Genomic DNA, 144,179 nt, shown 5'->3' on the forward strand with positions numbered 1-144,179 from the left:
TGTCCCTGCAAAGGATATGATCTCATTCTTTTTTTTTTTTTCTGTGAGACGGAGTCTCGCTGTGTCGCCCAGGCTGGAGTGCAGTGGCCCGATCTCTGCTCACTGCAAGTTCCGCCTCGCAGGTTCACACCATTCTCCTGCCTCAACCTACTGAGTAGCTAGGACTACAGGCACCCACCACCATGCCCAGCTAATTTTTCATATTTTTAGTAGAGATGGGGTTTCACCATGTTCGCCAGGATGGTCTCGATCTCCTGACCTCGTGATCTGCCCGTCTCGGCCTCCCAAAGTGCTGGGATTACAGGCGTGAGCCACTGTGCCTGGCCGATCTCATTCTTTTTTTTTTTTATGGCTGCATAGTATTTCATGGTGCATATGTACCACATTTTTCTTTATCCAGTCTATTATTAATGGGTCTTTAGGTTGATTTCATGTCTTTGATATTGTAAATAGTGCTGTAATAAACGTATGTGTATAATATGGTTTGGCTCTGTGTCCCCACTAAAGTCTCATCTTGAATTGTAATCCCCACATGTTGGGGAGGGATCTTGTGGGAGGTGATTAGGTCATAGGGGTGGTCCCCTCATGCTGTCCTCATAATAGTGAGTGAGCTCTCATGAGAGCTGATGGTTTTATCAGGGACTTTTTCCCCTTTTCTCAGTACTTCTCTCTCCTGCCACCATGTGAAGGAGGATGTGTTTGCTTCCTCTTCCACCATGATTGTAAGTTTCCCTGCAGAACTGTGAGTCAATTCAACCTCTTTCATTTATAAATTATGCAGTCTTAGGAAGTTCTTTCTAGTAGTGTGGGAATGGACTAATACAGTAAACTGGTACCACAGAGAGTGGGGCACTGCTGTAAAGATACCCAAAAATGTTGAGGTGACTATGGAACTGGGTAACAGACAGAGACTGGAAGAGTTTGATGGGCTCAGAAGAAGACAGGTAAATGTGGGAAACTTTGGAACTTCCTAGAGACTTGTTGAATGGTGGTTTTGACCAAAATGCTGATAGTGATATGGACAATGAATTCCAGGCTGAGGAGTTCTCAGATGGAGATGAGGAACTTGTTGGGAACTGGAGTAAATGTCACTCTTGTTTTGCAAAGAGACTCGTGGCATTTTGCCCCTGCCCTAGAGATCTGTGGAACTTTGAACTTGTGAGAGAAGATTTAGGGTATCTGGCAGAATAAATTTCTCAGCAGCAAAGTGTTCAAGAGGAAGTAGAGCAAAAAAAGTTTGGAAAATCTGCAGCCTGGGGATGCAATAGAAAAGAAAACCCCATTGTATGGGTAAAAATTCAAGCCAACTGCAGAAGTTTGCATAAATTATGAGGAGGAACCAAATGTTAATCACCAAAACAACAGGAAAATGTATCCAGGGCATGTCAGAGACCTTGATGGCAGCTCCTTCTATCACAGTCCAGAGGCCTAGGAGGAAAAAATGCCTTCCTGGGTTGGACTCAGGGACCCCTGCTGTATGCAGCCTTGGGACATGGTGCCCTGTATCCCAGGTGCTTTAGCTTCAGCTGTGGCTACAAGGGGGCAAGGTGCATCTCAGGCTATTGCTTCAGAGGGTGCAAGCCACAAGCCTGGGTGGTTTGCACAAGGGGTTGGGCCTGAAGGTACAGAGAAATCAAGAATTGAGGTTTGGGAACTTCCACCTAAATTTCAGAGTATATATGGGATGTCCAGTCAGAATTTTGCTGCAGGGGAGGAGCCCTCATGGAGAACCTCTGCTAGGGCAGTGTGGTAGGGAAATGTGGGGTCACAGGTCCCACACAGAGTCCCCACTGGGGTACTGCCTAGTGGAGCTGTGAGAAGAGTACCCCCATCCTCCAGACCCCAGAACAGTAGGTCCACCAACAGCTTGCATCATGAGCATGGAAAAACCACAGACAATGCCAGCTCATGAAAGCAGCCAGGAAGGGGGCTGTACCCTGCAAAGCCTTAGGACCAGAGCTGTGCAAGGCTGTGGGAACCCACCTCTTCCATCAGCATGATCTGGATGTAAGACATAGAGTCAAAGTAGATCGTTTTGGAACTTTAAGGTTTAATGACCGCTCTATTGGATTTTGGACTTGCATGGGACCTGTAGCCTCTTTGTTTTGGCCAACTTCTCCCATTTGGAATGGATGTATTTACCCAATGCCTGTACCCTCATTGTATCTAGGAAGTAACTAACTTGCTTTTGATTTTATAGGCTTATAGGCAGAAGGGAATTGCCTTGTCTCAATGAGACTGTGGACTTAGACTTTTGGGTTAATGCTGAAATCAGTTAAAACTTTGGGGAACTGTTGGCATAATTGTGTCTGTTCTCATGTTGCTATAAAGAACTGCCTGTGACTGGGTAATTTATAAAGGAAAAAAGTTTAATCGACTCCTAGTCCCACAGGGGCTCAGGAAACTTACAATCATGGCAGAAGGGGAAGCAAACATGTTCTTCTTCACATGGCAGCGAGAGAGAAGTGCCGAACAAAGGGGGAAAAGCCCTTGATAAAACCGTGAGATCTTGTGAGAACTCACTCACTATCATAAGAAGAGCATGAGGGAACCATCCCATAATCTAATCACTTCCCATGAGTTCCCTCCCCAACACGTGGGGATTACAATTTGGATTACAATTCAAGATGGGATTTCAGTGAGGACACAGAGCCAGACCATATCATTCTGCCTCTGGCCCCTCCCAAATCTCACCTTTCTCACATTTAAAAACACAATTATGCCAACAGTTCCCCAGCATAATAAAGTAGACAATAAATGTAATGTGCTTGATTCATGCTGAAACCATCGCCTGCCGGCACTCCCTCCACCCACCCCCTACAGTTTGTGGAAAAATTGTCTTCCACAAAACCAGTCCCTAGTGCCAAAAAGGTTGGGAGACTGCTGATCTATGGGACTATTGGGTTGGTTTCAGTGTGGGGTGCTGGTGACTGGCACCAGAGTGGGAGCAGTCAACACGCCAGGGTATTATCAGTGGTTGTCTCTGAGTGTTAATATTATGGTCTATTTTTATGCTTCTTTATATATTTTTAGTCTTTGCACATTTTCTACAAAGAATAAATTACTTGTGTAATCACAGGAAACAAATACTACCTCTTACCCTCTCCCCTACCCAAGTCAGGCATAATTGAAAAATGAATGCTTAGAGAAAGGAGGTCACCCAAGATCAGACTTCAGAATTCAAATTTAATAAGATCTACTTGTGATTCATGATAGAGTTTGTCAAACATTTTCACCAAATTTTAGCAACAAGTTCGAGTGCTGCAAGAGATAATGAAAAGTGAAAAGATGGTGAGGGAGACAAAACAAAACAAAATTGGCAAAGAAAAAGATGACATTTTAAATAGCAACATGAACACTCTGCCTTAGGACTAACCTACTGTGCGATAAAATGATTTTTAATTGAAAAGTTCTTTTTGAGAAACTTTTTTAAAAATCTTAATATAAAAATATGGAACATATAAGAATTTAACTAATGCCTTGCGTTTAAGGTGCATTATAACTGTATAAGCAATTTTTACACGAAAATTTGGGAGAACAAGAGAGAACATCCTGTAATAATGTGACTAAACTTGTTACTGAGCCATATTACAAATTCTGGAATATAAAGACAAGGTAGAGTATGTTCCAAGGCAGGCAGTCGTCACGCACTGCTTGGCTTGTAGGTCCTATTAGGGATTTTGATGTTTCTCCTAAAAACCAGTGGAAAACCACTGAAGTATTTTAAGGAAGAAGTAGCTTAAATAGGCCCGAGTTTCAAAAGATTCACATTTGTTTTTTTAAACAGGGGTCATATCAGAAATATATGTTTGATGAAATTAACTAGAGAATAAGAAGTATATACTCAAAAATGCAAATACTACAATATATAGGACAGCGTAAGTACATTTTCATTTGAAAATGAATTGTATGAGTCCCAGAAGTTACAAGATTACACTGGAAAGAAAGAGTGATCATAAAGTAAAAATATTTACGATTGAACTGACCACTTATGGAACTAACCCATGCTGCACTCTCTCTTCCCCACAGAGTGACCCTAGTTTCTGTCTCTATTGTCTCTGTCCCACCTCTGTCCATCTTATGCTGTCTGTCTCTCATTGACTGTTGGTGGTTGACAATACCATGCAAACACAGAGGGAAATTACATCTCTTACAAAATATGAAGGATTTCATACAGACAATAAAGGTGATGTTGGAAACTGCTTCACCAATCTTGGTCATTAACCGTGAGGATCTGTGAGAGTTTAACCAGCACAGTCATCACTGTGGCTGACTCAGCAATTTTTTTCCACTACCAGTGATTAACCTAAGCGGATGATGGTAGTCCTGTTCCTTTTACCACTTATTTATTTAAGAATGAGTTAAGTTAAGCAGACATTAAAAGCAGGCTATAACAGAGGGTCTCTTTTTGAGATTTTCAAGATTGGAAAATTCTGCTTTGATGCTAAGAGGCAGAATAAAACCCAGAAAGATTCATTCAATCTGACTTATTAATATTTGGGAGAGGTCAGTTTATTCTGCTCAGTTCAATTAAAATCAAATAACTTTAGTGGATAGGAATTATTCAAATGTTTGTAATACTAGGATCTATTACTCTAGGCAAGCCATACCTAAGTAATCTATACAGTTAGGGGCAGGCTAATTTGGGGCAGCAGGAAATAGTCAACTAAAATAGAGCAGAGATGGAGGAAAATACCACTGGGAGGGCCACTCACATGTTTCAGGGCAGACATGAAAAGGTAGGCAAGTGTTTCTCTTTCTTTTGGCAAGCATTTTATAGGAAAAATTCTACAAAGCTAGGAGACTACCTGGTAAAGCTAAGCCCATTTAGAAGGGGAGGGAAGGAAGAAAATAATGCAAAAAGTCAGAGCTCAGTACAAGGAATCATTTCATTGCATGTGATTGATGACTGAAGTTTCGCCCCTGCTTTTTGATTCCTGTTTGCTGATTTCCCATTTTATTTACCCATAATCCACTCATTACCCTGATAAACCATGGAAGCAGTGGTCCGCAAATCTGTGTTAGTTACTCTGTTCTCTCTGCAGTCTCTCAGAGGTACCTGCTAACACAGCTTTAAAGATCCCCTGTAAATCAAAATTAGCCAGGCTTGGTGGCACATGCCCGTAGTCCCAGTTACTCAGGAGGCTGAGGCAGGAGAATTGCTTGAACCCGAGAGTTGGAGGTTGCAGTAAGCCGATATCGCACCACTGCACTGCAGCCTGGGTGACAGAGCAAGACTCCATCTCAAAAAAAAAAAAAAAAAAATCCCCTATAAGTTAATAACTTCCACTTTCTATCTCTTGCCTTCAACGTCCATATTCCTTCTCCCTACAGATAATCTACCTTGAAAGAATTTGCCACCAACTCATTGAATAGGTCAGTTTAATAAAATCATTGACTCCTAATAATCTTTGCCACTCCTGTGTTCCTGGGCACTAGGCTGGTGCCTCTTAACTCTGGCTGCATGGTAGAAATGTGTGAGGTGTATGAGGAGTTTTTTTTAAAGGACCAATATCATGTCAACTTGGAGAGACTAGAATTTAATTGGTCTGGGTTGGTTATTTGGTTATTATTTTTTATTTTTTTAATTTTTTTTTGACAGAGTCTCGCTCTGTCGCCCAGGCTGGAGTGCAGTGGTGCGATCTCGGCTCACTGCAAGCTCCACCTTTTGGGTTCACACCATTCCCCTGACTCAGCCTCCAGAGTAGCTGGGACTACAGGCGCCTGCCACCATGCCCAGCTAGTTTCTTTTATTTATTTATTTATTTATTTATTTTTTGCATTTTTAGTAGAGATGGGGTTTCACTGTGTTAGCCAGGATAGTCTCAATCTCCTGACCTCACGATCCACCTGCCTCAGCCTCCCAAAGTGCTGGGATTACAGGCATGAGCCACTCTGCCTGGACTGTTTTGTGATTTTATTGTACAGCTAGGGTTAAGACAACCTAACTAAGCCCTGGGTTTTAGCTGCTCTTCTACACGGCTTTGTTCACTGTTCTCTGTGCATTTCTTCAGTCCTCTCTCCTTTGCTTCCACTCCACACCCACAAAGCAAGATGGTGATCCTCTTACTCTCAACATTTGTGTAGAATCTTTTACAGAGTTAGGCTGTTTTTCTCCTATAGCTCTAACTAGTTGATACACAACAGGAAGTTGTCTTCAAGCATACTTTCTATCGAGGCATTATTCTATCTGGAATTCTGTATTGAATTCTGAATGTCTACTTTAAATAAATACAATTAAGATAACAGAACTCAAGGTTACGAACTCATTGACCTTTCCAGGTCCTTTCCCATTTCTCTTTAGAAATTGGTCTGTTTTCTGTAGATTTCAAGTAGACTGACACTCTCCATCTTCTTTTTTTTTTTGAGACAGAGTCTCATTCTGGCTTTCAGGCTGGAGCACACTGGCACAATCTTGGCTTACTGCAACCTCTGCCTCCCGGGTTCAAGCGATTCTCCCACCTCAGCATCTCCAGCAGCTGGGATTTATAGGCATCTGCCACCACACTGGTCTAATTTTTTTTTTTTTTGTATTTTTTTTTTTTTTAGTAGAGATGGGGTTTCACCATGTTGGCCAGGCTGGCCTCGAACTTCTAATGTCAAGTGAACCACCCACCTAGGCCTCCCAAAGGACTGGGATTACAGATGTGAGCCACTGTGCCTAGCTTCTCCACATTCTTTATATCATTTGTTCCTCCTGTCTTCAATCATCATCCTTTCTGTTTTCCTTTCCTTATTGTTAATTTTTTATATTTTAGTTGCATTCTCCTTAACTAACATAATTTGTTTCTAGTCACTCCTTAGATAACTCTACTTAATTCAGAGAGTTATTCTGTACTCACATGTCTTTCTTTTTTACTTTTTTAATTGTTTATTTGTTGTTTTTGACATCTTAATGGCATTTTTGAGCTTCTCAAAAGTGAGTGCTGTTTTAACTACCTCTTATAACCAGTAAGTGTTCTGTATACATAAAGCACTCAATAAATGGCTAATTAATATCCAGTTTTCTGTTGGTACAATACTTAAATCTTTTCTGCCTGAGCCAAGTCCAAGATATAACTCTCTTGTCTACCATAGTGACTGGCCTGCATAGCCATCTGTCTAAACCCTGAGACTGAAATTCTTTAATGTGGAGATCTCTATCTGCAGACAGGAGTATGACTTGATGATGATCAAAAAATACTACCCTCACTGAACACACAAGCCTTTGGTTGGCAGCCAAAGGCAATTATGTATAAAATCTGAAGCTATTTGTAATTCTGAGTTTCATGTCTTTAATGCTTTCTCCAAGAGCCACCCTATTTTCAAGGAATTAGCATCAGGATAGCCATTGGCTGCCATAGATGTTTAGTGATTCATAGATCTTTTGCATTGTTTGAAAATATGCATTTTCTGGCAGGGTGTGGTGGCTCAAGCCTGTAAACCCAGCACTTTGGGAGGCCAAAGTGGGCAGATTATCTGAGGTCAGGACCAACTTGGCCAACATGGTGAAACCCTGTCTCTACTAAAAATACAAAAATTAGCTGGGCATGGTGGCACGCATGTCATCCCAGCTACTTGGGAGGCTGAGGCAGGAGAATTGCTTGAGACAGAGGTTGCAGTGAGCTGAGATTGTGCCACTGCACTCCAGACTGGCCGAGAGAGTGAGACTCTGTTTCAATAAAAAATAAAAATAAAGAAAGAAATTATGCATTTTCCCTGCACACCTAAACTGGAATTGACTGATCTACGCTAACCATATGTAATGGGCACATGGTTCTTTGTATGAGTCTGGCCTATACACAGTGCAGCATGGTATTATGTACTAACTTTTTTTTTTTTTTTTACTTGTTTTAAGTCTATATGTAACTTCTTGAGGATAGAGAAGATTCTATCTTCTAGAGATAGCATGGTACAGGGAGAGACTTACCGCAACCTCTGCCTCCCGGGTTCAAGCGATTCTCCCGCTTTAGCCTCTCCAGTAGCTGTGATTATAGGCACTGTACATAAGGATTTATGTACGCAAGACTGGTACAGCTGGTGATGGCTCAATTTTTGTGGCTTAGCTGATTGACTGGACCAATGAGAGCTGAAATTATCAAGGTACAGGAGGTGATGCTGAGTGGTCCTCAAGCTTTAATATGCTTAGAATCACCTGGAAAACTTTTGATTCAGAACTTTTGATTCAGTAGACCTGGGATTGGTGGGAGGATTTGCATTTCTTTTCTTTTCTCTCTTTTTTTTTTTTTTTTTTTTTTTTTGAGACAGAGTCTTGCTCTGTCGCCAGGCTGGAGTGCAGTGGCATGATCCTCAGCTGCCTCCCGGGTTGAAGTGATTCCCCTGACTCAGCCTCCCAAGTAGCTGGGACTCCAGGTATGCTCCACCACACCTGGCTAATTTTTTGTATTTTAGTAGAAACGGGGTTTCACCATGTTGGCCAGGATGGATTGATCTCCTGACCTCGTGATCTGCCCGCTTCGGCCTCCCAAAGTGCTGGGATTACAGGCATGAGCCACCGTGCCCGGACAGATTTGCATTCTAACAAGTTCTTAGGTTCTTCTGCTGCTTAGGTTCTTAGGTTCTTAAGTTCTGCTGCTGCTGCTCCAGGGATCACACTTTAAGAATCACTGCCCGGCCGAGACGGGCGGATCACGAGGTCAGGAGATCGAGATCATCCTGGCTAACACAGTGAAACCCCGTCTCTACTAAAAAAATAAAAAAACTAGCCGGGCGAGGTGGTGGGCGCCTGTAGTCCCAGCTACTCGGGAGGCTGAGGCAGGAGAATGGCGTAAACCCGGGAGGCGGAGCTTGCAGTGAGCTGAGATCCGGCCACAGCACTCCAGCCTGGGCGACAGCGAGACTCCGTATCAAAAAAAAAAAAAAAAAAAAAGAAAAAAAAAAAAGAAAAAAAAAAAAAAAGAATAACTGCCCACAACTGTACCAGGAATTTGGCTTGTCTTTTGGGAGATTGGCAGACAGAGCAGGATCTTGTGGAGTTGCAAGGGTCTGACAGCCTGACCATAATTTATGTCTAGAGAGTGGTGGTCCAACCTTCCTTTCATATGTCCATGGGAGTGAACAAGCTGCTTTGTCTGTTTCAATTAGCACTTTTATTAGTTCGTCTCTGAGTCATGTTTAACATACTTGATTACAATGTTAGGACAGAAACATTATGCTCAAAGCTCTAGGGATACTTTCAAATATGTGACCATTGAAAAGTACCAACCCAGTCAACAGGGTTAGGATTGCTCATCTCCTTAGTACTTGGACTGTTACCTGTGGGTCTTGAACATTTTTGTAGGATATAAAGGCAGAGCAGAGGAGGATGTTATAGAAAGACTAAAGACTTCTGGAGTCAGCAGCCGTGCGGTCATGTTATTTAAACACTCTAAGACTCATTTTTCTCTTCTTAAAAGCAGTATATTGGCCAGGCGCGGTGGCTCATGCCTGTAATCCCAGCACTTTGGGAGGCCAAGGCAGGTGGATCATGAGGTCAGGAGTTCGAGAGCAGTCTGGCCAACCTGGTGAAATCCCATCTCTACTAAAAATACAAAAAGTAGTCGGGTGTGGTGGCATGCACCTGTAATCCCAGCATACCCAGGAGGCTGAGGCAGGAGTATTGCTTGAACCTGGGAGGTGGAGGTTGCAGTGAGCCGAGATCGTGCCACTGCACTCCAGCCTGGGCAACAGAGCAAGACTCCATCTCAAAAAAAACCAAAAAGCAGTATGTTAATACTTCATGAAGAAGGTATAAGAATTAAAAGTGTATAAGATCCCTCCTTTTGTATGGAACACCCAATACTTCCTAATAAACGGTGACTAAGTTCCTGTATTTATAACTTTGTCATGGGGTCCCTGTCTGCTCTGCAGAGACAGCTGGATGAGTTATGCATCTGAGAAGGCAGGGGTTGCTGCAAACTGTGGATTTTGGCAGACCCACTTAAAAGCAGATATAGGGAGGCTAGTGATTTGAACAATTGGTATATAAGTACTAGATGAGAGTCTCCATGATACAGAAAGTATGGCTCATGTAAGTGTTTTTTGCTTTTTACTGTTGACAGGGTAAGCCTTGGACAGGAATTGGGAATCTTCCAGATTTGTCTTAATGCTCCTGACCTCTCCATTCTATGGCTCCTTTCTCCCAGTGTCTATCTCCCTATCAAATCTTACTCTCTGAAAGCTCTTTGCTCTCCTAACCTCAGCATGGTGAGATTGACTGTTACCATAAGCTCTTACTATGTGTGTCATATCCTTCAGGTGTACTGAGGTGGAAATAGACCAGGTGGAGAACCACTGTTTTTGCATTTTCAATGTTAATCCTTATTGCTAACTGGGAATTGAAAGGCTGTTTCTTCTACCGAGGGAACCTCAGATACCTGCAAGCAGGTAAGAAAGACTAAAGTGCCTTAGATAGCTGCCACGTGTAGATAAGATTGACCCTGTGTTCAAACTGAAGCTATGTTCCGTCATTCTAATATGGACACATAGCATCAGAAAAATCAAAATACATACATGCTACACACAACTTCCATTTGAAGCCAGTTTTTCTCATAGGAAAATACTACAGGGGCAATCTCCAACCAGCCTCTTTCACTAAAACATAGCATTTTGTTAGAATAAAAATGCTCTTAGAGCCTCTGTTAAAGGAAATAACTCTTTTGTTTTCATGATTTGAACCTCAGAAACTGAGAACACCTCGGGAAAGAAAAAGGACCCCTTCAGCTCTGCTGTGATTCTGCAGTGTGGCTCCAGCATGTCTAGGGGTTTCAAATCTGATGCTAAGACCGTCAGTCCCGCGATAAGGAGGAAGCTTAAAACAGCAGAACAAAGGAGAGCTTATACAGTCCATAGAATATGAAGTGATGACAAGCACAGCAAAACGAAGTTGAGAGTGAAAAGGAAATTGCACAAGAGGGCAGGATAAAGAGATCCTAAATATCCCTAGTTTCGGTTTCTAGGAGGGGAAAAAATTCAAAGAATATTCCTACCTTTCAAAGGTATTTGTTCAAATGCAATGGCCTCCACTTAGTCTACCAGAGTTCTTTATCTCAGTTATCTAACTCTTTGGATTGCTCAAGTGAGCTGAAAATCTCAGAGGCTTTCCTCATGAGGTTCTCAAAAGATCCTGTTGCAGGCTTTAGAGGAAGATCATAGTTTTTAGTTTCGTTACCACTAGAATGGGTGACCAGGTGCTACGCCATTTCTTTTAGCTTTACAATAAAAAGGAGCTTCTTATACACTCTTTTCTCAGCAGCACTATGGCAAGAGATCCCCAGAAGGAGAGACAGAGGGAGCTGAACTGTATTTAGTAAATCTGAACCACCTGGGATGTTTCTTTTAGATAACACACCCTCTCTTCAGAAAAAAAAAAAAAAAAAAAAAAGTTCCACACTATATGCCGATAACATCCTCTATTCTCTGCTTAGTTTGATCATTATGGGTACTTTGGGAAAGCATCTTATAGTTTGTAAGTGACAGAGCTACCAAGACCTATCTGTATCAGGTACCAAGCTAGATAGAAACTGTATATAATTCACTCATTACATTCTTGTAGAAACAGAATGTGATAACTATTTTGGGGCCTGTTTTGAAGTGACAGAATTGAGGCAGAAAGAAGTTAATTTGTTTAGCCCATACTCACAAATCCTGTAAGCAGCAGGATTCAGACTATGGTATGTAAGATTATAAACGCCTGCATTTCTCTGGTGGCCGTGAGATGTAGGCAACGTAATCAGCCAAGGAACAGAAAATTAGACACATGTTGAAATTTGGTAATGAATCATTCTCCTGTCTCCCTCTAAATTCTAAACCAGATAGACAGTGGGATAAGATAAATGAATATCAGCTTTTTTTTTTTTTTTTTTTGTACTGGAAATAGCAGATTGAAAAACATGGCTTGGAAGAGAGGCTATAATTAGGTTTCCTAATTGCTTCCCCATGAGTTGAACCAATGTGCTCACCCAGCTGCAGATAGCACAGTAAAGAATACTGCAGGTTTTCCCCCTGCCCCAGTTTGCTTGCCCTGAGAAGGAGTGAAATTGGGACATGTTGGAATCTGTTGGAAGGGGCGGTTACACTCCCATTTCCTCCATTCTTGTCAGTGTTCAGTTCCTTCTTCCATTCTTGCCAATCTGATAATTTACTCTTTTGCTCTTAGGAAGTAAAGAATGGGTAGAAAGGACAAAACACCTTTCCCATTTTTTTCTTCTTTGGAATGAAATGGAATTTTTTTCCCTTCCAAGGAAATATGAAGAGGTAGAGTTTAAATGTCTCCCTAAAAGTAATGAAACTGTCTTTTTAGAAGTTTTTGTTTTGAATTCACAGAAAAGATTTGAAATGGTTTCTGGTTGAGCTGAATTGATTTTAACGCCTATAAACTTTGTGATCAGAGACAGTCCTTTAGCTTCCAAATTGCAAAATTAATGTTGGCTCCTCTGCTTAAAGTCAGATAACTCTACCCTTTGGGTAAGCAAGTGAAACACCCAGTCATTTTGGTGGAGAAAAGCAGTGAAGCCAATTGTTTAACCGGATTGGCCAAAAAATAAATGAGAGTGATAGATTTCAGATGCAAGCCATATGCTTCTGTTCCAAGGGGGAAAAAAGAAACCAGTCAGAACATTTGGTGGAGAAGGAGGGCCTGAATGCTAATTTAGGTGAACAAAGGAACAGCAAAGGAGAAAGACATAGAAAGATGATATAACAGCTGCAGACAAATACGTAAGTTAAAGATGACGTTGATGCTGGTGAAGAATGTTGACTAATTTGGCCAAGTTTTTGATGCTGAGACAACATCAGAAGCAACTTTCATCTTGTTCAGGAATAAGCTCATGTGTTCAAGTTGCAAAGAACTTTGTGTGAGCCAGCAGCTCCATCTTTGCGTTTAACACAAAGTTGCTTAATTGAGGGACAAGATGGTCAAGCTCTAGTTTGATGCTTTTTGAGGCACATTGTGGCCAACATTTAGATTTCATAATGTGTTTTTCCTGTTGGAGCTGTGGTTTCCACTAGAAGAAGGTCAAGAGTGTGACTTTGGTATATTGTGAATAGTTTGGTGATACATCCCAGATTTGTCTAGTGAATTTTAGCATTTTGTTGATTAATATTTACTGAGAGTTCTTCACCTGGTCCTAGTTATTCTGAACCTTCTTTGACATGGTTATACTCTCTTTCATCTTGAAAACACATACATCAGTCAACCACATAAACAACTGGCCCTTTACTGGAATCAGATAAGAATTTTCATCCCAGGTCTGGCACTCACCTTTCTGTGAGCCTGGGGAAGTCACTTTATTCATTCTTTCAATAAATATTTATTAGGTACCTACATCTTTTCAGCACTGGAGATGATTTCTGCCTTCATGGACTCTAAGCTGAGTGGGGAAGGCAGACCATTAAGCAGGTCATTAAAACCAAGTGCCATAAGTGCTATTTTAGGGGACCTACAGAAAGGAGCCTATGGCAGTGCAGAGGAGATACATCTGTCTTAAAGGGTCAGAGAGAACTTTCCATGGTTTAAGCTGAGTCTGAAGAGGTTAAATAAATATTCGAGGAACAAGTGTTTTGCAAGAAAGGAACTGCATTTTAGACAGGGAGACAACAGAGCTGCAAGCAAGGGAACTTGAATTCAGAGAATTTCAGTTTGCTGAAAATACGATGTGTGAGGAAGGCCGGAGGGAGCCTGGAGAGGTTGGGGGGCAGAGATAAGAGAAATGTGGTGGGAAATAAGCCAGAAGAAGTAGGTAAGATCTTTGGTTTCTTTAAACACAAAATAGTAATAATAATGTCCACTACAGATACAAATTCTGACAATCAAAGGAGAAAACGTTCACAGAACAGTTTTGTAATCTACAAAGCACTGGACAAAGGCAAGATATTCTGACTGGGGTGTTGGCTTTAAACTGTGGTTCACTTTTCCAGGAGCAGGAGCAGTTCTGCACAGAGTTATGCTCTGATGATCTTTTGACCAAAGTTGCAATGTGACAGGAATTTTTCGTGAAAACATAAATTGCAATAATATGGTGTATTTGTGTATTTGTTTTCTATTTCCTTATACATTTTTTAAAAGATGTCTTTATTACTTAATATTGGCAGTGCCTGGTATATATGGCCAAACAACATGAGAAACAGTTCCTAGAACCCTGAAATCGTATCATAGAGGCAATGATCACACATAGAGGTGTTTTAAGTACTCCCTAGACAATCGCTGTCTGCTCTGTTGCCATCAATTCTAGGCCCTCTCAGTTGATAGCTGAATCAAGCTTAAGTTTTTTTTTCTGTCTCAATTCATCCCTTCTTTCTGGTTTTGTTCTCAAGAATGAATTTTAGCAATGCATTGTGAGTAATTTTCTTCAGAAGAGCCAGCCAGTATTTCTCCTCTGTTGGTTAAACCCAAAGCCTAGGTTTTTGCACCCAGCTTGTGGCTCAGGTCACTGTGTAAATCTAGGATTCGTTATTTTCATATTTTTTTTCCTCTGATAAGATAGACTCAGGACAGATAAGTGTTACGCCTATCTCAATGTTTTGCTCTGACTTCAAATGGATTTGCCATTTTCTAAGGAAAGGTATGTGTAGCTGGCGGATAGCTATAGTATGTGTACACAGTTATAGTATGTGTGAACACTTATAACACTATAGCTTCTCATACTTTCAGTACCTGGTTTCCAAGCTGCCAAGTCTCTTGAACAGAGAAAGTGAGTGAAGTTTGAAGCCAGATGAAAGATGCGAAGAGATTATTCGCTTTTCAACTCTGTTATTTACAATTCCTATATTTCTCTTAAGGATCCAGAAAGGGAAGTGTCTGACTAAAAGAACATTTTGCTTAGAACTGATACTTTGGCATTTGGTAATACTCACTTTTCTTGCGTTTTATTTTTTTAGATGGAGTCTCGCTCTGTTGCCCAGAATGGAGTGCAGTGGCGTGATCTTGGCTCACTGCAACCTCTGCCTCCTCGATTCAAGTGATTCTCCTGAGTCAGCCTCTGGAGTAGCTGGGACTTCAGACATGGGACACCATGCCCGGCTAATTTTTGTATTTTCAGTAGAGACAGGTTTCTCCACGTTGGTCAGGCTAGTCTCAAACTCCTGACTTCAGGTGATCCACTTGCCTTGGCCTCCCAAAGTGCTGGGATTACAGGAGTGAGCCACTGTGTCTGGTCAGTAAGACTTATCTCAACACATTTTTTGTTGCTGTTATTTTTGGCACAGACTTTTTTTTGTTTATTATTTTTATTTTTTTTATCTTTGGAATCACAAATGTCTCTTTAACTTTGAAGTGTTTTCCTTTATATCTGGAAGATGGGGGCTCAGTGAGGTATCTGTGTTGGTGGAGATGTCTACATTGGAAGGCAAGTTGGGAAGAGTAATGCAGAACATGGAGAAGGCTACTTTGGGAAGTTGTGGGGGTTCAAATGATATATTTTCCGCTGTTGAGAAGTCTGGTTAGCTTTGGCGTTTGAGAACATCACTCTGGGAATGTGCGTGTGTCTTGTGTGGGAGCAAGAAGGAAGCCACACCAGTGGGATTAAAAAGAGGCTTTGAATTGTACCCCCACCACTCCACCAGAATTATTAGAAACTCTGTTCCCAGATATCCACTCAACCCTCGTTGGCAGGATCCCTGGGAGGCTCAGTTGTCCTTCTTGGAAGCCAGTAAAATTCTTTGTTGGTGGTTGTGGAGGCCAGCGTCTGATCAGCTGCTCGGTAGCGATAGCTGTTGCTTCTGTTGCCCTGGCTGCTGGACTTGGAGGCTTCCTGATTGCTAGTGACCCGGCCTGCCTGGTTGCGCCCCGTCCCTGCTGGGGCTGGTTTATGTGGCTCTGATGGTTATACATGCCGATGTCACTCCTCTCCTATGTGTTCCTCAAGTGCTCTTCACAGTGGAGCCAGGAGAACCTTACTGTTCCTTCTTTAATTCCCAGAATGGCCTCACGCTGTTTCTTGCAGCGCCCCCTAGTGTTGGCACACTTTCATTCACTTGTCTTTTCCATCTGTCTCTTGGCTCAAGTTCCTACAGATCAGGAATCACATAGGACTATCCCATTTAGCAAATAAAAATAGAGAATGTCCAGTTAAATTTGAGTTTCAGATAAATAATGAAGAATTTTTTAGCATAAATATGTCTCAAATGTTGCATGGGACATACTTATACTAAAACATTCTTCATTGGTTATCTAAAATTCAAATTGAATTGGGTGTCCTGTATTTTATCAATAAATACTAGATCCAAATTGGTGATCTTCTCATTTTCAAGCCCCTCGTTACACTCAGAATATAGCTAGTGTAACAGATCACATATGGAAAAGAAAGAAATTGGCTCCTTTACTTAAGCAAATTTTAGTATACAAGTACTTTGAGCAATGCAGCTGTGGACCAGGGCTAAGTTAATATGCCTTTTAAGAAGCATGGTTTCCTTAAAGTTTAATATCCAAAAGCTAGCTCCACAGTATTATAGTTTGAATTTCCAAAAGCATGGACGTTGAGTTTGGCTTGCGAATAAAGCCTTAGGAATCGAATAACTTTTTATTTACATCAAATGAGTGACAGAATCTAATGATTCAGACACCTGAATTGTGAAAAGTCAAAATATTTGCATATTGATTGGGTCATACAAGATCATTTTATGGGAAATGCAATGTGAGCAATTATTTCCCATTTTTTTAATGTAAAAATGTAATTCATTTTAGGCGGAAGGGACACTGTGGCTACATGGTGGCAACAGTTTAGTGAACAGATCCACAAATGTCTGTCAATAAAAACGAACAACTTCGCAAATGTCCATCAATGGGACAGTTTCGCATATGCAGATAGATAGATAGATACATAGATAGATAGACAGAATGAATAACATTCAGCCATCAAAAGAAAGGGGATTCTGATACATGCCATGACATGGATAAACCTTGAAGACATTATATGTGAAATAAGCCAAATACAAAAGGACAAATATCACATGATTTCACTTATATATGTAAGATAAGGTATATTCTAGATAGGTACCTAGAATAGTTAAAGGTACCTAGAATAGTTAAATTCGTAAAGACAGAAAGTAACATGGTGGTTGCCAGCGGCTAGGGGGATAGGAGAAATGAAAAGTTGTTTATTGATGTGAGTTTTTTTTTTTTAATTGTTTTATTTATTTATTTATTTTTTAAGACAGAGTCTCGTTCTGTTGCCAGGCTGGAGTGCAATGGTGCGATTTTGGCTCACTGCAAACTCCGCCTCCTGGGGAGGAGCAATTGCTCCAGGAGCAGTTCTCCTGCCTCAGCCTCCTGAGTAGCTGGGACTACAGGTGCCACTATGCCTGGCTATTTTATCTTTTTAATTTTTTTAATTTTTAGTAGAGATGGGGTTTCACCATGTTGGCCAGGATGGTCTCGATCCCCTGATCTCATGATCCACCCTCCTCGGCCTCCCAAAGTGCTGGGATTACAGGTGTGAGCCACCTCACTCAGCCGAGTTTTTATTTTTTGCACAACATAATGTATATATTTAACACCACCAAATTGTACACTTAAAGAAGGTTATGATGGTAACCTGTATGTGTATTTTACCACAATTGAAAAATGAAAAAAAAAAAAGCAAACAAAAGAAAACCCAACTTCTTGATTTTTTTCTTCTCTAAAGCTGTCTAAAAGTATTATTAACTCATCCACTAAAAATTATTTGGCTGGATAAATACATTAGATTACTCAATTAGTTAGAAAATTAATAGGACATTTTGAAAACAGGAACTATTCTATCTCTTCTTATTGGACATTTACCTCATCCTTCCCTTGGTTGTTGGATTTATCTCGTCTCGGCTTCAATAACTACAAACATGTTGCTTTAATAATTTGATTACGGATAGAGAAAAAGGGTTTATTTTCTTACTTGCCCATCATTTTGACAAATTAGAGTAGTAAGGGAGATGTGTGGATAGTGTGGATAAGGATTTCTGACAGCACTGGGGAAAACAAATGTGACTAGCTATCTTAGTAGGAGCTGCACAAAATGCAATTTGCTTTTGTGTTCCTTTTGTATTTCCTTATTTTACTTACATGTGTTGTTCTTGCTATACAAAGTCAGAAGAATATTTAACTTCTAAATGGGGTACAGAAATAAATGAGAAAAGTCAGACTCCAAATATAACCATTTAGAACAATGATAAAATGATATTTAAATTAATGAATAAGTCATTTATTGTAATTGTTATAGATCAATATGCTACTCCCTTAAACAATGTCTTTAACATGATGTTAATGACTCCCTTTTAGTAAGTTGTTCTCCAGATAATTCTCACCTGATATTTTTCTCCAAGAGACAATTTTAGTACCCAGGAAGAAGCCTACATTTTGACACTTTTGCAGCCATAAGACTGGGCAGTTTTTTGGCTAATGCCATAATTTTAAGAAGTGGTTTTGCTTTTGTAAAAGTAACCTGGATTCTTCAAACAGCTGACAACTTTTGGTTTCTTGTGTAAAGTATTTAGGGAAGAAATGTGAAATGTTCAGTATAAAATATCTCAGTTCATATGATGAGGTGCTACTGGTTTAAGTAAAGTGGAGAATAAAATAGAGTCAGTGATTTACTCCGTTTACTCATTCATCCCATTCATTTATTCACTGGGCAGATATGAACCAAGGATTTACTATATCAGGTAGTATTTTGAATTTGATTTTGGTAGATGAGCAGTCAGGGATGCCTTTTGAATGGAGATACTGTGAAGCTTTTGCCTCCCTGGTAGTTTTCTTTTTGGTATGAATTATCTAGATAATTGGGTAAAACTTCATATTAGCTTTGCCTGTATATTGAAGCAGATAGTCTGAGTCCTAACACTGAAATGATACTCCAGAACATTGAGAAGGAAGAAAGCAATGTTATCAATGCTTAAATGCCACAACATCCTGCCCACAAGAGGCTCTTGGCCATAGCTTACATTTTTCTGTCTCATTGCACACTCATGGGGATATTCTCAAGCCCTCTCCATGTGCGCTCTGCCTGAGTGCCAAACTCGCTGCTGGTCACTGATGTGATCCCACAGCCAGCAGCCTGGTTATCCTCCCCTTCATTTGAGCAGAAGAAGCTCTTCACCTTTTAGAACCCATTATTCACTCCCAGCTTTCCTACTTAAAAATTCCTTTATTATCCTTCCCATATTTTCTCTAAACAAACTTTCTCAGAATGCTGTTAAAATTCCGAAAGCGATGACAAAAACTATTGGTACAGGAAGGAGACAGAGCAAGGATATGTCCAGTGGGAGAAAAGTCAAACCATTGCATGGCCAATAAACAAAGGTGAGCGCTGGGAAGCCAACTGACCTGCTATGTGGTATGAATGAAAGAAACAAACCACTGTATTCCAGAAACAGGAAATAATGTCCGTTAAGAAAAACTGTTTCCCATTCTGTTCCATCAGTAATAAAATGTCATCACGTGAGTTGTGATCAGTCTGTAAGTCTATCCACATGATACTTCAGTTTTTTTGTTATCTCTTTTTCTTTTTGTCGGCCTGGTCTTTGCCTGGGAGGACTTTATGGTTCCACTGGGAGAGAAAGGGAGAAAAAGATCTTCTTGGTACTATTAAGCTTTTAAAGGACATTTACTTTTTTTCTTTTCCTACAGACCACAACCAATTGCTGTTCCTTCCCGTTGAAAGAAACCCAGGCTGTACCTGCTCTTTCATCTCCTGTGTGGAAAACATCTATCGGCTGGAAGCGCTAAGACTTCATTTTCAAGGATTTTAGTTGTAAGCTGTTCAAGGTATAAGCTAAAATTTCAGGCAGAAGTAATTTTAGTAGTTAAGTCTGATTTTTACTTCCACCCTCTGTCCTCCAAGGCTATATGGGAAGCTTTCTGTGAGTGGATAAGCTCTTTAGCTAAGATGTAAACTTATGTTCCCTGGTATCTGATAAAGGTTCCTGGAGACTGACACTTAAAAAAAAAAAAAGAAAGAAAAAATGAAGAAAAAAAGAAAGTAAGTAAGAGAGGAAAAGAAGGAAAGGAGAAACTGAATCCAAAGGCTTACAAAGGGATTAGAAAACTGCACCCCAGATGGAAAATTTTATGGGCTCTGGAGAAAATGTATAAGTAGAATATCAGTATCATAAAATAACAGGAAATAGTGTAATCTACCTGATGGAGAAAATTGTCACTTTAAAAAACTATCCTAATTTCCTTCAAAATTGTTCTTGTTTTTGAGCCAATAAACTGCAACTAAGCTCACCATGGGTCTTTCTTCTGCCAAACTCCTACTTGCCAACAGAACCTCTGTGTGTTTACAATTGAAACTTTTCCATTCTATTTTTTTCTAATTAAAATAAAGCCACCCAGAGGCAGACAGAAATCATACAATACGGAAAGAAAATTGCTAATGATCTGGGTAAATTATGACCCAGAAGTTTAGAGGAAAATTAGAGTGCATATTAGAGCAAAGAACTCAAAACAAATTTGGGGTCAACCCAAAGAAATGTATAAGGGGGAAATCCTATGTTTTCCTTTAATAAGTAATAATAATAACACAGTTAGTTTTAACTATGTGCGTGGTAGAAGATAAATCAGCAGATGAATGCCTAAGGTACTTACTCTGGGGAAATGTGATAGTCGTGTAATTTTTGCTTTGTTTTTTTTTTTTCTCCCCCTTCAACTGCTACGATAGATTATATGACTTAGTAAACTATTGCTGAGCATATGAGGAAAAATTTGTTTGGTTGCTTAGACCAAGTATTATTAGGATTAATTTCCTGTTATCTATGCAGATTATTCTGACTGTGATAATTATGGCATTCCCAAAGGTAATGGTTTGAATTGATTTCATAATCCATGGTCTAAACACACACACGCATACAAACACATACACACACACACATGCACCCGATTCAACAACATGAAGGTTGGCCAGGCCTTGTGCTAAGTGCAGTGGAGAATAGGAAAAAGATGAAATAGAATTCAAAAATATAAATACAAATGCAAAAAGTAATTCAAGGTAGAAAGTGATAAATGTCGGCCGGGTGTGGTAGCTCACGCCTGTAATTCCAGCACTTTGGGAGGCCAAGGTGGGCAGATCATGAGATCAGGAGATCGAGACCATCCTGGCTAACACAGTGAAAACCCATCTCTACTAAAAATACAAAAAAGTAGCCGGGCGTGGTGGCAGACACCTGTAGTCCCAGCTACTCAGGAGGCTCAGGCAGGAGAAAGGTGTGAACCCAGGAGGTGGAGCTTGCAGTGAGCCAAGATCACACCGCTGCACTCCAGCCTGGGTGACAGAGCGAGACTCTCTCTCAAAAAAAAAAAAAAAAAAAAGAAAAAAGAAAAAAAAAAGGAAATGACAAATGTCACAGATATGGGCAGATAAAATATTATGAGAGTTTGAAGGATGGAGGGATGATTTAGACGCGATGAGGTCCAATAGAGTCTTCTTAAAGAAATAGTATTTACAATGCACCATTAAGATTTGACAGGATTGAGACATGATCTTGAATAGTTTTGCATAAATTTTCAATAGAACACTGCACATTTATTGACACATTTGCTCATTTAATAAATGTTTATGCTACTGCAGGTATTCTAGGTTCTGGGGGAGGAGCATAGAACCAAAGAGTCAAATATTCTCCATCAAGTTGATATTTTGTTAGGGTGGAGTGGTGGTATTTGAACATTTTATTTTCTTCAAACATTTGTTGACTTTAAACTACTGGTATTTGCTGCAAATGGAGCAAGGTTGTTTTTCCAACTAATCAGTTTGAACTTCTTAGAAGATTTTAGAGTAGGTGTCAGGGAAAATGCTGAGATAAAGTTCAAATATGCACAAATAAAACTTCAAGCAAAAATTATAGAAGTACTTAAATTTCCTAAATAAACAATAAGAAAAAAGCACATGGATTGTGTACAGTCTGTCAATAAATTGAGGAGAAATGAAGATGATAGTGGTCAAGAACCCTTTAGCTTCCACCAGAGGTAAAGAACAAGAATTAAAGCAATAGGAATGAAATGACTTGCATCACTTGTAGTACTTGATGCAAGGCAGAAGAAATATGAAGTGTATGGGGTTAGATTAGGAAGTAGAAGGTTAGATTTAGAAGAAAAATTATCCTAGTGGCCACTTGAGAATGTGCGAATTAGTCTCTTGATGCATTGCAAGTAACTTTCAAGTTTTTTGTCTTACACAACCCTTGAATCCACACAGGAAGATCAACTATGGAAGAAAAGATAAATAGCAACAGTATCTTATATAATCTGCAGAGCTAGGACAGGTCCATAAATACACCAAGAATAGACTAATCCCCCTTACCAGAAAATGGCTAAACATTTGCTCATTTGAGGTTGTGTAACCACTAACAAATGGTTTGTCGGTATTTAAGTTATTTTTGCTTTAATATATAAATATGCAGACAAGATTTCAAAGAATAATTAGTTTTCTTTCTTTTCTTTAACAATTTCTTTAAAATCAAAGTTGAAGAAGGATCACTGGATATTCTCAACTCCAGCTGTTATATTCTGGATCTTTTAGTAAACAGAGCCTGAGGCAATGATTTTTTGTTGCTTACATCAACAAGTTACTTTGGAGGTGCAAGCATAGGACAATAGGAGTGAGGGAGAATGGCACACTGAGAAAAAGGAAAGATGAGAATCAATGTGATGTGATGGATAACTTTAGCGACCACTGCTTCACAACAAGTTGCAAACATATACAGCAGGTCACTCAAAATGTATGTACACTCATCTCATGGAGAAGACATTTCTGGTAGGTTTGCAAGGAGAATACCTCAGAGCAGTTCATGGAGAGGGTAATGGAGAGAGAAATTGTGAGCTGTGTTCCCTCCAGTCTCTTGTTTCCCATTGGTCAAGGTTCAATCTCTGGGGAGTTAATTTTCCTGAAGTTTTAGCTGCAGCCTCTGCCTCCTTGCAGCCTCTCAGGAAGCCAGAGCCCATGCTCCACAATGTGGCATTCCAACCAAGTTTGGAAAGGGAGGAACAGCTTGGCATGCATGGGATACTGACAAAGAATGAATGAAGGAAACAGTGGAGCAACTGCAAAGACACACAAGGTTTGCACCCAATACACCAAACAAGGGATAGTAACGCAAACCCAACTCTATGAATTTGCTCCTTCTTTTTGCATCTCTTGGCACTTAGACTACATTTCACTTTAGTCTTAATTAGACCATTCCAGTGAAACACTATGTCTATTTTTTCCACTATATGAATTGTTTATGCATGTAGATAGACAGATATTTGTTTTTCTAATTAGATCTTCATGAGCTCTGCAGTGGCAAGAATGAAGTAGAATTTCTCTCTCTGTCTCCAGCACGCACCAGAGGTCTTGACATATAACATTCCTTCATGAAATATCAGAATGAACAGAAGGGTAGATGGAAAAAAAACAAAGAGCAGAGTTAGTTTGAATGACTGAAAAATATTCATTATTTCACTTATCTTCCTTTTCATCAAATGCATAAAAACCTCCACCAAGTCAGTATTTACTTGGCAATAAACCAGAGTTTCCATGGGGGGTGGGCAGGAAGTATAGAGGAAAAAGCAACATGCATTTGGAAAATTATCCAGGTAACTATGAGATACCCTTCTTTTCTCCACACAAATCACAACAAATGTAACCCACCAAACCACCCCCAAAAGATTTGGATTCATATCCTAGTAAAGAGAATAGAATATCCAAAGGCATCAAACCGAAGAAGTATAGCATTTTGGGAAAACAGATAAACTTCATTTTAAGAAAGTATATTATTTTGAGTTGCCTGGATTTTCGACAGTTTCTCTTCCTGAACTCTTAGTTACATTCCTCGAATGGACTGTCAGAACAAGACAGAAAAAGTCTGGGTGGCATCTAATTTTCTCTATCTCCTGAAATTTCTTTAGAGTGGGTGTGTGCACTTCCATTATTAGCCAAATGAAGAAGCTAGAGACAGTCTCCTTTCTGCCACATAATTTTAGAAAGAAAACATTCCTAAAAGGAACTATTAGCTCCCTAAATTGGAAATGGGAGTGGGAACACCAAAAATGACTTCCCCAAAATACATGCTGCACTGATGCGGAGGTCAGGCTTACTCTTACATCACAGTCAAGCTGTGGGCTTTCCTCCCTGACCTGGTCAGTGTTTTCAGCTTTCTTGGGGTTATACATAGCCCAGAAACATGTTGCTACAAAACAGAACGGAAAACACCAGGCCCTGTTTAACTCGATTTCTCTGGATCAGGGTGGGTCACTGTTATCCTGAAATAGCATGTGAACACCACAGTTTTCTCAAACTCCTTCTACCATATTAAATTACTAAAATAAATAGCAGCTATATTTTATCTGCAGTATCAGCAAGATCATATAACACAACGTAGGCTGGTATCACTTAACAAGCTGAGTTAAAAAAAAAAACAAAACCCATGGCATAGTATTGGAAAGAGGTGCTAATGCATACCACTGCATGTCTAGCTCCTTACTGTATTATGATGAGTTAAAGCTTTAGATCTGACTAATTGACTCTGAATCCCTGGGCTCTGCAATGTGATGCCCTCGCTCATAAAACCAAACGTGAAGACTGATTTCTGCAGCTTAATGCAGCAAAGTGGGCTGCCCTATGGAATGATTATACTTTTCTGGGTTGGCATGAGAGGTGTTCAGTACAGTCCTTTCTTTAGAACTTGGAAAACAGTGAAAGAAATATAGGTGTTACTTTACTAAGTGAACCAAGAGTGGAAAGGAGAGGGAACATAGCTAAAGGAAAGATGCAAATGTTTCATAATTTTGATCGAATCAACTGTATTTTTCAAATAAAGCCAACCCTCCATAACTAGACATTTTGAACTCTGTTGCAGACACATCTAGTACAGTGAAAATCTATAGATTCATTTAATTTCAGTGTATTCCTTTTAAGAGCACATGTTACTTAAACTACATGTCAGTGAAATGCTCCCAAATTCTAGCAGGCCTGCTAACTAGGCAATTCTTTCATTTCTGTTAGTCTGTTATTAAACTGTTTATGCTCTATAAAATGATTTACTTTAAAGTATAATAACCATAGTAATCTTGTTTATAATATAATATAAACATACTTTAAGTTGACTAGATTTGAAAATGTAGTGAGTTTCAGTTTTTTGTGCTCAGACAAGAGTGAAAAAAACAAAACAAAACAAAAAAACCCCAAAACACAAACTTTCATAATCTTTTGATTAGGTGACATAAAAATGGTACTTTTAAAGGTATTTTTATTCTCATTTACATAGGAATTGACAGCAAATGAGTGAATAATAATGCATTTTTAAGAGAATTACTGTGAGTTCATGTTCATAGAAGCAAAGAATCATGGAGTTTCCAGTGACATTTGAAGTCATCCATCTAACCCAACTCAGAAAGCCCTTCTACAATTTCCACACAGTAGACCATTTATACTCTTGATCTCTTCCAGTGGTGGGGATCTCACTACATGAGGCAACCCATTCCATGATGAGCTAAAATCTGCCAACCAATAACTTTCCATCTGCTTGCCCTACTTTTTCCTCTTGGAAAAATATAAACTGAACATGATTTCTTTTCTATATGATAACTGTTCAAACATTTAAAAACAGTTATCACATTCCTTTTGCTTTTTTTTTCTGTTAATTTTCCTTTTCATGTACCCTTCAGTTAAGCCAAGTTTCCCCATTTTACAGTTATATGATTGTTTTTGGAAAACAAATGTAGAACTTCATATTTACATTTGTTAAATTTCATTTTGTCAGGAGAAATACAAATAGCTGATAAAATTTTCGAAATAATTCCATCTTAGCAGCAATAAAAAGAGTAAGTTAAAACAATGAGATATCACTTAGAACGTATACATGAGTAAAGACTAACAAAAGATGAAACCAAGAATTTTAGCAAAGGAGCAGGAAAACAAGGACCCTCACATACCACTGTGGGAGAGTAATATATATATGGCTTTTTTGGAAAGCAAGTTAGCAACATATATATACATGTCAACAACCATATTTCACAAACTATCTTAAGGAATTAATGGTTATGGGCAAACATTCAGTTATAAGAATGTTCATGGCAACAATGTCAAAAATAACAAAATTGAAACCAATCATGCAATGGTTAAATAAATTACAGAATGCCTACTGTGGTATTGAAAAGTGACATTATAGAAGAATATTTAATAACGTGGCATTAGTCAGAAAAAAATTAAGCTTTACAATTGCATGTGATACTTATTCTCTAAAAAATAAAAGTGCATATTTGTCTTTCTCAATATATATTTATATAAGGGTAGACAGAGAGATAAATATGAACAAAAAAATCTTGGAAGGATTTACACAAAAGTGGAGCCAGTGGTCATTTAAATGAAGCCTCTTTTTGCTTTTATGGAATCATTTTACGTCATCGTTGCAGACAATGGTGAATCATCTGGCACACACTCTATTAGCTCCTCCCATACCTTTTGGCTTTGTATCATCTTTAAATTCAACAAACACATTCCCTTTGCTTCTATCCAAATCATTCTGTGAAAGGTACAACAGGACAGGGCCTAGGACTGAGTGTGCTGAGTGTGTTTCATTCTATGCCAACAGGAGTGCACTGTTTCCTGCAATGGGCCAAGGCGTGCCAGTTTGACTGTGGGTTGACAAAAAGATGAAATTTCATTAATTTAATGATAATTCTTTTATCAAATAGTAATGAAACACCCAGTAAAATTCAGGCCTTTGCTAGATATTGGGTTTCCTAATTACCTATAAATCGATATCTCGTCTTGCTTTAAGGACATTTAAACCTGGGCCAGGGACTCTTCATCCATTCATTCATCTGTTATGAATCAGCTGATCTGGCCAGTGCTGATTTTTCTTTTTTTTTTTGAGACAGAGTCTCGCTCTGTCACCCAGGCTGGAGTGCAGTGGCGTGATCCTGGCTCACTGCAAGTTCCGCCTCCTGGGTTCACGCCATTCTCCTGCCTCAGCCTCCTGAGTAGCTGGGACTACAGGTGCCCGCCACCTCACCTGGCTAATTTTTTGTAGAGACAGGGTTTCACTGTAGCCAGGATGGTCTCTATCTCCTGACCTCGTGATCCACCCGCCTGGGCCTTCCAAAGTGCTGGGATTACAGGTGTGAGCCACCGCACCCAGCCCTGGCTCCTGCTTTTATGGAGCATACAGTCTTGTGTGTGTGTTAAGATTGAGAAAGGGGAGTTGCATAACAAATTTTATTTAGTTCTTAAAATGTACCAAGCATCATCAGAAGTGATTTACATGTATTATTTTATTTAATCTCCTTTCCAGCTTTATGAGGTAGTGTAGTGATATTGTCATTCCCACTTTAGAAATGTGGCTGGTCTTGCTGGCAGTGGGAATTTAGACACTTCCTTCAGAAGTCCTGGCTAGAGAGTGGTCCAGTAGATACAATGTGCAGCTAAGTGACCCAAGAGCACCCTGCACCTACACTCTACACCATTCAATGTGAAGGTAAAACTGTGGAAGTTCAGGAGAGGTGCCTGGTGGTGTGGGATGGGCACAGCCAACAGGTCAGGGTTTTCCTGTGGAGGCTGAGTTCTGAAGGCCAAATAGGAGTAATCTGATGCAATGGGGGAACTGAGAAGCACATTTCACTCAGAGGGAAGAGGACAGACACCTGTGGTGGGAAGAAGATGAGTATAAGGGACTGGGAGAAAGCCAGGACAAGTGGAGTGGACAAGTAGGTAGGTGCCAGAACTGGGGTATCTTTGTAGACCATATTAAAGGATTTACCTAAACTTCAAGAGTAATTAGACTTTCCAAAGTCTAAGCCAAGGATGTTTGAATCACTAAAACAAGAAGTCATTCTGGCTATAATGTGAAGAATGTACTGCAGAGACAAAGTTGATGTTCAGAGATTAATTAGGAGGCTATTGAAGTAGTTTAGGCAAGAGCCCAGGATGGTGGCAGTGGAAGGAAAGGACAATGAATAGAACCGAGGAATATCCCTAGACAGGCAAGGAAGCCCTACCTGATCCTTTCACTTCACAGGTCTCATTCTGGTCTATTTCTTCCTGTTGCCCCTCTCAACAGAATTCACTCACAGAGAGCCGCCCTCCCCCACTGCTTCTGACCACTCTCTGGTCCCCAGTATGTATGTGGCCCTAGCCTCCAGAGTTTCTGCTACAGTCTGAACGTCTTCGTCCTCCAAAATCACATGTCAAAAACCTAATCACAATATAATATTATTAGGAAGTGGGGCCTTTGGGATATAATTAGATCACAGGGGTGGAGCCCTCATGAATGGGATTAGTGCCTTTATAAAAAGAGGCCCCCAGAAAACTGTTTTGTCCCTTTCATCATGTGAAGACATAATGAGATACCTTGTAAGAACCAGAAAGCAGGTCTCGCCGGACACTGAATCTGCTGGCACCTTGATCTTAGACCTTTCAGGTTCCAGAACTGTGAGAATTGCATTTCTGTTGTTATAAGCCACTTATGGAATTGTATTATAGCAGCTTGAACGGACTTAGTAGGCAACAAGCAGCAGCTATGTACAGAGGTTGTGAAGAGAGCTTACAGAACTTGGACATGTAGCCTGAGTGCCCATGTGTGTGTTCACAAGGTCCCTCACAGTAGGTCTCTTGGAGCTGGGATGGGACAATAAGGGGTAGCCTGTTGTCTGCCATCTATGACATGTGGTCCAGCAATCCCCAGTCACTAATTAAGGGCACAGAACTCCAAGGAGATGGAGAATTTTTTATTTGAACCCTGCTCTCCTCATCATTATGAAGGTAAGGTGGAAACATAGAACTATCTTACCTAACAGCATGTTCACTTTATTTATACTTTTAAATTATTTCCACATATGTTATGTGTTCCCTTGCTCTGGACCCTGAAAATGTTAGGGGAAAAACTATTTTAGAATTATGTAGGGGGCAAAGCCAACAGGATCTGGTGATGGAGTATGGGTTTTGAGGGAAAGGGAGATCTATATGATTGTAGCTTTCTCTGTCAAGGGGATAGAAGGTGGTCACATATTCTGGGATAGAAAACACTGGGTGAAAGCTAGAATTTGGGGTAGGATCAAGAGTTCATTTCTGATATATTGATTTTTGGTGCCTTTGAGAAATTTAAGTGATGTCAAGCAGAATTTATCCATCTGGATCTCCGTGTGGTTAAATCCCCTAGCGCTAGAAGGCACAGAGGGCTGTACCACCTTTCTGCCTGGTAAGCATGAAAAAAAGAGGCTATGGTAGGTGTTAGGAGAAAGATGAAACCGCACCGACGGCCAGATCCATTTATGCCCTGTGGAGTGACACAGCACTAAATGAGAATAAGACTAATCCAAGGCGGGGGTAAAGGCAGCTGGGTGTGAGCAGTGGGTCTCCTGGGGCTTCATTCTATGACTGCTAGGACCTTTATGCTGTTGCTTGGGTATCAGAACTATTCTTTTGCAAGTTTGAGTGTTAGCTTCTCCTTGAAGTAGCATTCCATCCATAAACCCTTATTGAGCCTCATTATTATAGTTATTGAAATGTACCAGAAAACCATATAAGGGAGATAGAAATTGTTTTGCCTTTTGCCCCTTTATTTTTGAAACAGGGTCTCACTCTGTCACTCAGGCTGTAGTAAAGTGGCGTGATCACAGCTCGCAGCCAACTCAACCTCCTGGGCTCAAGCGAGTCTCCCACCCTCAACCCCTTAAGTAGCTGGAACTACAGGTGCATGCCACCAAGCCCAGCTAATTTTTGTATTTTTTGTAGAGATGGAATATCACCATGTTTCCCAGGCTCGTCTCAAACTCCTGGGCTCAAGTGAACCTCTTGCCTCAGCCTCCTAAAGTGCTAGGATTACAGGTGTGAGCCGTCACATGTGGCCTTGCTCTTTTTAAAAAATGTTTATTTTCTTGAGGCCGGGTGCAGTGGCTCATGCCTGTAATCCCAGTACTTTGGGAGGCCGAGGCGGGCGGATCATGATGTCAGGAGATCGAGACCATCCTGGCTAACATGGTGAACCCCCTTTCTACTAAAAATACAAAAAATTAGCCAGGCATGGTGGCAGGTGCCTGTAGTCCCAGCTACTCGGGAGGCTGAGGCAGGAGAATGGCATGAACCCGGGAGGCGGAGCTTGCAGTGAGCCAAGATCGTGCCACTACATTGCAGCCTGGGCGACAGAGCGAGACTCCATCTCAAAAAAAAAAAAAAAGTTTATTTTCTCAATATGTACATTAAAAATATTAAGATGGAAGTATCTGCATCATTCCTATGTGATTAAACAGGCTGAATCTCAGTAGATTGCTTCTTCAAAGTTGAATGGCTGCCTAGTAGAAGAGTCAGGAGAAGAACAGAGTCTCATTACTTTTAGACCAAATATATGGCTCCTGGCCTTGGATTAAGACACAGAAGACATGATGCCTTGGTCTTCAGTGGGGCTAAAGAGCATGGAACTAAGAGGCTGAACTCCTTCCTGCTAAATTAACTTCTTGTACAGCTGTAGCCAGAATATTTGCTATAATGACTCAAGGTCAATGGGAGGACACCTTCCCAGAGCCTGAATCACCTGTAGAATGAGCGGCCACACCTGGGAAAGAATCTTTTTTTTCTTTTTTCCCCATCAGAGATCAATACAAGAACTATTCATTTTAAAAATAAAAAGTAGTCTCTTCCACATCTAAATACATTTCTACATGTGTATATTGAATATTTATGTCTCCCATGTGGTGATTTAAGCACAAATGATTCTGAAACATATGGAGTGCATTTTCTTTAAAGTCAACAAAGATTGTTAATATTCAGGAAGAACCAATGGCAAAAGTGAGTGTGAGCTCCTCTAAATCCCTAAGAGTTTGAGGAAGTTACCAACTGTAAGCTATAGAAGGAACTCCACCTTTCCTGTGATACAGTAATTTGAGAGTTAACAAAAGTTTGACCTCTGTTTAGGAGTGACGTGGGGTTTATTTCCAAGTCATTCACCGTCTTGGTGCATGGCTAGCAATGATTTAACTGTTTAGGAAAGTGTCTGTGATCTACACAAATATATTCCACCAAAAACAAACTAAATTTATCTCAAACTTAATTTTTTATTAGGATCTCGGGTGACTATGGCTACTTAATAGTCACCTGACATACAGGAAGATTGAGTGGATCAAATATCTAAGTTTTACAAACTTTACAAAAATATTTGACCATGTTAATCACTTTGTTAGAGACTCTCACAGACATTGCAAGGGCCTTGTGCAAGTGAGAGATCTTGAAGTTTAAGCCTTACAAACTTCATCATAAATCATCTTTGTAGTAAGTAAGGCATAGGGGACAATGAAAAGCATAGAACTCTCTCCTACGCAACAGGAGCTTGACACTTGGATGCTTCTCCTATCTGTCTTTTGTTACTCTTGGAATTCAGGCTGAATCTATTTGCATGGCTTAAAAGATGAGAATAAAGACCTCTGCTCTGGTGAAGGATTTTGCATTTGTTTCGAACCCATTGGGCAACAATTTGCTCTCCAATTATAGATTAGCATGGAGGTAAATGGCCAACAGGTAGGCATTGGTGAGAGTAAAGTCCTTTAAATGCATTGTTTTTCAACACCAGGCCTAAGTATTTTTCTATATATGAAAAGAATATCGAATGAGTGTTTTAAACCAGCATTTCAGAGCATGTTCATTACATTACTCAAGAATGAGTAAACAGAAAAATATGAGACATTGAAAATATGTTGCAACGAGAGAGAAGAGCAAAGCATTAGTTACTCAGAAGTCTGCTTCCTCCTAAATAGGTTTATTTAATGAAGTATAAGAAGTATTTAGAAAACATCTTGTTCTCAATGAGGACATGTATTTTGAAACAGGCTGAGATAAGAATTTTTTCAAAACAAAAACTCTAATGAAAGTAAAATATGTCTTAAAATAGGGAAAAAATAGACTCAATATTACAGAAAATTTAAAGAATGAATTAAACAATAAACTTAGAAACAATCTCAGAATTCAGAATAAATTAGCATAAAGATAAAAATATGAGAGAACTGTTAGCACATATGAAGGACAATTCATGGAGATCCAACTCCTGAATAATAAGTATTTTCATTCACAAACAAAGAAACAAAAAACACAAAGAAACCTTCCCAGAGATAAAAGATTATGTGATACTAATAGGTTTACCTTCTTGGTCTGCATTAGCAAACAGAGATTCACATAATAAAATGTGTGTGTAAATACATATTCAGAAGCTTCAAGTATAAAGGAAGATTCTAACTGCCCTAAAGAGGAAACAACGCTTACCATTAAAAAATCTACAGTGGTCTTAGGTGACTGATATGATCTGAATGTTTGTGTTCCTCCAAAATTTACATATTGAAATCAAATCCCTAAAGTGTTGATATTAAAAGATGGGGCCTTTGGGAGGTGGGGCCCTTGGGAGGTTCTGCCCTCATGAATGAGATTAGTGCCCTTATAAAAGAGACCTGAAGGAACTTGTTTACTCCTTCGCAATGTAAGCACACAGAAGGCACCCCCTATGAGGAACAGGTCCTCTGCAGACATCGAATCTGCTGGCATCTTGCTTTTGATGTAGACTGCCCAGGGTACAGAACTGTGAGCAACACATTTCTGTTGTTTATAAATTACCTAGCTGGAGTATTTTGTTATAATAGCCTGAACAGACTGAGACAGAAGTGAGGTGCTGCTGTAACAAATACCTAAAAATGTGGAAGTGGCTTTGGAACTGGGTAATGGCAAGGGTTTGAAATAGTTTGGAGGTACATGCTAGAAACAACCTACATTTCTGTGAATGGAGGATTAAGGACGATTCTGGTGGAGGCTCAGAATAGGAGAGATGTAGAGACTTCAGTCCTCTTAGAAATTACCCAAGTGGTCATAAACAATATGGACCCTAAAGGCCATTTTGATGAGGTCTCAAACAGAAATAAAGACCTTGTTACTGAAAACTGAAGGAAAGGTGATCCTTGGTATAAGATGGCAATGAACTTGGCAAATTTTGTCCAAGTCTTAGTGCTTTACGGAAGATAAAACTTCCAAGTGATGAAATACAATATTTGGCAGAAGAAATATCTAAGCAAAGTGTTGAGGGTATAGCATGGCTTCGCTTGACAGTAAAATGTGGGAAGAGAGAAATGAATTAAAGATGGAATTTATAATTAACAGGGAAGCAGAACTTAAAGCTTTGGAAAATTCTCAGCCTGTAAAAAATGATAAAATGTGTACAGGAGAGAACACTAGAGGTATGATCAAGCAGACATTTGATAAGAGGATTACTACAGATATAAGGAAGCCAGATGTTATTCATCAGGACAATCAGAGTATAATCCCAAAGGCATTTCAGAGATTGTCAGAACTGCCCTGCTCATTACAAGTCTACAACGCCAAGGCCTTTGGAAAAGAACAATTTCAAAAGAGGGTCCCAGGGTATCTATGGACATTTGCGGTTCACTGTCTTACACTGCCCCAAGGCTCTGCTCCCTGCATTTCTCCTCAGTCACCTCAGGTTCAACCGTAGTGGTACAGGTGCAGCCTTGGCTGCTCCTCCAAGTGGAAATCTTGGTGGTGTCCATGCAGTCTCATCTCCACCAGTCACAGAGTGCACTGGTCGTGGGCGTGTGACTGTGGGCTTTGCTTAGCAAAGTCACGGAGGTGGGGCCACCTGGAGCCACCAATATTTCAAAGAATGACCCAGAAGCTTGATGACCCAGGCAGAGAACTGCCACAGGAGTGTGGCCACCACAGACAGCCTTCACCAGGACAATGCCTAGTGGAGCCATGGGGGTAGGGCCACAGCAGAGAGCCCTTACTACAACAATGCCTAGTGGAACTGGGGATGCAGGGCTCCTCCATAACCCCATTCTTATAAAGCCACAACCATGCAATTCTAGCCTCAGAGAGCTGCAGGCACTGAACTCCAATCTGTGAGAGCTGCAGTGTGGGCTTTGCCTAGTAAAGCAATGGAGGTGGGACCACCTGGAGCCTTGAAGGCCCAACTCCTACCCAAATGTGTCCAGAAGGCAGGGCATGGAGTCAGAGATGATGTTTCTCAAGACTTCAATATTTAATGTTGTTTGCCCTGTTGAGGTTTGAACTTGCTTAGGACCAGCTACCCCTTTCTTCCTCCCTATTTGTCCCTTTAGGGAATGTCTATCCTATGCCAGTCATTGTATTTTGGAAGCACATAACTTGTTTAATTTCACATGTTCACAGCCGGAAAGCAATTCACTTCAGAATGCATTGTACCTTGAGTCTCACACATATCATATTTAGATGATAGTCAGATAAGACTCTGGACTTTAGACTTCCAAGGTGATGCTGGAACGAATTAAGACATTTAAGGCTATTGGGATGGAATTAATGTATTTTTTATGTGAGAAGGACATACATTTTGGAGGGCCGGGGTGGGATGCTATGGTTTGAATGCTTGCGTTTCTTCAAAATTTGCATGTTCAAATCTACTCTACAATGTATTGTTATTAAGAGGTGGAGGCTTTGAGAGGTGACTAGGTCATCAGCCCTCGTGAATGAAATTAATGCTCTTATAAAGAGGCCGGTGGGATCTTATTTACCCTTTTACCTTCCTGCCCTGTTGTTCTCCAACAATGAGGAATGACTGCTCACCAGACACCAAATCTGCTGGTGCCTTAATGTTGAACTTTACAGCTCGCAGAACTGTAAGCAACAAATTTATATTATTTATAAATTACCCAATCTAATATATTTTGTTGTAGCAGTCCAAGCAAACTAAGAGAGTGACTTCTGGAATCTTTTTGAAACAACCAATTATGGGGCAATAGCTACAGAGCCTTTTCAAAAAGTGAGCTGATCTAAAAATTCTAGAAAGGGCTAAGTTGACATTCTGATATCTATGAAGTTTTTTTTTTCTTTTCTTTTCTTTTTTTTTTTTTTTTGAGATGGAGTCTTGCTCTGTCGCCCAGGCTAGAGTGTAGAGTGCAGTAGCACAATCTCGGCTCACTGCAAGCTCTGCCTCCTAGGCTCATGCCATTCTCCTGCCTCAGCCTCTCAAGTAGCTGGAACTACAGGCGCCCACCACCACACCCGGCTAATTTTTTGTATTTTTAATAGAGACGGGGTTTCACCGTGTTGGCCAGGATGGTCTTGATCTTCTGAACTAGTGATCTACCCACATCGACCTCCCAAAGTGCTGGAATTACAGGCATGAGCCACAGCACCTGGCCTATCTATGAAGTTTTATACAATTTATCAGTTGCCAACCACAAAAACTCCTCAAAAATATAGTCCAGAGAATGAAGGAATGCATTAAAATAAACAACAAGAAAACATGGTTAACTACCTCTTCTGTACTTTATAGCACAAAATTCTGAGATTTCAATATTTAAGCAGCTTTATAATAAATATAAATATTTACATATTCGTGTAAATAAACATATCTATTTTCTTACTGTTTTCCTGCATATTTTGGAATGATATCTTGAGATTACTGCTTTATATCAAAGCCTCACTTGAGTAGGGAATATTGAGTATAAACCATTTACAAAGCAACATTCCCTTACTTGAGTTTTACTGATTGGTGTGTGTGGGGTGTGTGTGTGTGTGTGTGTGTGTGTGTGCATGCATATGTGGATATGTCTATGTATATTAAAGATATAGGTATGAATTTGTCAATAGAACTAGATTTTCTATAAAGTAGACAAAAGCACACTTTTATTTCTTTACAAATTTAATTTTATTTTTAAAATGAGAACCACTCAAGTGGGGCGCGGTGGCTCATACCTGTAATCCCAACACTTGGGGAGACCGAGGCTGGCAGATCACGTGGTCAGGAGATCGAGACCATCCTGGCTAACACGGTGAAATCCCATCTCTACTAAAAACACAAAAAAATAGCCGGGCCTGGTGGCGGACGCCTGTAGTCCTAGCTACTCGGGAGGCTGAGGCAGGAGAATGGCATGAACCCAGGAGGCGGAGCTTGCAGTGAACCGAGATCTCGCCACTGCATTCCAGCCTGGGCGACAGAGCGAGACTCCGTCTCAAAAAAAAAGAAAAAGAAAAGAAAAGAAAAGAAAAGAAAAGAAAAGAAAAAAGAAAGAAAACCACTCAGACTGTGTCATCTCTTCCTTACTCTCTCAGAGTAAGAGAAGAATGCTCATTAGTGGCTATGGTGGTTTCAGTGAGGTAGCACCAAGAGCCGGCCTCACACTCAGGAGAGAATGCTACACCCTCTTTTCATGGTTTCTGGTGCTCTACAGGTTCAGAAAAACTCTAGAAGTTTATCTGAAATAATCCCTGAAAGTATAGTCTTAGCATAGTTTTATTGATTCCACAAAGACAGATAACTTATGGATCTGGTTGATAATTAAGTTGTAACTAAAATGTAGGTAGATCCTAGGTATATCAGGATGGTTGTTTTAAGATTAATTTAAATATATATCATTTAAATGCTGTTTTAATGTGATTAAAAATAAACTAGCTACTAGGCCGGACACAGTGGCTCACACCTGTAATTCCAGCACTTTGAGAGGCTGAGGCGGGCGGATCACAAGGTCAGGAGTTTGAGACCAGCCTGACCAACATGGTGAAACACCATCTCTACTAAAAATACAAGAATTAACTGGATTTGGTGTTGGGCACCTGTAATCCCAGCTACTCAGGAGGCTGAGGCAGGAAAATTGCTTGAACCCGGGAGACAGAGGTTGCAGTGAGCTGAGATAGTGCCACTGCACTCCAGCCTATATAACAGAGCAAGACTCCATCTTGAAAAAATAAATAAATAAAATAAAATAAAATAGCTACTATGTGTACCAATGAAAAATTACATTTTTACTGGTATTTCTTTATTATTATAAATCACACCATTTCACATTTAAGTTTTTAAAAATAAGAAACAATGTTACCAAATTTGTATGCCCCAATTTGTTATCAGAGTAGAAATATTTTAGAAGAAACTAAACTGGGAATTAACATAAGTGTTGGCTTTAAGATGTTATTTTAAAAATCAAAAATAAATCCATGCCTCTCTTTAAAACACTAACAACTTAATAATAGATTATTGTTTGAACATAATTTAAAAGCTGACTGATTTAACTGTTATGAAAATCACGTTTAGCAAATGTAATGAAATGAGTTGTATGTCAGTTGAACATGAATTTCTAATTGAGTGTTAATTTTAACTACTTAAGCTTCATTTTGCTAAACTACAAACTTGGATTATTTATTTCTATTAACCTATCTCTCCTGTCACTATAAGCTACAAAAAGTGATATTACCAATTTTAAAAGTAAAATTTCTGGCAAATGTTATCGTTGAAAGAAGCAAACTACCTATCTTCATCTTAACTACCTAAGCTTCATCTTGCTACCTAAGTTTTATCTAACTAAACACAAACTTGGATCAATTTGTTTCTATTAGCCTGTCTCTTATGTGACTATAAGAGAACAAAAAGAGTGATATTACCAATTTTAAAAGTAAAGTGTCTGGTAAATATTGTAGTTCAGAGAAGCAAAATAATAAAATGAATTAGAGTCAGGGTAGGCTCCATGGTAGAAGTTAAACCTTTTAGAGTTTAGTAAAAAATAAATCTTATTAACAAAACAGCCTGTCCTTTCAGTTTCTCCTTTTCCAAAAAGGAGGGTAATTAATGAGGAAGGTACCCACTTCTAGGTAGAAACCTGGGTGTTTAAGGAGATGATTCCAACGACTCTCCCGGAACTTCCGGTGGACTCTAGCACTCTTCCAGCTTTATTGGTGCCCATCAGTCATTCAAAATCTGCCCAGGCCTCTAAAACTGTCCTTATTAAGATTAGACCTGAGTGAATCCACAAACATAAAAATAAGACTAATGTGAACCTTTGCCGAAAATGCAAATCCAACCTAAATTGCCGCCCTGTTTTTTAGGTTAAAAAATTCTGGCGGGTTATTTTTTTTTCCAAATTAATTTTGGATCATAAGAGTCTATTAGCTGGTTTTTGCTGGCACCACACTGCTGAAAGGATGACAAGAAATAGGGCGCCGTGGAAATTGTACATGTCTGCCCTAAGAATTCCAGTCCCATTTTATAACCCAGAAAGTCTTAGATCATTTGGATCTGGTTTAGATAAACTGACTAGAATGAAACCAAATCAGTGCATCTTCTAAGCTTCTCCCAGCCATCCTTCATTAAGAGAAGAGTCATTTTTGCCTTTTATGAAAAGGAAGAGCCAAAAGATCAATATTCACTGGCTTTCCTTCCATCCAAAACTTTTCCCACAGCTCTGCTGCCAACTTATGAGCAGAAGTTTCAATTTTTGGATCTCTGTTTTTCAAATACAGGGGAGTTATATGGGGGCATTCCCCCAGCCTTGTCAGGCCTTGTGCTTCCCCTTGGTTCAAAGCGTCTCTGTAGAACTGTGTACTTGGACATTTGTGACAGCTCTGGCACCAGCATGTCCACAACTGAAGATGTGCCCTGCCATGTCTTTGCTGCTGAGGGTACACAGAAAACCCCTGAAAACGATGCTACAAGTATTGTAAGCACTTTTTGGTCTTCTTCAAACTGTAACCACAGGGGCACCTTGGAACCACCTTAGGAGATTGTAGAAATAAGATGTGCATATTCTTACTTTTAGGCATTCAAAACTATCTCTATCAAACATTGTCTATCAAACTTGATAGAGGGAAACATGTTGTAGAGGAGAAAGCACAGTCTTTGGCCCTTGATAGACACACATTGCCTGACTTCCTGGGAAATCTCATCTTCAAGGAGGATGATTTTTTTGGCTCCCTATTAACTTCTAATGAGTGAGATCCAAGACAGGGCAGCCTTATATTAAATGCCAGCCCACAGCAAATAAAGACTCCTAGAACACTATCAATAGAAGTTCTCTTTGAGATCATGTAGTCCAGTATCCTCATTTTTACGTAGAGAGAAATGTGGCTCCGAGAGATTGGGTGACTTTCCCAGCGTCTCACAGCCAGTTTGAGTCTGAGGTATAATGAGAACGTAGGTTCTTTCATATTTGGCAGCTTCAAATCTGTCCTTGGAAGCCAATGGTTTCCTTCAGTTCTCATAAATTGAAACAGTTCTGAATAGCAATCAAGTTGTTACTTTTTGATCCTTATGTTGTTATATTGCAAATTTTAGTCTAAATCCTTACCAATTTTATAAAACTGGCTTAAAACTTCTAGATAATTGTGAATGTCTGAATACACAATTTGGCTGAACCCAAAGACAGTTATTGATTGAAACTCTGTAACATATACTGTCACAAAGCCCCATTAACTTGTGAGTTCCATGAGGGCTATTTAATTATAGATATTTTGCTCAGGGCCTAGAACAGAACTTATACATAGTAGATACTCAACAAATATTTTTGCAGTAAATTTTTCCCATTATCTATCTAATTTTTCCAATTTAGCAGTTCAAGTGATATTGTCCTCCTAGCAATAACTAATATTCAAAAACTTTTTATGTTCAATTCATGAGTCTCACACCCACTTCAATTGAATGTTTTCAATTTTGTGTTGTATGCCTTCATATTTATTCCGTTGACTTGAACTAACAATCAGTTACTTGGTATCAGTTATATGTATTTGTCTTAGTCTGTTTTCTGTTGCTACAATAGAATCCTATAGACTGGGTAATTTATAAGGAAAAGAAGTTTATTTAGCTCATGGTTCTAGAAGATGGAAAGTCCAAGAGCATTGTGCTGGCATTTGGTGAAGGCCTTTTGCTGTGTCATAGCAAGGCAGAGGGCATATTATGGTGAGAAGGCAAAAGCAAGAGAGCCAAAGAGCGCTTGCTTTTATAACAAAGCCACTTCTGTAATAATAAACCCTCCAGTGTTAGTGATATTAGTCCATTCATCAAGGGAGAAAGATTCTCTCCAGCACATTAACTTTTGGGAGACACCATCAAATGATAACCGAATATTGTTCTGTTTGTCAAATTGTTGATTTTTTTTTTTTGAGACATATTACTCTGTTGCCCAGGCTGGAGTGCAGTGGCATGATCTCAGCTCACTGCAGCCTCTGCCTCCTGGGTTCAAGCAATTCTCCCACCTCAGCCTCTCAAGGATCTGGGACGACAGGCATGTGCCATGACACCCGGCTAATTCTTCTTCTATTTTTTAAAATAGAGATGGGGTTTTGCTGTGTTGGCCAGGTTGGTCTCCTCCTGACCTCAAGTGATCCACCCGCCTCTGCCTCCCAAAGTGCTGGGATTAGAGGCGTGAGCCGCTGTGCCTGGCCTAAATTATTGAATTATATTACACACACAGAAAGATGCTTTAAAATGTGCAGCTCACTGAGTTTTCTCAACATCAACATTGTCTGGTTTTTAATAAAAAACATAAAAATAATAGTAAATCATGCTTCTGTCATTGATAATTTTGCAGTTTCTTTAAAAGAAAATATGTACGTAAAAATTATTCTGCAAAAAACATGTGTGAAATAAGTAGACTGTATGGCATTTGTTGGAAGAGTACAGCAGAGAGAGAACATTGAGCTGGAATAGTCTGGGAAGGTTTTATGGAAGAGACAGGATTTAGACTAGAACTTAGAGGACAGATATGAACTGGGAGAGAACAAAGAGAAGTAAAGAATATTTGGGTTAGAGGAACTGATTGATCAAATGTCATCATGTTCAACATGAGGCCAGTAGGTGAACAGCAAGTGGAGCTATATGGAATAAGAGGATTGAAGTTTTATATTATGGAAATTCTGTTTGGAAAAGAAGGGCCTTATATTTTATACATATACTATCTATACTTTATGCTAGATAAGTAAATTTTGTTTAAACTACAATAGAAATGAGAGAAGAAAAGGCTGATTGAGAAGTATAGGTTGTTTTGTAGTCTATGGTAATGGTACACCCTGGAGATGTCCAGTGTTCAACCTGTACAAATCTGCATGCGAGTCCTGGTGGAGCCTGACCTCACATGGCAGCAGCAGGAATGAAAAGAAAGTGAAGATGTGCAAGAGACTACAAATATTTGAAGTGTTGTTGAACATAGCTTATTGGGTAGTAAGAAATTAAAGGCAGACCATGGTTTAATATGTAGTTTCCCTAATAACATTTTAGGCTGCGCTCTTGATGTTTTAATTCTAAAAAATAACTTGTGAAATTTCACTATGAAGTTGGCCCAGAACGTGATATATTTTTGGTCAAAGGCTTTTTTGATGAGCCTTAAGAAATAACAACTCCATACTTCTTTCATTTGTAAGCCTGACCCCATGTGGGGGTATTGGCTAGGCAAATAAATAACAAGAATAAGAACACCTTTATTCCTCTCACATTCCCTTGACTTTGTCCTTTGTACCATGGCAAACTGGAAGGGGACATTGAAGCATTAATATGGAGTGTGAGCCTCTCACAGTGGCCCCTGAGGAACAATTTTCAATATGTTACACTGCTATGCTAAGAAAGTTTGCAAACCAGGTCATTTGACTCAATCCCCTCTAATAAGCATCAGCAGTGTCAAGTTGCTCAAAGAATCTTCACTAAATCTAAATAAATATAAGAATTTTACAAACTTTCCACAAAGATTTATGGGGTACCTCTTGTGTGGCTACCACTCTGGAGTGTCTTCCTGGCATATAGGTTGGTGTTCAATAAATATTTATTGGATGAAGAATTAATGAATTAGTAAAAACTTGTGTTTTAGGAGGCTAATGTGCTGGATTTGAGAGGAAGAAGGCCAGAGGCAACAAGAACAGTTGAACTTTTGTTGTAATCCAGACCTTAGATTGTGAAAGTTTAAATGAGAATACAAGGAAAAGGCAGGGAAGTGGTGGCTTATGGGAAATGTCAGTGAGACATTGTAGCTCATTGGCTACAGGGAAACTATTAAGATGAAGTAGAAGAAAAGAGTCAAAGACAGTTGGGTTTTCAGATCTGAGTACAAAGAGTATTCAAGTAGTGGAAAGTAAGCAGGAATGGTATTATTTTTAGGCATGTTTGGATGGGGTCATGGGAGAAGCCTTTGCATGGAGACATCCTGAAACCACAACTCTCCAACTGGTGTCTGGGTCAAAGCCAGAGCTAAAAGTACCTCAATTCATCAATCATTGGAAGTACACATGTCAGCCATTAAGATTGCCACGTCACAATGCAAAATCAATTACTTTAGGTTAAAAAAAGCCTTTTTGTCTATTTTATCATATCTCAATAATCAAATTTCTTTTGCAAAACTAATGAGTTTTATTTAAACCAAACATGCTTGCAATGTGACTGCTAAAACAACAATATGCAATTTTGAATTGCATTAATGTGGTATCCAAAGAAAGGAGCAATATTGCATAGCATTTCTTCTCAAACCTTTTGTCATTATCACTCCCTAAGGAGCCTTTTTAGATTGCTTGAGACTGATGGTGTTTGGAGTTAAGACAAAGGGATAACTTCACAGGGAGAAGAGTGCAAAGAGCAGAAGCCTAATGACCACAACAGGAGGAGTGCAGGGAGGGCTGGAAACAGAGATGGTGCAGTTAAAGGATGGAGAATGTAAGACTTGTGAGTCACTAAGTCAAGGGGGAAGAGAGTTTTCAATAGGCAGGTAATGAAAGAATTGTCAAGTACCAAAGAAAGGTTAAAAAAAAAAAAAAAGAAAAAAAGAAAGAAAAACAAGAAAAGTCCATTAGATTAATCATTTTCAAACTGGATTTATAAAATTTGTATCTGCGGTCATGAATAGGTGACATATTAATAACTAGTCAGATCAGTTTTAGAAATTAAATGGAAATAGTTGCCTGCCCCCAGTTAGTTGGAGCTATGTATATACTGTAAAATAAAGCTGCTTAGTCTGTTGTTTTTAATATGCTGTATGGAGTATGGACCCTGGGTAGCCGTATCACAACAAGGATTGTGATATAGTTTCTTTTCTAGCAGTGAAGGCTCTTCATTGTTCGCATCAAGGGAAACATAGTCCATCTAAGGTCGAGGCATATTTTCAGCAGGAACTGGCAGTTGTTCAGTCATTGGGTGGCTAACAAAGAATTTTCAGTGTAAGGACGAAGGGGGGTAGTCAGTCAGCTCCACCGTTCAGGTAGCCAATGTGCTCAGCGATGTGGTTGAACAGGAATGGGGACACGTCACTAACCGCATAGGGAAGATTTTCAGGCCACTGCCGTGTGGGATTTTGTTTATTGGTCAGTTTTGCAAACAACTTCCCTCAGACCAAATATTGAAGTAGTTTAAGCTTGGAGAAAATTAGGGAGGTGGTTCTGCATATGCATTGAGTCCTAGACTTGATGAGTTCTGAGAGATCATGTATCCTGGCCCTCGGCCTATGATCTATTCTGTTTCACTCTATTATTGACAGATAATCAACCGGTTTCTCCTTGACAGCTTCCAGCAAAGGGGCGTTCACTACACTGCAAGGAAGTTTTTCCTGAAATTAGTAATCAGTATCTTAGAGCTGTTGCAATTTCCTGGGATAGTGCATAATATCTACTAGCCAGTGTTCTTGGCACTTTAGAGATATTCACCCATATAATCTTCACTTTAACTCCATGGATAAAATGTCCACATAACAAAGTAAGTTCTATTAATGCCCACATTTTTTTAGATGAGGAAATTAAGGCATGAGTTCGTTATATAACCTTCGTAAGGCCAAAGGATTTGAACCGTGGTGGTCTTACTCTAGTATCAGCTCATAACTAGTGTAGAGAAGGAACAACGGTTTTTCTTCTACCCATTTCAGGCTCATTTGCTGGGTCCTATAAGTTAGACTACTGAAAGACAGATTAGGCCAGGCATGGTGGCTCATACCTGTAATCCCAGCACTTTGGGAGGCTGAGGCGGGCGGATCACCTGAGGTCGGGAGTTTGAGACCAGCCTGACCAACGTGGAGAAACTTCATCTCTATTAAAAATACAAACTTAGCCGGGCGTGGTGACACATGCCTGTAATCCCAGTTACTTGGGAGGCTGAGGTAGGAGAATCGCTTGAACCTGGGAGGTGGAGGTTGCAGTGAGCCGAGATCACGCCCTGGGCGAGATTGCACTCCAGCCTGGGCAACAAGAGCGAAACTCTATCTCAAAAACAACAACAAGAAGTCCAAAAACAAAAAAAAAGATTAACAAGAAAAAATATAAACATAAGTTTATTAGTATGTGCATTGTGCATATACATGGGAGCACCCAGTGATGAGTAACTCAAAGCGGGAGGTAGAACTTGGGTTTATGTAGCACCTTAACAAAACACAATACATGTTTTTTGAGGGAAGTGACAAGACAAAGGAAAAGGACTTTGAGTTTCCCGAGGTGATAAATGGTGAGAAGACAAATATATGGGGGAAACTAGTAGTAAGTAAGGGCTAAGGTTAGCAAAGTTGGTGATGTAAATTTTTCTGGTGCCCACCTTTGGACTGAGAAGGGTCTAGCACTGTCTCTGATGATTAACTTCTTCCTTTGTGGTAGAGAGGGGAAGGAGGATACCTTGACAAATTTATGTCTTGCTATTTAGGCAAATAATGGAAGGGCAAGAGCTTTTCTTGTATCTGCTTCTTAATAATCCTTATGCCAAAGTAGCAAGTTTTGGGGTAGCATATTGTGCTATCTTTCACTTGTTCACTCTAATGTTTAATACCTCTTGCTGCTTATTCAAATATTTGAAGACAGTTATTAGGGTTTCCCTAAGCATTCTTTTCTCAGGCTAACTGTCCCTAATTAATGCAATCATTTTTTTTTTTCATGCCATGGTTGTGATCTTCTAGGAAAGCATAATTTAGTTTGTGATTGTCTCTCTTAAAACCAGTGCTCAGAACTGAACCCAGACTCTACTAAGTTCTGAAGAATGTATAGAATTGTGTGGAATCATGTAATTGTTAGGTTCTAAAATTAGCCTGGAAGGTGAGAATTGAGAATAACCAAAATTACTTCTGAAAAAGCCCTAACTGACTCATAATAGAGAGTACATAAGATATTGTATATAATTCTGTCCAGAAATTCTTCTGCTCATTAAAATTTGAGAACCATTATGTTGACTAAAGAATGCAAAACAAGGAAAGTTGATATGCAGATGCCTGCAAATTTAAAACATTCTGTCTTTAAGGTAATAATCAAATCACCAGTGATGATGAAGAAAATACTCAATTGGTTCTATTTGCCTGAAATATTACTTCATTGTGATTAAATATTAAGCTCTATAATATAATATATATTAATTATTTTTGTTGCATGAGAATTAAACAAGAAGGGGGATAAATATAGGTTCTAAAATCAATTTGTAAGTTTGATATAATTGGAGGCCTTGCCATTCAGCATGTATTCTTAAGAGGGGAGCTATCATTCCCAAGGGGGTAAAAATTGGTTCTTGGTGGGCAAAAAAACATACTTCTTAAATATAAATCCCAGACATACACACAAAACATTTCATGGGACAAGTGACAATTATAAAGACGTGTATTAAAAAGCTCCTTAGAGAGTGATAATGACAAAAGAATTGAGAAACACTGCTATATGACATTGCTCCTTGATCTGGACACCATATTAATGCAGGTCAAAACTGCATTTGTTGTTTTGGCTGTCATACTGCACATATTTTGGGTTTACATAAAGTTCATAAGTTTTATTAAAGAAATTTGATTATTGGGTTGTGATGAAACAGACAAAAATGTTTTCAAACTAAAGTAATTGATTCTGCATTGTGACACGTCAATAAATCTCAATGGCTGGCATTTGCAGTTCCATGATTGATACGTGAAGGACAGTTTCAGCTAGGCAAAGGGGGGAATTTTGTTCAGCAGATGTGGGACTTTCAGCTTATAAGCTGTGCTCTGTGTGAATGCTTACAAAGGCAGATTAATAAATTCACTTGACTTTGGTTTTTGACTTATAAGCCCATGTATTTCATCCCTGATGCTGTACTGAGAAAAAAGTAAATCCTGTGGCCATGACTAGTTCCAGCAAAAGGTCTCTCAAATATTTCTCAACTCTATCATCACCATCACCGAAAAATAAGCTCAAAATCTGACACCCTATTGAGACGGAAGAAGTGGTTTCAGTATGTTTGTTTGCAAAGGATGGAACATTTGGCTTTTACATATGTATTTGTGATTTTTTTGTGGTTATATGGTTATTACCTTCCCCCTCCCCTTACCACTTAACAAATGGCATCAAATTCCTTTTCAGGAAGGAAACTGTCTAGGTAAGGCAAAATACCATTTATATAGTAAAATACCATTTAGTTGTAAAATAATATGTCCCAGGAAGAGTTTAGAAGGAGAGGGCGGAACACCTTAAAAGCTTAATTGCTCTGCATAAGAAAATATGAAGGATTTACCCTGTTTAACACTTCTGGAGAAGGAGAGGAAGAGAGACAAACATGGGAGGATTGAGATGGGCTGTATGGCTATAACTTAAAGAAGTGGTAGCTGGATAAAATGGCCATGTCATTATTTTGAAAGAACCTCAATGTCTATCTTCCAAGGCTCAGTGGTAAATTATAATCCCTTCTCAATTATCTATCATTTTAGTGTAATATTTTAAAATGAAAAACACTTCAAATAATTATAACAGACACTCATGTGTGCACTAAGAACAGATGTTAATATTTTATACTTTTGCTTCAGATCTTTTTATTTTATTTATTTATTTATTTATTTATTTATTTATTTATTTTGAGATGGAGTCTCGCTCTATTGCCCAGGCTGGAGTCCAGTGGCGTGATCTTGGTTCACTGAAAGCTCCGGCTCACTGCCAGCTCTGCCTCCCAGCTTCACGCCATTCTCCTGCCTCAGCCTCCCGAATAGCTGGGACTACAGGCGTCCACCACCATGCCCAGCTAATTTTTTTTTTGTATTTTTAGTAGAGATGGGGTTTCACTGTGTTGGACAGGATGGTCTCGATCTCCTGACCTCATGATCCACCCGCCTCGGCCTCCCAAAGTGCTGGGATTACAGGCGTAAGCCACCGTGCCTGGCTCTCCTTTTATTTTTTAAAAAGCCCTACATCATGCCTATAACCCCAGTATTTTGGGAGTCTGAGGCAGGTGGATCACGAGGTCAGGAGTTTGAGACCAGCCTGACTAACATGGTGAAACCCTGTCTCTACTAAAAAAAAAAAAAAAAAAAAAAAAAAAAAATTAGCTGGATGTGGTAGCACGTGCCTGTAATCCCAGCTATTTGGGAGGCTGAGGCAGGAGAATCACTTGAACCTGGGAGGCGGAGGTTGCAGTAGACCGAGATTGCACCGTTGCACTCCAGTTTGGGTGACAGAGCGAGACTCTGTCTCAAAAAAAAAAAAAAAAAAAAAAAAAAAGCCCTACAAATAGAGCTAAAACTCCATCTTCCTCTTCCCCTTGTTTCTCTTCCAGAGGTAACCAATTTCCTAAAATAGTGAATATCAATTGCGAACTTTTAAAAAAAGTATGTATTCATTATATCTTCATATATTCATTACTAGTATTCACTATTATTCATTAAATTTCAATTTTTTTACATAAGTGTTATCAAATTGCATTTTTGATCTCAAAACTAACCTGTTTTATGTGACTTGCTTTTTTCACTCAACATTATGTGTTTGTTTTAGCCATGTTGAAAAACATAATCCTGATTCATTCCTTTACAGAACTGTAATATTCATTACGTAAAAATTTAATGTCATTCATCAATTCCCCTGTGGAAGGAAGTTGAACTGTTTCTTTTTTTTGTCTCCAAACCTCCCTCAGTAGAAGTAAAGAGGGAGGACCGCCCCCACCTTAGACACCCACATTTCTTTGTCCCATAATACTCACACTCTCCACCATTATTCACCTGGAAGAAGTCATTACATTCCTTTATGGCTGTTTATGTCAGTCACTGTGGTAAGTCCCAGACTCCCATACTCTTTAACTTGCATGAGGTCCTCTCTGTTACATATTCCCAGCCTCTGCACTCCTTCCACTTTGCCCTTTGGAACCCACTGCCCTTTTTTGAGTTTTCAAGGATTCATACTCCATATTTCCTCCAGATGTTCAGTTCTTGGTTCTAAATTAAACCCAGGCTCTCTCTTGACTTCACTGCCTCCTCTGTGTCCTTTCACATAGTGGCTGTTTTCTTCACTCATCTGGAAGTGGGATGGTCAACCTCCTTGCTTCTCATTGCAGTTTCCAAACCATTCACCATCCCTCTTCCCTTTGAGTGTCCTGTCATCAACTCTACCCACAAACCCTCCTTGTAACAGTCATCCCCAACCTAGGTTACCCCTCATTTCATAAAGACATTTAGTTTCTAGGCTAATGCTTCTCAAACTTCAGTGAACACGTGAGTGTCTAGGGGGATCTTGCTGAACTGTAGATTCTGACTCAGTAGTTCTGCATTAGAGCCTCAGATTCTGCTTATCTGATAAGAACCCAGTAATGTGGAAGCTGTTGGGCCACTCTTCGAGTAGTAAAGTTCTAGCTTGCTGTCACTTTCCCAACAGAACTACTACCTTTTTGGGGGAGGATTTCAATCCCTATAGAGACAATCCTTCCAGCACCCTGAACTTCAGATCATTAGCCTTCTCTCCTCCAGTAAACTTGTTTCTCTCTCAGACATTCCCTCCCCTACACCTTGTTATTACCCAAAGTGGCAACCCTTTCATGATCTTAATTTTCAGCATCTAATTCTCTATCACCTCTTATCTTTCCTGCTCATTGCTTCTATTGCCCAAACAAAACAATTCTTGAACTTCACTGATCCACTCAAACCCATAGTTTCTCTACCTCCCTCATTCCATTCATGTTCACTCTTAACTTTACCTAGTTTAGAGTCCATGGCAGTTGATTATTACCACTCTCTTGTATATGTGGCCAACTTCCTTGCCCCTTCTTTCTTCGTCGTACTCACTTGACAAAAATCTCAAACCTGGCTAATTACAATGCTCTGCCTACTGCACATCTGCACCCATGTTCCTAAATAAAGACAAGGAAAAGATTGCAGTCCTATTGGACTATTAGTCTCATGTTAAATTTATGAGCACCAACCTCAAGTGGAAGTGGAATGCCATCTGTCAATCATACTATCCCTATCCCATTTTCTCTCTTGCACTCTTCCAGATAACAATTTTGTGTGTTCTCCTTCCTTAACTCTCCGATACCTCCTCCTCATTCCTCACTCTCAGCTGAAGACTTCACTTATTATTTTATGGAGAAAGCAAGAATTATAAGAAGAAAACTTCACAAGCTCCCCCCCTAACATACACTCAGGTATTCTTCCTTAGAACTCTACCTCTCTTACCTACTCAAGACCATCCCTCTAGAAATTCTCTCCTTCTGTTCCTGCATTATATCTTCCTCTATAATACATTGCATCTTCCTTTCAGCATAAAGCATACTTTTTAAAAATTACTATAGTTTAAGTTTTGGGATACACGTGCAGAATGTGCAGGTTTGTTGCATAGGTATACACATGCCATGGTGGTTTGCCGCACCCATCAATCTGTCATCTACATTAGGTATTTCTCTTAATGTTATCCTTCCCTTAATCCCCCACCCCCAACAGGCCCCAGTGTGTGATGTTCCCCTCCCCTCTCTGTGTCCATGTGTTTTCATTGCTCACCTCCCACTTATAAATGAAAATATGTGGTGTTTGGTTTTCTGTTCCTGTGTTAGTTTGCTGAGAATGATGGTTTCCAGCTTCATCCATGTCCCTGCAAAGGACATGAACTCATCATTTTTTATGGCTGCATAGTATTCCGTGGCATATATATGTGCTACATTTTCTTTATGCAGTCTATCATTGATGGGCATTTGGGTTGGTTCCAAGTCTTTGCTATTGTGAACAGGGCCACAATAAACATACATGTGCATGTGTCTTTATAGTAGAATGATTTATAATCCTTAAGGTATATTCCCAGTAATGGAATTGTTGGGTCAAATGGTATTTCTGGTTCTAGATCCTTGAGGAATCACCACACTGTCTTCCAGAAAGGTTGGACTAATTTACACTCCCACCAACAGTGTAAAAGTGTTCCTGTTTCTCCACATCCTCTTCCATATCTGTTGTTTCCTGACTTTTTAATGATCGCCATGAGACTGGCATGAGATTGTATCTCATTGTGGTTTAATGACTGGCATGAGATTGTATCTCATTGTGGTTTTTATTTGCATTTCTCTAGTGACCAGTGATGATGAGGTTTTTTTCATGTTTGTTGGCTGCATAAATGTCTTCTTTTGAAAAGTGTCTGTTCATATCCTTTGCCCACTTTTTGATGGGGTTGTTTGCATTTTCTTGTAAATTTATTTAAGTTCCTTGTAGCTTTTTGTCAGACAGATATACTTTCAGGGATCATTTCTACAGTTTGTTATCCTTCTGGCTTTTTCTTTTTTTTTAGACAAATTCTCACTGTCACCCAGGTTGGAGTGCAGTGGTACCATCTCGGCTCACTGCAACCTCTGCCTCCCAGGTTCAAGTAATTCTCCTGCCTCAGCCTCCCGAGTGCTGGGACTACAGGTGTGTGCCACCACACCAGCTAACTTTTGTACTTTTAATAGAGACAGGGTTTCACCATGTTGGTCAGACTGGTCTCAAACTCCTGACTGCAAGTGATCCACCCACCTCGGCCTCCTAAAGTGCTGGGATTACAGGCATGAGCCATCGTGCCCAGCCCCAAGCATAATTTTTTTTCCACTTAAAAAAAAGAGCCTCTTCCCCATTAGTCCTAGTTCTCTGCTCATTTCAAAGTAAGCTCCTCAAAATAGTTATCTACACCAAGGTCTTTGATTTCTCCCTCTCTACCGTTTTTTTAGGTCTACTACAGTTAGGCTTTTGCCCATACTACACCTCTGAATTGGGATTTTTTTCTATCATAATCAACATTAGATGTCTTATTAGCTTAAAACAAAAAAGCTTTTAAAAATAGCTTAGTCACACAGAATGCATAAATTATTAACTAAATGTGAACAGTTAAAATAAACACAATAACTAGCTGCATGCATACCCTGAAAATATGGGTTTACATTTGACTACCAGTTACTTACCATACAGGAAGCTGAAAATAGTTCTGCAGTCAGAACTGGCTAGATCAGTGTCTTACTGGGTGCCTACTTAATTGATTGATAGATTCATCTATTCATTTATCCACACTTTGAGTTCTGAATTTACTAATTCACCCTACATTCTGCATTGTTTTCCTTGCCTTCCCCTCGCAGCCCCCACCTTTCGCCATACTCTTATCAGTTAGTGGATGTCATATAGGCTTTCAGATTCCTTTAGGGAGCCGCAACACTATGAGGATCTTTATATGAAACTTTGTTGACCTCACTGCAAATCCTGATACACTACGTATTTTACGTTTTTACCTTATTTTTCTTATGTGATTATTATATCCTCTTATATAAGAATCATCCAGACTGTTGCTCGTTCTTCCAACTGCTTTAACTTAAAACAGGGAGATTTAAAAGAGTACTTCCTCTTCAAGTGAATGAACTAGTGTCTATACTTATTTTACTTTTAGTCTAAGCATTTACCAACATTATAATTTTCTGCTCCTTCCATGGTTTTATATTCTGCACACTTTATTTTTTTGCTACATTTTTCTGTCTTTGCTTCTAGTTTAATTTATGTACTATAATCTCCTGGCGGACCACATACTGTCCCCTAATACAGCTTAGAGACCTTCACTAAAAACTGCATTCTGTTATGAGTGGTACTTGTTGAATGTACACCTTAACTAGCTTCAGAATGGAAACAAATGCTTATTTTTCATCAGGGATTCCACTGATTTGAAAGAAAAGTTTTCTGGGATACAACAATCAAGAAGATTCTCTCTCCATGAAAAAGTAGTCATGTGTCACTATAGCTTTCTGGGCCAGTTCCATTTGATGTGAAAGAACTGATGCTTGGAGTTGTAAATACACAAAGTCTTAAAATTCTCTATGGAACAATTGTTTGTGTGCAGCAAACAAATATGTGTTTGCCAGAAAATCATCATCATCAAACCTGTGTTTATGGAGAGGCTTGGGTATCTAAAGATTTTTGAGAAGTTTACATACTATATCTGATTTTTTTAAAAGGCAACACTTACTTCCATTATGACTTATGAGATAAGTATATTACTGAAAACAGGTTTTTTTTTAAAAAAAAAAACAAAACAAAACTATGCTTCTGTGATGTCACACACATTTTGCTCTGTGGCTTATGCAAGTTTCTCAAGAGGTCTGTGATTAGGAGGACTCTGACCAGGTCGACTATGCATGTGCTTCTACAACAATCAGATTTTCCTTCTTTGCTTGCTATAGAGTCTCTTTAAGTCCTCATATGTCCAGTACTTGGCAACCGTAAGGCTACAAAGAGTCAGTAGATAAACATATTTTGGGGTGTCAGTTCCATAAAATGTAGTTTAAGGTTTTGTCAGCACTGCTATGCCGCCTAGGGACTGAAACCCATTCTGTTTAATTCTCTTTTGTGTGATCATTTGCTATCTCCACAGAAGCATTTATGGACAGCAGTCTCGGTGCAGTAAAGATGTTACTATGTGCAGGGCTCTGTGGCAGAGGGCACTAGCAGACAGGAGGACAGACTCCAGAGGCTGACCAACGGCCGTAGGGCAAGACAGGATCGGAGTGAGGGGCCAGCAGGACACTCGGGTGCACCTGCCTCTGGGTTCACTCTGAGTGCTCAGAGGCCTCGGTCATGTGTTGGCTCACAGCCAATTGGCATCATTTCATATTGCTTCCTCCAGGCCTGGGCTGATGAGAACAACGGAGCTGTATTTTGGATACCTTCTTCATGAATAATCAGGTCAACATTCTGGCGTAGTATACACCTGTGAAATCTCTTGTAAAAACAATAAAATACATATTTATATGTTAAATGTATTCTTATTATTCTATATGCTACTGATGAACTAATTGTCCCTAAAATTGTTTGTCTTTTATAATTTTCTTTAGAATACATACACACATACATTTGTGTACGTATACTTATAGACATATATGTGTGTGTGTACGTGTGTGTGTGTTTTACTGTTGTTTATCCCGAAGGTCTCCCGGAAAGGCCTGTGTTTATGATTACGGGAAGCAGAATGAACCGGTTCAGCAAATTCTTTAGTGTGATCTACAGAGATGCAAAATAACAAAGAATTGACTTCCTGGGGAGAAACTGACTTTCACTGCTTGAGGCTTTCTATAAACTGAAGAGAAAGGACCAAAGCCTTGTCTGTTAACCATGAATATTAGCTCTAGGGCCATTTAAATCTAAGCAGTTCAGGTCATTCCCCTTACCCTCCCCTACAAAATTCCTAAATATCCTCATATGAATGAGGCAGATTTCAATCCTGTTTCCTGTTATGCAGAAAATTCAAATGGAAAATATTCCATTTCAGATGTTTGTCCATCATGCAATCAAATATTTTGTTATTTACGATGTACAAAACAATGTACTATACTAAGTGCTACTGTGTTTTGTCTTTTCCCTTAGATCAAAACCAGTAATGAATAATAGAAATAATATATGTATTAAAAATAAGAGCAAATAATCAGTAAGTGAAAATTATTGTGATACCAGGAAAGTACATGTAATTGGTAAGAACAATAGAGAAGAAGTAAATAATATAAGAAGATAAGGTAATGTATTAAATAAAAGCACCTATAACCAACCAGGTTTAAATTTGGGGTCTGTCATTAACCTGCTGTGTGGCATTCGGCAAGTCACTAAATCTCTCTGCGCCTCAAATGGCATATCTGTAAAATGAGCATCAAAATCAGACTTACCCTGTGGGATTGCTCTGAAGATGAAATGAATAAGTTTATGTGTGAAAAATATCTTGATAAATATCAGGAATATAACAGCATTCAGTAAATAGTAGGTGCTAATACTGCTGCTACCATTTCCACTGTCATCATTACATTAAATGATGAAATATTCCAGGAAGCAGTGAATCGCAAATGAAATTTGTTAGGAGAAATATAGAATGGTTAAAAGAATTATATGATGAAACTAAGAATACAGTTTCTACCCGATAGAAGGTCCACAAGCCTTAGTCATCAGAATGCTGCATTTTTTTTCCCCATCAGTTCCTTCTTCCTCTTGTCTATTGTTCCTAAATCTCTCTAGAGACTAAGCATATCTTGCTATTCTGAGAATCTCTTGGTCCCCTCTGTTTGAGGGATCCAGCCAGCAAAGTAGTTGCTATTGGACCAAAAGAGAAGACTCATTCAAATTTAGGACTCTATGGCAAAGCAGGCTTATTCCTCTTTTGGGAGAGAATTTAACCTGTGACTCTAGAAAAGGAATGTATTTTATAGAAACTCTTAGTCATTATGTTTTAGATTCAATAAATTGGTTATATTTAAAATCCCTTTCTCTTGGTCAGTAAAACTAAACTTTTTTCCTACAATGGAATGTTCAGATTAAATATGCATATATTTAACTTGATCATACTGGTTGTTTTCTTGCATTATTTTTATGGAAATAGTATGAAGACTGAACAAATAACCTGTGGAGATAAGATGAAATTTAAAATTTAATCCTGGCAAACTCAATAATTGCCTCCCTAAATTTAAATGAAATAGCAAGAATATCTTAACCAATATCCTGACAATGTATACTATACATGCAGAATTTCCTGGTACCTTTGGTGAGTTTAGTATTTCAGTGAGAAAGTTTTACATTTCAAAGTGTCCCAGTTTTTTGGCCAGTACTCAAATATCTGCCACAGTGGAAAGAAAGGGAACTGAGTCAAGGATAAAGAGGTTTGGAAAAGTGAATGTGGATGTATGGGGTTCCAGTTGCGTTTTGCCATTCACTTGGCAAATTTGTGTGACCAAATGCAGAGGCTCTACCCTTCCAGATTTTTAGTTTACTCACTGTATGTTATTGTCCATTTGGACAACACAAACCATCGCTTTTAGCTATAGAGTTCTGATATTCGTAGTGCTTCTTCAGATATTTTGTTTCTATTATTAAAAACATATTTGTAGTAGAGACCGATAAGAATGTATTACTGAGGTGATATTTGGGGCCATTATAACCAAAATGTATTGAATGCTTGTTGCTTTAAGATATTAAATTAAGCATCTTATAAATACTGTGTAGGTTAAGGTAATCTTTATAACAATACTGTGAGATTATTATCATTATACTCAGGTTGCAGGCAAAGAAACTGAGGCAAATAGAAGTTAAACGTAATGACAAAAGCAAACACATATCTACTAATATCCATTACTTCTTTCTTCCTAAATAGAATCTCTGATTTTTAGCTGAACACGTAGGATAAAGACTACCCTTCCCAGGCCGGGCGCAGTGGCTCACACCTGTAATTCCAGCACTTTGGGAGGCTGAGGCGGGGGAATCACTAGGTCAGGAGATCGAGACCATCCTGGCTAACACGGTGAAACCCCGTCTCTACTGAAAATACAAAAAATTAGCTGGGCGTGGTGGTGGGCGCCTGTAGTCCCAGCTACTCGGGAGACTGAGGCGTGAACCTGAGAGGCGGAGCTTGCAATGAGCTGAGATGGCGCCATTGCGCTACAGCCTGGGCGACAGAGCCAGACTCCGTCTCAAGAAGCAAACAAACAGGGCCAGGCGCTGTGGCTCACGCCTGTAATCCCAGCACTTTGAGAGGCCAAGGTGGGCGGATCACGATGTCAGGAGATCCAGATCATCCTGGCTAACACCGTGAAACCCCGTCTCTACTCAAAATACAAATAATTAGCCTGGCATGTTGGCGGGCGCCTGTAGTCCCAGCTACTCAGGAGGCTGAAGCAGAAGAATGGTGTGAACCCGGGAGTAGGAGTTTGCAGTGAGCGGAGATCGCGCCACTGCACTCCAGCCTGGGCTACAGAGTGAGACTCCGTCTCAAAAAAAAAAAAAAAAAAAAAAAAAAAAAAATAATAATAATAATTAATTAATTAATTAATTTAAATAAATAAATAAATAAAACGACCCTTCCCAGCCTTCCCTGCGATTAAGTGTTGCCATATAGCTATCCTATGGTCAATAGTTGTTGTTGTGTGGCAGCTTAAGAAAAATCCTTAAAAGACAGTCAAAGTCTGCCTGTGTTCCCTTTCTGCTGCTTCTTTTTTGTTTTTTCTTTCTCCTATCTGAAATGCAGATACCATGCTTGAGGCCCTGGATGCCATCTTGAACCTTGAGGAGGGGGACCTCACCCTCTGGGTGGCAAAACTGTCCCTAAGGCCACTATGAGACTGAGCCTTTATGCCACTCTCTTAATAACTAAGTCCAGGCTTTTGCATGAAAGATAAATGAAGTTATCTAGCTTATGATACAGATATTTTGGGTCAGAATCAAACTCAATGTTAACTAATATGAGTATATTGGCTAAAAAAATACAGCTAGTGAGCAGCAGAGCTGAGATTCAAATCCCAGTTTGCCTAATCAGAAAGGGCACAAATGCATTGCTATAGTGTTATACTAACATTATGAGTAAAAGGCTCTTCACTCTACAATATTAGACATTTAAAATATGTATACTTGATCCTGGAATAGTTGATATTTTGTTTCCAGTTAGTCTGCCCTTCTAATTAAATTTGACTCTGGCTGACATTAAATTGGGCTCTATATCCCAAGTGCGTACATACAGTTTTTGGCAAGAGAAAGGGTCTCCAGAAGGACAGTTCAGCTTTAAATTTTTGTTGCAGTTGCTTGGACAACATGGATAATGCACACCAAAGCTCTTGAAAAATTAGATTTCCATGAAAATAATTGCCAGCTGCCTTCTTCATTTGCATTAAGGAAAATGTGCCTGAAGGACTTGCTCTGTGAGAAGCTGGAGTCTGTATCTGCACGTGGAAACTGTATTGCCGGGGACCACATTAAATAACCCACATAATTCAAATAATAAAATCATGTAACATTTCTTTGGCTATTTTAAATAAATGGATTTGAGAGCTCAAATATATGCAAGATACCTCAATTCTGCACTCAACTTTATAAATAAAACGATAATGAGCTATAGTTTGTCTTTAAAGATAATGGCAGCAGGAAGGGCAGAAAATAATCATTGTTTGTAGATAATTTGATTTCACAGCTCATATCCCAAGAGAACTAATGAAAAGCTATTAAATTTATAAGAATTCATAAGGCAAACTCAGTTACAAATATTAGTAGTTTTCTGTATAATTGACATAATCATCTATTACAGTGGAAAAATCTTATTCATATTAGCAATCAAAAATCAAAACAGGCTGTGCACCGTGGCTTGTGTCTGTAATCCCAGCACTTTGGGAGACCAAGGCAGGCAGATCACTTGAGGTCTGGAGTTCAAGACTAGCCTGGACAACGTGGTGAAATACCATCTTTACTCAAAACACAAAAACTAGCCGGGTGTGGTGGCATGCACCTGTAATCCCAGCTACTCAGGAGGTTGAGGCAGGAGAATTGCTTGAACCCAGGAGGCTGAGATTGTGCCACAGCACTCCAGCCTGGGTGACAAAGCAAAACTCCGTTGCACCCCGCTCAACAAAAAGAAAGTCACGAAATAAACACTTAAGAGTAACTTTGCCAATAAATATACCAGACTTCATTTTTTTTTAATTCTCTGAGTGCTTTAAACAATGGTTTAAATTAATAAAAAGACATATTACATTCTTCTGTGAGAGGACTGGATATTGCAAAGTGTTGGCTTTTCCAAATTAACTTATTGATTATGTCATTTTAATCAAAATTATATTGGAATTTTATGAGTGAGGAAAAGAATTCTAAAGTTCACCTGGAAAAATAAATTAATAAAAACTAAAATAATTTTAAACATTCATAATGATATGACAACTTTAGATTTTAAAACATTATAAAAGTAAAATAACTAAAACAGTGTGATATATATAGAAAAGTATAGACAGACCAACAGACCTCAATATATGTAACAACTCAATAAATGAGGGAGGTAATTTAAAAATTGAGGAAGTAATAGATTACTAAACACATTGTGTTAGGATATTTACTATTTGGAGAAAAGTTACTCTAAATAGCAAACATGTATTATATTTCAAGATAAAGTTTGTATGTACTAAACATGAAGGACCAAATGAGGAAAACACACAAATAAGTGTATACATGTCAAATTACTGGATAGAGATGAGTTTCTAAGCATAAAAGCAATAAAACAAATTTAAAAAGATGAGTAGATCTCTTTTATAAAAATGTATAGCTTTTCTATGTCAAACACAAAAGGTAAATGGGAGTTTGAGTTCTGGGATGGTAGCATGAGGAATTCTGTGGACAGATTCTTCAAACAAACAGGCATAACTGGTGAAAACTATATATCAAAAAGCCCAATCACTTAAAGTCTCTGGCAATTATCATAAGGACATACGGCAAGTGAAGAAACATTTACTCAAGAAAATTTAGGAAACTCAGTAAGAACAGTGAGAGCTTACGGCATTTGAGCTATGCAGTGCCCACCCTGCCCCATCAAGTTGATGGAAGCTTTACTCTGGGCTGATGTGCCCCAAAAGACAATGGCTCCCTCTCCCTTCTGCTCCCAGTGAAGTGGCATCATATTTTACCAGGAAGGGGAGTCTGCCAGTATTTCTCATTCCCTCCAACTCTGAGTTGAACAGGCTAAATTCCTGGTGAGTGTGTTAAGTTAGTAGCTACCTTCCTCCAATCAACCCCACTAATAGGATGGAGACCCTACTCCAGGTGTGGCAAACAAAGAATACTGGGACCCCAAATTCCCTGACCCCAGGTCACTTATGGGGCAAAGAAAACGCAAGCCATCAAGACCAGAGGGTATCATCCCACTGAGGGCTCAGAAATTTTGTCCAAAGGGAGAGACAGTCTACAGAGGCCTCTGAAGCTGTGCTTAAAGGAGCTGATTTTATTTAAAACAGAATGTCTGGAAGTTCAAGCCTATGGGCACTCTTGAAAATAATAGCTCCTCTTAATTAAGAGCAAGAAGCAAAACCATAGATCGGTTAGTTCACCAGAGAGAAGTAGGGAAGGAGTTAGCTAAGAGCCCTGATGGATCCAGAAGAAATCTCAAATACTGGCCTCAAAAAAAAAAAAAAAAAAAAAAAAAGATGGAACAGCCTGTGAAGCATTTTGTGCCTCCAAAGTACCGTAGAAGATAACAATCAGTTGGCAATTAATGAAAATTAATGAAGCCTAACAGCTAAGTATAATGCTAAATGAGACACAACTTAATAGAAGATCAGGGAAAGAGACAGTCCTGGAGTCTTGTTTCCTTGGTGGTCTCAAAATACTCTAACCATAAATTTAGTCTAGAATATTCTTGATTGGTAATCTCTCTAGATTCTTGAAAAAAGACCATGCAAATTCTCTCTGGAAATATGCACCTTTTTCTTAGGCCTCAATACATTCCCAAACACAATTTTTCAAAAAGACCGTATATTTCACAGTCAAGAATGACTAAGCACACCTAGTTCTCAGATCTGAGTTTGAAATCCTAATTTTTTCAGCAAAATGAAATAGCATTCAATAGAGAAAGGATTAATCTCAGGTCTGGAGAAAAGAAAGTAAACAAGTCCTTTTTTGTGTGAGAAAATTAGAAAATGGTTTATATGAAAAGGACACTGAAACCAGCTCAGAGCTGTTTCACTAGTTACATCAGGGAAAATATGAGCATCAGAATGATGGCTGACAGTAATGAATTACAGTGCATTGAATAAGACAATTGAGAGTCCATAATGATAGTGAAAATATAAATAAATGATAAATATAAATAAGTAAACAAAGGAAGGGAGAAACTTTATATTTTTGTTCATTTGTTTATATTCTATTCACCGTCAGATTAAAACTAATAGAAACAGAATAAATGACAGAATTTGAGAGCCATCATTTTGCCACCATCATAAAAACAATTGATTTGGGTGAAACTCAATGGAAACTAAAACTATTGAAAGTTTGTTGGACAGTCATATACTGAGTCTCAGAGCATCTTCCCATAGATTATTTATTAATCAAAAAGTTATAAAAGGTACCTTTGGAAAATGGAGAAGTGTGGCAAACACCATCTTAACTGAATGATTAAAGTTAACCTCACTAAAAATGGGACCAACTAAACTCATGTGCCTCTTACTAAAGGACACAGATCACTTATGTCATAGTCCTGCAGAAAATGCATAACCTGAAACCAATCAAGGGGAAACAATCACACAAGGGCAAATAGAAGGACATTTAGTAACACAATTAGACTGTACTCTCCTGTGAATTCTGCCTCCTTCTACATCCCTCCCATCCAATAAATCATCTCATCCTGCTGACTTCACCTCCTAAATATTACTAGAATCCATTCACTTCTCTCCATCCTCTCAGTTACATCATGTCACCTAATTGCTAAAACAGTTGCTGGCTGTGTTCCCCTTGAATCCACGCTTCACAGGTTAGCCTGAGTGATCTGTCTACAGTATAAATCTGATCATGCCACTTTCCTGCTTAAAAGGTTTCTCTGCCTTTCAGTGGCTCTTAGAATGAATGCAGCCTCTTAAATCTGTTTAACAAAGCCCATTCTGATCTGGCTCCCGCTTCACGCTCTAGCTGTATGCTTTGACAGCCTCCACTGCCAATACCATGTTCTCAAAATGTGCTACTTCTTTCAGTTACCAGACTGAGGTATGTTCTGTTCTGCACCAGCTTTTTACCTATGCCTGGAATATTTTCTGTTTCTATACTTTTACTCAACTACTCTCTTTTTTGATATAAAATCATATTATACTTCAGATTTTAGCTTAGAAAGGTTTTATTCCTAAAACTTTTTCTTGTCCCTCCACCTGGACCTCACCCAAGCCTAAGGTAGGTGCTCTGTGTGAATCTGACATACCCAGCTCAGTGCTTCTCATACTGCATTGTAATTCCTTGTTTACAGTCTAGTTTATCTAGTTGTCTGTAAGTCTCACAAGGAGGGAGGCCAAATTTGTCTTTTTCACTATTTTGTCATCCAGTGTTTGCCTCAGTGCTGGGGACAAGGCAGAAATTCAATCAACTGTTTTGATAGAATGAATGGACAATATAGTTGCAGTGGGAGGAGAAAAAGAGGCATTTTAACAGAATAGTAAATATTTCAAGTAGAGCAAATCATAATATTTAAAGGCTGAGGAGTAAGAACATTTCTTAACTTTCTGTTTAAAAAGGATTGTGTACCAGGCGTGGTGGCTCACACCTGTAATCCCAGCACTTTGGGAGGCCAAAGTGGGTGGATCACGAGGTCAGGAGTTCTAGACCAGCCTGGCCAATATGGCAAAACCCCATCTCTACTAAAAATATAAAAATTAGCTGGGCATGGTGGCATGCGCCTGTAGTCCCAGCTACTCAGGAGGCTGCGGCAGAAGAATCTCAGGAACCCAGGAAGTAGAGGTTGCAGTGAGCTAAGATCACGTCACTGTACTCCAGCCCAGTTAACAGAGTGAGACTTCCTCTCAAACAAACAAACAAACAAACAAAAGGATTGTTTATGCCCACCTTTTAGTTGCTAAATATCATTCTCCAATAAGAGGAACCGGGGCTTCTTGGAGAAGTGGTTGATTCTGGGAATGGAACAGGAAAATAGATGAACTTGGAATATATCGCAGAACCTGAATGCAAGGATGTGCTCTAAAGAGAATGGGGTCATTTGAAAGGACACAGTGATCAAGCAAAAGAAATTCAAATTCAAATGGCAAGAGCTAGACTAATGTAAGCAGTAAAATAAATAAATAGTATTGAATTGTAGTCCAAAGAATAGGAAAAGATATCCATACCAAAAAATCCATACTGATGTGAATTAACTGAATAAACAAATACATGGGGAGAAGATACAGCTCTTCCTTACAGAAGAATTCCGATTAGTAAACACAGAAGAAATGAGGGAAATAGACACCACAGGGTAAACATCATGGTAATAATTGTTGCAGGCAAGAACCATTAATAGATCCTTAAATTAATGGGTGAATGTTTAGGGAGGAACAGAATATTTGTATAACCTCAAACTATCTTCCCCAATATATTTGTTAATTACAAAGGGGAAAAAATAGTGACTTTATAGTCTGAAGACTTAGCAGATACTACATCAACCAAATGACCAAACTTAACATGACCAGTAATAAGACAAATGGACATGGTATACTCCAAAATGATTCACTGGGAAGCACAACATATAACCTGTGTGGTATTTTTGTTAAAAGGCATAATTTCAATTTAATTATGAGAAAATATCACACAAACTGAAATTGAGGGGCATTTTAAAAAACAACTGAGCAATATATTTCAAAGAGTATAAATGTCCTAAAGATAAAGAAAGACTAAGGAAGAGTCACAGATGGGAGGAAACTAAGAAGACATGACAACTAAATGAAATTCTGGACCTTGTGTTGGATCCTGTCAAAGAAAAAATGACATGAGTGGAAAAACTGATGAAATCTCAATAAAGTCTCTTGGTAGGTTAATAGTAGAGGGAAAAAGTGTTGTTTTAGCAACCAGATTATTGTGGAAGAAAGCAACTATTTGCAAACACATTAAAGTATATTGAAGGTGTAACACATATGAAATGACACATAATACTCAAGATGTCAAAACATTGATTTTTTTTTTCTAAATTAAAATAAATCCTTCAAGGGTACCTGCCATTTGCCAAAGTTCTAGGAAGTCTAACAATAGCCTTTAAAACATTTCTACTTTCCTCTCTCTCTTTTGAATTGTAGCAGAACACGTGGTTTATATAGTCCAGGTCATCCATTTTTTATAGACTTACTATTGGTTCTTCTGCCACAAAATACTGTGGTGTGCTGGTTCCCTAAATTTGGTCAGGCCTGGTGGGCTTAGAGTAGTACTTGCCTTTGAGGCTTGGTTAGGAGGTGCTTGTTGTAGCTCTTGGGGTATAGAAATGGCTTATTTTCAGGCCCACAGGACCCTTGGAACCATTGTCATCTGAGGTTCTGCTAGGACTGGGTCCCTGGGTGCAAGTAAAGTTTTAAGTTCTACAATAAGAAAATGCCCCACACTTCTCTCCACTTTCTGATATGTCTTCACCTCCTAGGAAAGACCCCTGTAGGGCAGGACCACTTGCCTTAGCACAGCGTCCAACCCCTCTTTGCCAGATCATGTATGTGTTTGTGTGTGTGTGTGTGTGAGAGAGACTGTGTGTGTGTGTGTGTGTGTGCATGTCCATGTGCTGGTTGGTGATGGCAAAGGGGATGTTTACAGGATGGGCTCTGTCCCCATGAAACTAAAGTCAGTCAAGGGCACCCTGGGGGATAAAATCCTAGAGCTCAGGCACACCAAGCTTTCCTTCTCATGAGAAAAATTAATTTAAAATTGAAATTGAATTTTAAATTATGAAGTATAGTCTAACATGCACAAAGAAGAGAGAATAATACAACAAACATCCATTTTTAGATGTTAATATTTGCTTTAGTAGAAAATTTCCTAGTCATTCTTTTGCTAATGAGCAACAAACAGCAACAAAACATGAAGTAATTAAATGACTATACATCACTTTGCCATAGTAGTTCCTCTCCAAACACATGATTTCACTTTATTCTCATGTACTTTTAAAAAATAACACATTCACAAAAGAACTGGATTAAGCAAGACTTTGAAGTCATTATACTTGAAAGAACTTGAAAGTCATAAATAATATTTCTTTTAAAAATAATATTAACTCAGATTTTTCAAGTTTACCTTCCCACTAATTAGTGAGGTTTTTTTTAAAAAAATTTTTTTTTCAAAATTCAGGACTGCACTTTCTGTTTATGATTCACTTCCTGTGCCTTAAATGCTCTGAAGATGTTATCTGAATTTATAATATTTTAATTAGGAAAGTCAGTGCAACAATTTATTCATGGACTGGTATCACTTTGCTCACATCTCCTGCACTTTTAGAAATAGGATGTTCCTTCTGAGGAGCAGTTTAAAAGGAAAACACCCTAAGCAGCCCATGACTAAGACTGAGCACATTTCAAACTTTTTTCCTGAATGAAGAAGTCAAGTAGTTTACTCACCAAAATATTATCAACTCCATCCAACACCTTGTTCTGATATTTTGAAGTTGATTGATCATTGATTTGACCAAGATGCCTGGCTTCACTTCACTAAAATGATTAATGTGTGTGGGTCTGGGCGAAGCCACAGCACTGCCGTTCTGGTCTCTCGGATGAAGCAAGGGAAGTGTTGGTCAGAGGCCCTCAATACACCCCAGAGAATTCTCCCAGAGACACAACAACAAGAAAGACAATCTTTCTTTGAGATTGGTGAAAATAAGAAGAGTGATTGCCTGAACCCACAGATCTTGGCTGAGGATTTCCTGGAGGAAAAACCTTAATTTTACCTCAAATCTGTTCCCTTCCATGTCCTGAACAAGGGTGATTGTAAAGGTTACCGCATAGTTGACCAGTGTCCCTGAATTGTGTCACTCTTTAATTGTGGAAGAAGGGCAGGAGATTGCTTGTACTCCTTTTATATTGTTTCCACATCTTCTTCTTCACTTATGCAGCCTGCACAATACTCATATGATGGTTGATTTTAAGTGCCAACTGGGCCAGGCTGTGGTGCCCAGTTGTTTGATCAAACACTAGTCCAGATGTTGTGGTGAAGGTATTTTGTAAATGTGATTAACATTTACAATCAGTTGACCTTAAGTAGAAGAGATTACCCTCTATAATGTGGGTTGGCCTCATCCAGTCAGATGAAGGCCTTAAGAACAAAAATTGAGGTTTCCTGAAACTATGCCTGACTTTCCACCTGCCTGCCCGCCCTACAAATTTCAAAAATAACTGCCCCTCAAATTGTGTGAACCAATTCCCTAAAATAAATCTCTGTATCTCCCTCTCTCTCTCTCTCTTTCCCTCTTTCTCTATATAGAGGGAGATAGAAATGTATAGCTATATATCTGTATCAATTGATTTATCTGTCTGTCTATCTACCTATCCTATTTGTTTTGTTTATCCAGAGAATACTGGCAAAGACAACTTATTACAGGTTCATTCTTTCTCTCTCTTCCTCTCTCTCTTTCCTTCTTTCTTTCTTTCTTTCTTTCTTTCTTTCTTTCTTTCTTTCTTTCTTTCTTTCTTTCTTTCTGTCTCTCCTTTCGTTTTTCTCTTTCTTTCTTTCTTTCTCTCCTTTCTCTTGCAGAGAAAAACCTTTGTTTTTGCCTTTTGCTTCCAAAAAAATATTCCATTCTACCCTAAAAATAAACAATTTCTTTATTTATTGTATGGTGTATTATATTTCTTTATCTTTTGTATGATGTTTAGATTTAGCTACACACATGAAAATTGTTGGACTGCAACTGAAAAGTCATTCATATTTTGATAGATTTTGCACCCCCTCAACCACCATTTCCCTATTTCACAGCATTAGCCTAAAAAACAAAGTATATCTGATTCATCCTCAAAGGAGGATTTTCCTAAGCTGATAAAATTCCTGATAAAGGGAGTAAAAAGGACACAAACAACGCTGTATGTCACAATGTAGGAGACAGTAAGACCTAGGAACATCTCCTAGGTATGAGAATAGTCAAAGGATTATAATATTTGAGTAGTAAGAACAGAGGGAGCTGAGGCCCTTACTTTTGATGTTACCTTCAACAATATGTAAGACACTGTATATGTATGCAAAGCATGCAAGATAGCAGTGCTTTCCTTTATTGATTTTTACTTTCCTGAGATTTTTAAAATAGTCATCATTTTTCTGGCCTGACACTTCATATATTAACTTTGATCTCAGGGTAACTCTTTAAAGCCAAGACATGAATTCTCAAAAAGAAGGAATTATGTAGAAAAGTGTCCAGTACTCTGCTGTGTTAGCAAGACATAGGTGTCAATAATATGCCTGATAGTCAATTTTTCTAGTTGTTCTTCTGATGCTAGTTACACTACAATGGAAATTAGCCTCACAAATGTGTAACCTCCTTGCTGGCACTATTTGAATAGCCTGCTCCTTTTTTAGCAGCATTTTCCCCCAAACAGCCTAATTTTGGAGAGTACATTTGAATGTGGAAAGAGATATTTTAATCTGGAAGGATTTATTATAAACTCATATTGTTACAGCAAATGGCCCACATTCAAGGAGGAAGCACTCTCTTACCATTTTTTTCCTTCCTTGATCTTCTGTTTGAAACAGAATGGAGTATGTATTGAATGTACTAACTTGGTAAACATACACTTTTATGGTGTCTCTGTGAGCCGGCTTTGAACACGGTTCAGAGAGGTTTACAATGAAGAAGCCAATCAGTGTCGGTTTGCCCAGTGTCAACTGAAATACCAGGTCTATCCATGACTAAACAATCTGTTACAGGGATTTTCTTCTGAGAGGTTTGCTGGATTGGACTGGTTGTTTGGTGTCACATAGACCGAGTTTAATTTCCTAAAATTCATGGCTTCAGTGACAACCAAGTATATTTGCTGATGATGAATCTGAGCATTATTTTTTTTCTCTGTCTAACAAAACATACCACAGACAACCTCATTCCCAACAGCCTAACAATAAGTAAGTTAGCATGTGATGCCTATGACTTCAACTTTAAAAATTTATGGTGCCTCTATTTATTCTTGTCAATTTTAAGAGTTAATGCAACTTCTTGAAAAATCGTTTAAGGGCAATGCGGTAAAACATGGGCATGTCTCACAGAAGAAATGTGAGATTTGCTCATATACAAAATCAAAACGGATCATAAAACAGCCACTGAAACCTTTTGCCAATTGTCTGTAAAAGGAGGCCCCTAATGACCTACAGCAGGAATATAGATGCAAAGTTGTACTTTGCCTCATGCCCTGGGGAGGTTTTTGGCTTTAAGATTTTGTCTCCTTGCTGCCAAATGCTGAAGCCAAGTGCATTGCTAAAGCTTTAGACACATTTTCATCAATAAAATTTCTTATAAAACAGATCCTGAAAATGCTGAACCTATCTGCCAAATAGCCAATTAATTATTTTACATCTTTGTTGAACAATGGGTAAAGGTTTTACCATCACAAATCAGTGTTCTGAAAACCACAAGGCCTAGCTTTCAATTAGCAGGAGGTATCACAATTAGGAATGAAAAGAAGTAATGCTGCATGTTGGAAATTCTCCCAATAAAGAAATAAAGCTCCCAAGGAACAATGACCCAACTAATTTGAGAGAGTTAGGTTTTTAGAAAAACAGATCCTTGTCAAAGGGTAAAGCTCAAACACTGCTCAGATTCCTAGATGCCTCAGTCTTCTCATCCACCCTCCCAGTGGCCCTTTCTTTCCATAAATTGTAGCTATTGAATTTGGACTATGCTTCCCCACTATGCGTTAGTCCCAGTTCAGACATTGTGAGTTCACTCTATCATTGACAGGCACGATCCTGCACTGGGTCCATGGGGAATGGTGCCTCCAGTTCTCTGATTCTCTGCATTTTCCAGAGAAGAGGAAAACCTTAGTACTCACACAGTTGGTCTGGTTTCTCAAGTTCAGGAATAGAAGGAGAGGCCCTGTAGGAGAGTATGTTTCAGGTCCCAATCTCCTGACTTGGATCTTAAGGCAGGCCAGTTTGAAACAGTGATGTCAAACTGAATGGGCCAGGTAATCAAGTGTCATATTTGTTTACTTAAGGGACAACCTGCAGGAAGACATAAGAAGTTGACAACTGGGAATGGAACAAGGAATTGTCTTTCAGGCTACAGTCCAGGGAACAGGGAGACTAGAATCTTCATTCTTGAGTGAAATTCCTGAATCTTCTGGAACCCTGGGTGTTTAAGTAGCAAGAGGTGTGTGTGGGGGAATGTGTGTGGAGGATACAGAAGTCTCTAGAAACAATTTCAAATGATAAAATGGGATAAAGCTTCTTTTGAGAAGCTTGACTTGTCTTCTTGAGTCTCAGTATACCCAACATTCTGTGGGATATTAAGATATGTCTGTGGTTGTTGTTAAATAAAAATTAAAGGAGGCTGTTGCTTTGGACTAGACTCCTGCACTAAGCCTCAACAGGCCAGACTAAAAATCAAAATGGAGCCACCCATGCTAAAGTTCCAAGTCACCAAACTGAAACTAAGTTGTTGTCTAACATTCCAAGAAATCAGAAGAAAAAGATAACAGCCAATTTCCCAAACAGGTCAATTTCAGTCTTCAATTGTCATGTGAAGTTCCCTGTGTTTTCCTCTTTAACTTGAAGTGACCTGATGTTAACCAGTCAGTTATTTTTCTATTGTTCTGTCTCTCTGTCCCCATTTTATAAGGAAAGTAACTTTGAAATGACCAATCCATTTTTGTTTTGTTTTGTTTTGTTTTGTTTCTGCTTTCCTCAGTCCTTTTTCTGTCTATAAAGCCAACCTCCTCTGCTCCACTCATCGGGACACTTACCCTATTTTATGGAATGAAGTGTTGCCTGATTCTAGAATCACAGTAAAATCAATTGAGATCATTTAAACTAAATTGTGCTTTAATTTTGTCTTTTGACAGGGTCTTTACTTTCAAATCTCTAACAATTTCAGGTCATTGAACTTGCTCCTGGAGAAAACACCCACTCTCAACTGGCTTTGCTTGAACAAAAATCCCCCAGAGTTGTGCATTTTGACCTTGGAGTCGTAGGGGTGGCTCCTGTTGGAATTCCTGGAAGCCACGGATTTACATCAGAGGAAAGAAAATTTGGCTTGCCTTTTTTCTCTTTACCCTGTCCAGGATGAAATCCCACACTTCCAGAAACTTGTTAGTGAAAACTGTTGGCAGGTCTTAGTACACGTGTTCAATACTTGTACCTTCTCCTGTCCCGTGTGAATGAATGTTCAGCTCTGGTCTTGTGCACGTTTTCTATCTCTGTGTTGCTAGCCAAGTCAAAATCATCCACACTACTTCTTCACGATGGGCCATGAGAAAGAATACTGAGAGGAATTTGGTATAGTTTTCTTTCTGGTACCAGCTCAGCATCTGTGACATCCACATTTTAAGATGCTGCAATCTATACGAGAAATACGCATGTACAAATAAGATGAATTAGGTAGAATATAATTTTATTTAAGAAAGGAGGTTTTATTAGTGGAATAACCACTGGCTCCCTTAATAATATACTCTTTAATGTTTCATTGCTGTGATTCAGATTTCTCTAAATCTGATTCCCACAGAAGTTTTCAGAAGCCTACCAATGATAGATTAATTGCTAGTAACATTCTTTATGGGGCCATCCATAAAGTCCTTTACATTCCTGAAAAATGTGCTTGAAATTCAAATGTCTGAAAAGCAAACAAAATCCAACAAAAGAATGACTTATATATTATAAGGGAAATGTGTTCCCAGAGAAATACAAATATTATGAAATCTCTGATTTGTTCAAGCATTACTTCCATAGGCTCAGGCCATCACTGTCTTAGTCAATTTGGGCTGCTATAACCAATATACCACAGACTAGGTGGCTTACAAAACAAATATTTATTTCTCACAGTTCTGGAGACTGGAGAGTTTAAGATGAAGATACTGGCTGATTCAGTGTCTGGTGAGGGCTCACTTCCCGGTTTACAGATAGCAATCTTCCTTATGTCCTCACCCAACAGAGAGCAGAAAAAGAGACAGAGAGACAGAGAGAGAGAGAGAGAGAGAGAGAGAGAGAGAGAGAGAGAGAGAATCTTTCATGTGTATCTGCTTTTAAGGGCACTAATCCCATTTATGAGGGATGCACACACATGATCTAATCACCTCTCAAAGCCCCTACCACCTAAAGTCCCTTACACTGGGGCCTAGGCTTTAATAATCAAATTTGGGAGGGACACAAACATTCAGCCTGTAGCAACAGGAGCTGTGTGATTTATACAGGATCACATAGAAAGGTGGTACAACACACTGCCAATCACTTCCATTTTGTGTTTTTAATCTTTAAATATGTCCGTCTCAGTCATACTGAGAACCTAGGCTAAAAAGATCATTATCTGGTAGATGGGGGCTTGTGCACACAGGTGCCAATCTCCCCTGGGGTCTTGGAAGTCAAACCAAGCACCCACCAGTCCCCACCTTCATTGCAGAAGGCAGGGCTGAAAGCCGAGCAGTGTTTTCCTTTCACACCCCCTGCTTGGATATGTTGGGTGATTTTCCTCATCACCATCACCTAAGTGAAGCCCTCTTAGGCACAAGTGACTACTCGGGGAGGGTTTCTAACTGCTGCCTATCAGAAGGTGGTGTTTTGAGCCAGGAAGCTGGATGACAGAAGAGATTGAGTCTTGAGGGGGTGCACAAGAGATGGATAGTTCCATTTATGTGATAAATAAGGTTCCCACCTCTGCCTCCTCATTTTGCTAAGTTTCCTGTTTCCCCTGCAACAAATAAATACATTATCTTAGTATTCTGCAAGAAGAAGACAAAAAATAATATACTGTGAATTATAAAATATCTTTGCCTCCTGAAAGATCACAAACATCTTAACTTGCAGTATGATGAAAGACCAGGTTGAGGCAATTATCCCTAACAGTCAGAAAGAAGGGTAGACTTTCAGGCCAGATTTTATCATTTGCTAAATTTGGCACCTCTGGGCAAGTCTTCCGATCTTTGTGCCTCTCAGCGTCCTCATCTTTACTGTGGGGAGGGTCACTCCAACCTCAATGGATTGCTGAGAGATGATGTATGGGAAACCACCTTGTGTAATTCTTGGAACATCACACTACCTGAAAAAAAATTTCCATCTGAAAAATCTGTATTACTCAATGGTGTTATAGAATAGATTCTTTTGTTCTGTTCAATAGGCTGCATTAACGATCAGATATTCAGCCCTTCTCTGTATCTTTGAGCATGTGTGTGATGGTGAGGGCATGGGGAAAAGGGGACAAAATCCAACATCACTTCTTGATATACTTTTTTTTCCTTTTAGGATGTTTAGTTTATTTCCTGTAAGCATTCATATCCTTATTTTTTATCTCATCTTGTGATCTAGCATTGGATTAGAAGAGCTCTGAGAGGTAGAAACCCTCTGTTTTATGGGAGTCTTCTCCCAGCTCAGCCTCAGAAGATACACACCCCCTGAGAGACACTCACAGCTGGCATAGCTCTGGAAGCAGATGTTTCTGAGAGAAATGCCTAGGTGGTTGTTCTCAACATAGAGCTATAGGCGCCCCAAGGCCTGAACAAGGAATAAAATGGATTCAGAAGTTTCCAATGAGGGACAAAGATGATGACTGGATATTAATCAGAGGGTGTTTTCCCTAGAGAGGACACAGGGGAAGCAAGAGCTGGTGCTCCAGCAGAGGGCTGTGTGTGGACCACTCAAGCTGAAAGGCAAATGAGAGCTGCAGGCAGGTATTGGGAACAAGGGTTCCAGTGGGAACTGAGCAAGGGTCCCTGCAGCATCAGAAATAATAGAGTTTTGACTGTAATTAGCAAACAAGATGTGCGCTGTATGAAGTGTGGACACCTCAAGGATGCGGAAGCCAGTAGAAGGATCAGAAGACCCTTCCTCATCTGTTGTAATACACTTCCTGAAGAGAGCACAGTTTATTATAGAATCATGTAATCCCTTTGGTACCGAACTGGTCTCCTGAAATAAGGAGTTGGTGGGGGTAGAAAGCTGTGTGGTTTGTACAGGATCACATAGAAAAGTGGTAGGACACAAGGTCAATCACTTCTATTTTGGTGTCTTTGATCTTTAAATCTGAGTGGCTCAGTCATACTGAGAAAATTAAAGCAATTAAGAATTCATTTTGAGCCTCAATAATAATTGTTTATAAACAGTATCTGATATAGTTTGGATGTTTGTCCCCTCCAAATCTCATGCTGAAATATAATCCCCAGTGTTGGAAGTGGGGCCTAGAGGGAGGTTTTTGGTTCATGGAGGCAGATCCCTCATGAATGGTGTGGTGACTTCTCCTTGGTAATGAGCAAGCTCTCACTCATGTGAGAGCTGGTTGTTTACAGGAGCCTGGCACCTCCTCTTCTCTTTTGCTTTCTTTCTCGCCAGGTGACACACCAGCTCCCTCTTTGCCTTCCACCATGAGTGTCAGTTTCCTGAGGCCTTCATCAGAAGCAGTGCTTTTGCCATGCTTGTATAGCCTGCAACACTGTGAGCCAAATAAACCTCTTTTCTTTATAAATTACCCAGTCTTGGGTATTATTTTATTTTATTTTTTTTTGCAACACAAAATAAACTAACACAGTATATCACTGTGATTAATCTGTATCTATCTATGTGTATATTTTTGAGACATGATTTCACTCTGTCACCCAGGCTGGAGTACAGTGGCATGATCATAGTATATCATTGTGATAAATCTATATCTATCCATGTATATCTTTTTGAGACATGGTTTCATTCTGTCACCCTGGTTGGAGTACAGTGGCATAATCATAGCTCACTGCAGCCTTGAACTCTCAGGCTCAAATGATTCTCATATCTTAACCTCCTGAGAAGCTGGGACTACAGGCAGATGCCACTAAGCCTGGCTAATTTTTGTATTTTTTTGTAGAGACTGTGTTTTGCCATGTTGCCCAGGGTGGCCTTGAACTCATGAACACAAGCAATCTGGCCAGCTTGGCCTCACAAAATGCTGGGATTATTGGCGTGAGCCATTGCACCTGGCTGATAAATCTATATTTTTAACACAGAGGCACTTCATAAAGTATCTCCACATGAGGACATTTACAAAAAGAAAATCGTAAACTTATATAATGAAAGGTGTTCTACTGCTATTTTCTAGGACTGAATAATCTGCAGAAAACTTTCCTTTTCTGGCAATTAATGGTAAGCTCCACAAGGTAGGGAGTTTTGTGTATTTGGTTCACTAAATTTATCCCATGCCTCAATTAGTGCTTGGAATTTAAGTGCTAGGTATTTGCTGAATTGTTAATAAGGTCATAGTAATCAGTAGGCTAGGGGAGAGTGGGGAAAAATTAAGCAAGCAATCTACATGATTTGAAAGTCCAGCTTAAATTAGAAAAAAAATAATCGTTTTTAATTTTTAATCAACTATTCAGACATAATTTATGTAGAATAAAATTCAGCCTTTTAAATTAATACAGGCTGAGCATCCCTAATCCCCAAATCCCAAATCCAAAATGTTCCAAAATAGAAATGTTCTGAGTGCTGATGTGATGCCACAAGTAGAAAATCTCACACCTGACATTTTGGATTTTGGATTAGGGATGCTCAACCTGTGTACAAGAAGTGTTCTGGAGATGCTGCTATGCTGCTTAGTTACTCCAAACGTATTATTTTTCACTGTATTAATGGTATGTCATGTTTTTTACTGTTAAATACTTCTGTGAAGAAGTATAAGAAAATGATTGCTTCTCAGTAACATATAAATTCAGTCAGGAATAATGGTGATGAGAAACGACCACAGATCGTCCTCATGGGGTGGCTGAGATGGCAACATCTTTGCTTTCTGATGGTTCAATGTACACAAACTTTATGTCATGTACAGAATTATTTAAATATTGTAAACATTACTTTCAGGATATGTGTATAAAAAACAAACTAATCTTGTATTTTGACTTGGGTCCCATCCCCAAGATGTCTCATTAGGTATATATAAATATTCTAAAATCTGAAAAGAATCAAAAACTGGAAATGCTTCTCATCCCAAGCATTTCAGATAGGGGAGGGTTAGCCTGTAATTTGATATGTCTTGACACTTATTCACTAGTGTAACTACCAATCCAATCGAGATGTAAAGCATTTGTATTTCCTCAAGGATTCTTATTGTCTCTTCTCAGTTAACACTGGCAATCCCTGTCCCCAGACAACCACTGACCCTATTTAGGCTCTAATGTTAGATTAGATTTTCCCTCCATTCTAGAATTTCATATAAACATAATCATATTGTGTGTACTTTTTTATATCTGACTTCTTTTTCACGGCATAATGTTTTGCAGCTTCATCCATGTTGCAGTGTGTATTAATAATTCATTTATTTTTACTGTTGCCTATTATTCAATTGTATGAATAAACCATCATATATGGTATCCTCTAGCTTTTTTGACATTTAATTTGTTTCCAGTTTTTTTACTATTATAAATAAATATGTAATGTATACTCATATACATAAGTACATATTCATGTGGACATACGTCTTATTTCTGTTGGGTAAATATCTTGAAGTAGAATTTATGTGTCATACACAGATGTGTGTTTAACTTTATAAGAAACTGCCACACTGTTTTCAAAGTGTTTGTACCATTTTACATGCTGCCCCCACCAGCAATGTAGGAGAGTTTCAGGTTCTTCACATTTTTGCCCAGAGTTGGTAGTGTCAGTCTTTTTAGTTTTAGCCCTCATAGTGGGTGTGTCATGGTATTTCATTGTAGTGTTTTGTTTTTGTTTTTGAGAAGGAGTCTCGTCCTGTCACCCAGGTTGGAGTACAGTGGCATGATCTCGGCTCACTGCAAGCACCGCCTCCTGGGTTCACACCATTCTCCTGCCTCAGCCTCTCGAGTAGCTGGGACCACAGGCACGTGCCACCATGCCTGGATAATTTATTTTTTATTTTTTTTTAGTAGAGACGGGGTTTCACTTTGTCAGCCATGATGGTCTCAATCTCCTGACCTCGTGATCCACCCGCCTTGGCCTCCCAAAGTGCTGGGATTACAGGCGTGAGCCACCACACCTGGCCATCTCATGGTAGTTTTAATGAATTATTTCCTTTTAAGTTTGGTGATTTTCTTGTGTGCCCTAAGAAGTCTCTGATTATCCCAAGATTGCAAAGATCTTCTATGTTTTCTTCTCATTTTACGAGTTTAACTTATATGTGAAGACTCTGACTCAACTCGTTTTGACTTAGTTTTTAGCATGGTGTAGAGTATATTTGCATATGAATATCTAGTTGTTTCAGCATCTCCCCCCATTGAATTACCTGAGCATCTTTTTTGAAAATCAATTGACTATAAATGTGTAGTAATACTTCTGGACTTTCCATGCTGTGCCTTTGGTATATATATTTATTCCTTTGTCAATATCTCAGTGTCTTGCATACTATAAGCTTGCATTAAATTCTGAAATCAGGTAGTGTGAATTCTTCAAATTTCTTTTTCAATATTGCTTTGGCTATTTTTGGCTATCTGCATATAAGTTTTACTATTGGCTTGTCAATTTCTACAAAACAAGTATGAAAATTTTGATGGAATTTCTTTAAATCTATAAATAAATTTGGGAAGAATTGATTATTTTCCAATATTCAGTGTTCCAGTCTATGAGCATGGCATATTTCTCCATTTATGTAGGTCTTGAATTTCTATTAGCAATGTTCTGTAGTTTTCAGTAAAGGTGTCTTTCATATTTTTTATTAAAGTTATGCTTAAGTAGTATTATAAATAATACTGCTTTTTAATTTTATTTTCCAGCTTCTCACTGTTAGTATGTCTGCTCACACACACGCACATGCACACACTGTACACACACATATATTCACACACAAGTTTCTTTACACCTACAACACTTCTGATAGCAAATGTGTAGAGTTTTCACACCAAGCAATTCTCTAGTTCTCTGTGGACATCAACTCAGAGTCCTATAAATTAATTTTGACACAATATAGATAGACTGCCCCCATCCCCTGCACTCGGGAAGGTACTTTATTTATTATCAGTGGTTTATTATAAAAGATACAATTCGTTAACAGCCAGATGCACAGGTCAAGGTATGGGGAGAGGGGTATGGCATTTCCGTGTCCTTTCTCATGCACCCCCTTCTGGAACCTTCATGTGCAAATCCATCCAGAAGCTCTCCAAACTCCATTGTTAAGGGATTTTATGGAGGCTCTACTAGGTAGATACGATTGAGTAAATCATTGGCTATTGGAGATTAAGTTAATCTTCAGTCCCTTTCCTCTCCCAGGAGGTCAGGGGTGGGGCTAAAATGTCCCAACTCCCTAATTACATCTTTGGTTCATACAGGAACCAGTCCCCATCTTCTAAAAATTACCTTGTTAGCATAACTCGAATATGGTTGAAAAGGGCTTATTATGGATAACAAAAGATGCTCCTCACCTCCATAGCTCTGTGCCAGGAATCAGGCATGAAGACCAAATATGTATGTCTTGTTATAATACAATATCACACACACAGATGTATGTATGTTCATACATATATTTATAAAAATTTCATCTAAGCTGTCAAATTTGTTGACATAAAATTCATGATATTCTCTTATTCTTTTGCTATTGATAGGATTTTCTTCATTCTTAATATTAGTGGTTTGTGTTCTCTTTTCTATCTTGATCTGTTTAGCAAATAATTTATAATTTAAAAAATCTTTTCTTTTATTTGAGAATGTCTTTTTCTTTTAAATTTACCCTCATTATAAAGGATCTTTTCATTTAATATAGAATTTTGGCTTAACAGGTTTGTTTTCTCTCAGCACTTTAAAAATGTTTCATCGTTTTCTGGCCTTAATTGTTTTGATGCATAGATAAAATGTATAATTAACCTACCAATAATTTCTGTTTGAATGCATTTTTAAAATTGATATAATCTTCTTGTTTTATTATTATTGGTAGAGTTATATTAAAGTCTAAAACTATGATTGTAGCTTCTTATTTCAGTGCTAGTGTATTATTAGTTTAACTAGGTTACTAGGTCCATACGAATTTAGAATCATTCGATTTTTCAGGTTTACTGACACTGTTATTGTCATGATATATCGCCTTTTATTTCTAATAATGTTTTATGTCTTGAAGTCTGCTTTGATTTTGCACAGCTATACTTTCTTTTGCTTAGTGCTTTCAAATGTTCTCTGTCTTTATAGTTAAGGTATGTCTCTTGTAAGCAACAAATAGCTGGATTGTATTTCTTTGATAATTCAGTCTGACGTTTTTAGTCTTCAGGTATACTTAGTACGTACTTTGATTTGATTACTGATATACTTGAATTTACATTAATATTCATATTTATCTGTTTGCTGTTTGTCCTATCTGTTTACTGTGATCTTTTCTCTTTTTTCTTGCATTCTTTTTTTGATCAATCGTATATTTTTATATTCAATATTTATTCCCACTATCTTTCTAGCTACATATTATTTTACTATTGTTTTAGTGGTTGCTGTAGGGATTACAGCGCATCCTTGACTTACAGTTTTACCAGTTCCAGAAAATCAAAAGCTTTTGAAACACTTTCATGTCATTGGTTTTGTCTTATCTTTTGTATTATAATTTTTATACATTTGATTATACGTATATGTCAAGTTTCACAATATATCATCATTGTGTATTGATACTGATTTAGAGGTATTCACTGGTTTAACCTTCCTTTGATCCTTTATTTCTTCCTGTATTTCTATGTATCCATCAGGGATTACTTTCTTCTACACTAAGATGTCCCTTTCATTTTTCTTAGAGGGTGGATCTCCTGGTAACTAACTCCATTATTGTGTTTCTGAAAATGCATTTGTTTTACCTTTACTTTTGAAGAATAATTTCACAAGGTAAAGAATTTAATTATATTGTCCTCCGACTTCCATTATTTATGTGTTTCTGTTGAGTAGTCATCTGTCAGTCTTTTTGTTCCTTTCTTGGTTATACCCAACCACCCCTGACTCCACTGCTTTTTAAAATAGGTTTTACTCTAATTCATTATAAGTAGCCTTATTATATTGTATATACATATGACTTTATTTGTGTTTATCTTGCATGGTTCTCATAGTACTTCCTAATTCTGTGGCTTTATATGTTTCCTTGGTTTAGGAAATTATATGAAGATTACCCCCTTTAATGTGTTTTTTCTTAGATGTTCTTTGTCCTCTCTATTTCTGGGATTCAAATTTTTAGACTTCTTTACTGTGCCCCATGTGTTTCTTATGCTTCTTTTTTCATATTTTCTCTCTTTTTTGGTTTTCTGCTTCTACCTGGATATTTTCTTTTCTACTGATCTAACTTCTAGTTAGTTCTCATCTCTGCCACTAAGTCAAATCAGGTTTTAAACCCATATATTGAATTCTAAGTTTTAATTATTGCATTTTTTGATCCTAGAGTTTGCATTTGATTCATATATAAAATATACATATAGATAGATAGATTTGAGTTCTGAGATGAAATTATAAGTCTTATCTATGTTTGATAACTCCAAAAATGTGGTCACATGGGTATGTTTTCATTTTTATTTTTTCTTTATGCTGTTTCTATATGCCTGTTAACTTTTGATCAAGTGCTGGGTGAATTAAATGCAGTAGATCACCTTATTCCAATCAGAGAGTAAGCTGACTTGTAGCTGACTCAGTTGTAACTTTTGTAAAGTTCTGTTTATTTGTGATTTGTCCCTGCTCCTAGGGGATGGTTTTTCTAGGAGTCACAACTGCTCTTTCTTGGTAAACCCAAAAAGTATAATTTTTGCCTTATTTTCATTATATGATTCTAGAAAACACTGTTTTAATCATCTTTTTCTGTTTAGCTACTTAGCTTCTAGCCCATAATAACATAAGGATTCAGCAAATGTCTTGAGGGGAAAAAAACCACAGAGTGTCATTCCCCATGTCTCCCTTCTCATTAGGTTTTGGCCTCTCAATGCCTACTTTCCTTGGTAGTCCCAAACTCCAATATTTGTCTCCCTGGTCCTGTAATATTGCTCAAGACTCCTGTCTTCTCTGTGTGTTAGCAGCACCCCTTTGCCTGAATTCTTAGCCTCTTGTTCTATACTAAGAATCAGCAAATGCTCCTTAGGGGATGTACCTTGAAGAATATCAACTCATCTATCTGAGATTCCTTTGACTTCAGGATCTTAACTCCCCAAATTTTTATTGCCTTTGCAGCTCACCAATGACTTTAAGTTAAATAAAATTGTTTTCTGTTTTATCTGGCCTTGCTAGTTCTTCTGGGCTGAAATGTCCAGAAGAACTAGCTGGGTTGCAACTATTCTACCATAACTGAGGGTCAAAGTCATGCTTGAGACTCCTTGAAAATGTGTGTGTGTGTGTTTACAAATTTGAAATATAGTATTTTTTCTTTCCTCTTCCTACTCAAAACAAGTTTCTCTCATACATTAATTTGCACAACATGCAATAAGTTCAAAAATTGGCAATTTTGTTCAGGTGGATGAAGGTCCAGCAAATATTTTATCTTTTCAGGTGGACCCCACATGCACACACCGTGCTTCTGACAGTTAGTGAGTGCCGGTTATGGACATTGCACCTTTATTTCTAACATTAACTTCTTATCTTCTCTGCTCTGTCCTCAGTCTTAAGCCTACTTCTCCTTTATTCCTTATCTCTACCCTATTGTCAGCCAAATTCTTGCTCTTTGGACTCCAATTTACTTACTGCAGTTTAGTCCAAGGTTTTTGCAAATGATATTGAATTAGAGTCCCCTTATGAACTAGGCTTTTCAAATGTTAATAAGCTTGTTAACAAATGCAGGTTTCTAGGATTTGGCCACAGATCCTGAGTCACAGTTGGTCTGAGATGAACCCTAACAATTTGTATTTTTAGTCAGCACCCTAGCACCCTTGAAACACTTCGAGGAGTATTCAGGCTCCCACTCCAAGGCCTCACACTCTGGTATTGGCTGACTTCATCAGTTCTCAGGTCTGGTCTGCCCAGGGCCCCGAGAAGGGACATTACTCACTGTGAGTTTTACTAATGTGGTTTTGTGCTATTTGAAGTGATCCCTGCCCTCTGGGGAAAAATAATCAGAGGATTATATAGAATTATCTCCCCCAAAGGCTATGAGGACATAGTCCATTATCCACCTTAGGTGGCAATATGGTGGATTATGTAGCATTTCATCTTTGCTACTCTCTGACTCAGAATATTTAGAATGTAAAGTTAAACCCAGAAACACCTGCCATTGATTGTCTGAACTATTCTTGGGCAATCTGGAAAACCCTTTCTCATCTGATACACATAGTCTCCCCAACATTTTAAGCTATTATTTGGAACATTTCTATTCTTTATTTTATACTTAAGACTGTGAGCCAAGCCAAGAAGACATTTTTGTATTCCCCTGTCTCTTCCCTACCAGTGTTGGAGGAACGTCAACATGAAAGAAGAAGGGATATTATTTAGGGTGGCCTGAGGGGTAATAAGTAGGATTAATGGGATGAAATTGAGCAAAGGAAAATTTAAAGTGAACATAGGAACATTTTCCGAAGATTGAAATCAATGATCCTGTGGAATTAAGATCCCAGGGGAGGTTGTGGGAGCCCTATTACTTGAATCAGTTCAAACTAGACCGGACTAAATATTTGAATATAATCCTACCTTGGCAGAGAGTAAACCTGCAATAGCTGGAAGATGGAAAAAATGACCTAATAGGTCTTTTCCATCCCTGACTTCTATGAGTCATCCAATGTATGCTGTTATGCGTCACACAGCCGGCCAGACCCAGGTCATTCACTATACATTTCAGCCACAAAATCCTCAGATTCTGACTGAGCCCCAGCTAAACGGCTACCTCAGCAGAGACTGAGGGCCCCTTTGGGATTTCTGGTTAGTTTATAATCAATTAAATATCAGAAATGAATGCAGAAATAAGTCATAGAAGCAGAGGGTGGTGAGTAATTGAGTTCTTGTCCCTACCCTCTGGGAGGGTCACCCTCAAGTCTTTGCAGACAGTCAGAAATCTTTCCACTGCAGTTGTTGTCTGTAACTCCGCCTCTCAGGCTGGGCTGGCCTGCGGATTGTGCTGGGGCAGCCACTGCCCTCTTAACTGCTGATGGCAGGCGGACCCACCTCCTGCTGCGACTCAGGGCCTGCTGTGGCCTTTTCTGAAGCCATCACTGCCCTGCAGCGGCAGCATTAGTGTAAGGTCGTTTCCTCTCACGCCCCTGCCAGAGGAACCAACCCTTAGGAGCACTGCTTCAGGTCTGTCAGCCCACATGAGTCCCAGAGCATTTTCTTAAAACATTATTATTATTATTAGCTGCATCCTTTCTTCAAATACAACTTGAGGAGAATATCTAAAGCTGATAAAAGCAACATTCCTTTGGTTTAAACAGGGAAGGGTAGGCGACCGAGGACTCCCAAGAACTTCCTTCCTGGCCACCACCCTGCTTCATGCCTCTTCTCCTTCACTGAGGAACAGACAGAAGCCACCATGAGGCACAGATTTGAAAACACTCCTCTAGGCCCTTGCATGTATTTTCTTGCATTTTATGCTCAATAAAACCCACAAAGTCTGAATGAAACAATTGCTGCAGCTCTAGGCTTTACAAAGCCTCCTGACAAGGCATCTGCTGTAGACATTGGTTATATATTCTCTCTTTTCCCTCCTCTGTTTGCTTATGCGCCCATGTAACTGGTGGCTGGGAAGTGATTGGAGAAGATTGCAGAAAAGGAGGATTGGCTACTGGTGCTAACAACTTGTGTTTCACGCTAATTACATTAGACCTTAACCACTGCTTTTCCTTCTTTTGCATTTTCTCCTTTCTCTGGTGTTGTTTTGTGTAATTTCAAGTTGGCCCTAAATGTGCATTACCACCTGATTTTCCTAGACAGGCATGGCAAAATGGAGGCATGCATACTGAGCTTTAGCACTGTAGCTTTAGGAAGTGCAGACAGCATCTATTGCTCCCCCTACAGCAATGGTCCCCAGGATTTTTGACACCGGGGACCGGTTTCATGGAAGACAATTTTTTAATGGATGAGGGTGCTGGGTTGGAATGGTTTCGGGTGAAACTGTTCCACCTCAGATCAATGACATTAGTTAGATTCTCATAAGAATTGCACAACCTAGCTCCTTTGCATGTGCTGTTCACAATATGAGAATTGAATGCCACTGCTGATCTGACAGGAGGTGGAGCTCAGGCAATAATGCTTGCTTGTCTGCTACTCACTTTCTGCTGTGTGGCCCATTTCCTAACATAACACGGACTGGTACCGGTACGTGGCCAAGGGGCTGGGGACCCCTGCCCTAGGGGATGTATTAAACTCATCTCCTGCACTGCAAGTGGCTCCATGTTTTAGTTTTCCAACTCATGATTTTCAAAGCATCCTTAGCTAAAATACGAAATTCTTCCAACTAATTGGGAGATAAATAAATGGATTTGAAGTCGTCTACTTGATGCGAAACCTATTTGATATCAGACTCTTAACCCCTGCATTGTTCGTGCTATCAGTTAACTATATGACCTGCAAAACAGAGGGAATTTGAATTCTGTATTTCTGAGGTACACCTACTCTGTGTGGGGATTCCTTGGTGCGGCCAGCTAAAGAACGTCACTGGATTCATGTTTATGTCTTTCTTCCTCTGACACTCCTTCTTTGGTGCTTTCAATTTCAAACAGTTTGAGATTCAGAGAGAGGAGTTAGAGGGTCAAGTCGTGTGTCCTTTCTAGATCCCTGGGTAACTTTCTTTTTCCTATTGTTTCTCTCAGTAACCAGACATAATCTCCCCCAATATCCAGAGATAAGTACTGCCCTTAACTAAAACCTAAGGCTCTTTACTTATTTTGTTCCTTCCTTAATTTCCCACCTTCATGAAAAGAAAGCTTCAAGTTAGGAACAAATTAGGAAACTGGTCAGCAAATCTGAAAGTCCCTGAATCTCAGCTGGGTGATGGGACATGGACATCTTAGACCTAGAGCTAGAAAGGCGACCAATGAGCTTTCAGTTCCCACTGCCTTTCCTGAATGAGAAAAAAGAAACCTAAGGAGAGGTTATGTAGCTCATATCCTTAAATTAGAGAACTAAGAGTAAATTAAGTTCACAATTTTTTTTTCTCCATGTTACTCAGAGAAAGCAGAGACATAGGGTTAGGGCCTGAGCTTGAGGAACATGTGGCAACTTTTAGAGAAAAGGTTTGTGTAGAAATGTCCTCAGAGGGCAATCTTTTACGAGCCAGTCCTCAGAGGGTTTTGTGTGAACACATCAGAGACATATGGATTACAAACATTTAAGATCCATATGGGTTAGAGAACAGAGACAGGGGAAAAATTTTGGCAAACACATTTGCTTTTTTAATATATGTGTGTGCCTGTGCCTATATATGTATATATATATTATCAAATTTAAAACACTTGAAAAGCAATCCCAGGCATTTCAGCCTAAACCACAGAGTGGCTCATCCATCCCCACTAATAAGTTCCAATCCTTCTGTTGTGTGGTCTTTCCATTCCATGGGTTAGGACCCCATAAGTCTGTTATACTTCAACCTGAATCCTGCCTGTTTTATACATTTTTAAAGATAGATATAAAGAGACCAACTCTCACACTCCCATACAGGAACCCAACTCCCAGGAGTCAACATTTAGCAGAATAGCTTCTTTGTGTTTTAAAATGTTTTAAGTCCACTTATAAATAAATTGGGCAATACCAGTGCTTTTGTAATGCACATTGTGAAAAATGAACAGTCAGCTTAAAATAGATTTTCTTTTACTGCCAAGTGCATTATGTAAAAAATGTACTCCATCTGGCAGGACAGACCATGTGGTCGTGTGGATGGAGCTTAGATAAGGGAGCAGTCCTTTGTGTTAAAAGAATACCGCTGGAGACCCTGATCTCTATCAGTACGCAAGCCACGATCGATGGAGCAGTTCATGATCAAACAAGCCATCTCCTCTTCCTGAGGCACACAGGCAAACTTCTCTTCCTGTGAACAAAGGCAGCCAATGCTCACCAGCCTGGAATTAGTTACTCTTCTGCCTCACTTTCTCTATCACTTGTCAATGCACCAGCTCCCAGAACAGAAATCTAGGGTGGGTCAATGTAAACCTGCCGGCCCACCTTCATCATTTCACAATAGTGACATGGACGCCTCCTGGAGCTTTTGACTGATACTTCTTCATTTTGGCAACACTGAACTTACAACAAGCTCCTTGCAATTTTTAACTTTTGCTCTTGTAACTTTACTCATATGCTCTCCAACCTGACATATCTTCCACTCTTTTCCCATGAATTCATATCTATCACTTTCTTCAAGGTTCAAAACAATGTCCAGGTTCTTAAAGATTGGATCCTTAACTCCATTCAAATGTAACAATCCTCCTCTTTGAATATAAGTACTCTCATGTTCTCAAGCTTTTCTCTCCTCTGGGGTTCCTCTTCCTTTTCTTCATGGTTAACAAGCATCTAATTAGGCCCGTGGAAGGAGCTGGCAAATTATACCAAATATAACATGGCTGCCAATCTGAGTTTTCAGCCTAGCAATTGGACACTCCATGAAATATCCTAGTTTCTTCAATAGGAACACTTTCTAAGAATACATAGGCATCTGTCTTGAGTGCTAGTCTCACCAGAACTCTACTAATTACCTGTCTCCTTCTTGCTAAACCGTTAACTGATAATCGATAATCCTCAGAGTATTTGTATGTTAGCAGAGAATTTTCAGGTAAGCCAGCATTACCCTGAGCCTTTAAATTGAACCACTTCAAACATCCATCATATAACCAGCTCCCAGTTAGGCCCTATTTATGGTTGAAATTCCTGGAATGGGTTCCCCCATTCCTGCTCAACGCTGCCCATCCTGTTCTGTGCTTGTGCCCTCCCAGGAGGATGATAGGGAGGTTACGAGCTCAGACGCATAAGTCCAACAGAACTGACTTTGGCACCTACTAGTTCTGTGACTTAAATCTATCTGAGCTTCAGTTTTCTTACCTATAGAACAGGGATAATATTATCACTCTGTATTAATTATATTCTTAAGGAGATTACTTGAAATAATGCATGTAAAATATTTAGTCCAGTACCTGATAAAGAACCCTTGAATTTTAGTTGTTATTATTATTGTTGATGTGAATCCTATTTTCAGTCTTGATTTACCCACAAAATGTGAGAAATATAGATTTTCCTTTTAACCTTTGACTCTAGGCTCTTTTCCCGAGGTTTTGACAGTTTTTATACGTGATTTTACATCTTCCTCTGTCCTAATCTAGGTGACTTTCCTGTCTGGTTTTTCCTCAGCTTCTGGGCTCCCTCCTGTCATATTATTCTATGTCTACTCAGGAGAGGAATGCTCCAGGAGTCAAGGAAGAACCTCTATGGCTGCATAGCAAGAATCCTCATGTGTAATACCCATCCTACCTAAAGAATCATCAGTTGGACGACTCTGCCACTTCTACACCTTCCATGGCAGATGCGTTTGGAACAGTGCTACACATGCAGTAGTCAATAGTAAAGGTTCATGGAGTGAGGGGAAGGTGTGCTAAACAAAAACTAACAGGGATAAAAGCATTCCCATGGACTTTTTGGTTAAAATGATTACTTGGAGTTTGTTCTATATCTGAAATTTTCTTGAGCTGGCTACTGTCTTAGCAGAGTGGAATTCAGTTTTCAACTAAAAGTCACAGACAGAACTGACAAGACTTTCTGACTGATGACTTCCCATAGATGCCAGGGTCAACCTGGAAGGAATGCTGGGCAGGTGGACAAACACTAGGTAAGAGCTTCCACAGCTCAATACCCCAAGTAGGTCAGAGGGGATAAACTCCTGGTGCCCACAGAAAACTCATAACCAGGTAGGAAACTGAGGTGGAGAGACCATGTCAGACATCAGCACAAGTTCAAGATGGTAGACAATGGAGGGCAAGATGGTCAGCACCAAAGGTAAGCTGAGAAGTGAAAGTGACCAGGGAGTGGGATATAAACAGATACATTGAAGCCTTGTGCTTATTAGGGGCTGATCATGAGACAAGATTGGTTTGGCTGTTGGAAAGTTCAGGGCTGGTCACAACTTTGGATTCGTAGTCTACTTAAAATCTTTATTCAGGGGTTTCAAACTCAGTTTTGCTATAGAGGGCTCTTTCTACTTTTGCTGCTTTCCATCTCAACATATTAGGTATATATGGATTAAAGAAAACCAATTCGGCATTTAAGTTATACATCAGGCTGGGTATGGCAGCTTATACCTTTAATCCCAGCACTTTGGGAGGCTAAGGAGGGCAGATTACTTGAGGCTGGGAGTTTGAGACTCGCCATGATCAACATGGCGAAACCCTGACTCTACTAAAAAAATACAAAAATTAGCTGGGCATCCCAGCTACTTGGGAGGCTGAGGCACAAGCATTGCTTGAACCCAGAAGGCAGAGGTGCAGTGAGCCAAGATTGTTCCACTGCACTCCAGCCACGGTGATAGAGCCAGACTCTGTCTAAAAAAAATACATTATATACATCAAGTATACAGAGGTTTTTTGTTTTTGTGTTTGTTTTTAAATAGGAGAAGGAGGCCTTGCTTAGCTGTGTATTTTTATCACCAAATGAGGGGCTTCAACAAACCTTTTAGTTATGTTTGACACCACATAAACTGCTGGGGTAGACAGAATGATGGCCTCCCCCAAAGATGTCCCTGTTCTAATCCCTGGAACCTGTATGTTACTTGTATGAAAAAGGGACTTTGTAGATATGGTTAAGGTAAGGCTCCTGCAATGGAAAGATTAGCCTGGATTATCCAGGAGAGCCCTGTGTAATCATGAGGGTCCTCATAAATTAAAGGGGCAGTCAGGAGAGTGCATGAAGGAGAGCTCTGAAGATGCTACACTGCTGGCTTTGATGAGGGAAGGGGAACACAAGCCAAGGGATTCAAGAGGTGACCAGGCACTAGAAAAGGTATGGATACAGGTTTTTCTATAGAGCCCGCAGAAAGGACTCTACCTTGTCAACACTTTGATTTTAGCCCAGTGGGAAGTCATTTTGGACCTCTCACCTCTAGATCTGTAAGAAAATGAATTTGTGTTGTTTAAAGTCACTACATTTGTGGTAATTTGTTAAGCAGAATACAATTGTGCTGTCACTACTACCTTAAGGACTAATTTTGTTTCAGGTATGGTATTCAGGGTGAATTTTTTTTCTCTTAGTCATTTCTTAGGAAATGCTGTCACCTGTTGAATAATTGAAACTTTATACTTCATGATTCTAAACACTTTTTCTGTAGAGCATACTAATGAGATATTAGGCATGCCTTTTGTTTTTACTCATTATTCTCTTTTAAAATAATAATTTTTTAAAACTCTTTTTCAAAATCTCTGTTTAAATCAGTTTTGTCTTTTTTTCTGGTTATCTCCTTAGGCATATTTAGAATGCTTACGTAAATTAATTTTGAATCTTTACCTTGGAGGCAAAAGCCTGTATGTTTCTGAAAAAGTTTACAAAAACTAAATTCTATGATTCCAAAGGAAAAGTGTTTCTTATGCTACTCAAATATCAGGTATTGTTGTTTTCATTTCTGAGGCCATTTTTTTCTTTTTATCCTGGTCTTAGCAAACAAACAAAGAAACATACTCTGCAGAAGAAAATGGTAATTTGTTTTCTTCATTCGTCTTCTCACAATCCCTACATATCTCTATCTTCAGGAACCTGTAACTCTTGAGAAAGAAACTCTCTCATCCTTTTTAAATCTCTTTCTTTCTGCCTGATTTTTCAGTGTCACATATGTCTCATTCTTCTGGAATCTAGTTCCCTCAGTTAATCCTTTTATCTTCTTCCCACATCTGAAAATGCAAACTAACAAACACACAACACCAACTTATTTCATTGGACCCTGTTTTTTCTCTCTGTTCTTCCTTCTCTTTTCTCTCTTCTGTGTTAATCCATCTACATGGCTATACAGAAATACCTGAGACTGCATAATTTATATCAAAAAGAGGTTTATTTTGGCTTATGGTTCTGCAGGCTGTACAGGAAGCAGAGTGACAGCATCTGCTTCTGGTGAGGGCCTCACAGAGCTTGCAATCGTAATGGACGGCAAAGGCGGAGCCGGCATATCACATGGTGAGAGGGAGCAAGAGAGAGAGGCTCCTTTTAAATAATCAGCTTTCTCAGAAACTAAGAGAGAGAGAACTCACTTATCACCAAGGGGATGAGGCTAAACCATTCATGAGGAATCTGCCCCCATAATCCAACATCTCCCACCGGGCTCCACCTTCAACACTGGGGATCACATTTAACATGAGATTTGGAGGGGATAAAACATCCAAATCATATGACTTTAATATTAAGTTTTTAAAAATTCTTCACGTTTCATTCACATTTCAACTCTCACAACCTGAATCTCATACAAACCTCTCCACTGAAGTTGTTTTTGTAAAAGTCACGGATGACCTGTTGATTGCTAACTCCCATGAGTATCTTAAGGTTTAAGTATTCCATGTCAGAACATATAATAAACACTAAAAGGCATATGACAAGGTATAAAAAATGTTGCAAAACATACTACAAGGAATTGACATATTTAATCTGTAAAAGCCCTTTACAGAAATACTCATATTAAAAGGGTAATTTACATAATATCATAATTTAAGAAAAAATTATAATTCGTTAATAAATATGAGGCTGGGTGTGGTGGCTCATGCCTGTAATCCCAGCACTTTGGGAGGCCGAGGTGGGCAGATCACTTGAGGTCAGGAGTTTGAAACCAGCCAGCCTGGCCAACATGGTGAAACTCCATCTCTACTAAAAATATTAAAAAATTAGCTAGCTGTGGACGTGGGTGCCTGTAATCCCAGCTACTTGGGAGGCTGAGGCAGGAAGAATCGCTTGAATCCAGGAGGCAGAGGTTGCAGTGAGCCGAGATCGTGCCACTGCACTCTAGTCTGGGTGACAGAGCAAGACTCTGCCTCAAAATAAATAAATAAATAAATAAATAAATAAATAAATAAATAAGCATTCATTTTGTTAGTCAAATACCTGTTAAGATATTTGAAAAGCAGACATGACTTCCGATGCTAGTAAAACTGGGAAAATAGGTACTCTTAAAATTATGTTTTTGAGGATATTCATCATGAGCTTACTACTAAGGGCAAAATTTTAGAAACAAATAAAATTTCCAAAAATAGACAATTGGTTAAATTACAATATATTTTACATATCAGAAGACGGTGTAGGTAGTTTAATAGCATTGAAAAATAGTTAAGATACAGGAAGGAATGTAAAGATGCGGTAGGAGAGAAGCAAAAATACAAAATGTTTTAAATGTTTTTTTCTTTGCCTTTCTGTATTTTCTGAGTTTCTGCAACAGGTATTGATTTCATTACTTGAAATTAAACACATGACATTACAAACAAATCTTTCGTTATAATTAATAACAAGCTCTAATAACAAAGGAGACATCAATATATCATATCTAGGGGCTGAGATTTTGCTAGGTCTATGGAAAAGCCGTGAGTTGGAGGTGGTGTTGCTGGAAAACTGCTAGCAGGCAGCTATTCTGTAAGGTTAGATAAGATGGACTCTTGCATTATAACCATCTGAGAAACCCATGGTTACAGTGGTCACCTCTTAGGGAACCTGAGGAGGCTGACAAAACATGTACCGGACTAGAACACTTCATCAGATCATGGAAAAGAAAGCAGATTTTGGGTTAAATGAGTAATGGAGAACTGAATATGCCTTATCCTCCAGGGAGAAGAGTGGGGAGAGGTTGGAGGAGGTGTGATTTTTAAATAAGTCTTGGACAAGTCTGAACTTGTTTCTATAGGCCCAGCCCACAGGCAAGCAGGTAGGAGGTTGTTATGCCCCTTCAGGAATCAGGCCTGACTGAGGCCCTCTCCAGGATAGTGGAAAGGAAGGGCCACCACTAAGAAAGGATTGCCAGTACTTAGGGACTGTTTGAAGGCAGAGGTCAAGAAAGAAGTTAAAGTAAAAAATGATTACAATTTCTGAGCCAGGAGGGGCCAAGAAAATTGTGGAAGCTCTGTCAGAAATGCAGTTATGAGTGGAAGCTGGTTTTAGGTAGAAGATGGAAGACAGTGTGTTTCGTTTTTAATGTAACATTTGAACAAATGGTTGACAGTTTAGTGTAATGCCCAGCAGGCAGGCGAAAAACAGGAGAGAGGTTAGGGTTGGGCACAGAATATGTAATTATAAACTTTGTGGAGAACTTTAAATACAAATTGAAACTGTGTAATTGTCTGTGAACAAAGTCACCTCATGTCACTAATGGCTGATAAAGGGATAGATCCCTTATTGTACCTAAATTCCATTTTACAAGTGCCATCAGATTTCTAGGCAGCGCAATTCAGAGTTTCTTCTTCTTGGGTGGTAAAAACCACTGACTTTGGATTCAGATATTTATAACCTGACCTATGATGGGTTATCGTATCCTGGAGATTAGCTTCATATAAGGAAGGCTTTTTACTGCCTAAGAAAGCAAAATCCACTAAATCTCATCACTGAGTTGTATTGTTGTTATGAAACTAATTCATTCTGGTGTAGGAGAAATTCCTGTCATCAAAATCTTCAACAAGACATGTGTTTCGTTTGCTCCTAACTCCTAATTCCCCAGATCAGACTAAGGAAGAAATAAAGGTGAAACCAAATGGATAATCCAAAAGTTGCAGTGTTAGAAAGAATTGTGCAATTTAACAAAGTGACAGACCATTTGTGTTTGTGTACAACTACACCTCAAAGAAAGCTTCCTGCTGTATTCTCTTTGTTTTAAGTGTCAAGAGATTTGGCTTCTAGTCTTGGTATCCCTCCCCCAACAAATTCTGTGATGTTAGATATGTTATTTATTTTCCTCGGAGCTGCTTCTTTGCCATTTAAAGATTAAAATATCCTATGATCCTAGCTCACAGGACCAGTATAAAATAAGACAATAGATGTGAGAATACAATGGAACCCATTCTCAGTTTACCCAAATCTAATTCTGGGTGCCTGTTCTATTTGCAAAAAAATGTTCTTAAGAATATGCAAAAAAAAAAAAAAAAAGTAAAAAGGTGTCAATGAAAAACATAAATAGTTGGTGACCCATTTGGTCAGGTGATAGTCCAATGTAATAATTTTCTTATGAAAGTTAACAATTATTTTTAAACCAGGTTTAAAAATTTAAAAATTTAAACCTGGTTTAAAAATAATTGTTAACCTCAAATTTATGTCTTCACAGATATGATGTCATCCCTATTCGGATGCCTGTGAGCTTGCACACTCAAGTACGGGTATACACATACACAGAGTAAGTAACTATGCAGATGGTGTTTCCTGGTATTGACTGCCACTTGCTGTCACTAATTAGTTATGAAATGTGAAGGTAATTGAATTATCATAGCTAATATTACTTAAGTCAGTAAACTGAAGCTAAAGAAGCAATTAGCAATGGTTGACATTTTCTTCAGGGAGTTTGCAATTCAGTTAGTTATATCACAGCTTTCCAACAAGCACCTTCTAACTCTTTATTTTACCTCTATTTTGAACTGCCCAGAGCCCTTTAATTTTATAATATTCCAGAATCAATATGTAGAAAGCATCATCTTTACCACCTCCCACGATTTGAACTGTGTCCCCTGCAAATTCATTTGTTGAAGTTGTAATCCCCAGTACTTCAGAATGTGACTGTATTTGCAGCTAGGATCTTTACAGAGATAATCAAGCTAAAATGAGGTCATTAGTGCAGGCCCTAATACAATAGAATTGATTTATAATTTCCCTTATAAGGAAATTTGGACATACACATGTGTGTGTGCATGCACATAGAGAATGCCATGTGAAGATAAAGTCAGAGACCAGGGTGATGCGTCTACAAACTAAGGGGTGTCAAAGATTGACAGCAACCCATCAGAACTAGGAAAGAGACATGAAACAGATTCTTCCTCACAGCCCTCAGAGAGAACCAACCCTGATGAGTCCTAGATTTCAGATATCTAGTCTCCAGAACTGTAAACCAATACATTTCTATTATTTAAGTCACATGGTTTGTGGTAGTTTGTTATGGAATCCCTAGAAAACTAAACCAGCAACAAATCCTCTTCCCTTACTTATAAATTTGCTGAGTAAACTAAGACTTTGAAGACCATGTAAATTTGTATTGAGAAAAGTTAATATTATATGGGTAGTCAAAGTCATTTGTGTAGAGAAAATCCATTACCAAAGAGGCATCTTATTTACAGACTGGCAGCTAAATCAAAATTATTTGGAACATTTTGGTTACAACAGACTTTTTCAACAGAATTCCAGCAAAGTAGTGTGAGTATGGGCTATGAGCCAGGCTATAGAAATAGCTTCATGATAGAGAACAGGGGCTTATATAATGGAATTAAATTACAGCAGCTCCATATTTATTTGGCTTTTCAATGTGATAACACAGAGAAAACATCCAGTTTCATGTCTGGAACAGAGTAGATGTTCAGTAAATAAATCTTGAAGTTTAGATAAAGTCACCCAATTTGATTTTAAAGGCATAAATGTTTATAAAAAGCTGTTATATGAAATCTTCTCAGATCAATATTGATTATTAATATTGCTGCTAGACTGGGCGCAGTGACTCACACCTATAATCCCAGCACTTTGGGAGGCCAAGGTGCGCAGATCACCTGAAGTCAGCAGTTCAAGATCAGCTGGGGCCAACATGGCAAAACCCTGTCTCTACTAAAAATACAAAAATTAGCCCAGCGTTGTGGCACACACGTGTAATCCCAGCTACTTGGGCGACTGAGGCAGGAGAATTGCTTGAAACTGGGAGATGGAGGTTGCAGTGAGCCGAGATCACGCCATTGCGCTCCAGCCTGGTTGACAAGAGTGAAACTCTGTATCAAAAAAAAAAAAAAGGTGTATATATATAGAGAGAGAGAGAGAAAGAGAGAGAGAGAGAGAGAGAAAGAGGAGAGCTGCTAAATGTCTTCCATCAGAACACTGAACTAAACTTGTGTATATTATTATCCAGCTCCTTGAATACAGTGTAAAAGCCTGTGAAATTGGACTCTGGAGTTTCCAACATGCACATTAACATGGACTGCTAAGGATGGGCTAAGCCAGGATGTTAGACCTTACTTTCTTTGTGTTTCTGTTACACATTCTGCATTATTTCTATCATAATTCCCAACATAGCCCACTGTAACTGTTGTGTGTGCATGTTTTCCTACCAGACTGTAAGTCCCTCAAGGCAATTTGCCGCACTCTTTGTAAATCCAATGCTTAGCATGGTGTCTGTCACACAGAGTAACTCAATACACATGGTAAACATGTTTATATGTTGAGAAAATAAAGTAACTCTCTCAAACCTTCTGTAGGATGAAAATTATATCTCATAAAATTTTAGCTGATTTGTTTTTCTGCTACAGGATCATTTCAAAATTAAGTTACATTAACATTGAAAACTGTAAAACTGCTAGGGCCTTTCCCTATTGTATCTTATTTAATTTTAAAAGCAATCCCAAAGGATAGGGAGGACATTCTTATTATTTCCATTTTAAAAATGACAGACTTATCCAGAGGAGAAAAGTGACTAGCATGTGGTGATACAGATATTTATAGGCCTAATCAAGCCCTAGTGTTGAGTTCCAATTAAGTTCCTCTGTTGTGCCATATATGTAATTTATTGTATGGCAATTGATCAGGTAATTTTTCTAGAACAGTCAATAAGACCTCTAAAATTCGGGATCTACTGAAGCCCATCATAGTAGTTTTTGGTTGCCTAATCAAAGAAAGAAACCTTCCAAGATAGATTAGAAAAAGAATATTTATGAAGTAAAGACATCTCATATAAGGCAATACTTCTAGGGACAATATACAATGTAATTGAAATAAGTTGTATATTAAAATAAGTTGTACACTGAATATCCTTGTTAATTGGATTTTTTTTTTTTTTTTGAAGCAGAGCAGCAATGGTAGAAATATGACACATATCAGTTGGGAAAACTGGATATACACAAACAGAAGAATGAAATTGGACCCTTATCTCATACCAAATGCAAAAATCATATCAAACTGGACTAAAGACTTAAACATAAGACCTGAAACTGTAAAACTAATAGAAGAAAACGTACAGTATAGCTCCATGACATTAATCTAGGCAATGATTTTTTTTGGACATGATCCCGAAAGTACAGACAACAAAAGCAGAAATATATAAAATAGAATTGTATTAAACTAAAAAGCTCCATATAGCAAAGGAAACAATCAAAAGTGTGAAGAGACACCTTATGGAATGGGAGAAAGCATGTGAAAACCATGCGTCTGATACAGGGTTAATATCCAAAACACATAAGGAACTCAAACAAATGCGCAAATGACATAAGTAGACATTTCTCAAAGAAGACATACAAATGGCCAATCTGTCACAATGAATATCATAAAAAATATCATATATATATATACACACACAATGGAATACTATTCAGCCTTAAAAAGCAAAAAATTGTATCATCTGTGGCAACATGGATGAACCTGGAGGATACTATGTCATGTGAAATAAGCCAGGCACAGAAAGACAAATACTGCATGATATGGTTTGGGTACTTCTCCCTTCCAAATCTCAGGTCAAAATTTGATCCCCAGTGTTGGAACTAGGGCCTATTGGGGGGAGGTGTTTGGGTCATGGGACAGATTCCTCATTAATGAATTGGTCCCATCCTAGTGGAGTTCTTGCTTTATTAGTTCACTTGAGTACTGATTGTTAAAAAGAACCTAGCACCTCCCTCCCCTCTCTTGGTCCTTCTCTCACCATGTGACATGCTGGTGCCCCTTCTTCTGACACCATGATTGGAAGCTTCCTGAAGCCTCACCAGAAGCAGATGCTGGTGCCATGCTTCTTGTACAATGTCCAGAACCGTGAGTCAAGTAAACCTCTTTTCTTTTTTTTAATTTTTTTTTTTTTTTGAGATGAGGTCTCATTTCGTCACTCAGTCTGGAGTACAGTGGGACGATCTCAGCTAACTGCAACTTCTGTCTCCTGGGGTCAAGTAATCCTCCCCACCTCAGTCTTGAAGTGGCTGAGGCCACAGGCACACAGCAGCATGCCTGGCTAAGTTTTTGTATTTTTGGTAGAGATATGGTTTCATCATGTTGCCCGGCTGGTATCGAACTGTTGAGCTCAAGTGATCCACCCACCTCAGCCTCCCAAAGTGCTAGGATTACAGGTGTAAGCCACAATACCTGGCTTTTCTTTATAAATAATGCAGCCTCAGTTATTTCTTTACAACAAAATGTGGATTCTAAAAAAGTTTCTTTATAACCTATATGTGGATTCTAAAAAAGTTGAACTCATAAAAATAGAGTAGAATGGTGGTTACCAGGGGCTAAGCAGGGGAGAAGGTTGGGAAGATGTTGGTCAAAGGATACAAAATTTCATTTAGACAGGAGAAATAAGTTCAAGAGATCTGTTGTACAACAAGGTGACAATGACAATGTATTGTATATTTAAAAATTGCTAAGAGGGTAGATTTTAAGTGTCCCCACCACACAAAAAATTCGTATGTAAGGTAATGCAAAGCTTTAATTAGTCATTCCACAATGTATACATATTTCAAAATATCGTGGTGTATACCACAAATATATGCAATTTTCCTTGTCAATCAAAAAAATAGGACACATATCAGTCAGCTCACCTTACATGCTCTACCAGTATATTCTCCTCAAAGTTTGTAGGTTAATCTTTAAAGATCTGCTTACAAAGCTAAGCCAGCACAGATATCCGCTGCTCTCAAAGCTGTTAATGAGGATACCTTTTGACCCTGGGGTGCCTGGCACTTGAACTTTCACAGCAACTGTTGCCAGAGGTCAATTGCTTCCTAATGTATAAGTGGAAGGAAAATGTGTTTCAGCATGTTTGAATAAGGTCAGCACTTAAAAACAACTGTACATACACATGTGGGTGCATACATTTAAAAAATATGTATATGTCTGAAACATGTGAACAAGGTCAGCCTATAAATATGCATAGATATATTTCATGTGTGCAGTTATACATTAAGGAGATATGGCAAGAGTGATGGCACCATTTCATGGCACTGATGCTATGGTGGATGTGAGACTTCCCCTAGGACTATCTAAAACATGAGGTTGCTCATATGGTATGTTTTCTAGATCCTAAAAACACTTCCAGTCATCAACACATCCCTGAGTGTCTTATTGTAATAAAATCATTATTTCAACAGAGTCTTACATAGGTGTATAAATTTAACAAACACAGCCAATTTTTATGGAATGCTTGTATGTGTTTTAGAATCATTCACTCATTTAATCTTAAAAATCACACTTTGAAGTTAACACCGTCAGAACCCTCATTTTGCCAATTAAAATAAAAGACAAGCTTTATCCCAGCAAAGCTGCCTATAGGAGCTGGTATGCTTAAGCACAGCACAGCCTGCTGCCCTGACAGAGGGCTTTCTGGAAGGAGAACTTTCTATGCCATTAACATACATGGCCCCAAAGTGGATTAGGTTGTTAGTTATCAAAAAGGGTTCTGACCAAATGACAAGAGGAGAATATTTCAGTAGATAAAGAAAAACTTAAAATATTTAGTGGAATAATGTACTTACCCTCAAAGGGAACTCAGTGAATAGGAGGATGTATGAGTTCAATTTGTCTAAAATACTTATTGATCACTTATGATGGGCTAGATGCCATACTATTAGCTATGGGTGGATAAATCAGTTATACTCCCTGTTTTCTAGAAATTCACAATATAATAAGGGCAATTGAATAAACACAGGATACAGGATGTTCTCAGCAAGGCAAAAATATAAAATAAATAGAGTATATGTCAAGTGAAAGTATCTCTGACCAGGAGTTCCTGGGAAAAGGTGACATTTGGGCTGGGTATAAGATAAAAAGGAAGGGTTCATTAGGTAGAGAAGTTGGAAAAGGGCATTGTAGGAGTGGGAAACACTAAGTTCATGGAAGGGCAAAGATTGTGAAAGGAGCTGGCCCTATGAGAGAGGCTGAATGTGGTGGATGATAGGAAGCATGGATTGGAATGGAAGGAAACAAAGGAGGAGAGAGTGCATTGAATCAACTTGTGAGGGTTCTTGTAATTCATGCTAACAATTTGGACTTTGTCATGCAGGCCAGTACTTCTCAACTGGGCGTGATTTTTACTCTCCTCTCTGCTAGGAGATATTTGGCAATGTCTAGACACATTCTGAATTGCTGCAAAGGAGGAGGTACTACTGGCATCTAGTGGGTAAAGGTCAGAGTGCTATTAAACATCCTTTAATGTACATGACAAGACCCCACAACAAAGAATTATCTAGTCAAAAATTATCTAGCTCAAAATTATCTGGTCCAAAGTGACATTGTTGATACTTGATACAGGTAATATACAAGCGGTTTAAAATTAGTAGACTGACATTGACATCTTTATTTTTGGAAATATACCTCTTTGGTGGACTGTAGTAGGAAGAGGCTTAAATCAGGCACACTTTTGGTGAGGGGTGACCACTTATTGAAGGCTCATTGTGTGTGAGGCAAAACCCTGAGAACATTAGAATCATTAAACTTACTGCACAAAATAACCTCATGAGAAGATATAGATAGGTGGTTTAAGCATCTCAATCAAGGATACCCAGCAAGAAAGCAGCCAAGTTAGGATTTAAACTCCAATTTTAATGCCTGTGTCCCTTGCCCCTGTAGCATAACTATTCAGGTAAGAGATGAAGGCTGAATTCTGAGAATAAGAATGGTAATAAAAAAGAGAAGCCAACTCTGAGAGACATTTCAAGTGGACAATCAACAGGATTGAGAAACATATTTGATGTAGGAGATAAATAGACTAGGCTGAGGGCCCTAGGTTGACACTGAGGTTTCTACATAGATAAGATTTATGATAAAATATTTTATGATGAAGCCTTCACTACTATCGAGGTCAAACAAAATTATCCCCTCAAAGTGCACAAGAAATTTTTGAGGAGGTGATGAGAAGTGATAATGGGGCGGTGAAAGTGCTGATAATGGAGGAGGTAATGAGGTCATTTCTGGACATACTGATGTTATGGTGCGTATGCAGCATGAAGATGGGTACCTGCACGATACTTTAGGGTAGGTTGTGGAGCAAGAGATGAGTGTTTGGGATCGATTAGTCTACAAGTAGTCGTTGAAACCATTGTGAAACCCATGCAAATGTCCAGGGAAAGTAGGTAGAACAAGAAGAGAAAAGAATGAGGGAAAAATCTTGGGGAATTCTTAAGGCACAGTCTAGGCAGTAGGGAGAGGTCATGGAAAATCCTTTTATTTCACATGTTTATCTAGGAATCTATATCTGTATCTATATCATCTATATCTCTTTATATCTTTCAATGACATATAAACCTCTATATCTATCTATCTATCTATCATCTATCTGTCTATTAATATCTGTCATCTGCCTATCCATCCATTCATCCATCTTTCAATGGTAGGTTCATGGAAGAGGGAAAGGACAGTGCAATAGGAACTCACACATTCCTCTGAAACTGGTCTTAATTTCTGTAGCATTAAGAGTGGGCTATCCTGGCGAAGTATGTACTGGTATAATAAATCTTACTTCTGTCCATTGCCCTACAGTAAGGTGCAGCTAACTGGGGAGGCCAGCTTGTAGTACATTCACCCAGGGAAATGAATGTGTTCAAGTGATACAAAGTTGGTAGAGGGGATTCTCATGTCTCTGCACATGGAAAGAGATTTCCTGCTGTAGAGAACTAAGTTGCTATCTAACAATTCATTCACTGAAAGTGAATAAACTGTTTTCATTATTAAGCGATTAATGGTAAAAAGTTCAAACAAAATTATTCCCTTGAAGAGCTCAAGAAATTCTTGAGACACAAATCATAGATCATTATTTATGATCCCCTGCAGAGAGTAAAAGTAGGTTTTGACTTAAAAGGAGAGAGAATTAAAATCAAGGAATTGGAAATTTTTCAGCTGGAAAATTGTTCTGAATCACTGGGGTCAAGGGTTAGTTTGTGCCTCAATGTTTTATACAATTTCATACGCACCTAAATAGGTATTTATGTCTAAACACACACAAATATGTATTAGTGCACAAAAGTATTTACACCAGTCTCTGTCATTGCATATATTGCATGCCAAGTCAAGCACATGTCTAACGGAAGCCTAAATAGTTGATTCCAAAATGAAACGTTCAACAAAATAATTGGTTTTTTTTCTAGAGGAGGGGGGCTGATGGGGCAGGTAGTCTTTGATGTCAAACAATCAGCTGATTTGTTTTTAATGTATTTTTAGTGGCACATAGAGAAGTCAAACCAATATGTTGAAAATGGAAAATTCAACCAAGTACTTTTAGCCTATGTCGAGAGAGGCCCATTTTGTGAAAAGACCCACTAAACTAAGTTGTATATTTAAGCACAGTTCTTCCCACGAAAGGCTCGGTAGCATCACCAAAGCAACAATGTGATCAGGCCTGATAATGGTTATCGGGCAACCAAAAAAAACAAAATTCCACTTATATTTTCATGACATTCGTATCTTTTATGTATCCATGGCTGAGTAGGCCAATGAAAGCAAGACACCTCCTGAGACCAAACTCAAAAGTATTCTAGTGTATGAGAGGAGTGACCCTCAGAAGCTGATCATTAGAAAGTGAATTCTTCTTCAGTAAAGACCATCTTAGCTAAAATTAAGTCAAAATGAGCATGCATTCATGTTATATTCAAGGAAATATTACTAGAATCATTTCTATTACAACTCTTATGTCCTAGCTTCAAACATAAATCTATTTCAAAATAATGTTATTTAATATTTCCTATACAATAAGAAGAGCATACGCAGTATCACAAAAGTTACTATTAAAATATAGGCAGCAGTCTATGTATTGATGGTATGTATTATTATATAGGGGAGGAAGGGATTTCTCTTTGACAGGAAATAACATCTGGAAAGACATCAATTTACCAAAGGGGAAAAAAAGATTAATTTGCATGATAATAGCAGGATTTCTTAGGCTGAAAAATCTGCATTCAGGGAACTTCATGGTACTCGGGTTTTGTCCTGAAACAGTGGATGTCCATGTGTTTTATTGTACACCAGGTAGCTTTCCAGTTGAAAGAAATGAAAATATCAGTCCTAAAAGTAAATTTAAACATTCACCTTTCAGAAGATAGAAACTGTTTTTTGTTTGTTTGTTTGTTTGTTTTTTGTGGAGATAGATCTCTTGTTTATTTATTTTTTTTGGTTGTGTAAAGCAAATAAGCAAATAAACACAAATCAGTGTTTCATCCAGGATCACTATGTATTTTTTTTTTTTTAATTCTAGAATCTGTCTTCTTTCTCTTCCTCTCCTTATCCTCCTTTTTCCTCTTTCTCTCTCCTACTCCCTTCTCCTTCTCTCCTTTTTCCTTCTTCTTCGTCTGCTTCATTTTTCTCTTCCTCCCCAACTTCTTTTACTCCTCTCTTTCTTTTTTCTTTTCTTTTCTCCTCCTTCTCTCTTTCTCCCTTCTACTCCCCTCTTCTTAGACCTCCTTCTTCTCTCTATCTTTCCCCTTCCCCATCTCCTCCACCTTTTTCCTCTTCCTATTTCTCTCCTCCTCCTTCCAGTCACAGCCACAATTCTGGTTGTTTGGCTAAGGTGATCCCCTCTTACTAAACTCCTATGTGAATGTTGCATGTTATAAGAAGTGTCGGTTGAAAGACTCAGGTTTCTGTGCCAGGGCACAGTTTGGTCTGGGACATGGGTGAGTGGATGAACCCAGGAAGGCACTGGACATAGGGCCAGTGGGGTCTGTCATGGTCTGACTCAATATACTTTAAAAAAAAAAATGCTTGGTAAAGACTGAATTGGACTGTTTTTTATTTATTTATTTATTTATTTATTTATTTTCAGCAAGCAACACAGAGTATTTGGAGCAAGGCATTTTAAAGACTGCAAAGACAAGAGCTTTGTTTCTTCCAGATAATTTTCTTTGGCTATTTCCTTTCACTCCTATAATCCCCTATTCATATCTCAGTTACAGAACTCTTCACACTGTTTAGCTAGTATCTATGTTTTTAATTCCTCAAAATCATCCATGGCGGGTGTATTTACCTAACATATATAGCTGGCAGGTAGTTTTCACCTAATGCAAAGCTGATGCTCTATCATTTTTAAAACAAAGCCATGAAAACATTGTATTGAATCAGCATTATGGAGTGTAGAATTTCTTGAAAATTTGCAAAGGTTTATGTAAGCTTAATGTTACTATTCTGTTGTGTTTGATTAGGAAGGGAGTGCTGTGTATTATCCTGTGTTTTCCAATAACTTGTGCCTCCCAGAACAATCATATTGTTGGGCAATACTGCTGTCCTCCAGGGTGGTGCTTGTAGCTGAAACTTGACACTTACCTACTCTAAGTTTCACTAGTAGAATATGCAAATGTCTGCTTTCAGGTGAACTTAAAGGACCAATTCTGTTTGTGCTGAAAAACAGCGATAGATACCTTCTCCCAGAAGACAGAGCAAATCTCCATGTTGTCTGCCTGTTGGACAGAATTACCAGAGATAGGCTTTGACAGGTCATCCTTAGCAACTCCTTCTTCTTTCAACTTCTGGAAAAGTGCAAAAAGCAAGTTATACAACTCAAACACATTCAAGGAGGATGCCCCTTTCTGAGACACATTTAGCAAAACAAAGGCCTCCACAAAACACCTTGGAGAAATATGTTTTCTCAAACAATTACTTATTTTGACTATTTGGTGCTTTCTAGATGTTTTACGATCAAATGTGACTGCTTGTACTTGGAAAAAGTAGCTGTCTGATGTTTCATTTTTTTTCTTCTCCATACTTATTTGCTGTGTAGACATAACCTTGGTGAAACCTGTTTGATTAGGTAACACAAAGGAAATCTTCAGATGTGGTGGAGCCCCCACCCATCCTTACCCAAATTTCCTAGTGGAATTTTGGAAAGCATTGGTGACCTTTCATACATGTACCACGCCTCAAATTCTTATTTTTCCATGCTGTGGGCAGTTTTTTCTTTCTGACCCTGTTCTCCATCAAAGCAAGCCAGACAACTTCAGGTACTTCTCTTAAATACTTTAGCAGCTGGACTTTAGCACCTAGATCAGAGTAAGCAAGATTACCTTTGGTGTGTTCTCATAAGCCACTGATTTTGATTAGTCTGAGGAAACGTACAAATGACTTCCAGCTGAAGCAAGCTTCATCTCTATCCAACTGGCTTAAGTTGGGGAAAGCTTCCTGTTGGCTCCCTGAACAGACCTACTGCCTTCTGACCAGGTCTTTGTTGGAGTTCAGGGAGTAGTAATGTGAGGATACGCCCTTCTTATTCAACCACTAGAGAGGGGATTCAGATAATTAAGTCCTCTAGTGTCTTTCCAACACTAGACAGATGCATTTTCTGTCATTATGGAATATAAATAGAGTTGGGAATGCCTGTATAACAGAACATTACAGCTAATTTTTCCTCTCTGATGGGTTGCCAGTCCTTTGAAAATAAGTTCCCTTGCTCTTTCATGAAAGAGCATCCACAATTCAGTTGATATTTGGGTTGAAGAATCATAGTGGTCCTCATTTTACAAAGTCATTGCTCCTGATTAAGACAGCCACAGTAACCTGCCAAATACCCACATCCTTCTGCTGCTCTTGGACCTGCATGTCTCTCCTTAAGCTAAGTCTGGAAATTTTCTTTTTCACAATTTTGCCTGCAAGAAACTGTAGAGTAACTATAGACACATTATTGTGAAGGGACTCTTTTAAGTCCCTTTGGGATTATTAAGCAGTTAAAGGTCAACCTCTCTGGGTAATGGAATTGGGTTGGAATTGATCATAGGATGCAATTCTGGGATATAGATGAAAGTATGACTTCATTTGACTTACTACCATCCCCAGAAGTGTCAGTCTACAGTGCAAATAAGCAACATGGTAGTGCAACTAGCATCAGTATATGAGATCTTGAGAAAGCCTCTAATATTTTAATTTGCTTTCTGGCAGTGTCTTATTTACCGTCACTGAATCTCTTCAATAAGAATTAGGTAATCTCATTTCCCAAGCAGACTGCATTTTGCTTATTTATCTCACTGAATATCATGTGTTAAGTATTTTCTTGAATACAGCAATAAACTTTGGGAAAGCATCACTCAACTTTATTTGGCCTCATAGTTACACTATTACCTGATTAGAGTGACTCTAAGTTATGCAGCATTTGCAAATGAAACCCATGATGAGTATATAAAAGAACCCCAGAATATTAGAGCATGAATGAAATTTATAAATCTGTTGTAATTTATTCACTTCATTGTCAAGAAAACTGAGTCCTAGGGAAATAAATGGATATAACATATATCTCTGAAGAAATTAATGGTGAAGAGAATGAGAATATGCCACTCCAAAATATGCCGCTTTGGCATATGGTTTATTTTAAAATGAAGGCAATTGAGAACCAACAGATGCAGAAAGACAGCTTCTTGGAGCTTCCCTTATCTAACTAAAAATGAAAAATTCCAAGAAATGAGAACTGCCATAAATCCTGTCTCTGGGGGAGTTTTATGGCCGTAAACTCACTGAAATGGTTTGCACAGGCAAACCTTATGAAAATAACCCTCATCTTCCATTAGTTTCCCCATATACTTACCTTCTTCCATCTGCCAGCCTTAGAAATTCAATTTCCTACCCTCTTTCTTTCATCTGGTCGCTTCTCTATAATTTATCACCCTTTGTTAAAATGGTATATAAGCTTCTGAGTCTAACTGCTTCTTTGGGCATTTACTTCTTTCTTTGAAGCCCTTGTTCATATTAAAATAATTATATCAAGAAAGAAACACATTCCTTTTCCCTTCTTAATTGTCTCTTGTTAGTTTAATTCGCAGGCCTCATTCTCTAAACTACGAGGGTAGAGAAAAAGTATTTTCCTCCTCCATGGTAGAAAAGTTAAGACTAAGACTCCTTGTGTTCATTTTTAAATTTTGTTTGGTACCTAAAAAAAATGAAAACCAAGGTTATGTTCTATTTATAAAAAGTTCTTAATACATCGCAATATTTATCTGTCACTGTATATAATTTGTTATATTCTTCTGATTCTTGTTAAGAAAGGTTTCAGGAACAAGGAGAATAAAGGAATTTAATTAAGACTGGGTCTACTTAGAATTATTGAGGTTACTATTTTGTTTACGTTGACAAGAATATTCACATATTGATAAACTCAGGAAAATAAATGCCAATTGACCGTTTTTGTTTGTTTGTTTGTTTTCATTTTTCTCCCTCTGAACTGACAACAATTCTTTAAACAAATACATACAGTATAGTGTGTAAAAGCTTGAGGTTTAGAGTCATATGATTCTGGGTTGATCCAGTGATTTATTGCATAAAGGCTGGTTATGAGAAGTTTGGACAATATTGTTTTTAGTCTATTGGTCCAGCAGATAAATTGCTTGATGGTCCTGAAATCTCAACTGATATTTATCTTAGTCCTTGGAAAAGCTGTGCTGTTCCTGGAGCTTAATATAAGTGATTGTTGAAAATCCAACAGGGATCAGGTAGAGAGAGCCTCAATGCTTGGTTTTCTGCTTTCTTCAGTGAAATCCAGCCTATACTCAGAGAAAGTTCTGTATTTTTTTTCTTTTTTATACTAGAGCAAGAAGTTGATAGAATCCTTTTGATACTGAACAGCAGAAAAAAGCTGACTTGAGAAGGCCTACACTGCTTATTTATATATGAAGTTTAATGCTAAAAGGTGCCATGAAAGGTGAAGACCACATCTAGTGTCAAAGCAGTAAAATCTTAAACATCCCTAATGACTGCATTTAAGTCATTACTACTTCTTACAAAAACAAACCACTGCTAGATTAAGTGTGGGGCACTCACTTTACAAATGATATCAGTCAACTGAATTTCTCCTTATGGAACTTCTGCCAAGTTCAGACTCTTTGGCAAGGATGATTTAACCATTCAGAGTGTCAAACTGACCTTGTGCTTAAAGGAGGGGGTAGGGAGAAGCCTAATTGCCTGAGCATCGTTTTCTCATATTCTGAAATATTGAGGAGATGAAACCATAAGTTTGACTACCTTTCTTCAACACTGTAGTTAAAACCTACACCCTACATAGTTGCACTATTGAAACTGTGTGTGCTGGAGGCCTTTTTAGCTTTCACATATTAAATCAAACAATTACTTTTGAGAAAGCTTTTAGAGAAGAATGAGAGAAAATAGAGATAGGTAACTAGAGCCCAAAGTTGGCAAAATTAAATACGGTGGTCGTTTAATAGTAGGTGTCTGCTTATGGTGTGTATTTTTACTGCCCTGAAAACTATTATGCTGCAGTGGTAGGTCTGTGTTATAGGGAATAAAATATTGTCTGAGTCATGAGTCCACAGCTCTGAATGCATTCAAAAACACGGTCGTAAGTCCTTCAACACAAGTAAGCACAAATAATTAGTTTTAAATGCTTCCTGACCACTCTGCTATGAGACTGGTAGATAAAATCGTCGCAGATCTAATGTTAACAAACTTTGTGTCATCATTAAAGTAATTGAAGGTGCTACCTAATCATCGTTGTCATTAAACCTCCCCTCTTTTATTCTGAATAGAATTGCATGTTATAATTTCAGCTAAAGGGTTCTTAAAAATACTTTGGAAATGATTTGCTATTTATATTATAGTAGTTAGACAATGCTTTCATGGGGTGGGTGTGGGGGTAAGTTTTACTGAGTTTCACAACACACACTCAGAAGAAGCCCTCCTTTTCAAGGCACAGAGGGTGGCCTAAACAAAAACTACTCTGCATGAAGAAGCAATTAGTGGTAAGTAAAATTCATGAGATCTCTCACTCATCCAAACTATTTTACAACTCATATGGAAACGACTTTTCCCTCTAGGTGAGGCATCTGCTGATAAAACTTGTATTCCTACTTTTGAGGTCTCAGTTTGTTGGATTACACATGATGTTGGTTTTCCCAGTTTCTGGCCTCCCACAAAGCCCATAGAAGTCCCAAAGAGATGTGTAGGACAATTCTACAAACTATCAGTAGTAGTGACGGTCCATTTCATGAACATCTACTACAAGTCAGGTACTGTTTCACATGTTAGCAAATTTAATTTATTCATGCAAATCTCATGAGGAAGATTTTAACTCTGTTTACCAACTGAACTGAAAGAGAATTCAAGTGTGTTATTCAAGATTGTGCAACAATTACTGTTTGGCGGAAGTGAGGTTTAAACTCAGTCCTGCATCACTCCAAAGCCCAGTTTCCCACTACAACATTCTGTTCATGCTTGTCTACACTTGTCCGCATCTTTTGACTGTTTCTACCACCTTGGTGGTATAGGTGGTTGTTACTTACTATTTTCTTTCACTGTGTCTTATTTACTTCTGAGATTATGAATTTAGAAGGAGTTGTGGAATCTTGCATTGGAGATTTTTTAAAAAGTAAAGCTAGGCCGGGTGTGGTGGGTCACGCCTGTAATCCTAGCACTTTGGGAGGCCAAGGCAGGTGGATTGCCTGAGCTCAGCAGTTCAAGACCAGTCTGGGCAACACGGTAAAACCCCATCTCTACTAAAATACAAAAAATTAGCTGGGCATGGCAGTGTGTGCCTGTAATCCTAGCTACTCAGGAGGCTGAGGCAGGAAAATTGCTAGAACCTGGGAGGCGGAAGTTGCAGTGAGCCAAGATCAAGCCACTGCACTCCAGCCTGGGAGACAGAGTGAGACTTCATCTCTAAAATAATAAAATAATAATAATAATAATAATAACAACTAGGTTGGAAGAATGACTTGAATGTAGTCCTGCTCAGAAGCTACTTTGTGAGTCTATGATTACAGGAACTGCCAGTAAATGTAGCACTCATTGAATCATTCATTTACTCATTCAATCTTAAGTTGCTTGGTAGAAAACAGGTTTGAAAACTGAATTAAATGTAATCACTGCTTAAAAAAAAAAGGTAGTCACTAGTGTATGCTACATTTACTGGACAAATTAATTGTCTTTCTTAGGTTCCAAATGTGATTTTCAGGAGACCTTGAGGTAAAAGGTTAAAAATATTTAGCTATGTCATTTTTTAATATCAGGAAGATCTAATATTTGGATAGGATTTTTAGAAGTTCAGAATCTGCAAAGCTCCTGAGCTTTTCGGTTTTGATTTTTTTTCTTTGTATTCTTCTTAATCTACATGTTCTAACACTTCTTTGTTTATTTTAGTGCTGAAAGAGTTTGCAACTTGCAGTTTATACTGCTAAAAGCCACTTTGGATAGTCTTCTCCTAGTTGAAGGACAAAATTATGCCCAGGGGCAAAACAGTAAAACATGTAAAGTTTATCCCTGGCATCATCCTAAACTGCCTGGATTCCCATTCTTAGTCTTTTTAATTCATTTCTATTACTAATGCCCAACAGTGTCATATTTCTTCATCTTCTATCCAGGGTAAAAGTATCCAATAAATCCATTCATATTACAGGATTACTAAATTAATAATACTCTTTCCAGAAATCTTTTCTTTATATTAAAAGAGAAAATCTAAGGAGAAGATCAATAATTATTTCAAAGGTATAAATGACTGATTGTAGCAGATAAATGCTTTGAATGTTAATGTGTGTGTCTTTAAATTTCCTCCTTTTGGGAAGCTGTACTTCTACAGAATGTCAGGGAGAGGCACGTGAGCCAGGTGAGCTAATGATGGGTGCTTCATTTCTTTGGCAACACAAATTAGCTCAAGGTTTCTGTGCTTCAGCCATGTAAGCCCAAAGTCCTTTCTCAGAATCAATACAGGGATGGAGGAAAAGAATTGTTCTTTCTGTTGGGATTGCTAAAACAGGTAATTATGAGGATGAAGTGCCTGGACAATCATTGTTGGCTAGTGGAAGAAGCTCCTCTGCAGTCAAAAACAATAATGATAAAGTCAACACCTAGTGAGAAGAGCTGCGAGATGGAGAGACAACTCTGCTTTGACATTATGACTCCTTCAAGCCAACTTAATTACAACTGAAATTAGATTTAACCATACTGTGCAAATGGTGTGTGTATGTGTGCATGTGCACTCATGTGCAGTGTGTATGTGTACTCATGTGTGGTGTGTATGTGTTATTCACATAATCCCTTCCTTATGTAGAACCACATTTCTCCCATCAGTGCCAGGGACAGACGTGTGAATTGGGGTAGGTAGGCATCTCAGTTATGGTGAACTGTAAGGCACCAATTTCCACCCTACTTTTTGGGGGCTGGGGGTGGAGCTTGAACTAGGTCGACTTAAGTTTTTTTTGGTACTTGGAATCAACAGTCCTGACTCGTTCATTAACGGTAGGGTTTAAGATATTTTTGAGGGAGATATTTTTGAGTGGGCTATATTTCTGTTGCCCCTCTCTCCTACCCTGTGAATGTTGATTTGTTGCTGGTTTTGAATAATCATACTTCGTTGACATTGCAAATCACCATTATTTTCTGGTACAGTTGTGATGTGGTTTCACTGTTTCTTTTTCTGCTGGTGTTTTCGATAGGATTCAATTCAATCCAAGTCAATTTTTTCAGTTTAAATTCATCTGGACTAGGTGCTGAATGAGGCTCTTTCCTGGAAGGTAACCACTTTGCATTCCAACTATTATTCCACTTACAGAGGCCTAAAAATAAGAGCCACTATTTCAGATTTTGCATGACAATCTATGCATCTTTTAGGTAAATCTGTTGAGCACTGATAAAAATCAATGACTTGCCTCTGTTTTGACCTTTAATGCAATTCTGAGATCTTTCATAAGTAGAAGATAGGATTGGTGATTACAAGCTGAAACTTGAAAAATTCACTGACAAGAGAAAGATTATTTACCTTGATATTTCTAATCCTGGGTGGTCATTTAACTTTTCTTTCAAACATCATTGTAAATATCTTAGTTAATGAAAGACTACAGACATGAGATGAAAGTATCAATTCTCTGTTTCATGTTTTGACTTTATATTTATTCTAAGTGATTATAACTGTGTACTTATTTATATGTGAGTGCGTCAACACACAATTCTTTAAAATAGAATCTATAAATGGCTATAATAAGCACCCTGGTTATATATTACATGGATTCCAGTGGAAGAAAAGACAAAACTGGTGGGACTTTTATAACTTTCTATTACTGCTCACTTCCGTTTTTATTTTCTAATATGACTTTGTTTTGGCTCCCATACTGTTGACATTGAGTGTGACTAAGCCTTTTCACTGAGGACCTTCTGTTCTCCTAGTCACTGCCTTTTGCTTTCCACCTGGGAGCTGGGGTCATCTTTCCGCTTCCAGGGTGACTCCTGGTTCACAGTGAAGTGTCCTGGGTGGGAGGTTCTGATCGTGAGGGCAGGCCTGCCCAAAGGTTACTGCTGCTGTCCTGGGCACCAAGTCAATATCTCCAGCATGTCAATTGAGGACTTTCTCACATTTGCTTTTATTATAAAGCCATCTTGAATGGACCAAACTCTATAAAATCAACTAGCTAAAAAGTAAACAATTCAGGCAGTCAGCTGATCTTTTTGCCTACAGATCAGCAAATAACCATTGTGAGTGATTGCTTATTCAAGATTAATTACTTTGGATTGAAGCTATGTGTTCTATAACAAAACCCAGCATGCTTGCTTTGATTAGCTTCATTGGCTATAACAAAGTCATATGGAAAACAAAATGCATTTTTTTGTATTGAGTTAAATGAAAATAACCTTCACCTTTTTTGTGACTGATTTGAATCCAATTTTAATCTTTATGTTGTCCATAACCTAAATGAGATTCATTGATGATAAGAATTACTTGCGTAGGCTGGGCATGGTGTCTCACGCCTGTAATCCCAGCACTTCGGGAGGCCGAGGCGGGTGGATCACGAGGTCAGGAGATGAAGACCATCCTGGCTAACACCGTGAAACCCCGTCTCTACTAAAAATACAAAAAAATTAGCCAGGCATGGTGGAGGGCGCCTGTAGTCCCAGCTGCTCAGGAGGCTGAGGCAGGAGAATGGCGTGAACCCGGGAGGCGGAGCGTGCAGTGAGCGGAGATCACACCACTGCACTCCAGCCTGGGTGACAGAGCGAGACTCCGTCTCAAAAACAAAGATTACTTAAGCTGTAAGATTCTTTAACAAAAGAAAATTTGTTTATGGCCTCATTTGAAGACCAACTTTCCTGTACTATGACTATAAATATAAATGACATTACTTCCTTTGGTTAAAATGATTTTCATGTATATGAGAAAAACTCAAGAACTAGTATATTTAGTTAAACACTAATTATTTTCCCATCTCCAAAATGACAATCACTAGCAGTGAAATTGTAACTTTTAAATGAATTATTTTGACTTTACAAATACACAGGTTTATGCATAGAAATCTGGCTTTTCAAATAACTAACTCAAGTTGACTGGTTATCATTAATGGTGATGCTTGTGAAAAAACAACTGGCTATCAAAATGGTACATCTAGTAAATTAAGCACGGAATTATGAAAAATGCTATGCCATAGTTTAATGGGGTATTAAGGCATAAAAAGTGTGAAATGTGGTTTTTGACATCAATTTATAATCTACTTAAGGAGGACTTGTACACACACACAAACACACACACACAAGATCATTTCTAAATGACAAGTAAATGTTGCAGTCAGAAGTGTAGAGAATTTTAAAAGAAGGAGCAGTCCCGGAGGACTAAGGTGACCAGAAACTTGAGTTGGGGTTTAAAGGATAAAACAATTAATATAATCGAAGAGGGAGAAGGAAATACTAAAGGAAAAATATCTTAAATTGAGTCTTTATTCCCCTTACAGTGCAATTGTAGCAATATTAGAAACGTAAGGAAGCACATGGTTTTAATAAAAAGTTAGAAAAATGACCTGATGTCTCTGATTGAATCTACATTATTTATAATATTTTTCTGTGTATATTCTGTAAAATAAATTAACAAGCTATTCTATTAAATTAACAGGTCAGTGGGTGCTCTGATTATTTATTTATTTATTTATTTATTTATTTATTTAAGACGGAGTCTAGCTCTGTCGCCCAGGCTGGAGTGCAGTGGCACGATCTCAGCTCACTGCAAGCTCTGCCTCTCAGATTCATGCCATTCTCCTGGGACTACAGGAGAATGTAGTAGCTGGGACTACAGGTACCCGCCACCATGACCGGCTAATATTTTTTGTATTTTTAGTAGAGATGGGATTTCACCATGTTAGCCAGGATGGTCTCGATCTCCTGACCTCATGATCCACCCACTTCGGTGTCCCAAAGTGCTGGGATTAGAGGAGTGAGTCACCGTGCCCGGCCTCTGATTAGTTATTGATATATAATAAATTCCCCCCAAATTTAGTGGCTTAAAGCAACAATAGATATTTATGATCTCTGATGGTATCTGTGGGTCAGGAATGTGGGAAAGACTTGGCTAGGTGGCTGTGCCTCAAGGTGTCTCATGTGGCAGCCGGCAGATGTTGGCTGGAGTTGGAAGAGCAGCGGTGAAGAAAGCTAAAGGAGCTGGAGGTTTGCCAGGCACTTCTCCTGGATTCACAGAGCCTCTCCATGTGGTCTTTTCACAGAGGTTGCATTGGGCTTCCTCAAAGCATGGTGGCCTCAGGACAGTCAGACTATAGATTCGGCTGCCAAAGGCTACAGGAATGAGTATCAAGCAATATAAAAGCTTCCTCACATGCCTTTTATGACCTAGCACTGGAAGTCACATGGCAGCTTTACCACCACTCAGTCACATTGTGTCCAGTCTCTAGGGAAAGGGACATAGACCTCATCTCTCTACATCAAAGTTCAGTTGTAAGAAGAGGATGCAGAATGGAATATATTTATTGTGGCCATTTTGGAAAAATATAATCTGCCACAATCATTTTGGGCATTTGTCTGATTAGGCCCCATCCTTGATGAGTACAAACTCAGTAGGAAATTTTGAACAAGCAGTGCTCGTGCTTATTGGCTGAAATGCATAGTAATATGCACTTGAAAAGTGAACAGGATTCATTTATATGCTGGTATAATCACACATATATTAGTGATTTAAATACCCCATCTCCCATCCCCAGTTCATGGCCACTGGTCCATAAAAGTAGTACAACATTTGGAGACTGGCCCCATTAAAAACAGAAATGAAAAGTAACCTTCCAAACACCTCCCAGGGTGTTAACATTTGGTTTTCTTACTTATCCTTCATCTGACTCCAAGCCCGATCCAGTAGTGTTTCACAGTAGTTTTCTTTAGGCTGGATTTAATTGCTTGAGAGATGTCTTTTTCTAATGAGATTGAACAATCTAAACTGTAACCTGCATTCCTGAGACTTGGGCTCATGTGTTTCAAAACATTGCTAAGGGTTAAATAGACTTTTGAAATAGAATAGCCTTTTTATTATTGTTGTTGTTATTGTTCTTACTTTAAACATGCAGCTTCATGTTCCCAGAAATATTTTCGATATTCTTTTATAAGAAAGGGCAATCCTTCCTTAAATTCTCAAACATGAGCCAGAAAAAAAATATTACTCTCTCACCTAAAGAGAAATAGAGCTTTTCTTTATACCCTGGTGTTATTTTTTTAAGAGAGATATTTTATTATTTCTGATTTGGGTTTCTTTACCTTGCTTTCCATTTTTTTATAGATGAAACATCAACAGACAAACATCAGCTACACTGCATATGGTTAACTCGCATTCACCCCATTTTTACAAGGCACTTTGGACTGAACTAGATTACTCCTCCAAATGCTTCTCAACTGTCTAAAATGGCTGTAAAACTAAAATTTGTGTTTGCACACTCTCCTGAGCTACCTCACGCCTCCTCCAGCAGGGTCCTGCTTCACCAGGGATTGTTGGTGTTTTAAAGGGGACAGTCCATATAATACAAACTGTTGTTAGCACTAGAGAAGCCAAAGAGACTTCACAGAATGTCCATGGCATTGACCTTTACCTGTTATGATATCCCTTTTGTATGCAAGGTTATAATTCTTTGGTTTTAATATCCAGTATCTAGACAGTGAAGTACAGTTGTGGTTTAGAAGAACATCTGCTTTGTTTGGGGTCAATAATAGGGAGTTGGAAAACAATTTTCTAAGTATGCTTAACTGTTACCATTTCCTATCATAAGGTTAGATAAGTATTGTAACTAGCTTAAATATTTAAATAGTAATCCTTTAAGTATTACAACACAGAAGATAAGCTCATGAAAAGATGTCCAACACCATTAACTATTATTAGAGAAGTGTGAATTAAAACCACAAAATATCATTACATGCCTATCAATGGTTAAAATAAAAAAAACTGACAATACTAAATGCTGGCAAGGATGCAGAGAAGCTAAATTGCTCACACATTGCTGGTGGGAAAGAAAATAGTACAGCCTCTTTGGAAAACACTTTGGCAATTTCTTTAAAAACTCAACATGCACTTACATACAATTTAACAATTGTAGTCTTGGGCATTTATCCCAGAGAAATGAAAATGTACGTTCACACAAAAACCTGTACATGAATGTTCATGGAAGCTTTATTCTTAATAGCTAAAAACTGGAAACAGACCAAATGTCCTTCAACAGGTGAATGGTTAAACAAGCTATGACATCCATACCAGGAATGCTGTGCAGCAATAACTATTGATACAGGCAAAAACTTGGATCCATCTTAAGGGAATTATGCTGAGTTTACAAAACAATTTTAAAATGCCACATTTTATGACTTCATTTATACAATATTCTTGAAATTGTAAAATTATAGTGGTAAAGATAGAGAATAGAGAAGAGACTGGTGGTTGACAGGGGTTAGAAATGGGGGTGGGGTGGGGTGGGGGTGTCTGTGAAGAGTTAACACAATGGTCCTTTGGAGAAAGAGCAGTCTGTATCTTCATATATGGTGATGGTTATATGAATCTACACAGGTGATAAAATTGCATAGAATAAATAGAGGTATATGTGCATAGGTACACATATACACACATAAATTAGTGCATGAAATGCCTGTAAAACTCGTGAAATCCGAAAAATATCCCTAGATGTTTTCATTGTCATTTCCCTGGTTTTGATATCGTACTATAGTTTTGCAAAATGTTGCTATTGAGGGAAACTGGGTGAAAAGTACATGAGAACTCCTACATATTTCTTTCCTGTAACTTTCTGTGAATATATAATTATTTTGAAGTAAAATGTTAAATAATGGTGTTTACTCACTTTAAAGTGAGTCCAGCATTTATTTCTGCCAAGAGGCATAGAATAAAAGCAACTATACACACACACACACACACACACACACACACACACACACACACACACACACATATATAGCTAGGAGCAAGGAAAGAGTTTAGTTGAAATTCATCGCTAATTCACTTAGAAATTCATGTATGGTAGAATATATTTGAGAATTATGTATGTACTTGCTTACATATTTTTTCACAAATACATTTATTTATATGAATGTGACAAGAAGGCAGAAGTAAATGTTGCCACCACACATTGCAAAGCCTGAGAGCCTGGGCTCAGATTCCCACTGGTTTGCTTGTTGCAGCAGCAGTTTCTTCAGACATAAAGCCCAGAGAAGACAATAAAAACAGTTAAAAATATGTAAACAGACCAGTCGCGGTGGCTCATGCCTGTAATCCCAGTACTTTGGGAGGCCAAGGCAGATGGGTCACCTGAGGTCTGGAGTTCGAGACTGGCTTGACCAATGTGGAGCAACCCCATCTCTACTAAAAATACAAAATTATCAGGATTTGATGGCACATGCCTGTAATCCCAGCTACTCAGTAGGCTGAGACAGGAGAATCGCTTGAACCTGGGAGACGGAAGTTGTGTTGAGCCAAGATCATGTTACTGCACTCCAGCCTGAGCGACAAGAGAGAAACTCCGTCTCAAGAAGAAGAAGAAGAAGAAGAAGAAGAAGAAGAAGAAGAAGAAGAAGAAGAAGAAGAAGAAGAAGAAGAAGAAGAAGAAGAAGAAGAAGAAGAAGAAGAAGAGGAAGAAGAAGAAGAAGGAGGAGGAGGAGGACGAAGAGGAGGACGAGGAGGAGGAAGAGGAGAGGAAGAAGAAGAAGAAGAAGAAGAAGAAGAAGAAGAAGAAGAAGAAGAAGAAGAAGAAGAAGAAGAAGAAGAAGAAGAACTAAACAGTAGTACATCTTTTTTTTCCAAAAAGTTTTAATCAATTTTTTTTTTTAATTTCCCATTTTGTATTCCTATGTAGGAATTCACTTACGCCTCAAATCAGATGGCTGTTTTTTGGAGGAAGAAAAGCAGCATGAGAGTAAAATTTTGAGATGCCATACACTTTTACTCTTTTATGCCAACCAATAAGCAAAGTTTGAAGTTTTTAAACATATCTTTAGCAATTAGAGTTTATCTTAAGAGCATCAAAACGGTTTCTGTGAACAGCGTATATAATATTTTAGATGATTTCAAAGAAAATGTCATGATTATCAAGAACCTTCAAATAAGTGTAAAACTTGTAGAGTTTACTTTTGAAAATCAATTTGATTTAAAAAAAATTTAATTTAAAAACAAATCATAGCAATAGGATACTTCTTTTACAAATTATGTAACATTTGCTCAATTGAATACTTTACTGTAAGTTATATATGTCATATCTCAGTAGAGGACTTTTAGGAAACATGGTTCAGTAAAAACACAGAATAGAGAGAAAAGTATGTAAAGTACTCACCATTTAGTTAAAATGGGGGTATACAAAATTTGTATACGTATCCACTATGTTTAAAAAATGAAAGCAGATACCTAAATATTTAAAAAATGATTACCTAGAGGGGAGGTAGGAAATGAGAAGGACACAGGAATAAAAATTTAAATTCTCTCAATATGCCTTCTTTTGTAGATTTGACATTGACTCCATATACACATTTTACATAATTTTAAAATTATATAAAAAAGAATAAGCAATCCCTAGAAATTGAATGGAAAATGAAGCATATGGACTAACCTAAATATGTACCAAGTTCTTGGCATAACCTCACAGACAAGAGTTCTCTACATGACTTTACAGTACAGTAGTAAACTGTACATTCTAGATGAGATATAAAGACAAAAAGAGCCATGAAAAGCAACCCTAAACTTTTTGTTTCTTGCACTGATCATATGTAGTGATTTTTTTTTCTTTTTTATTTGTTTCTTCTTTAAAAAAAAATGGGATACATGTGCAGAATGTACAGGTTTTTTACGTAGGTGTACGTGTGCCATGGTGGTTTGCTGCACCTATTGACCTGTCTTCTAAATTTCCTCCCCTCACCCCCATCCCCCAGCAGGGCCTGGTATGTGGTCTTCCCTTCTCAGCATCTATGTGTTTACAATGTTCAACTCCCTTTTGTGAGGGAGAACATGCCATGTTTGGTTTTCAGTTCCTGTGTTAGTTTGCTGAGGATGATGGCTTCCAACTTCATCCATGTCCCTGCAAAGGACATGATCTCATTCCTTTTTATGGTTGCATAGGATACTTTGTGTATATGTACCACGTTTTCTTTATCCAATCTAGCATTGATGGGCATTTGGGTTGGTTCCATGTCTTTGCTCTTGTAAATAGTGCTGTAATAAAAATACATATGCATATGTCTTTATAGTGGAATGATTTGTATTCCTTTGGGTATATACCCAGTAATGAGATTGCTGGATCAAATGATATTTTTGGTTCTAGACCCTTGAGGAATCACTATACCATCTTCCACAATGGTTGAACTAATTTACATTCCCACCAACAGTGTAAAAGTGTTCCCATCTCTCCACAGACTCACCAGGATCTATTGTTTCCTGACTTTTTAATAATTGCCATTCTGATCAGCATGAGACGGTATCTCATTGTGATTTTGATTTGCATTTTTCTGATGATCAGTGATGTTGAGCTTGTTTTCCTATGCTTCTTGGCCACATAAATTTCTTCTTTTGAGAAGTGTCTGTTCATATCCTTTGCCCACTTTTTGATGTTTTTTTTTATTTTTTGTAAATTTGTTTAAGTTCTTTGTAATTTCTGGATATTAGACCTTTGTCAGATAGGTAGATTGTGAAAAAATTTCTCCCATTCTGTAGGCTGACTGTTCACTCTGATGATGGTTTCTTTTTCTGTGCAGAAGCTCTTTAGTTCAATTGGATCCCATTTGTCAATTTTAGCTTTTGTTTCAATTGCTTTTCTCATTTTTGTCATGAAGTCTTTGCCTATGCCTATATCCTGAATGTTATTGCCTAGGTTTTCCTCTAGGGTTTTTATGGTTTTGGGTTTTAATTTTAAGTCTTTAATCCATCTTGAGTTATTTTTTGTGTAAGGTGTAAGGAAGGGATCCAGTTTCAGTTTTCTGCGTATGGCCAGCCAGGTTTCCCATCACTATTTACTGAATAGGAGATCCTTCCCCATTGCTAGTTTTTGTCAGGTTTGTCAAAGATCAGATGGTTGTAGATGTATGGTGTTATTTCTGAAGTCTCTGTTCTGCTCTACTGGTCTGTATGTCTGTTTTGGTCCCAGTACCATACTGTTTTGGTTACTGTAGACTTGTAGTATAGTTTGAAGTCAGGTCGCATGATGCCTCCAGTTTTGTTCTTTTCACTTAGGATTGTCTTGGCTACATGGGGTCTTCTTGATTTCATATAAAATTTAAAATATTTTTTTCTAATTCTGTGAAGACTATCAATGGTAGTTTGATGGGAATAACATTGACTCTATAAATTACTTCAGGCAGTATGACTGTTTTCACGATACTGATTCTTCCTATCCATGGAATGTTTTTCCATTTGTTAGTGTCCTCTCTATTTCCTTGAGCAGTGGTTTGTAGTTCTCCTTGAAGAGGCCCTTCACATCCCTTGTTAGCTGTATACCTAGGTAGCGATTGTGAGTGGGAGTTTATTTGTGATTTGGCTCTCTATTTGCCTATTGTTGATGTAAATAAATGTTTGTGCTTTTTGCACATTGATTTTGTATCCTGAGACTTTGCCAAAGTTGCTTATCAGTTCAACAAATTTTTGGGCTGAGATGATAGGGTTTTCTAAATATAAAATCATGTCATCTGCAAACAGAGACAACTTGACTTCCTCTCTTCCTATTTGAATACCCTTTATTTCTTTCTCTTGCCTGATTGACAAGGCAGAACTTCTAATACTCTGTTGAATACGAGTGGTAAGAGAGGGCCTTGTCTTCTACCAGTTTTCAAACGGAATGCTTCCAGCTTTTGCCCATTCAATATGATATTGGCTGTGGATTTGTCATAAATAGCTCTTATTATTTTGAGACATGTTGCACCACTACCTAGTTTTTTGAGAGTTTTTAACATGAAGGGATGTTGAATTTTCTCAAAGGCCTTTTCTGCATCTATTGAGATAATCATGTAGTTTTTGTCTTTGTTCTGTTTATGTGATGGATTATGTTTATTCATTTGCATATGTTTGACCACGCTTGCATCCCAGGGATGAAGCTAACTTGATTGTGGTGGATACGTTTTTTGATGCGCCACTGGATTCAGTTTGCCAGTATTTTATTGAGGATTTTTGCATCGGTGTTCATCAGGGATATTGGCCTGAAGTATTGTTTTGTGTGTGTGTCTCTTCCTGGTTTTGGCATCAAGATGATGCTGGCTTCATAAAATGAGTTAGAGAGGAGTTCCACCTTTTCAATTTTTGGAATAGTTTCAGAAGCAATGGTACCAGCTCCTCTTTTTATTTCTGATAGAATTCAGCTTTGAATCTGTTTGGCCCAAACTTTTTTTGGTTGGTAGGCTATTGATTACTGCCTCAATTTCAGAGCTTGTTATTGATCTATTCAGGAATTTAACTTCTTCCTGGTTTAGTCTTGGTAGGGTGTATGCATCCAGAAATTTATCCATTTCTTCTAGATTTTCTAGTTTATTTGCATTGAGGTGTTTATAGTATTCTCTGATGATAGTTTGTATTTCTGTGGGATCGGTGGTCACATCCCCTTTGTCATTTTTTATTGTGTCTATTTGATTCTTCTCTCTCTTCTTATTAGTGTAGATAGCAGTGTATCTGTTTTGTTAATCTTAAGAAAAACAGCTCCTGGATTCATTGATTTTTTGCTGGGTTTTTCATGTCTCTATCACCTTCATTTCTTCTCTGATCTTACTTATTTCTTGTCTTCTGCTAGCTTTTGGATTTGTTTGCTCTTGCCTCTCTAGCTCTTTTAATTGTGATGTTAGGGTGTGGCTTCAAGATCTTTCTAGCTTTCTGATGTGGGCATTTAGTGCTATAAATTTCCCTCTTAACACTGCTTTAGCTGTGTCCCAGAGACTCTGGTACATTATCTCTTTGTTCTCATTGGTTTCAAAGAACTTCTTGATTTCTGCCTTAATTTCATGATTTACCCAGGAGTCATTCAGGAGCAGGTTGTTCAATTTCCATGAAATTGTGTGGTTTTGAGTGAGTTCCTTAACCCTGAGTTCTAATTTGATGGCACTGTGGTCTGAGAGACTGTTTGTTATGATTTCATTTCTTTTACATTTGCAGAGGAATGTTTTAGTTCCAATTACATAGTCTATTTTAGAATAAGTGCCATGTGACACTGAGAAGAATGTATATTTTGTTGACCGGGGATAGAGAGTTCTGTAGACATCTACTAGGTCCACTTGATTCAGAGCTGAGTTCAAGTCCTGAATATCCTTGTTAATTTTCTCTCATTGATCTGTCTAATACTGACAGTGGGGTGTTAAAGTCTCCCACTATTATTGTGTGAGAGTCTAATTCTCTTTGTAGGTCTCTAAGAACTTGCTTTATGAATCTGGGTGCTCCTTACTGGGTGCAGATATATTTAGAATAGTTAGCTCTTCTTATGGAATTGTTCCCTTTACCATTATGTAATGCCCTTCTTTGTCTTTTTTGATCTTTGTATAAAGTCTATTTTGTCAGAGGCTAGGAATGCAACCCTTATTATTTTTGATTTCTATTTGCTTGGTAATTTTTCCTCCATCCCTTTATTTTGAGCCTGTGTGTGTCTTTGCACGTAAAATGGGTCTCCTAAATACAGCACATTGATGGCTCTTTACTCCTTATCCAATTTGACAGTCTGTGTCTTTTAATTGGGGCATTTAGCCCATCTACATTTAAGGTTAGTATTGTTATGTGTGAATTTGATCCTTTCATCATGATGCTATTTGGCTATTTTGTGTACTAGTTGATGCTGTTTCTTTGTAGTGTCATTGGTCTTTACGTTTTGGTGTGTTTTTCCAGCGGTTGGTACCAATTTTTCCTTTCCATATTTACTGCTTCTTTCAGGAGCTCTTGCAGGGCAGGCCTGGTGGTAATGAAATCTCTCAGCATTTGCTTGTCTGAAAGGATTTTATTTCTCCTTCACTTATGAATCTTAGTTTGGCTGGATATGAAATTCTGGGTTAAAAATTCTTTTCTTTACAAATGCTGAATATTGGCTCCCAATCTCTTCTGACTTATAGAGTTTCTACTGAGAGGGCCACTGTTAGTCTGATAGGCTTCCCTTTGTAGGTCATCTGGCCTTTTTTTCTGGCTGCCCTTAACATTTCCTTCATTTCAACCTTGGAGAATCTGATGATTATGTGTCTTGGGTTGAACTTCTCATGGGGTATCTTAATAGTGTTCTCTATGTTTCCTGAATTTGCATGTTGGTCTATCTTGCTAGGTTATAGAAGTTCTCCTGGATAATATCTTGAAGTGTGTTTTCCAGCTTGTTCCCATTCTCCCCATCTCCTCTGGTGCTCCAATCAATCGTAGGTTCGGTCTTTTTATGAAGTCCTATATTTCTTGGAGGCTTTGTTCATGGCTTTTCATTCTTTTTTCTCTACTCTTGTCTGCATGTCTTATTTCAGTAAGGTCTTCAAACTCTGATATTCTTTCTTCCATTTGGTTGATTTGGCTGTTGAAACTTGTGTATGCTTCAGGAAGTTCTCATGCTGTGTTTTTCAGCTCCATCAGGTCATTTCTGTTCCTCTCTAAACTAGTTATTCCAGTTAGCAATTCCTCTAACGTTTTATCAAGGTTCTTAGCTTCTTTGGATTGGGTTAGAACATGCTCCTTTAGCTCATCGTATGTTTTTATTACCCACCTTCTGAAGCCTGCTTCTGTAAATTTATTCATCTGATGCTCCATCCAGTTCTGTACCCTTGATGGAGAGACATTGTGATCATTTGGAAGAGAAGTGGCACTCTGGCCTCTCGGGTTTTCAACATTTTTTCATTCATTCTTTCTCATCTTTGTGTGTTTGTCTAGTTCTGTTCTTTGAGGCTGCTGACCATTGGAAGGGGTTTTTGTGGGCGTCTTTTTGTTGTTGTTGTTGATACTGTTGTTGCTTTCTGCTTGTTTTTCTTTCAATAGTCGGGTCCTCCTTCTGTAGGGCTGCTGCAGTTTGCTGGGGGTTCACTTCAGGCCCTATTCATCTGATTCACTCCCGTGCCTGGAGATGTCACTCAGGGAGGCTGGAGAAAAGCAAATATGGGTGCCTGCTCCTTCTTCTGGGACCTCTGACCTGGAGGGGCATCAACCTGATGCCAGTAGGATTGCTCCTGTATAGTGTGTCTGACAACCCCTGTTGGGGGGTCACACCCAGTTGGGTGGCACGGGGAGAAGGATCCATTTAATAAAGAACTTTGTGGAGAGAATGTGCTTTGCTGAGGGAAAAACCACTTGTTTGGACTGTCTGGATTCCTCAGAACTACCAGGAGGAAAGGCTAAGTCTGCTGGTCTGCAGAGACTGTGGCCACCCCTCCCTCTAGGAGCTCAGGCCCAGGGAGATCCAAATTCTGTCCTTGAACCTCTAGCCGGAGTTATTAGAGCTTCTGCAGGGAAGTCCTGCCCACTGAGGAAGAATGGGTCAGGGTTAAACCTGAAGAGACACTCTGGCTGCAGACTGCCACAGCCCGTGTGTTGGACTGTGGGGATAAGACCTGGGACCAAGCCATCCAACATTCCTGGCTCCAGCAGGGGAAAAGCATAGCCTGGAGCTATAGAAATGGGTTCCGCCCTTCCCTGCTCCGGGAGCTTAGCTTGTTAGGCAGTTGGGAATCCCAGTGCTGGCTGCTTCCCCTCCCAGAAGGAGCTCAAATGGCTTAGACAGCAGGCAGCTGCAGCCAGTGCTGGTCACCCCTTCCCCCAGGAGTTCAGTAGGCTTAAGCAGATTCCAGCTGAGAGGCTGTAAGAATCTGTACTTTCTGGGGTTGGGATGTTAGGCCCCAGTGGCATGGATTCACAAGTGGGATCTTCCAATCTGTGAGTTGCACAGTCCCATAGAAAAAGCACAGTTTCCCTGGCTGAGTAGCACACTCATTCACCGCCTCCCTTGGCTAGGGGGAGGGGGTTCCCCTTTCCCTGTGGCTCTCAGGTGGGTGGCCACACCACACTGCTCTTCCTTCTCTCCGTGGATCATGCCAGCCTTCCAGTCAATTTTGATGAGAGAACCCAGATACCTTTGTTGCTGGTGAAGGATTCACACGCTTGTCATGGTTTTTTTTCTATGGGAACCTCTGAACGTCACTGCTTCTATTTGGCCACTTGGCCCCAACCTCCAACTTTTTATATCATGTATTTTCTAATGGTAGTGACAGAGACAGGAGACAGCCAAATGCCACCTAGGTCACTGTGCACAGGTTTGCCTAAAGATGCCCACAGTGAAAAATTCTGTCCCTAACACATGCACAGTAAGGGAAATAAATCAATGTGGAGTGGCTCAGAGTAAGGGCCCTCATGAACACTGGAAGAATGGAGTGGAGCCACCAGGAATTCATGCCTCATGCAGGGGCAGGAGCTGAGTCTCAACTCACCTGCAGTGCCCTGGTATTCAGTCTGTGAGGTCAGAGCCTGTTGTTGGGACCCTTTTTTTTTTTGCTGAGAGCTTTCTTTTTAATAAAATCTGCTCTCATCGTGTTTCCATGTGCCTGCATGCCTAATTTTTCCTGGTCATGAGACAAGAACCCAGATTTTAGCTGAGCTAAGGAGCAAAAAATCCTGCATCTGTACTATTGGCATTGCTATTAAACAGTGATTGAATATTTAATTATGTACAGAATTATTATTCGTAATTTAAGAAGTGATGATATTTTTATAGATATGTTTGAAAAGAGGCATTATTTTTTAGAGAAACACGCTGAGCTCTTTACATATAAAATAATATGATGCTTAGATTTGCTTTGAAATAATCCAGGTGCAGGGAGGTAGGTGGGTTGTAGCTGAAATAAGACCAAGAGTTAATAATTACTGAATCTGGGTGGTGGGCACTTAAGCTTTATTATTTATTCTATTTTTGTGTATATTTGTCATTTTCAAATTAAAATATTAAAAATTTTAATCAACAAAGGTCTAATACCCAGAATTTATAAGGAACTTAAACAAGTCAACAAGCAAAAAATAAATAATTCCATCAAAAACTGGGAGGACATGAACAGATATTTCTCAAAAAAAGACATACAAGCAGCCAACAAACACATGAACAAATACTCATTATCACAGATCATCAGAGAAATACAAATCAAAACCACAATGAGATACCACCTCACATGAGTCAGAATGGCTTTTGCTAAAAAGTCAAAAAAATAACAGATGCTGGCAAGGCTGCAGAGAAAAGGGAACATTTATACACTGTTGTGGGAATGTAAATTAGTCCAGCCACTGTGGAGAGCAGTTTGAAGATTTCTCAAAGAGCTAAGACTTGAACTACTATTCAACCCAGCAATCTGATTACTAGATATGTACCCAAAGGAAAATAAATTGTTCTACCAAAAGGACATATGCACTTGTATGTTCATCATGTTCATCACAGCACTATTCACAATAGCAGAAACATGGAATCAACCCAGGTGCCCATCAACAATGGACTGGATAAAGAAAATGTGGTATATATATGCCATGGAATTCTATGCAGTCATAAAATGAATGAGATCATGTCCTTTGCAGCAACGTGGATGCATTTGGAGGCCATCATCCTAAGTGAACTAAAGCAGAAACAAAATACTGTACAAAAAACAAATACTGTACATTCTCACTTATAAGTGGGAGAAAAGCATTGGGTATATGTGGACATAAAGATGGGAACAATAGACAATGGAGGGGAGAGAGAAGGAGCAGGCCAAGGGCTGAAAAACTGCTTATGGGTACTAGGTTCACCACCTAGGTGACGATTTCAATCAAACCTCAAACCTCATCATCACATAATATACCTTTGTAACAAACTTGCATGTGTACCTCTTGATTCTAAAATAAAAGTTGAACAAAAAATGTCAGTTAAATCAGACTTGAAAATTTAAAAATGAAAGGTACATTGCTACTTTCAATACCATAGAAGATGTTCTCCTTAGAAATTCACTGTTGGGAAGCCTAGCCTAATTAAGAAAAAATGCAAAAGCAAGTGCTTTTTTTCTAGTGCTCTCCACCAAGGTTATTTAATTTATTTTCTGACTGCAAGAGTATTGGAGCCTAACATAAGATTTTGGAACATTATTTTCAATTTTAGAAATGTAGGAAAAGCAAATTAATTATTTTGGGGTATGGATGAAATTTAGCTTGAGCTTCTTAGCTAGAATTTATGTTAGAAAACCCAGAGGAACACAGAAGCACAAACTTCCAGCTCCCATTTGCCTTGTGTGCTGATTAAGTCTTCATCACCATTACTCTGCTAGAGAGGATTGTGACTCCGTCATTAGAAGGTGTGGGCTTCAGTCCTGCCTCTAATCTTTTTAACCTTCATATGTAACTGTAAAATAAGTAGATTATATCTATTTCATAAAAAATTGTGAGGTTTAAATGAAAAAAGGGATAAATGCTACATATGGTGGCTAGAAATTAATAGATGCTCAATACATTGTTGCTCAATATATGTTTTATTTTTTACTCCCTTTCTAAAGGAATAATATCCACTGCACATGGTTGTTGTCACCATCGAGTGAAATAATACCGTGTTTAAAAGTGGTTATTAGTTGTTATTATTCTTGTTTTATTATTAGACCACAAGATAAGATACCATTCAGCAGACTGCTGATCTCACATAGAGTTTTTGGGAAATATGGTTCATAGTTTGATGGACTTCTAGAGACCCAAGTAAATAGACATCATCTCCAGAGCATGTTTACTTGGGTGAGATTGGTATTGGTTTGTTAGAGCTCAGAGGTATGTTTACTAGAGTAAGTCTGTAGTCTGTCCTTGATTGTCTGACTTTCAGAAGGGAGGTACCTGCACCAGTTTGTTGGTTTGTGAAAGTGCGTTGTTCTCAGAGGTGAGTTATTGATGGATTGAATAGGGCAAAACATGGTTCTGATGACTGTTACAAGGCAACAGAACAATGAAGTTTTCTTAAGTTTGTAAGAACTTTTAAATAGTTACCTCTCACTTTTTGCATGCCTACCAATTTCTCTAGAATATATCTCATCTAGAAAAATGAATCTTGAACCCTCTGATGCTGAATACCAAGGCACAGCTCCCAAGAGAATGGAAAGAAATAATCCCCTATTTATAGTTTTAGGATAAGCCAAGATGTTTTAATTCAATATGAAAGACTGGCCAAAATTTGTCAATTTTGTGAATTTTCATTTTGTTTCATCTACACTTATCACCTGATTGGTTAGAGAGTTGAAATTTATTGGTGAACGTAGCAATGCAAATGTTTGACAAATTTCACTGGCATTACTCTTGGTGAGACAAATTGATGGCCTTAAGGAGAGGGTGTCATCAATTCAACTATTTTCAAGAATGTTTAGACAGTTATCAATGATAAGACATTTTCTCCTAACTTGGAATTTATTTTTTTCTATCAGTATAAAGAGGTAACCAAAACAGTTTTGAATAATTATGATGTTCACTAAACTTGTGTTTGTTTTGCGTAATGACTTGCACACTGTATTATTTCCAAGCAAGCAGCAAGCACTGAAACTCTCAAGGATAAAATGCACACAGACTCACAAAACTCAATCAAAGCTACCAGTCAGCATGTGACTCCAGTCACAATTGCTTACTTCTGTCTACATCTCCTCCCATCAGCCATTATTCATGATCTGCTTCACACGGCTCTCCTGAAGCTATTTCCTTTTTCAGAATAAATAGGTTAAGGCTTAAGCCTGGAATAAAGATATTACCTCAGTTGCCAGTGGCCTTCTGTGGTTCATCTAATTCCAGTTTTCACCCTGGTCTTTCAGTCTCAGATAGGGTTGAGCCAAGATATCCAGGTACATTTGGGGCAGGTGATAATTGGCTCCTCTTAAAGTTGATATTCTTTAAATATTTGTAGCACATTAAAAATAGTGAGGGCAGGAATGATGGAAATATCAGCAATATGTTTTTGTTTGTTTTGTTTGTTGGCTATTTGTTTATTTTTATTCAAAAGGACTGCCAACTTGAGTTGGAGTAGAGCCAAATTACATATCACCAGGTAGAATAGAAGGCTTGTTAAATAGGCCTCCATTTAACCAACTTGTTATATAAACTGACACCATTTCTCCTCTGGAAAGCATAATGGCTCATGCCAACACTATGCTGAATGTTCACAGCCAGTCGACTACCTTCTAGTACACACCCCACCCCACACTTCTACCCCACTGCTATCACGCAACAGTCAATATAGTGCACAAAGATAGAGAATTGTTCTGTAAAATATGAACTGAATGTTTCCAAAAGACTTGATGATGTCTGGGGGCTAAAATATGTCTATCCAGTTGGTGTGGGTGAAACAAAGCTTGGAAAAGAAATTTTTAAAAATCTTAAAACATTTTTATACTCATGTTATTTTGTAATTGTCTTAAATTCTTGGTTCACTTTGAAGAATGTGAAACTCAAAATTATAGCCCCTACATTATGAATGTGGTGTGTGGTTTATACGAGAAAGGATAATCAGGGCAACAGACCATAATAGATCTGTATGCAAATGAAAGACCTTGGTCCTACTTCAAAGATGGGTACATTCATATTTTAGTGAAAATAAAATTTCAACATATATATGTATAATTTTTACAGATTTGTCACTTTAGCTGATTTTTTTAAATTGAGAAATTTCAATTGCATCTGATAAGGAAGTTCTGTCTATACAAGAGTCACCTATGGAGGGGGCCACATTGTCATCCTGGGCTAATATTCATATTCTTATCTCCTGGTCTTTACTTTTTGTCCTGTATTTGCTTTTCCTGACACTTTCCTTTAATATATTCATTACCCATATTTATTGGTTCTAACACTTGATCTGCTTGGGTACACGGGCATATTGTAACCTCTACTTACCACCCTTGATTTCTCAGTTCATCCAAGTGATGCCAGGAAATGCATCTCTGCTACTTCTGGTCTCTGTGCTGATTCTAGCATAAAATTATGGACCCATGTTTGAATGCCCCATCTGAATAGGAATGTTCAGGAAAACACTTGTTGCCAGTGAGTAGCTACATACAATACATAGCAGCATTAATTGAACACTATATTTTTTCCTACCACTGTGCCCTCAGCGTTGTAAGTAGTCAATACAGGTTTGTGCAATGAATCGTTAAGCACTTATTACATGTCAAGAATTTTATTAACCATATCTTATTTAATACATCAACTTTATGAAGCAGATATTGTTATCCTCATTTGAAAGGAGATGAGTCTGAGGCAGAGAAGTTTAGTGGTTTGACAAATATCAGATAGCTAGAAAATGAAGTAAACAATGAAGAGGATTTGAATCCATACCTTTATGACTACAAACACTGAACTTTTAACCTCCATGTAGGTTTTGCTTATGTTAGCTTTGTTAAGGCAAATGCTAAAAATGTTACAATTTAAATTCAAGAGGAAGACACAAGTTAGTTATTCACTCATTTATTCATTCATGCATCCAACACATCTATTGAGCACCTATAATTTGCTAGGCACTAGTGCTTGGCAGGGAGATTGGAGCTGGGAGTACAGCCCCACACTACTGTCTGGGAGGCTCTGCCCTCCGTGAGTCTCTCACACACTTGCTGGACCTGCTTCTAAAGTTGCAGAGATAAATACAAAGTTATTGCCTTCTTAGAGATTACATTCTAGTAAGGAGAGTTAGAAATAAACAAATAAATATAAAATATATTAATATGACAAAAGGATAAGTTATTGAAGTACTGTGGTAGAGCTCTTTAATTCCTTTGAGGCACTAATACTTTGATTGAGGAGGCAACTCACAAATACGTTAAAAGTTAAACAGTTAAAAGTATCAAGCAACCTAAATGATAATAAGAAGAATATAAGATAATAATAATAATATAAGACTTGAAACAAAGCACTGAAGATGAATTTGTATTAAGTATTGTAGAAAACAAATGATGGAAGTGTAGAAGAGGGGAAGATTTCTCTGGGCTGTAGTGTTCTGGGGAGGTTTTCTGGGGGGAAGAGACTAAAATGTAGATAGGGTTTGGCTGGATGGAGGGAGGAAAGTACTCTGGGACAATGAAAACAAGTTAATTGTCTCAACGAGACAATGGAAAGTTCATTTTCCTGCTCATACTTGCTAAATGTGACAGATTTAAAGAGTGCAAGTTTGGCCCTCATGGCTCTTAACACTAAATCTGAAGTTCCATTCAATGTCATCAACCTGACCTCAGAAACATCAGCATGGTGCCTGGAAGCTCATGCATCAATATCTGAGCCTCAACAGATGGATACGCTGTTTTAAAAAAATGCAAACAAAACACTACATTTACCATGCCCTGTAGAGTATGAAAATCTAGCTGACATTCTCATTTACTCATCATCCGTCTCCTTTAATATGCCATCCATCATTTGCTCCTATTTCCCTTAAGAACTTGTGAAAAGTTGGAGTGCAAATGGCCAAGCAGCAAAACGCCTTCCATTATTTCTCTGATGGGAATACAAGGGGGAAGTGAAGTTTCTCTGACAACAATGGCTGATGCAAGACAGAGTAGGAACTTGAGTCTGAACTAGTAAAGCACTACTCTGTTGGGCAGGGCATTGAAATGATGGTTGAAGGTAGGGCATAGTCCTGTGTCTACCCGGGGATAAGAGTATTTTGAAATAAGGTGTTGCCAAGTCACCATTCTAGAAAGGAGCCTCTTTGTCCATGCTGTTTGGAATTGGAGTAGATGAGCAGAAGGGTAGGGCCTGGACCTTTCACACATCTCCCGGAGTCCTAAAATGGTAAACTCAAAAGGAATCCTGAGGGCCAAGGTGGCTGAAACATATGTGGGGAAGTGTGAGATTATGATCTCAAGCAATGAAAGGAAGTGGTAGAAGGCGTTTTTTCCCCCCTATATTAATGAAGAAGTTAAGGAAAGAACAATACCATATTATAAAAACGGAATCAACAATATGTCTTATTATTTAACTGTTATTTGACTGCAGCAATGCCAGTTAAAAAGTGTCAGAGACACTTTTAGAGTGAGGGGAGTTGAATTTAATTTCCAGGGCTCAATAATTACCCATGGAGTCTTGTAACTCGAAGACTCAATTGCTTTCTTATATGGGCTGTTTTTCCACTTGTGATTTTTTTTTTTTTTTTTTTTTGGAGACTTTTTTGGGAGGTGGGGAGGGGTGGTATGAGGTTGAGATAAAAATAAAATTCACAATTGTTTGTGACATATACAACTTCAATTATTTAGAAATATTTGAGTTCATCTAGTAAGAGGCAAGTTGTTCTAAAATTAAAAACTTTTCAGAATTGAAGTGTATTATTATTCCAATCACCAAAGTAAGTCAACTTTAAATAAACTCAATGAATTTATATTAAATTCTGAGTGTTTAATAAAAGTCACTATGCTATTCCATGGAGAATATAAATGGAGATATTATATACATCTTTTGAGAAGTGCCAATCTTACTAATCTCCAAAATAAAATCATAAAAAAGAAGCAAAAAACCTCAATGTAATAAAACTTTAGTGGCTGTGTTTATACATACATATTGGTTCAAAAATCCTACCAATGTCAAATGCAGACAAATAAGGTTTTCCACAATGGAGTCCACTCACCCCCTAAGTCAGAAGAAAAATTTAAAAATTACAATTCTCATTTTGTCTTGATTTGTGCATGTTTCTACTCTCTCATAATATGATCAACACAGTTAGATTCTCCTTCAGCACTGGACTGACTTTCGCTGTGGCTCAGAAATCAGAGCTGGTTTGTGTTTAGGGGCTTTTTTCAGTTCTCTGCTTGGACCTGGGAAAGAGGAGCCCCTGGCCTGGGTCCTGTGTTTCAGACACCTTCCTGAATATCACACAAAAGAGTAAATACATGTTTTAAAAACACATGACTACTTCCATCACTTGGAATCCAGAGTTCAGTACTAGAACTGTGTGATACATAACCAAGGTGGGCTACATAATCTAGATAGCTCAGAGCAAAATACAAATGTTCCTTTTACAAAAAGCAGATAAAATGCTATGAAATAAACATATGAAATGTTTTTCCTTCTTCCAGGGTCCCTTCTCTCGTCATGCTGTTTTTATCTGTTCTTTAATGCTGTTCTAAGTAAGGAAATTTAAAATTACTAGCATGAATCTTATTGTTCTTTATATTGTGCAACACCAGTTTCAAATACAAACATCAGAGCATTTAACTTGCATGCAAACTCACTGAAATTACACCATCTACATTTTGTGGCTCAATTCCTGGAGCTGGCCAAAAGAGACAAACACAAGCCAGACCCAGAAAAAAATAGAAGGAAGAGAGGATTCCCCCCAAGGGCATGGAGCCAGGTGAGGGAGTGCTTGGTAGGGAGACTGGAGTTGGGAGCACAGCCCCACACTACTGTCTGGAAGGCTCTGACCTCCATGAGTCTCTCACACACTTACTGGATCTGAGAGCCACTGGGTTTCCCCTTTTACCAGCCCAGCCACTGAACGCATGTGCAGAACCCAGGCCAAGGGTGGGATCTGAAGAAGTTGAGCTCCGCCTCTCTCTTTCTCTGGGGAGTTGCCACTCCCCACACTCAAGGCAGATTGGCAGCCCCACAAGGACTGTTGAAACTTTGCACCTGAAATTGCCGGTTACCTGGATCAAAGATGGGTAAGAAGCTTACTTTCAGGGAGACATGGTCTCTGTCTGGTTGTAGTCTATCGCAGGGGTGGCTACCTCTGGGCACGCAAGCATGACTACACCCTCCCTTCCCAGTCCTCCACCCACACCCTTCCCAAGCCAAGTGTGGTCACAAGGCAGGGTTGAGGGAAAGCTGGGTTGGCCCAGAGTGTTAGGGGAGTGGGTGGCTTAGAATATTACTAGGGAGACTGCAGGAGACAGACCCAACCTGAGAAGGCTCCAAGCCCTCAGGGCATGTTCCATTGTCACTTAGAAAACACAGACTCTGGCCGGGCGTGGTGGCTCACGCTTGTAATCCCAACACTTTGGGAGGCCGAGGCGGGCGGATCACGAAGTCAGGAGATCAAGACCGTCCTGGCTAACACGGTGAAATCCTGTCTCTACTAAAAAATACCAAAAAAAAAAATAATAATAAAAATAAAAATAAAATAAAAATTAGCCGGGAGGTGGAGCTTTCAGTGAGCTGAGATTGCGCCACTGCACTCCAGCCTGGGAGACAGAGCCAGACTCTGTCTCAACAAAAAAAAAAAAAAGAAAAACAAAAAAAGAAAAACAAAAAGAAAACACAGACTCAAAGATAAAATTGTTATTTAGAACAATTTCAAAATGGCAACCACAGAACATTAAAAGCCCAAGCTAAGGGTCCTTCTGAGTAGGTGCCCTGTGCGATTACATTCCAAGCCCGTGAAGCCCACACCCGTAAACACCTGCACTTGTAATGTTTACCTTTCTGGGCCCAAGGACTTCCTTCGCCACCTCTCCCACCTTATATCTTTGAAACAAAAGGCCACTGTGTACAAATACAGTGAAGGCTTGAGGCTGCTGCTGCTGACATGGGAAGGACCATTGCTTCAGTGTGTGTGTGTGTTTGTGTGTGTATTGTGAGCTGGGGGGTAGTAATGCCCAAGGCAATTATGGAAAGTTTGAATTGATCAGTTTGTCAAATCCTTACTCTCAGATAAAATGAATGCAAGGGAAGCTTGCGTAATAAATATATTATAATAAATTCATATTTATAATTAATATAAGAAATTTTATTATAAAAATAATAAAGTGTTGTTTTCTAGTAGTGCCCCTGTTTGCTCCTGTAGTTCAGTGAGTCGGGGTAAGTGGCACCCTGAGGCAGGTTTTCTCCTATTGTTTCACAAGTGTGAGGGAATGTTACAGCTTTTACTCCCACTCTCTGCAGCTCAGCAAGCAGGAGCTCTTTTGCTACCACAGTTTGGTGAGTTCTGGGTTCTTGTCCTGCGACCAAGAGGAATAAGGTATGTGGACACTGGAGAGTGAGTAAGGCAGTGTAGAATTTTATTGAATGACAGAAAGAAAACTCTCAGCAACAAGAGGGGACTAGAAAGCAGGCAGTCGTCTGTGAGGCTGAGTCTCGGGTTTTTGTGGGCTTGGAATGGGGCTTGTGTGCTGATTAGTCCATGGGTTGTCTTGGAAGAAGTACCATTCAGTTGGTTAAAAGCATCATTCAGAAGGAACCAAATGAGAAACAGTGGTTAAGATAAAAATGGAAGTTCTCACTCTGGTCGTAGACTCTATCTGGAACTGGCAACTCAGTTTTCAACCTTCAAACCGTCCTTGGTTTGCAGGTCAGGTTTCACTAGGACCTTTCCTTGTCTGCCTAAGAATTTATCTGTCTCCTGTCGCTATCCCCGCCCCCGCCCGCCGCCACATCTGTGCTCTTGCTTATCTTGGTGTCTTAATTCATGGTTCTGAAGATTTTTAAGAATTAGTGTGGTATTTGCAACAGTTAGTTGGACACAGTAGTTGAGAGACATGCTCACACTATCAAACATTTTACTCTTAAATTTGTAAGATGCAGGTCTACATATAATGTCTGTCGAATGTAGTATCAATTCTTTACATAAGCAGCTAGATGAACGTTGCATACCAGAATAGTGAGCAGTCTTTTTATTAGAAAAAACTAAAAAGAATTAAAATTTTCAGCCATTTTACCTTAATTTAAATATTCTGATTTACTTTTTAGGTAAACATGAATTATAATTTATATCTTGCCTCTTAATTATAATGCTTGTATTAATATTTTAGCAGAATAACAAAACATATATAAATAACTAATTTTTTATTTACTTTTTCTATACTTTGTATGTATTTACATTTCACTTTGTGCTAGAACAATATTATATTAAAACAAACTGTGAAAATCCTGTTTATAACAATGTAGTGATTTTGCTAAAACAGAGGAAGGAAAATAAATATTTATGAGACATATACATAATAATTTACAAATTGTGTATGTCTTTATTACTCAGCCAGGCATCACCAGCCCATAAAGAGAACACCTCTACATGCATAATAATAATAATTAAATTCCATCATCTTTGTTGTTTTGCCAACTTCAGTCATATGAAAACAAAGCCTTACCCACATTTAGTTTTTAACTTTTGTTGATAGTAAGGTATAATTGTCAAGGTTCAGAGAAGAGAAATTTTTACATAACTGTTTGTTAATTCAGGTTTATGAATCTCTGTGTCCAGTTGTCAGGTGAAGGTCTATTGCTTTGTGAAAACTTTGTCTCTTGAACCACAAAAATCCCACTAGAAGAGGGTTGGCCTGTGGGAATGAGAACAACTGAGGGAACTGTACATTCAAATGTCTCAGGCTCACTCTGGGGGCTGGACTTGTTAAGCTTGGAACAGTTAGCAAAATCACTTGCGCTGTCTAGACTGGCTTTTCTCTTTGACCAGACACATATAGTTGAATCTCATAAGTTAAGTGTAAGTATGATGCTACTCCACTGTGACACAATAGCTGAAATGAGTAAACGGGCTCATAATTAATTAGTTGTTTTATTAAGTCTTATATGTTATGGAAATGTTATCATTTTATATGGTTTTAGTATTTTATTTACCTCTGGCAGGATGCTGAAATAGATACTCCAAAAGGACCTTCTGCTATAAAATAACTAATCATACCTTTTGATAAATTGCTAGAAAATAAGAGGAATCTTCAAGTATGCTTTCAACTGTGAAGAACTGTGAAGAATCTCGGATTTTTCTGTTTCAAGGTAACAAGTCCTGTGCCATAGTTTCAGGGATGCTAATAGAAGACTTGAGACACCTGGGTCAGAGATGATGCACATTATTACTCACAGCACAGCAGACATCATAAGCTTCATGTTGTTGTAAATTCTTCTTTGTCCCCTAGCCCTATGGTGTATAGAGCAGTCCAGGGGAAATCTGTGCTCACAGTGGGTTTATGTCACATCTGAGGAATGCCCAGATTGGAAAAGCCCAATCTTTTAAAATAGCTGCCATCAAACTTGTTCAACTTTTGCCCTAGAGGGAGAAATTATGTTTTTTTTTTCTGGATAAGTCGTCGTCTTCTTCGTCGTCTTCTTCTTCTTCTTCTTCTTCTTCTTCTTCTTCTTCTTCTTCTTCTTCTTCTTCTTCTTCTTCTTCCTCTTCTTCTTTCTTCTTCTTCTTCTTCTTCTTCTTCTTCTTCTTCTTCTTCTTCTTCTTCTTCTTCTTCTTCTTCTTCTTCTTCTTCTTCTTCTTCTTCTTCTTTCTTCTTCCTTCTTTTTCCTTATTTATTTATTTATTTTTTTTGACACAGAGTGAAGGAAGTCAATGATAGCTTGATGGGAATAGCATTGAATCTACAAATTACTTTGGGCAGTATGGCCATTTTCACAATATTGATTTGTCCTATCCATGTCACTCTATCATCCAGACTGGAGTACAGTAGCACGATCTCGGCTCTCTGCAACCTCTGCTTCCTGGGTTCATGTGATTCTCATGCCTCAGCCTCCCAAGTAGCTGGGATTACAGGCGCATGCCACTACACCTGGCTAATTTTTGTATTTTTAGTAGAGATGGGGTTTTGCCATGTTGCTCAGGCTGGTCTCAAACTCCTGGCCTCAAGCAATTTGCCCTCGTTGGCCTTTCAAAGTGCTGGGATTACAGGCGTGAACCACCATGCCCGACCCTGGATAAATCTTCTAACTTCCCTAAAGGGAGTTATTATGTTTAGCTTCCAGGACTGTTTGCTATGCAAACATCCTAGAGAAAATAGTTCAGAACAAAAACTGCCAATGCCTGTATTTAGAAGATGTGTAGAAATGTGAGAGACTCAGGGATAATTTTCTCTCAATACCCACCCAAAGTAACTTAATAAACAAGCAGCAAATGCAAAGTGAGCTTATTCTGAGAGCAAATGTCGATGTCAGAATGTTGAACTTTAGACCAGTAGCATGGTCGGAGAGTTGAAACAAAGAACATTAGAAATTAATAGGATTCTAACAGGAAGTTAAAGTGGCCTCAGGTCAATAACATCCACTGATTCCCAACACAAGCAAATAGTTATGAAGAGAAAAAGTAGTCTCAAAAAGAAAACATTCCCTCATTAAGTGCTCCTGATTACCGTATAATAAGACCAAATAAATATGAGCTCACAGTTCAGCACCACTAAACATATGAGGAAATAAGCCACTGTAAGCGAGAATTACCAGAAACAATAAACAATAGATTTAGACCTGAAGATTCCAGAGGCAGAGTCAAAAATAATTTTGTACAAATTGCTTAAAGAAATAAAATTTGAAATTACAAGATAAACATGAAACAAAAGATTGTAAAAAGATTATCAGAAAAATCTGAAAGAGCACCAAATATAATTTTTAAGAAATGAAAAATATTGACATAGTTGAAAACTTCATGGATGGGTTAAGTAGGCCAGCAGAATAGAAAAGTAAGTAAATTGGAGAATAGATGTGAAAAAAATTATTCAGAATTATGGAGATGCCCAGATGAAAGCATAAGAAACATTCAAGGTATGAAGACTAGAATGAGAACATCTAACAGATCTCATTTGTCTCAGAAGGGGAGAACAAAGGAGAAACAATGACATAATTTTCTTGACTTGATTAAAGCATGAATTTTCAGACAAAATAACCCCAATTTATAGCAAACAGTATAAGTAGAGAGAAATTCGTGAATAGGGACACTGTGAAGAAATTGCAGAGTACCAAAGATGAAAATAATTTTATTAATATTATTATACTTTAAGCTCTGGGATACATGTGTGGAATGTGCAGGTTTCTTGCATAGGTATACATGTGCCATGGTGGTTTGCTGCACCCATCAACCCGTCATCTACATTAGGTATTTCTCCTAATGCTAGCCCTCACCTTGCCCCACCAACCCCTGACAGGCCCCAATGTGTGATGTTCCCCTCCCTGTGCCCATATGGTCTCATTTTTCAACTCCCACTTATGAGTGAGAACATGCAGTGTTTGGTTTTCTGTTCCTGTGTTAGCTTGCTGAGAATGATGGTTTCCAGCTTAATTCATGTCCCTGCAAAAGATAAAACTCATTCTTTTTTATGGTTGCATAGTATTCCATGGTGTATATGTGCCACATTTTCTTTATCCTTTCTAACACTGATGGGCGTTTGGGTTGGTTCCAAGTCTTTGCTATTGTGAATAGTGCTACAATAAACGTACATGTGCATATGTCTTTACAGTAGAATGATTTATAATCCTTTGGGTATATATACCCAGTAATGAGATTGCTGGGTCAAATGATATTTCTAGTTCTAGATCCTTGAGGAATCGCCACACTGTCCTCCACAATGGTTGAACTAATTTACACTCCCACCAACAGTGTAAAAGTGTTACTATTTCTCCACATCCTCTCCAGCATCTGTTGCTTCCTGACTTTTTAATGATTGCCATTCTAACTGGCATGATATGGTATCTCATTGTGGTTTTGATTTGCATTTCCTTAATGACCAGTGATGATGAGCTTTTTTTCATATGTTTGTTGGCTTCATAAATGTCTTCTTTTGAGAAGGGTCTGTTCATATCCTTTGCCCACTTTTTGATGGGGTTGTTTGTTTCTTTCTTGTAAATTTGTTTAAGTTCCTTGTAGATTCCTTTGTCAGATGGATTGATTGTAAAAATTTTCTCCCATTCTGTAGGTTGACTGTTCACTCTGATGATAGTTTCCTTTGCTGTGCAGAAGCTGTTTAGTTTACTTAGATCCCATTTGTCATTTTTGGCTTTTGTTGCAATTATTTTTTGCATTTTTGTCATGAAGTCATTGCCATGCCTATGACCTAGATGGTATTGCCTAGGTTTTATTCTATGGTTTTTATGGTTTAGGTCTTACATTTAAATCTTTAATCCATCCTGAGTTGATTTTTGTATAAGGTGTAAGGAAGGGGTCCAGTTTCAGTTTTCTGCATATGGCTAGCCAGTTTTCCCAGCACCATTTATTAAACAGGGAATCCTTTCCCCATTGCTTGTTTTGTCAGGTTTGTCAAAGATCAGGTGGTTGTAGATGTGTGGTGTTATTTTTGAGGACTCTGTTCTGTTTCCTTAGTCTGTATATCTGGTTTGGTACCAGTGCCATGCTGTATTGGTTACTGTAGCCTTATAGTATAGTTTGAACTCAGGTAGCATGATGCCTCCAGCTTTGTTCTTTTTGCTTAGAATTGTCTTGGCTATATGGGCTCTTTTTTGGTTCCATATGAAATTTAAAGTAGTTTTTTCTAATTCTGTGAAGGAGGTCAATGATAGCTTGATGGGAATAGCATTAAATCTATAAATTGCTTTGGGCAATATGGTCATTTTCACAATATTCATTCTTCGTATCTATGAGCATGGAATATTTTTCCATTCGTTTGTATCCTCTCTTATTTCCTTGAGCAGTGCTTTGTAGTTCTCTTTGAAGAGGGCCTTCACATTGCTTGTAAGTTGTGTTCCTATGTATTTTATTCTCTTTGCAGCAGTTGTGAATGGGAGTTTGCTCATGATTTGGCTCTCTGTCTATTATTGGTGTATAGGAATGCTTGTGATTTTTGCACACGGATTTTGTATCCTGAGACTTTGCTGAAGTTGCTTATCAGCTTAAGGAGTTTTTGGGGTGAGATGATGCGGTTTTCTAAATATACAATCATGTCATCTGCAAACAGAGATAATTTGACTTCCTCTCTTCCTATTTGAATACCTTTATTTCTTTCTCTTGCCTGATTGCCCTGGCCATAACTTCCAAAACTATGTTGAATAGGAGTGGTGAGAGAGGTCATCCTTGTGCTGATTTTCAAAGGGAATGCTTCCAGCTTTTGCCCATTCAGTATGATATTGGCTGTTGATTTGTTATAAATAGCTCTTATTATTTTGAGATAATAAACTAAGTATTATGCTCCATCAATACTTCCAACATTAAGTATATGTTCCGTCACTACCTAGTTTATTCAGTGTTTTTTAGTATGAAGGGATGTTGAATTTTATTGAAGGCCTTTTCTGCATCTATTGAGATAATCACGTGGTTCTTGTCATTGGTTTTGATTATGTAATGGATGACGTTTATAGATCTGCATATGTTCAACCAGACTTGCATCCCAGGAATGAAGCTGACTTGATCATGGTGGATAAGATATTTGATGTGCTGCTGGTTTCAGTTTGCAGTATTTTATTGAGGATTTTTGTATCAATGTTCATCCGGGATATTGGCCTGAAATTTTCTTTCTTTGTTGTGTCACTTCCTGATTTTGGTATCTTGATGATGCTGGCCTCATAAAATGAGTTAGGGAGGGGTCCCTCTTTTTCTCTTGTTTGGAATAGTTTCAGAAGGAATTGTACCAGCTCCTCTTTGTACCTCTGGTAGAATTTGACTGTGAACCTGTCTGGTCCTGAGTTTTTTTTTTGGTTAGTAGGCTATTAAAAACTGCCTCAATTTCAGAGCTTGTTTTTGGTCTATTAGGGGATTTGACTTATTCCTGGTTTAGTCTTGGGAGGGTGTATGTATCCAGAAATTTATCCATTTCTTTTAGACTTTCTAGTTTATTCACATAGAGTTGTTTATAGTATTCTCTGATGGTAGTTTGTATTTCTATGGGATCACTGGTGATCTCCCTTTTATCATTTTGTTATTGTGTCTATTTGATTCTTCTCTCCTTCCTTCTTTATTAGTGTAGCTAGTGGTGTATCTATTTTTTTAATCTTTTCAAAAAACCAGCTCCTGGATTCATTGATTTTTTTGCAGCGTTTTTTCATGTCTCTATCTCCTTCAGTTCCGCTCTAATCTTAGTTATGTCTTGTCCTCTGCTAACTTTTGAATTTGTTTGCTCTTGCCTCTCTAGTTCTTTCAGTTGTGGTGTTAGGGTGTCGATTTTAGATGTTTGCCAATTTGTCTTGTGGGCATTTAGTACTATATATTTCCCTCTAAGCACTGCTCTAGCTGTGCCCCAGAGCTTCTGGTACATTGTGTCTTTGTTCTCATTGGTTTCAAATAACTTATTTATTTCTGCCCTAATTTTGTTATTTACCCAGTAGTCATCCAGGAGCAGGTTGTTCAGTTTCCATGTGATTTTGTGGTTTTCAGTGAGTTTCTTAATCCAGAGTTCTAATTTGTTTGCATTGTGGTCTGAGAGACTGTTTGTTATGATTTTTGTTCTTCTGCACTTGCTGAGGAGTGTTTTACTTCCAATTATGTGATTGATTTTAGAATAAGTGTGATGTGGTGCTGAGAAGAATGTATATTCGGTTGATTGGGGGTAGAGAGTTCTGTAGATGTCTATTAGGTCCACTTGGTCCAGAGCTGAGACACGTCCTGAATATCCTTGTTAATTTTCTGTCTCATTGATCTGTCTACTATTGACAGTGGGGGTATTAAAATCTCCCATTATTATTATGTAGTAGTCTGAGTCTTTTTGTAGGTCTCTAAGAACTTGCTTTATGAATCTGGATGCTCCTGTATTGGGTGCATATATATTTAGGATAGTTAGCTCTTCTTGTTGCATTGATCCCTTTACCGTCATGTAATGCCCTTCTTTGTGTTTTTTGATCTTTGTTGGTTTAAAGTGAGAGTAAGATTGCAGCACCTGGTTTTTTTTTGTTTGTTTGTTTGTTTATTTGGTTTTTTTGTTTTTGTTTTTGTTTTTGTTTTTTTGCTTTCCATTTGATTGGTAAATCTTCCTTAATCCCTTTATTTTGAACCTATGTATGTCTATGCACATGAGATGGGTCTCCTGAATACAGCACACTGATGGGTCTTGACTCTTTATCCAATTTGCCAGTCTGTAACTTTTAACGGGGGCATTTAGCCCACTTACATTTAAGGTTAATATTGTTATGTGTGAATTTGAATCTGTCATTATGATGCTAGCTAGTTATTTTGCCCATTAGTTGATACAGTTTCTCCATAGTGTGAATGGTCTTTACATTTTGGTTTGTTTTTGCAGTGGCTGGTACTGGTTTTTCCTTTCCATACTTACTGCTTCCTGCAGGAGCTCTTGTAAGGCAGGCCTGGTGGTGACAAAATCCCTCAGCATTTGCTTGTCTGTAAATAATTTTATTTCTCCTTCACTTATGAAGCTTAGTTTGGCTAGATATGAAATTATATGTTGAAACTCTTTTCTTTAAGAATGTTGAATTTTGGTTCCCATTCTCTTGTGGCTTGTAAGGTTGGTAAGTTTCCCTTTGTGGGTAACCTGACATTACTCCTTGGCTTCTCTGAACACTTTTTCCTTTATTTCAACCTTGGTGAATCTGACGATTATGTCTTGGGGTTGCTGTTCTTGAGGGGTGTCTTTGTGGTGTTCTCTGTGTTTTCTGAATTTGCATGTTGGCCTGTCTTGTTAGGTTGGGGAAGTTCTCCTGGACAATATCCTGAAGTACGTTTTCCAGCTTGTTTCCATTTTCCCCATCTCCTTCTGGTACTCCAGTCAAATGTAGGTTTAGTCTTTTCTCACAGTCCCATATTTCTTGGAGGCTTTGTTTATTCCTTTTCATTCTTTTTTATCTAATCTTGCCTTCATGCTTTATTTCATTAAGTTGATCTTCAATCTCTGATATCCCTTCTTTCAGTTGATCGATTTGACTATTGGTATTTGTTTATGCTTCATAAAGTCCTCATACTGTGTTTTTCAGCTCCATCAGCTCATTTATGTTCTTCTCTAAACTGATTATTCTCATTAGCAATTCCTCTAACCTTTTATCAAGTCTCTTAGCTTCCTTGCATTGGGTTAGAACATGCCCTTTTAGCTCAGAGGAGTTTGTTATTACCTACCTTCTGAAGCTACTTCTGTCAATTTGTCAAACTCATTCTCCCTCCAGTTTTGTTCCCTTGCTGGCAAGGAGTTGTGATCCTTTGTAGAAGAGGTATTCTGGTTTTGAAACTTTCAGCCTTTTTGTGCCGGTTTTTCCTCATCTTCGTGGATTTATCTACCCTTGGTTTTTGCTGTTGGTGACCTTTGGATGGGGTTTTTGCATGGTTGTCTCTTTTGTTGATGTTGATGGTATTGCTTTCTGTTTGTTAGTTTTCCTTCTAACAGTCAAGTCCCTCTTCTGCAGGTCTGCTGGAGTTTGTTGGGGGGTGCACTCTAGAACCTGTTTGCCTGGGTATCACCAGTGGAGGCTGCAGAAAAGCAAAGATTGCTGCCTGCCCCTTCTTCTGGAAGCTTCGTCCCAGAGGGGCACCTACCAGATGCCAGCCAGAGCTCTCCTGAATAAGGTGTCTGTTGACTCCCTGCTGGGAGATGTCTCCTCATCAGGAGGCACAGGTGTCAGGGACCCAATTGAGGAGGCAGTCTGTCCCTTAGCCAAGCTCAAGTGCTGTGCTGGGAGATCCACTGCTCTCTTCAGAGCTGGTAGGCAGGAACATTTAAGTCTGCTGAAGCTGAGCCCACAGTCACCCCTTCCCCAGGTGCTTTGACCCAGGGAGATGGGAGTTTTACCTATAAGCCCCTGATGGGGGTTTTTGCCTTTCTTTCAGAGATACCCTGCCCAGAGAGGAGGAATCTAGAGAGGCAGTCTGGCTACAGCTGCTTTGTGGTGCTGCAGTGGGCTCTGCCCAGCCCAAACTTCCTGGCAGCTTTGTTTATACTGTGAGGGGAAAACCACCCACTCAAGTCTCAGTAATGGTGATGCCACTTCCCCCATCAAGCTCAAGCATCCCAGGTCGACTTCAGACTGCTGTGCTGGCAGTGAGAATTTCAAGCCAGTGGATCTTAGCTTGCGGAGCTCTGTGGAGGGTGGGATCCACTGAGCAAGACCACTTGGCTCCCTGGCTTCAGCCTCCTTTCCAGGGGAGTGAATGGTTCTGTCTCGCTGGCATTCCAGGTGCCACACTGGGGTATGAAAAAAAAACTCCTGCAGCTAGTTTGGTGTCTGCCCAAATGACCACCCAGTATTGTGCTGGAAACCCAGGGCCTTTGTGGTGTAGGCACCCGAGGGAATCTCCTGGTCCGTGTGTTGCAATGACCATGGGCAAAGCATAGTATCTGGGCTAGATAGCATGGTCCCTTATGGCACAGTCCCTCAAGGTTTCCCTTGGCTAGGGGAGGGAGTTCCCTGACCCCTTGCACTTCCTGGGTGAGGTGATGCCGACCCTGCTTCTGCTCACCCTCCGTGGGCTGCATCCATTGTCTAACCAGTCCCAATGAGATGAACCAGGTACCTCAGTTGGAAATGCAGAAATCACTCACCTTCTGCATTGGTCTTGCTGGGAGTTGCAGACCAGAGTTGTTTCTATTTGACCATCTTGCCCAGGAATAAATTAAAAGAAAATCTTAAAACAGGTAGAGATGAATGTCAGCTGTGTACAAAGGGAACAGAAGAGTCTTATAGGAGATGTCTGGGTAGCAACTACAGAATCAAGAGTATCGTGAAAGAATATCTTCAAATGTGGTGGCACAAAATAACCTCTAACATAGTTTTTTTTTTTTTTTTTTTTTTTTTTTTTTACCCAGCAAAACTATCTTTTAATAATAAACATTGGCGTAAACTGTCAGTTTGTTATTACCAGATGCACATCTTGATTTATGTTTTTAATAGATCATGTTTATAACCTTATGTTTTAAATCCTCTATAAGATGATAGGTTTCTAAGACTAGGAACTATTGTTATGTTTTTATATTAATAATTAGTATATTTCTCATCAAAGTGGTTCAGTGAAGAACGTGATGAGTCATTGATGTACTAATTGGAACAGCCCCTGAAATCCTTTCTAAGCATCAGGGACCATGTGTCTACAGCTTAGGTAAATCATAATTAGATGATAATTTTGGTTGTTTTCATAGCACTAGATTTAAATGGGTAGTTTGAGGATACCTAGACATATTTGCTTTAGGGATGTTTGCATAGGAATCTTCAATGCTATAATGCAATCTGTTTCATGTTATTGTAATTTACCCATATATCTCACAATTTCAATAAAAATAAATTCTTTTATATAAAATGACTCTACAACTTATAAATGGCATGAACTTGAGCAATACTACCTACCTCCCAGATAGGTGAAAACTAAATAATGTAACATATAACTTATTTGTTATGGTGTCTGGCACACAGAAAGCACTCAATAAGTGAAATTGAATCCCTTGTTTTCTGGAGATTGTGGCTTAAGTTCCAGTGTTGAAGACAGTGGGAGATGGGAGCACTCACATTGTCAGAAGGTAAAAATAATGGGAGTTATATGTTTTCTCCCTATAAACTCTCATGACTTATTAGGAATGATAGAACTGCCCTTGTCCCTCCCCATATGTCACCCCAATTTACTGACGTTCCTGGGTTCTCCAACCAATATAAGCAAAACATGAAGAGTTAAGGAAGTCAAGTCAGAGTGTTGTGATTCAACAAAGCAGAGCTAAACCCACCAGTTTCAGGAAAACAAAATTATTTCATAGTGAGTTCACACAGTTCAATAAACCAGTCACCTGGTTTATATTATATTATATTAAATATATATATTTATATTATATACATTATATTAAATTATATATTATATAATATATATTATATTAAATTATATTTAATATTCTTATTAAAATATAGGCCAAAATAATATAAATTCTCTGTTTTCCTAATAATCTTAATTCTATTCATCCTAATATCAGTCATGTTTCCCAATTTATAATGCAACATTTATACTGTAACATTAAGTAACAGTGTTTTCTGAGCATAGTTTGCAGTTTTCAAATAGTTACATAGTGCTTTGTAGTTTAGAAATCACTTTAGCCTATATAATCTTAGTGAATCTGCATGACATTTGATACATTATGCTGGAGAGAAAAATTACAGTTTTTCTTGTTTTACATGGAAGAAAGCAAGTTTGTAAGATGCTAAATGACTTGTTGAAGTCATGCAACTAGAACTAGGCTGGGTCAGTGTCCTTCATTTGACATTTAGCATATGCTTTAAATATGCTGCTATGTCATGTACCCTAATACAATGGAGGTATAGCAGTCAATATGACATATAAAGCACTAACTCTCTTGGAGCTTACATTCTAATAGGGGTTTTCTGGTCAAAAATAGTTAATTAAACAAGATTGTCTCAGTTAGTTGTAAGTTCAATGAAGGGAAAATTATCAAGGTACAGTGTAGAGAGTGACTGGGCGGTAGGGGTGGGCGGTCACTTGGGGCTCAGTGGTTAGGTGATTACACTTAACCATGGACATTAATGAGAAAGTGCAAGCCATGTGCAATATCTAGGAGAATTATATTTCAGGCAGCAGGCACAGCAAAGTATAATAGACCTGACATGAGCATTCGCTTTGCAGGCAACAGAATGTGGCTGAGCTTTAGTAAATGAGGGGAAGATTGTGAGGGAAGATTTAGGAGAGGTAAGCAATGACCAGATCCTGTAGTGCCTTAAAGACCATGGGAAGGAGTTTGCTTTTTTTTTTTTTTTTTTTTTTTTTTTTTTTTTAGTGAGATGGGAAGCCACTGGAGGGTTTTAAATAGGAGTGATTTGCCTATTTAGAAGTCCTTCTTGCTGCTGTGTGTAGACTTGTTTCCTTGGAAGAGAACAAGCATGTGGGCCAAGGGAAATATTCCAGAAGGTTTCTAGACAAGGGGTAGCCCTGAGTTCAGGAGGTGGCAGTCAGACTTCCTTAGTGATTGGATGCAAGATTGAGAACAATTGTGTTGAATTAGAAACCTACTGCACCCTTCATTATGACACATCAAACTTCAAAGGTTTCAAATGTGTCTCCCAGCTCTGGGAGGATCTTGGCAGCACAGCCCTGTCTTCCCTTTGCTCATGTACACCAGTCACTCTCAACCTTCCATCAACTCTCAGAGCCCACCAAGCTCATTCCTTTGAACCAAACACTCCACCTTCCCCTGTTCTCACTGTTGTCTTCTCATCCTTCAGTTTCAAGGTACACGTAACCCCTTCAGAGAT

The 144,179-nt window shown here is 38.6% G+C and overlaps 1 long non-coding RNA gene and 1 other non-coding gene across 4 annotated transcripts; one reads left to right on the forward strand and one right to left on the reverse strand.

Annotated features, from left to right (window-relative positions):
- The first annotated feature begins 635 nt into the window (after positions 1-635).
- Positions 636-52,587, forward strand: LOC105493506 (uncharacterized). 3 transcript variants are annotated; one of them, XR_011608730.1, is made up of 5 exons: positions 636-722; positions 10,237-10,365; positions 19,136-19,249; positions 19,577-19,714; positions 52,236-52,587. It is a non-coding gene; the product is annotated as an uncharacterized lncRNA (long non-coding RNA). The 3 variants fall into 3 exon arrangements; XR_011608729.1 differs by lacking the exon at positions 10,237-10,365; XR_011608731.1 differs by lacking the exons at positions 10,237-10,365; positions 19,136-19,249 and having other exon boundaries at positions 637-722.
- Positions 35,962-36,171, reverse strand: LOC112428856 (small nucleolar RNA U3). The gene has a single exon (XR_003020923.1). It is a non-coding gene; the product is annotated as a small nucleolar RNA U3 (small nucleolar RNA).
- Positions 52,588-144,179: the final 91,592 nt, after the last annotated feature.

This window comes from Macaca nemestrina, chromosome 1, assembly GCF_043159975.1.
Source record: "Macaca nemestrina isolate mMacNem1 chromosome 1, mMacNem.hap1, whole genome shotgun sequence".
Taxonomy (NCBI): Eukaryota; Metazoa; Chordata; class Mammalia; order Primates; family Cercopithecidae; genus Macaca; species Macaca nemestrina.